Raw genomic sequence first — 144,179 nt, 5'->3', positions numbered from 1 at the left:
TAAGAAATACAGATGTGTACTATACTTAGAAATAAGAAAACTCTCTGGTGAGGTGCTTTGTCACAATGCCATTTCATCCAATGGGCCATACAACGGAGAGCATGAAATGACATGGTGAATTATTTGGTAAACTATTTCTACACTCAGGATACTATTTCTATACTCTGGTCACTTTTTGAACACCTTTTGGTAGCCTGCAAGCAGTTGGCCTTACAAAGGAGGACCAGGCCTGGGAAAACAAAATTTGTTTTCTTTCTCTTTGTTTGAATTTTCTGCAAATGATATGTAGTTTCATTGTTATTTTTAACTGTTTATGTGGGTTTGTTGAAATGGGTTTTTACATTCTGACAGCATATGATAGTCAAGCACCCTCTAATTATTTAGGGAATGTTTGCAAACATACATTTTTCTTCAGATTTTTTGTCAGATTAATATAATCATTTGATGCACAAAATTGGAATTGTTTGAAATTCTTAAGAGAAAGCAAATTTTCATCTCATGTTCACAGTGTAAATCAGATGTGAAATATTTGGCTCCTCTGTTCCAGGAGTAGAACAGATCTGGCAAAATGGATCGACATATCTGAGTGAGTCTTCTGCTCACTCATTAGAGGACCCTCACTGATTCTCCAACCTTCTTTGCAATCATCTGTAGAAGTACATGTTCAAGTATTAGCTCTAGATGATGGCAATGTATGTGTTTTAGCTGTTGCAATGTTTAGAACAGCTTGTGACTATCACTGAGTAATTACATTGCAGTTACTGGCAGTGAATATGGTATTAAGAAACATGTAAAATTTAGAAACCTTCAGAAGTTAAGTTTAAGGTCAAGAAAGCAAAATAATGGAAATGTACAGTCAAGGATTATAGCAAAATTAAACATAAATAGCAGGGCATTTTTTGCGTCTGAAGAATCTGAATTGTGAACAGAAGCTGAAGAACAGTTTTCTCCTCTGGGAAAAACAGATACCAACAAAGAAGGCAGAGAATAATTGGCTGAATATATGGCAAAAATGAGGGGGTTCTGCTCTCTTGAAATTCTTTTTAGAACTGAACCAAGGGCAAGATTCTGCTCCATGTTTATTTAAAGACCTCCTCACCTGGTGAACAAAGCTTTTACCGTCAATGGCACAGTATTAAATGACATAGACCCCCAAAACCGGGTCCTAAGCATTTCCAGGACCAATTCATTACATTTTTTTCAGGCCAGAGACGTTGACTGGGTGGTAGATGATAGCAGCTCTGCTGAGGGACCGTTCCCAGGAGCCCTGGAGATTCCACCCATGACTGATGCCTGCCTGGCCAGCAAAGAGTCTTCAGATGCCTTGTCAGTGTGTCAAGCACAGTAATGCTTAGATGTTAAATCCTAGCTACCTTTGTGTGTGATGGACATTAAACAACTGATTTACACTTCAAAGATATGTACATGCTTTTTGAAGACCCTTTGAACCCTACTCTAGACATCTGAACAAGCTGGCCTAAAGGAGGAGCTGTAAAGAGCTGTATCCACACCTCTGCTGAAAAAAAAAATTAAGAGATTCCCAAAACAAAATATCAGAAAACCAATGTGTTAAGGATTGGTGCTTTTTAGAGATGTAATGTTTAATTAATTTCTTCTTCTTTTTCTTCTCCTTGAAAAAGAGGTATTAATTTATCTCATATCAGAAACTCTTATTTCAAAACCTTATTAAGGGTTTTTCTTAGTGCTCTCTCCATTCCAGTCAGAGCTGTGGCCTTACATTTAACAATTAAGTTATTATTGCTATACCAAATTGCCACCAGGAAAGAGCTTTTCTTACAGTCCTTTACATTCTTTGTTGCCATGCCTTTCTCCATTACCTGAGCTATATTTTCAAACTGCATAAACCACAAGACAGAACAGGACTAACAGTCAGGAGTGTTTAAGAATTACCAGCTGTACATTTGAAAATATTTTCAAAATCTCTAACATTATTAGAAGGGAAAAACACATATTATACCTATTGTCTAAATGTTTGGCACACCATAGCCAATGGATCTCACTGATGGGCTCAGTAGAATTGTTTCAACTATAGTTTACATGCCTTTGGAAGACACTACTTCGTTTTTCAAGGTGTACTCTGGATTCATTACATTTACCAGTATCATCAGATCTCTTTTATCCCTTGGCAAAAGACTTCTAAAAAGATTCTGGATTTTGTAGTCAATATACTTAGTCTCCCTTATCCTCAGTTTATGATTTAAAGCAGCAGCACGAGAGTCATATGCTCAAAATGAGTCAAAAAGTACTGTAATGCAGTTGACGTTTGAAAATTGATCCATTTAATTTGAATTGTTTCTTTTCAAACCATTTACTATCTGTCTTTCTTTTGGTTGGTCAAAACATTTTAAAATACAAGCACATTTTTCATTGAAATAAAGCAGTGGAGACCTAGAAGGCACACTTAGAAAAGAAAGCTTAAAGCCGAATCACATAGACTGAGGGTGATGGGTTCAAATGTGTGATGAGAAGTTCAGTGCTCATGGTCTTATTTGAAATACTATTTTCTATAATTTTCCAGGGGGAAAAAAAGCTGTCCACTAGCTTTTAACTTCCTACTTTAAAATGTGCTGTTTACTTGAACGTGTATAGTGCTAGTTTATGCTAACACAAGTATGATCATATCCATAAATCAAAGACAAGAATAAAAAGTGTAATTAATATTCTATCTTTTATACCTATTCTGTGCTTGTTTCGTAATTTGTAGCAGATGGAAGCCAAATGTTTTTAAAGAATCAGAACCAGTTTTATAAGAAGATGGTTCATCTTCTCTAAATAACTTCCCCTTAAACTGCCAGTTATACTTATAATTTTAATCTATAAAAACATGATTGTTGGAATATATTATATTATTTTGGGTAGCTCAAAGTGAGACCACATTCTTGAACCTTCTTCCATATTCTATGTCTTCATTTTAATACTAATGTCTTATTGTTTTATTTGTCTCGAAAAATCTAGAATCCTTTGTGACATAGCAATATTCTCACTCTCTGTTAACAAGCTGTTATGGTATTATTTATGGTAGATTTTCTTGATTTAGATCAAAATCTGGTTTTTAAATTTATTTTATTGCTATGACATATATAGTACATTATGAGCAATTCCAACACAAAACAATAAGGATGTCTGTCTTTTAGTTAATACTTAAAGAATTTGTAAGCCAATGTTTGAAGAAATGAAGATATAGAAATAAAAGAAGCAGATCTGAATAAAGTAGAACACAAAGAGAGATTAACAAAGTAGGCTTTCTCTTAAGTGAATATTCCAAATAGGAATAGGAAAGAGTGAAGATAAATGGATGATGGTGAGACAGAAGCCCACCATATATATGGATACATACTTTATATAGATATTTATATACTTTATATTGATATATACTTTATAGAGATATTTATATACTTTATATGGATATATAAAGGATTATGGTATATTGGTAGAAGAAAAAAAAAGAGTATATATCTAGTGTGTGTCCAAAACATCTGAGTAAATGCAACCAAGAGGAAAAGCACTTGTTCATACATGCACAGAAACAATTTCTTGAGTATATCTCTAGATTGATTAATCAGAGCTTCAAAACTTCTAATGTCAAAATTACAAAATACAGATATTTTATTCAAATAAGCAATCCAATATTGCAGGTAGCAAGGTTATGTTAAAATGTCAAACAATGATCTATTCTGAACTTTCCTCAAGTAAATACCTGGAAAAAATTCTGAAGGCAATCCCAGAGAATAAGTTTATTCGGAAAGTGAATTTCTAGCCAAGTAGGCTAGAAACCGTTATTTCTTGGAAAGCATCTAATGTCTTATTATTGCTCGGAGCAATCCTGGTATATCAGTGTCACTGTAACCCTTTTAAAAATAAACAAGAAGAAAGTTAGCCAAGTGGGATGAATGTATCTGTAGATAGAAGACTTTTAAGAAGAAGACTTTTGTTTAGAAGACTTTTTTTTTTTTTTTTTAATGTCAGTCCTGAAAGAAGAGTTCACAAATTACCTGTTGTTAAGATTACAGGAATTTCAATGAGAATTTTTTCTTAAAATTGAGAATACAGTTTTTGAATGGTTACCACAAGGAAGGAATATGGTGTTTTGAAGCAAACAAGTGCTTTCCCTTACTTTGGTAAGAGAAGAGTGCCTAGGGTTTATGTAATTCCATGTCAGAAGTACAAAAATTGTATGGAGCAAGGAAGTAGATACTACTACTGTTAAGTTGTTCATAAAAGCACATCATATGTACTTTGCACTTCACATTTTATGATGCCAACAGTTAAATGTATAATATAAAATTTCCAGAAGTTGAACTTTATGGTAATTATGATAATTATGGATATGTCTCTCCAGGGAGTGAGCTCTAATAGATAAGGAGTAACTTGATGTTAAAATAAAAATTTCCCTATGCATTGATTAATTACATACAAGGAATCCAGGAGGTTTATTCCATAGCAGTAAGGCAAGATTGTACTTTCTGTGGGCCACAGTATGTGTTTATTATCAAACATATCTGTGCTTACTGGAAGTTGAGACTGCAGTGAGACATATCATCTCATCTGAAGCATTAAAACTATTGAAATGAATACCTGAGTGGGGAGATGTATAAGCCATTTAATTTTCATATTGTTTGCAAACCCATGCTCCACGGTGTTTTCACTTGCATTTCTGGAAGCCACCAGAAGAAATACCTCACTTTCATCAACAAGTACTTCAGAATAACACCAGCATGCTTGGGCTGTTCTCCAGGGGCATGTCAAAGAGTGCCCTGACCTTCTTAGGATCAAAGCAGCAGTCTGTCTCACACCCACCTTCTCAGTATCTCCAGACCTTTGGGGAACAACATCTCACATCTGGTGCTGAATTTCTGCAGAGGCTGAGTATGTCTTCAGTTGGCAGGCCCTTAAGCTATGCTGGTGATGGTAGACCAAGAATCCCACGAACCTTTTCTGGCACTGAGGCCAGCTGTCTCAAAGTGGCTTGCAACTGTATTTTTAAAGTTCTTACCCTTCGGCAAAGGGCAGCCAGATCCAAAACATCCGTAGGAAGTGGCATCAGTGCTGCACTAATTCTTGAACTATGCTTGGCAAAGTTCTACTTAGCACAGACCAAAACTGTCAGGAACTATTGTGAGTGTGATTTTACAGTATAGCTGATGGACTTCCCTTGCCCAGGAACTTTCCCTGACAATCCTTAATTTATTAGTGTGTAACTGTAGAGTACCAAAAGAACCAAAGTCACCAAGTGCTGGTCCAGTTGTCTGCATGGCAAAGTGCTTCCTTCTCTAGTTCCCCCAGGCACTCTTCTTTCCTTTCCTCTCCATCCTGATCCAGACCTTCTTCCCCTTCTGCCTCCCTCTCCCCTGCCCTCTGTTGAAATAGATGTGGGCCCAGGAGTGTGACCTTCTAGGCTCTGGCTTCAGGCATATGGAGGAAGACACCTCCTCTATAAGATTCCCTCTCATGATGACACTGGGTCCCTTTACACAGATATTGCCTCTGGGGGGAGATGTTCTCCTCACACCATGCTTGAAGGCTGGGTGGCCTGGGCTTAGTGTCCCTTTGAGGTGCTGAGGTGGCCAGCACCAGGTGAGGGGACATTTGCCTTGATCCGTGGGGAACTGGGTGGCAACACGCACTTTCCGAGCTCATTCCGGTGAGTTCTGAGTTATTTTTTAGGATATGGCTACCAGAGACTCAGTCGTTGGTTGGTATATTTAAATAACATGCTGTAGTTCTAGAATGGAATGCATTCAGCTGTTTCTCATCAGGAAGTGATGGTGTTCTGATCAGTCATGAGCCAGCTTAGGTAGCAGATTGGAGTGTTTTCCTTGTGATCTCTGAACTGAGGGTGTTGCTAGCTGCTGGATGTGTTAGGTGATATTTAGAGTTAAAAATAGGCTTTTCAGAGCCTCATTGTCAGGCCTGGTAGAACAACTGGTTTAACTGAATCATCAGAGTTATCCTAGTTGTATTAAGCTGGAGGAACACGATGATGGTGTAGTGATAAAGCCTGTTGCTCCTAGGGAGTTTACCTGTCAACCTGTTTGTTGTCTTTGTAAGTACATTTTATTAATGGCATATATTTTTACTACGTAGATGATGCAGTGTTAAAAGCCGCTTTCCGTGCAGTTTATTCTGAGATTGTATGCCATAGCATTGCTTATACTGATATGAATATTACTTGAGTTTACACTGACAGAGAAATAGCTATCTCAACAGGATAGTAAAACAGCTGATTACTTCCTGAAGCACCTCTTTAAATCAGAAATCTTCCCAATAAAATGCCTTTTAAAAAACCTTTTAATATTAGAGCACACAACAGTTAATCACCTTCAAAAACTGTAGGTACAGTGGTAAAAGGAGGAAAACATCCTTCTTCTTTCCACTGGTACTTCATCTTTGTTTAAGTTCAAAGCAGCTTTGGCTTAGTATTTTTAAATGCCTTCATTTAATCATGAATTCAATGTGATTTTTTTTGCAAAATTGAGAATAACGCAGGGATGTCAAAAGCCTCCTCTCGGTCTAGACTGCAATATTTTGCCTATGGCGGCAAAATATTTGATGTCATTCCTGAATAATGTTGAACAATGTTTTATCCATCAGACTTATCCAAATACAAGCAAAGGGCAACTCCATATTTCAGTGACCTCCTGACTGGTGCTTTTGGTGGATGATCAGCTTCATATGATATAAAAGTGTAAGGCATCACCCCCCCCCCCCCAAAACAAACAAACAAACAAACAAACAAACAAAAAAACTGAAAATACTGTAAGCTCTGGGGCTTTTTTTTTCTCTTTTTTTCTTTTTTTTCCTTTTTTTTTTTTTTTTTCTTTTTTTTCTTTTTTTTTTCCCCAGCCTGTATTCATATTTGCTTCTGCACTTGATCTTGTCCACGTTAGAAAAGTTTAAAAAGTTTAAATCAGTTACTTTGATATGATCTATGTAAACCTGAAAAAATCTCTGAGGCTGAAACTTTGAATCCAATTTAAATTTGTTCAGATTAAATTCTCTTAATTAGCCACCTAAGTCAAAAAATGCAAGGGTAAAATCACTTCCTGTGCACTGCAGATGGATGTGCCTTCAGTGAAGAGTTAAAATGAGTTATCAATGCATTAATTATTCCATTTCTATTAGCTCTGTTTGAGTGAAAGCAACTACAATTTGAAACACTTGAATTTTTTTTGTCTGTACTTTGCTGGTCTGTAAGACCTGTACATGGACATCCTGTGGATTTCTTTACCGGAGTAAGCTTCAAAACAAAACAGAATAAAGCAAAAGATCCCCCGTTAATTGTTTCTAAGAAAAGGCTGACTTCTTTACATAAGCAGAAGGCACTGAAGGACTACATATCCTTGAGGCTTTCCCATGGAGTAAACATATGTCCACGCTACAGGGAGAACTGTTAGACTGCACCCGTTACCGGGCCAGCCATTTAGTGCTAAAAGTTTCATCACACTGAAGTTTGGATCCCACCTACCTGAGCAACATTATGGCTAAAGTCAGCTTTTGGGTTGCATTTGGGATGTGCGCTCCTGCGGACCACCTGGTAGAGCAAGACTGCTGGTGCTGCTCAGATCTGCTGAGTGGCAATAGGATGCCCCGCACCTCCTGGGCTCGCCTGGGTGCACCTTGTCTGCAAGAGCTTTCGAGGCCAGATGTCTGCACAGGGTGGCAGTCTGTATATTTTTCCAAGCCTCCTTCTATGGCATACCCCTTTCTACCTACCCTCTGGCATACGTATAAAACTTAGCAATTACATTAAGCCATATAATTCCTCCCACGAAGTGAGAAAAAAAAAAAAAAAGAAAAAAAGAAAGAAAAAGAAAGAAGGTAACAGTTTGCAGCACAAGTCAGCAAGCCTGGCAGTTCATTACTGAAGGAAATCGAAAACACTAGCCAGCATTTTCAAGTGGGAATCTATGGGAAGCTGAATGCACATTTGCTCACTTAAATGGATGGCCTGAGTTTTGGAGGTGCTGGATTGATGCAGGCTCTGAATGTTTTTCATCCTCAAAGATCAGGCCAATTGCTTTGCTGTCTCAATGTGGAATGTAGTCACCCAAGTCTGACAGTTTTGGCTCTAAGGTTTAGCTTGACTGAAAACAAACTGGCTTCAAAACTGTAGGGGAGGTTAGCAGCAGCTGCTCAAACCTATGTATCCAAGAAAGTAAATTTTAAAATGTCAGATGGATTTCTTCTCATGAAGTCAACCAGCAATAGGCAGGAACAGAGGCATACCTGGGAGGGTAAAAACAGACCTCATTCTTCTGCTTCTTGGTAGGACGACGTTTCTGAGCAACCCTGCCCTGGGTCAGGGGCTCAGGTGGGCTGACATACAGGAAGCTGAGTCTTGTCATGTTCATAACATCTATGATTTAAATATTGCTCTCTTCAGTTCTCACCGGAGGAGCTGTGAGCTGGCATGATGATAACCTCCACATCATCCCCCTTCAAAACAAATTAATATTTCTACAGGAAACAAGAGCTGCCCAGACTGCGACAGACTGGTGGAGAACTGCTGTGAGACGTTTGCAATGCCTTGCTTGTGCATCTGCAGTGAGGTTCAGCGGAAAAAGATAAAGGTAGTTAACAAGCTTTCCTATTGAATTTGGTAATGCTGAAAGTCAAAAGCTGAGAACAGAATTAGTGAGTCTTTTGCATTTAAGTATTTGAAATTCTAGCATAAAATTATCTTTCAGTAATGGAAAAAATAGAAATTAATATTAGAATGATTCTGCATTCAAGAAGTGAAAATCTGTCTTCAAGTTCATTTAGCAAAGTGACATTTAAATTACTATGAAGAATTGTGTGTGCTATATGTTATTTGTAATTTCATAACATGTTGGGATGAGATTGTCCTGGGATCAGCATGTGATTAAAATGATTATATACCTTATATACATGGTATGTTTCTTATTCAGTCACGATCAAAATACAATTTACTTTTATTAATATAATAATTTAGATGTTCTAAATGAAATCTCAGTTAAATATTTTTTAATTTCTATTCATAGCCTCCTAATCTCAACAATATTAACAAATCCATTCCCCTCACCTAGAAAAGATTCTCCTTTTCCAACCATCGTGATGGCTGACATCTGCTGGGATGACCCCTTGCCCCTAGCAGCAAAGCACAGCTATGTAAAGACGGACGACAGACAGATGCTCCTCTCTGATTGTAAAGAACTTTAAAAATATGGATGGGTGCAGAAGAGGGCACCAAATACTAACCAGCAAAGCAGATGCTGTTTTCCTCTCCTTAACACCCATGCTGAGTATTTTTCTTTTCCTCCCTCTCAACCCCTGTGTATGCGTATGTGTCTTAATACCAAAAATAGGTCTTATTATTTAAGTTTGAGTCCTGGAACACTTAAATCCACCATCATTCAGGCCTGTTGATCTTTCTTTTCTGCTCTGAAAATAAGGGTGTGAGCAGTTACAGCAGACAACGAATGAATATGTTAACATAACCCATGCTGGCATAGAGTGCCTCTCGCCTGACTGGCGTATTTAGTGTTGGGCAGCAGAGGTCAAATTTAGTAAATGCAGAAGCCCACATTTCAGTTCCTGCTATGCCTGCTGAGCGCATCCTGGGCATTATTCAGAGAGGACTTTTAATATAATGTTAAAGCCATATGGTTTAAAAAAAAAAAAAAGGCAGAAAAATCCAAAATTAAGATTTTGTGTGTGATATGTTAATGGGACTGCACTGCACAGTGAGTGCCCATTGCATTTTTTATTGATTTTGTAGTTATGGTATCTATGCATGCAGTCTGGCCACTTTTTCCAAGTCAGAACTGAAGGGGTAGTCAAGGTTTTGTCACAGCAACCCAGGGACTATCTAAGAATTACACACTGAGGATAAGATGCAGGGGCAGGGCAGAAGACAGAAGTAATGACTGCTGTACCCTCCCATGGGCTTCCTGTTGTCACTGGGCTACAGAATCAGACTCCATCGTTGTTCTTTTCTTTTGGCCTTGTATATGTTGCATATTTTTTGTATAGCGTGGCTGAATATCTATAGCCTGGTCAATTCATAACTCCCATGGAAAAAAGGAGTCAAAAATTAGGACTTTGGACTCAAACAAGTGTAGTTTTCTTCTGGATTAGGAGAGCACTGAAATATGTGGGAATTAACTGCCTAGCTTGTGACGTATGAAAGCAAAGCTCCTGAGCTTGTGCAGAATGCTTTGTTTTGGTGTCTAGGAAACTTCATGTCTGAAAGCAAAGGCAATGGTAGATATTGGACATACAAAAGGGAATTGTGCTGTGCTTGTTCAGAGACCCAAGAAACAAGCAAAGAAACAAATGCTGGTGAGAAAGAACTGAAAAAAATACAAATCAGGAAAAAAAAAAGAAAGAAAAGTTAGTATGGAAACAGACAACTTTACTGACATTGGAATATTCTGGACACACAGTATGTGGGATGATTATTTTTATGTTATTGTCTGTCCGTCTCTCTGTCTAATGATATATGCCCAAAGAGACATATAAAAATGTATTCACACTTTTCCATAATGGGATTGAAATCTGTACGATACCCTTTCATCAGATCTGCATGTTGTTATGGCTATGTACACACATAACTGCGGACAGGGTTGGGAGGCGGCAAGGGGGCTAGTAGCTCGAAGTCAGGATCTCTCAAAATCTAGACAAGGTACATAACATAGACCTCCGGTAGACTAATAGTGGTTCTCAGAGACCCATGACACTAAAAACTTCAACAAGTAGTACCTGTCTATAGGGTTTATGATTCCAGGGACTCATCTATGGGGTCACTGAAGGATTTTTTAAGGTCTATTCCAAGTTTGAGAAGTGAAAGAAGGCTCATATAAAAGTTGTGCAAGCATGACAGTCAAATCATGAAAAGTTGAGTGCCACTCAAGCCTATTCTGACTGCTATTGAAAACATTATTCTTTTAGTTTGCAGCTTGATCATACTTTTTACCTCTCTCTACTGGTTTCCACCCTGGTTCCTGTACCACAACTGATGTAAACTGCTTGTTTCCGTTTTTCTGATGTTCACTGCTTATTCCTACTTGTCCCATCACCACTGCCATTAATTGACTCACATCTAACTGCCCCATGAAGCCAACTGTTCCTACCCACCTACCACACTTCCAGACAAGCAGTTTCAGCCTTTTGCTCATGCTTCCCCTTGGGAGGAACTCCCATCAGATGACTGTAAATTTACCTCATTTCCTGCTTTGAAAGTGCCAGGTTCACCAAAGCTCCTGACCATGACGTTAAACAATGTTGGCTCACTCTTCCTTTGCATTCCCTTATCAAGATCCATTTTCCCACTGATGTCTCTAGCTTCTTTATGCAAGAGCATCGTTTGTTGGCATGGCACCTCACCTTGCAGCACAATGTAGGCTCCAGGTGAGGGGATAAGACAATGCACCTGGGCCAGATGGTCTGAGGCAATGACCATCCTCTCCTCTGTGGAAGACTGCTGGACAATTCCTGTTCTGGATCCCCATGCTGTTGGTGGAGGAGGAGAAGGCCAGTTCAGGTGGCCCTTCTGTACGAGGATTTCCCAGGACCAGATGGACGTGAAGGCTGAATAGGGTCAGGTCACACTTTCTCACTGCTATAATGGCCTTTGGTCTGTGAGAAAAGTTAAATTTGCCCTCCACAGTGTTTATTGGGAACCTGCTGCCTGGTGGTCTGCCCCATCTGCTTCATCCAGGCTGTGACTTGATCCTGTTGTTCTCAAACCATTGACCCCTACTCTGAGAAACACCAGAGAAGAATAGACTTTAACTAAATCTTTCACTAGTACCCTCTCCACTTATTTTTCTCCCTCCTCCCCATTGTTTTGAAGCCAAGTCACTTTTTGTTTGCTAGAGGAAGGTTAAACAAAGAAATCCACCAATGTTCAAGAAACAGCATCGGTCATCGCAAGGCCATTCTCTTTCCCATTCTGGTTCTGTGATTCTTGCAATTTTGTGGATGTTCCCGCATCAAAGATACTAGAATGTTTGTGATTTTTTAACACTACAAAACACTGAGTAATTCTCAACTAGGTAATCATGAGATTTTCCCTGTAGACTGTCTGAGACACTGTGGAAAAGATTATCACGGAAACTGTGGCATTTGAAGCTGCACTGATGCCTTTACAGGAAAGAAATGGGAGGGGGAAGAAAGCCAAAAACAACCCAACAGCTAGCACTCGGATTATTATTTGGTAGCTTGGCACAATTTGTGGAGAGAAGTAACAATGTCTTCTGCAAGCCTGTACCTAGTTCATCACCCACAGATTTTGCTCTCACTGTTCACAGACAGTGAACTGTCTTCCTCAAAGCCCTTGCCAACAACTCTCCCATCCAACAATGCATGAATTTCATCTGTGGCTGATTCTCAAGGATATTACATTAAAACTAATTTGAAATGATACCTGGCTGTGGCAATGCTAAGCCCAGGGCCTTCCTATGAATTACGGTTTTGGCTGTCTCATAATCATATACAGTGAAAAGATGTATTTCTTCTCTGTCTGTTCAGTATTCAGATTACATAGCTAGCCAAACACAGTTACCCAAACATCTTTGCTTTCACGTGGAAAAAGTGTATTTAAGTATGAGAAACTCAGTCATTTTATCCAAAGAGACAAGTTGTCTTCTCTGTTCTCTTCCTTAACCAGTATAAGTTTCATCTGAAGCCATAATAGACGCAGACAAGGGGAAATAACCTCTAGGCTCTTAATTCAAGATGCAGACAAGGGGAAATAACCTTGAGGCTCTTAATTCGAAGGCCACAGTGATCAGTGAGATATCAGTGAGAAATCAGTGAGAGGCGATCTCCCATTGCCTTCAGTGGATCTCCGATCATACCCCAGCAGCTGACCTCTGACTTAGTAAAGATGGTTACTAGCCTTTTGTTCAGTTTAATGATGCTTAATGAACTTGTCTAAGGCATGTTTGAGCAATCTGAGCATGGCATGAGCAGGAAATACGCTGAGTACTAACATGACTTAAACAGATAAAAGTTATCTGGCATTTTTTAAAGATTAGCTCACACCATCCAAACTTTTTATCCAGATGCAGCTAGCTGTTACGGTTGTGTTAGCCATCTGGTACTATAGTCTTTGGCTGAAAACAGAAGCAATATGTATCACCGCTGGTTTGTGTTTCCAGGAAAAAAAGAACGCTGTTTTTATGATCATCCATTCATTTGGTATCAAGCACATTTCACACATGAGTTAACTGGAGACCTGCAGCTGATGTATTCTGTGGTAAGAAGAGCTTTGTAGGGCTAATGGTAGAAGCAGAGATGTGGGAAGAAAGGTTGCTTTTTCAGCATAACAATATAATATCATTGTTGTGGGTTTTTTTTTGTTTGTTTTGTTTTGTGTTTTTTTTTTTAACTTTCCCTTCACAAAAGATTCTTTATTCAGTGACACATTGTCTCGTATAACAAAAGGTTTTGTAGTAGTTTCTGGTTTTGCAGCTCAAAGCAGAGAATATCTTCAGCCATACTGTTTACTAAGCACAAAAACATTTGTAATTACTTTTCAGTAACCTGCCCAACAAGCTACCAGTAACTTATTATTGTATATTTACACACTTGAAAACAGCATTTTATTTTATTCAAGTACCAGATGCATGAAAAAAAAAATTTTAAAAATGCCAGTAATAGAGAGCAGAAAGGAAACCAAGAAGTCAGAGGACACAGTGGCTGCTCCTGATTCCTCTCCAAGGAGGCAAAAAGTTGTTACAAGAAGAAAAGGAGTGCTGCTGCCATAACATACAGTAAGGAACTCCAAGTCTCCTGTATCCTCTTGCCTCCCAGAGACAGGAGTGGAGTTGGAGCAGGTATCAGTTGGAGTTGGTTGGAGCAGGTATCAGTGTCTCCTGGAATAAAATCCAGAACCCCAAACGATGGTAGAATAGAATGAATCCTGGGATGATCGTTTGTGTCTTTGTTTGACTGATGCGTAGAGTTAGGAAGTGACACAGCCCAAAGAGGTCACTCAGCTATTGACTGCCTGGCAATGCTTGCATCAGCTTTCTGGAAGGTAGATTACAGACCCCTGATGTGTAGCCATTAAACATAACCCCACTCTCTATTTCAACCAAATCTGAACTTCCAGCAGGTTGATGTCAGGGTCCCCTCTCTTCTCCCAGTTATGTCCACACTGACTTGTGGTGCTCTCGAGAGAGAGCTTAGGTCCCCAAAAGCTGGCTTAAGTGGAGATTTTCTCTGTGCTGTGCCTTCTGTATCAGCATAAGAAATTTCATACCCTCATGGGCCCCAGTCTGCACTTACTGCCTGACAAGTTTGCCCCTGGTGCTCAGGAGATGCCTAGGAGGGCCACACGGCCTTTTCCTGAGCTGTCACTCAGCTAAGGATGATCCTGCATCCCACGGTGCTCAAACACCCATCTTTATCTTCTGCATGTCATCCAGCTATTGTGCACCTTAGGTACCTGTCACCTCAGTATCTAAATCCCAAAGGAACAACTTAAGCAACTGTGAGGAAACTGGAACTGGGGGCAGACTTCAGTGGGAGCTGGTAATCCAACCCGCCGAGGTGCCTGAAACACTTCCACGTGGGTATATATATCTCTATGTACACAGTATCTAAGTACTTGAATAGCTTAAAGGATCTGGGCTTAAGTGGTGATGCGACTGTTGAATATGGCTCCTACGTCACTTACACTTTACTGAAAAAAAAAATATAATAAGGTGTTAAATACAGAGAAGCTGCAGATATGCTACAAATATATATAGCTGCACAGGCTTCTCTGAGCAGCAGTGCGTTATAGCAGCTAGTGTAACTGCTCACATGTCTGCAAGAGCGAACAGATCAAGCATCCCGGTAATCCACACGCCGAAGGCCCCACAGTGGAAAAATATTCTGTGCGTTAGGAGCTCACATAATGACAATGGAATTTGCTCTTAGGATTAGAAGAGCCCACCAAATTGCAGGTAGATGAGCAGGAGGCTGGGTCCACCCTGTCTGTTAAGAGCTATTAGGACATTCTGCTTTGTAATGGGACAAACGTTATACGCCCTGATTTCAAAGTGGTCTTGTGAGGGGTCCAGCATGGCCAAGCTGTGTAGAAAAGCAGGGCTGTGCCTGCCTTCCTTGGAAATCCCGAGCTTTGCTTTTTGCTGTCTGCTGATGGCTTGCTCATGGCCCATCTGAGTGCCCACAGATGGGATCTTCAGCACACCGTGCCAGCATCCTTGGAAGGGATCTGGTGGGATCTGCTGGGCGCAGCCGTGCCTGCACGCCAGGGGCTGGCGCAGTGGGTGAGGCTGGTCCCGAGGACAGGCTTTGGCAGGTGGAGAGACCTCCCCTGGAGAAAGACTGCGTGTTTCACTGAGAATGGAGCTGGCACACAGGCATTCGGCATGCTCCCCTCATTGCCCTCCATAGGTTGTGAGTACCAAGGGAGAGATTGTCTGGCAGTGACGTACCTGAAATTGTGAAAATCTGATCTCCTTTTTTATTTTTCTATGTCTGTATTTGAGCTGTGTTCATCCACCGTTTGCGCCTGGAGAAGACCCGTGCTAGTGGCACCAGGATTAAAAGGACTCCCCAGCCTGTTGTCTGGCTGGCAGAGCTGGGAGCCCCCCTTGCCTTGATTTCTGTGCTGGAAACCCAGGGCAGCAGCAGCAGAATCTTGTGCCGAGCGCTGGCAGCGCCTGGCAGCATTGCTAGCTCTGGATTCAGCACCACTGATAATTATAAAAAAAAAAAAAAAAGGAGGAGAAGGGGAAAAAAAAAAGAGTGAGAGAATGCAATGAGCAACATCCAAAGCAAATAAGGGAAGCGGTAGCATACGCGGAGACAGCAGGCGAGCTCCATGCCTGGCTCTGCTCGGTGCCTCAGCCCTCCTCCTCCCACGGCCACGGGCTGAGATGGTGGCACAGTGGGGTGACGGCCGCATTTTGGGGCTGACACACACCCTCTGTCCTCCCCATCACAGCCGCATCTGGCCCTGCGGTGGCTCATCCTACCCCTCCAAATGCTCAAGTCATTATCAGTGTGACAAATCCAATATATACAGAAAGATCTCCAGGCAAAATCTGTATTTCCAGAAAACGAGATTCCTATACCATCTGCAGCTAATTGTTTCATACCGTATTCGTCTCTGTCCCGCTGAGCCCACTCGGGGCCTGCTGAGCCCATCACTTAAGCTGGTTTTACACCGGCGGGGCTCCGCTGTCTGCAGCAGCCGGGCACCACAAACACTACCCTCTGTCAGAGCAGGACCGGGGACAAAGGAGCATCCACCACATCACCCTTCTGACACCCCAACATCCGCAGGGATGCGTTTTGGTGGTGAGCAGCCATCCATCCCCTGGGTGGTGATAAGGGGAAGGAGGTGCTCGCTGCCCCTGAAACCAGACCCGAAGCATGGGGCAGGGAGATGCCTACGGCAAAGGGCTGAGGAAATGACCCCGCTCGCTCCCCAGAGGTGATTGGCAGCCTTTCTCCTCATTCAAAATTAGAGAAAACAACAGAGCTCAGCGGCAATCCCGATTCTAGAGCCTCGTTGAAACTCTAGACACACATATCTGACAGATACAACAGAGATTAATGAGCCATGACCAGAAGTTTGATTTTTCTGTCAAGTGCTCCCATCCGTTTTTAATAAACAGAGGAACAACATAAACTCCAGCGCCTGCTGAAACCGGGCAGGTTGCTTTCAGTGCCACATGTGTCTGAGCTCAGTTTTGACTCCAAACCACGATAAATGCTGGAAGGGTGAGGGTTTGCTCTCCCTCCCCCCAAAAATCTGGCCCTTTTGTGGACACTTGTGACCAGCTTTGTTCCTTGCACAGCGTTTCTTCTTTCTCCAGCATGGACTGTCTGGTGTTTTACCACTGGAAACTGTCAAGTGTAATATCATGTTTACAACTAAACGGGTTCAATTTAGTGTCGTTGGTGTGTTATCTGGAGCACATGAGTGCTTAGAAAGCCCACTGCTTTGTTTCAAACAGCACTCTGCTAGATTTTTTTATGGGTTTTTGGAACACGGTCTCCTCATCCCTTCCAAGCGCGGTAGGCTGAGCCAGATAGCGTGGAGCCCGAAGACCGCATTGTGTGCTCTCTGTGCTCCTGGTTACTTACATTACAATCAGGCGTCGCTCTCATGAAATAATAATCAGTACATAGCCATCTGAATTTGTCAGGGATTCGTGGCAAAGCAGTCCCCGGGGATTTTACGCCACATAAATGTGTTTGAGAATTCCTCTGGTTTCATTTCTCGCAAGGCGCGAGAGAAGCCACAAACAAAACAAAAGGCTAGCAGAGGACGGTTTTATACCCCGAGGTATTTATGGAGAGGAAAAAAGGCAGTGCGAGCGAGCTGCCATAAATCTGACTGGCCACAGAATGTCACTCTTGCTCCATGCAAATGAAGCCGAAAGGAAATTTACCTGGTAATATAAAACCTGAGCCTTAAGGAAGGAAGCTCCTTGCTGTAAAGGAATGAAGCACAGGTGTGCAGCACCCATCCCAGGTCTCATCCTGCAGCTGGCTCTTCTCTCAAAGGCTCTCACCAGATTTGGGGAAGACCCAGGCTAATAACAGCCCTCCCTGCACTGGGACAGGCGTGCACAGAAAGTCCCAGCCTGTGCTTCAGGCACCTCAGCCTCCCTGCCAAGTCCCCCCAGTTTCCAGTAGGGTGCTGGCTGTGAGAGGTCCTTCCTGCAGAGGTGAGCCCATGGGATCAGGGCCATGGGGACACGGGCTGTGTTATTTCAAACAAAAGCTGGTCTTGAATAGAAAGCACTCTGGCTTTCCAAACACAAAATAAATAATTGTTTCGCTGGTGTGAAATTGAAATTGTCCTTGGCTTGATGCCGCCTACAACTGAAATTGCCACTAAATTTAACAGACCGATGCTTAGCATTTAATTGCCCCTGAAAAGACATCACCATCAGGAGGGAAGAGTATCAAAAAAAGAAAACCACAAATCTTTTGTTTTCCAGTCAGGGCTTCATTTCAAGTGAGAAGAGGCCTGTGGCAGGTCTCTGCTTCTCCAGGCCATGGCCTTGACTGGACTTGGAGGCAGGGGACACCCTGTGCAAGGCCAGGACCCCACCATGGTGCCACCTCTTGATAGGGAGGGAAAGCACCAGCTCCAGGGCACCTCCCTATTGCTTCTCAGGGCAAAACCTTGCCCTGGGGTCCAAAACGGGACCATGGAAGCACAGCAGAGGTGACCTGGCTGAAGGGCTGCATCCTTTCCTTTCTGGCTTGTCGGAGCTTCTCTGGAAAAGATGCTGGAGTTTTGTGCGATCGCTCTGTAGCCTGCTGGAAATACACATCTGCATATTAGCAGAGGTGGAAGCAAATGGTTTTCTGCTTTTATCGTACTTTGCATAATTACGGAACTTTTCCCGTCTCGGGTTGGCCCCCAAAGTGGAAATCTTGGGGAAAAAATGGAGTAAAGAATAAAATACAAAATTTTAGATTGGGTCTAAAAGAAGTTAGTTCTGAAAACTTACTCTGTAGTAAGCTTTGAAGTGTTTTTACTTAAAGTGTTTTTATTTTTACATTTTTAGTGTAAATTTACTTCAATTTCAAAACAGAGGCTTACTTTCAGCCTAAAGATTACAACTTTTCTTTTGAAAGTACAGAAGGAGAATATTTTGATCATTTTTAAAACATTTTTCAATTGTATGTGAATATGGCATATTCATAAAAAAAAAAAAAAAAGGAAAAAGAAAAAAGAAAACCTTTCCTCCCTAAGGCTTTGATTTTGACAAAACCACATTTTTCAGTGAAAAACATTTCCCAGAACACTTCCCAATTTTCTCTGATATTTACATCTGTTCTTCTCTGAGAAAGCGTCACAGCTGTAGATCAACAGGAATCACACAGAACACAGTTGATTTATGGTCAAAGTAATATTTCTAAATCAACTTGCATTTAAGAGTAGTGAATAGTACATGTCCATATACCATCAATGTATCATAAGGATTTTGTGCTGCTTTTATATTTTTTTTTACATTTCTTTTGCATAATTACACATGATTCATGTGTAATTGTCATTTTTACAATTATTTTACATAATTACGTGTTATTAAGCTGAAATTTGGGCAGAGTTAAAGATTGCGAGCCAGATCCTTAGTGTTTCAGGCACCCACCCCGATGCCATCATCCGTCTCCGAAGCTGGGCAAGTTGGATCAAAAGGGACCGCCGTCCTCCAAAAGCAGGACAGCCCCACAGCGAAACACGGCTGTATTTGGTCTCTGCCGCTTGTCCTGAGCTGCAGCCTTGGCCTTCTATCACTGTTCTCTCACCATCCAGACGGGATGTGCAGCATCCAAGGAGCCAGAAGAGAATTGGCAGCAGGTCGTACGCTGGTGTCCTATGTCTGTCCCTGCTCTGCCTTCCTCTCCAGCCCCCAAATCGCAGGCACTCAGGTGCAAGCCCGTGCACTGAGTGGCTTCTGTTTAATCACAGAAATATTGATTCCTCTGGCAAAAAGTCATGTTTTTCCCTGCACTTGGTAAATAATGAGAAGAGCCATCCAGCAGGCCATGATGCCGTTGCATTTTCTCCGCCACCACCTTCATCAGGATGGTTCCTCCTGTGGAGGTGAAGGCTAACTCCAAGCTTAGCTCCCCAGCTTCGCTTTCACCCACTTTTCGCCTCATTTTCTGCTCCTGGAGGGGGTGCCGAAACACACTGGGTTGGTGCACCAGCACACCCCGGAGCATTTTAAGAGAAGCGGTGGGCTCGCTAACAGTCCCTACCTGTCCCGAGGCCCGCGGGCTGAATGGCTCGCTTCATGCGGCGCTGACATGATTGATGCAAATCCTAAAAGGTGGCGCGGTGACCTCACGCGTGCCCAGCGCTCCCCACGCACGTCCCCGGGCAGCGGGGCTCCTGTTTATAAACAGTGTCACATTCATGGCTGGGTAACCTGCTCTGTTTACTCTGCCAGCGCAGGACGGCCGCCGCACAAGCGAAATATTATTCCCCGCCGTGTGCGCTCCGTTTTTTCCGTCGGCTGTGTGTTTTCTTTCATGCTTTGCCCTCGCTGACGGTGAACTCGTCGGCTGCTGTCCCCGGGCAGGGGCTGGGGGATGTGTTTGCTGCCATTTCCAGGGCAGTGCGGTGGAAAACACCCCTGGGACCCTGGCAGCCTGCTTTGGGTCACCTGGGTACGGCTAAGCCAGATTGAGTTCTCCACCAAAGTCATCTCTCCAACGTTATTTTAAGGAGATCTTTTTAATGCAGCCTCCGAAGAGCTCGTTTCTGGCTCATGAATTAAGAGAAAAATGTCGTCGCTCCCAAAATAATCACGGTAATGAACTCAACAATAAAAACAGCTTATCACCCTTCTGGGTTTTTTTCTTTTCATATTTTCTTTTTTTTTTTTTGCTACTAATTAAAAAAGGAGGAAGGAAGGTTTAATGCTTTTTAAAATATCTTGTTTAAAGTTGTGTCTGGTTCATTATCTCCCCAGCTTCTGCTGTTTTGAAAATGTCGTTTCTTTTTTTGAATTTTCTCATCGAGATGTTTATGGTAAATATTAACTTACGAGCAAGTCGGGAAAATCAATAGCTGGAACCCTGTCAGTCTCAAAGGAGGCTGCGTGAACTCCCCGGCCTAGAGCTCCAGAGGAGAAAGAGCTCTCTATTGCCTTCGCTGATGGGAAGGGAACAGCATCTCATAAAAATATCTGTTCCTGTACGCTGCAGGCGCCTGCTTCCTCCAGTGGCACTTGGGCTACGTCTAAACCACAGGGTCCCAGGGGCAGAACAGGCCTTGGGCCATATCCTGCTTGCTGGGCACCCCAGGAAGGTTGAGCAGCATGCCCAAGGATGGGAAGCGGGTGCATTTGGGAGCAGACCTGTGGTTTGCCTCTGCAGCCCGGGCTCGGTGTGCCTGGAAAAGCGTGCTGTGAGGGCCATCATCCTGGGATCGGGGCAGCGACGAGCCAGAGGACTGGAAAACTTGCACAGGGAACGTGTTTTTCTCTTTATGTGCTTGTGTATCCTTTTACCTGGCCTCCCAGGTTCACAGCTGCATTTGCTTTCCCCTCGTAAAGATTTCCTTTTCTGCAGTCACTCCCAGTATGCATGTCGGAAGGGGATTTGGGCTTGCCGAAGGCATTCAGAAAGACTGCAGTCTGCCTCCCCAGTTTTGGGATCACCAGGCAGCTCAGGTATTTGCCAAAATGCACTTGTTGAAACACGGGGGTCCTTTTGTTTCTCCCCGTCTTTCAGAAGGCCTTTAGGAAGGGTCCAATCCTTTCCAGCCTTCCTTGTAGTAAAAAACACTTTTTTCCTAGCATCATTAGGATTACCTGCACACAGTCAGCGTAAATACAGGCAGCGGAATCTGGCTTCGGGAAATTTTCAATATTCTTGAAGTACGTAATCAATTATTTCAGAAATCAAAACAATACCAAAATGAAAAATTGCCCCTCTGAACCAAAGGGAAATTTGGCTGGGGAACCCCCCACGTTTAGTATTTGATATTTTGGAAAATATCAGTATTTTCTTCAGTTTCTAGATGAGGAACTGAGCCCACATTGTAACGCTTATAGGATGGATTTCCTGCTCGCACTCAAGGGGTTTCCCCTATAAAGTTTGGTAAGGAAGTGTGTTGAGCCTCATTAACTCTCCTCTAGCTGCTGAAACAGCGCTGGAGAGTTTTGGAGCTGTGTGTTAGGAAAGCTGTCCTGGCTGTGGGGGCAGCGGAGAGGAGCTCTGCAAGGTGAAGGGAACAAAGGCATGGGGAAAAGGAAAAGTGTCCAAATATGATTGCAGGAGGAAGTTTGTCTCCGGCAACACATACTGTTTCCCATTCTTTTTATGTGTCAGAAATAACATTAGATTTTCTTTCCAAAATCAGAGAGGACCGAGGTGGCAACAAAGCTGTCCTTCGAGGCAGCTCCTCCTCTTTACCAATTACATTTATTTCCACTGTCCACAAAATCTCCATAATGTCTCAATAGATATCAGAAAAAAAAAAAATCTCTCTGTCTGTCATCTGTTTTTCACGGGCGCTGCTCTGTTGGCTTCTATAGTACTGCTTCTGGCTTACAGAGGAATGAGGAAAGCTGGAGACTTTGCATTTCAGTTTTTACAAACCATCTATAGGGCTCCTTTGTCCCTGGAAGGACCGGTCTAGCTCTCAGTGAGTAGTGGCTCTGAAAACACTTCGGCACCTCCTAAAAAGAGGACAGCAGGAGCCAGCAGTGCACAGGATGCTGCCTCTCGGAGGACTGGGTTGCAACCTTGCTCACGCTCTGCGTTAATGCTGTGCATTTTATTCATTGGACCACGGCTGGGATAGCCCATGTCTGTGACTCCAGATGCTAGCAATACAGAGCACATTGAAAGCAGCAGTGGGCCTAAAAGTTCTCCTTAGACTTCCTCAGGGCTGTGGGAAAGTGCAGATTGAGATTCAGGGTGTGAGCTTTCCCGGTGGAGAGACTGATGCAGCATGATTTATACGTGGAGGGAGAAGGCTGGGGAGAAGGCTGTTCCCCTTTGGCTTCTCGGCCTCGTGATGTGAGCAGCGATGCTTTCTAACTACCAATTTCTGTTCAAGGTGATGTGTACACTACACCACTCAAAGGAGAATAGCACGCTATTGGTGTCCAATGACATGGGCCTTAACCTTTGAGTCCTGAGGGACCACTGGAAGCTGGCTCTGAAGAGCACCCACAGGGTCAGGCCACAAATTTGCAGGTGCGATGCAGCATTTGCAGCTACAGATCACGGAGGTGCAAATGTCATGCTCTGGGCCTTCTCTCTGCCACCTGCAAGGCTGCAGACAGAAACCCAGGTGCCACGCAGAGGCCCATGAAAACCTGTGATCCTAGTGGTTTAGCAGCTTGCCAGTCAGAGGATTTGTGTCCTCCTGTTTCTGTGAAGTGCATTTTCATCTTCTGGCTGTGCTTGGATGCCGTCTCTGCTAGACAGTTTCTTGAGTTACAGCCTTCAGAGTCTGCGTAGGGCTTCACTGACTGTCCACATCCCATCCAGGTGTGTTACGAACCTCCCACGGAGGTGGACGGCCTATTTTAGGCCATGCTGACACCTGCCTTCTTTTACCTTTACGCGTTCCCAAGGAGCTGTAATATTTACCAGTGAGAATCTCTCTTCAGTCTAATGCAGTTCACATGAATATCATATGAGGCTTCCTCTTGCAAGAGGCAGCCTTACGATGTAATGCTTGTTTTTGTGCTTAGTCTTCCGTCCCTTGCCCTTATTTTGCCTTCAAAGGGGCTTTCTGCCCAAGAGGGACAAAAAGGCACGGGTCCTGGAGTGCAGACCTGTCTGAATTAACGTAGGCGAGAGCGTATCTGAACATTTGCTATCCAGAGAGCATGCAGTACAACAACTGCATTTATTAAACATGTCAGTGTAATCTCCAGGCTCCAGCACTGCCACGGCGCTGTGAGAGAAGGCTTGTATTCCTGCATGAGTCCAGCTTGTCTGCCAACATGTCTACCCTTTCTGCAGGTGTATGCTTTACAGCCCAAGGCAAAAATATCCATGCCTTCCCCAAAGATCTCATGGTGCTTCTGCAGGCCAGATGGTTCCAATTTGAGGCCTACACTCGGTGATGTAGCTGTATTGAGTTTCTTCCCTGAAACCAACAAAACCTGCTTTAGCATTTTGCTTGGATTAAAATATTTGTCCCTTTTTTCACAGGGCAGAAGAGGGACTCCTGAAGCCACTGAAGGAAGGAAATCATTACAGGGTTCTACAGAAGTAGGTCATGTGCTACAGCTGCTCATAGTTTAAGAGGAAGAAACATGGGACCTCAAACATGGAACATGACTCCTTCAAAATGCTTGAGAGCAACCCAAGAAAAACATCCTCAGAGGCTTATTTAATAAACATTATCTATAATAGTCTCAATGTGTGCTCGTGTTTCCTTAGGAGTTTGCACCTACTTCCCAGAGCTAACAAGATTCCAAAATAGAGCGCAGAATAATTTAATGAAAAGGATTTAATAGTTTGTGTTAAAGCTAATATGGTCCATTAGGAGCTGTCATTTTATAAACAATGAAGATATGTTACCCTCTCTATCGCTGCAAAGCCATTCCAAGCAAGGTTTGTAAACAGCCAGTAATGATCTATAGAACACGCACAAAAGACAATTAGAGCCACATTTGAAAAATGTGCTTTCCCTCCCATTTGATTTCTTTTTAAATAAACCTAAGAGTAGCATATATGTATGTAGATGGATAGATGCATAGCATAAAGACCGCATATATATATAGATATATGTGAGTATGTGGATTTCATTAGCAATCATACAATGTTCATTATCTTAAAAGCACTGCTATTTCCACAGCCCCAAAAATGCCTAAAGTGAACTGTTAAATCAACTGAAAAGTTTTTAATTATAATCAAAGTGTCACTTCACTGCAGCTTTTTTTTTTTCCAGCAAACTAACATTTTTGTGAAGACTCAGCCTGCTTTCTTTAACAACTGTGAACACAAAAGATGATGAACCAAAATAGTGCCAATTTCAATGTGCAGAGTTTATTTCTCCACAATGAGAGTTAATGTATCTGCAAAACATTTACATAAGTTAAAAAAGGGACTCTCCAAGGTTTGCCGCTCCTCTCCCTTGATCCCATTTCCCACTGGTGTGATGCCAGAGGATGGCAATGCTGCATGGGGCTAAGGAGAGATATTTCAAGAGGCACAGATAAACCCAAACATCCTTCTCACCTGTGCAGCTAGCCCGTGTAAAAAAGGTGTCACTGCTGCTTGCTGGCCCCTTTTTCCAAGCTCTTTTCTGGAAGACATCTCAGTAGGCTGGGGGAGAAAGGATGGGCCACCACGAGTGGTTCCCGTGTCCCTGCCATGCGCCAGTGCCACCATGGCCCCCTGAGAGCTGGTAGGACAGCCACAGACTAAAGCAGCCCAAGAAGGAGAGGGACAAAAGATCTGCCCAGCCCAGGTCTGCTCCCCACACCCCAGTTTTCTGGAAGCCAGGCAAGAATGAAGTATGAGAGAAATCAGAGCTAATGGCTGCAGGGGAGTTACTGCTGGTGTACAGTGAGGTAAGTGTTTGGAAAATCAGGTCCATAAAGTGCCTTTATTTCTTATTACTACATGATCTAGAAGCAGATGGAATAGTCAAAAGATGACTAACTTGGTAAAAAGAAAATGGATACAACCTTATTATTTATAAAGTGAACCCCTCATTAAAAAGCACAACTTTTTCAAATAGCATTTAGATTCTTACTCAAGAAAACAGGCAAGAACAAAACTTCAAGCTGAGGTCACTCTGTTCTCCATTTGCCTTATAAAGATTTACTTCAGCTACTTCTGCAAGGTTTGTGCAGTGTCTTAGGACTGCCAGGTGCTTAAAAGTCACTTATGTGGAAATCCTGCTAAAAAGCTGAGTAGAAACATGTAGAAAGAGATTGAACCAAATCTGGTAAGCAGTTACAGCAAGTGTTAAACAGGCTTTTCAGAAAGTTCTGTTATTCAGTTTATGTTGCTGCTTCTTTTTATAAATGGTCTGTTTTTATATGAATGTAGGGTTGGGCTGAGAGCAAATATTGAGCAAGACAAAAGATCCTACTTTAAATCCCATATAAATAGTCAGGAAAATAAGGCAATAATTTCTGTTTCTTCACACGACAGCAACACCAAAAATATGGGAAAAATAAAAATGTGCTGTTTGGATACTCTCTTCTTTCCTATAACATTTAATTTCTCAGGTGAATAAGAAAGGAAACGTTACATCTGCATTCTCAACTACTGTCAATGGATTTGATTGAAGTTAAATTAGTATTGCTGATATACAGTGATGTCTTGGCTGGCTTCATGGCAGCACAGATATGAGGCAGCCCAGTCTCCCTGTTGGTCAATGGACAGCCTTCAGAGATTTTTAATGGGGACTGCACTGAGTTGGATCTAGCATTAAATCTATTTCTAAGATTATTCAAATCTGCTGTTCAAATGCTGGGGAAAACTGGAAAAAAAAATCATAAGCAGCTCTAAACAGGAGAGACATTCATGGCATAAAAATAATTTGTCAGGTTACATTATCATTGTCACAAGGGTAAAAGCAAAAATCACTTGTATTCTAACAAAAGACATCCAAATAAAATGAATGTTAATGGATGAAGGTAGAGCCTAGCAGGAGACGGTAAGCAGGCTTCTTTTGAAATCAGTACAGAAAAATGTGCATTTCTAGGAGGTTCATCATCTTCTTGGGCTGACATCTACATTTGAACAGAAGAAATGAGACTTCAAAACACGTATTCCACTCCATTGACATTGGAATCATAGAATCACAGAATGGTTTGGGTTGGAAGGAACCTTAAAGACCTCCCAGTTCCAACCTCTCTGCCAAGGCCAGGGATGCCACCCTGAGCACCATCAGGTCGCTAAAAGCCCCATTCAGCCTGGCCTTGAACACCTCCAGGGATGGGGCATCCATCTTGAAGGGATCCAAGTAATCTACCTCAGGTGTCAGTGTATATGGGACACATGTCTCAAGTTAAGGACCAAAGGAGCCCATCCCACAACCTACAGAACTACTCTTACAATTCAATCAATAGGGGGAATAGGGGAATACCTATCATTCAGATTTTTACCAATTTTTACCAATCTGAGGCTCTGTTGTACTGTTGTTGTTTGTCCTGGCCCATATAACATATATGATGGACTTGTTTTAATGTTGTTGATAGATGCAGCATTCATGTCTTTGATCTGGTGAGCATAGAATCAGTCTCATAGTTCCAAAGGTAATTAAAATGTTTCCTGCTACCTGATGATTTTTAAATGAAAAAGTTTTAAGGAAGAGATCATTTTAGTTTTTCACCCAAATGGGTATGTTTCTAATGTTTACCTACTTTTGGAAATTTCCCTGAGGCTGGAGAGGATTGAAAGAGGGGGGAAAAATAGGATGGGAAAAGAAATTACTGCGTTTGCGTTAACATTTGCTTTGCTTTCAAGGAAAATTTCAATGCTTTAGATTTCTTCCCACTTAAAAGTAGGGAAAACAAAATATTGGTGCCAGGGACAGGTGCCTCTAATGTATTCTTGTCAGACATGCTGGGAACAGGAGAGCTCTATTTTTGAAATACTACTGTTAGCTACATTACGTGGAGGTCTTGTTAGCGGTAAGCAGTGAGTTGGTGTTTAGCGATGCAGGTGACAGCACTTATTAATTTGGGGGAGAAGGAAAGAAATCTCCAAATTCTCAGGGAGACAGGCATAGCCTTGTATGTCAATATGAGGAATTTATGCAAGCATCCTCTCATTTTAATGAGGTAGAAAAAGCAGTACTGAAGAGGCAGTAGTGAGATACCAGCTTATGCCTTGATTCAGGAAACGTACTTAAGCCATCTTTACGCAGGACAGCACTTAATCCTCTGCTTAACTTTGATTTACATGGGCGCTTTTGTGGTATCTCGGGTAAAGATGGCTAAAGACCAGGACAAACAGTGCCTCAGTTAATAACAAACTCAGCTCTGTGTTCACCTGGTAATAATAATAATAGTAATAATAATAAATTGCAGCTAGGTAGCTACTTTTTTTTTTTCTTCTTTCTTTTTATAAAGATGAAGTGTTAAGTTGTATAAACAATAATGGTTTAAGATTCCCTGCATTCCCAAGCTGGGAGGAGGTTTGTTCATTCTCCTTCTATGGTGGCAAGCACCTGAAGATGCCTGGTGCCAGCATTATCACCACTCTGGTGTCTGACATGGAGAGAGCAATGAACTCTTGGTCTCCAGTAGCTGCCTCCCAGTACGCTCGGTAGTCAGCCTGAACAAAGCACAAAAAGTGAAACCTCCTGTCCACAAAGACAGCCCATGGCAAAATGAAGAAATACTGGGGGATTCCTGAGCCCCCCAGGCCAGCATGCAGCCACAAGAACATCCTTTTCCTTGTCAGTGTCTAATAACATACAAGGGGGAATTTAATTTAATTTACTGTCTTCATTTGAAACAAAAGCATTGAAATTTGCATCACTAATGCAAAATCTTTCTTTTAAAACGAACCGACTTGGAAAGAATGGAAGCATGAGCTATGTCTGGTTTGGTGTCTGGGTTATACTCCAAAGTTTGATGATCACACCCAGATGACTAAAATAATGAAGGTGATAGATTAGTGTATTGATGCATAATCACTGTCTAGCCTGCAAAACTTATGAGCTGCATGGTTTTGAGAACAATTACTTGTAATTAAAGCAACGCAGGCTGCCCCCCTCAAAGAAATATTTTGTGGATCACACAATTAATTACATTTTTCAATGAGAATAGCTCTTAAATGCCTGTGCTGCTATTTATTTCTGACCACATTCAAAATTCTGAAGAGATATGAATTATGTATTGTTTAGCGGTATTATTTTGGTTTGGGGATTGTAAAAAATACCTCCCTCTTTTTTGATAGCATCTCTTGAATGAATTAAAAGCTAACCAGTTCCACAGGGTGAGGATATGAACAGACTCTCATAATGATGAAAGGGTGTTTTTAGGCATACAAGCATTGCCTGATAAAGTCAATATATCTATCCAGCTTAACTATCTGCTTATCCATCTCTTTTTGATTTTCCACACCCTTCAAAGATAGATTTGGTGAAACTAAAAGGCCACCTCATGCTCTGGAAAGAGGAAATCTACCACTGTGCCAGCTCCTTTACTAAATGCTACTACATTTGCTCTAAAAAAAAAGCCATATTGTGGCATTTTCAGACTAACATGGTGCAGGCCTTCCTTCCACTGAGGGTTGACTTTGATATTAGAGATCACCCATGGTCGATCTCGCTATGAGAACAGTGCCTTGAAAAAAGGTTCTTGCAGTATTCTCTCTCTCCATGTTTGAGCTATTAATTTAAATATGAATTAAAAGCTGAGCTTGGTATCTTAATCCTGGCTCAGTATTTGAAATCTCACATGGACTTGAAAGAGATGTATGAAAGAAAAGAGGATAAGAGCCATACACGGTTTGTTTTTTCTAAAACTGCAGCTTTACCTCATTGGTTCTGCAAAAATAAACTCTACAGTCCACCTCTAAGTGAAATAAAATACAAGGCCTGAGTTTTATTCTAAGAGTGATTGTGCATATGCAACTCCCATTAAATCTTTCCCCCCTCATCTCCCCTTCCCTAGTTACAACTGAAGCCTCAAAGACATTGGGTTTGGTAACCACATCTCCTTGACACCTTTCCTTCTGGCAGCTGAGGTTTACTGAAGAGATAGATAGGTCCCACACTCTTTTCTGCTTTGAAATAGTGAGTTCTCACTTCCTAAAAATGGCTGGGCTTCTCCTGATAAATCTTTTCCCAACTTTGTATCCCTGGCAGCTGCACGAGGCGGTGTTTTCTCCCCAGAACCTATTTTTCCATGCGAATTGCCTTCCTCAGCTTGAGAAGTGCTCTGCTAAACACAGCCGCCGCAGCTGCCAAGAGAGGAGCAAGGACTGGACTCCTGCTGCCTTCCAAGCTTCCTCCTGCCACCCCAAAATTTTGGTTCCCTCAACAGATGGGAAAGAGAAGCATCCTCTGAAAATGCCCAGGCACTCCAGCAGCATGCGAGCAGCCGTGCCCAGAGAATGTTCAATATATTGTATATGTCACGTGTGCTCTGGGAATGAAAAGCAAGACAAAATGTCCTTTAAAACTTGTCCCCGTAACTGCACACTTGCTTGTGAGTGATAAAGATTGAAATCGTGGCCTTGACTCGTTTGTGTTTTTCCGATCCGTCACACCGAGGTCCCTGCAGCAGCTCAGCTGCTCGGGGAACAGCACACTTTGGCACTCATACTTTCCTTTTGACCTGCAGAAACGTTCGCTGTGTCTGTTTTGGCAGCTGGGCGTAACTCAATCTGCTATGGTATCCACGCTTAGACAACTCTACAAGTAAGCAAAACAGCTACTGTTTTCATCTTACCATGTTTTTCGTAGTATCTGGATGTTGAAATAACACTGCCAAAAAATCGACATCTTATGCTTTGACAATGGTTGCTACTGATGGCGTGCAGCAGTACATGATCTCCGGCGCAGCGAGGGGCCCACGCCGTGGGTTTCCAACACGTCAATCAACCCTCGGCACCCATCGGGCTCACGCGCCCCGCAGCCAACCAGCAAGGTCAAGCAGCCTGGCTTGAAAATAGCTGCAGCCACCCTGGAAAAGGGGGCATGTTTTCCACAACACGGCGAACTTGTGAAAACAGCTCTGCAAACGAACCTGAGGACAGCCTTCGCGGTCGCTACCCTTCTCGAGCAGCTAGCTCGCTCCCGGGTTCTATAAATACGCGGTAATAAAGCGTACCAAGAAACCATGATACAGTAATGTTACAGCAAATTCTGGAGGAATTGCTTTTGAGGTGCACCAGCCTGTGAAAGAGGAAGAGAAACGGGAGACACTCACATGTTAGAGGGAACGGAGAGGAAATACCTTCGCAACCTCATTTCCCTACCTCCGAACACAGCTCTCCTGTACTTTGTCTGTAGCCTATGGTGCCCTGGCAGCCCATTCATGCATAGAAAGACTTGGCAGAACACATGGTTACCCTTACACTGAATTCTTTTGCCATGTGTGTTTAATATATCTCTGTGATCTGATTCAAGTTGAGCAGATTTGAATATCTCATTATACAGAGACCAATATGTCTTCATACACACAGTAATTATATTGTTTATTCTGATGTTAGAACACTGGATCTCTTGCTGAAAGTCAGAGGACTTGCATACATTTTTCAGTCACTTAGACATAAGTGACTACTCTGACATTCAAATTCTAAACAAATTGCTAATGAGCTTCCCCACTTTTTTTTTTTTTTTTCCCCCAAAAAAACAGATTTCTCAGCCTTGGAGAGAAACAGAATGGAAGAGCTTAAATGAGAAGACGTGCACACATGACTGGAGTTTAAGGAGTAGAAGCCCATTTCTCAGCCAGGGTGAACTGCCAGAGCTGTGCTGGCTCCTTGGGGAGAGGGGAAAAGGCAGGAGGAGCCAGGGGATGGAAATACTTTAGCCGCATGTCAGATGTCTACCTTTGTACTTGGATTTTGTAACTAAGATTTATCTAGATCTTAGCAAGTGTTTTCCCCTGATGGAAACATGGGCTGCAGTCAGTCGTTTCTTTCCTTCTAGTTCTCCAATACTTTTTTATTTTGTAGAATTCTTTTTGTTCTGATGTACAAAATGTACTTATGATGCTACTTAATTGGTAGTCTTTGGGATTCTCAAACTACATCTGAGGGTGCTTGGGGATTGCAGGGTATGCTGTGGCTGTAGACATACACAGATGGGATAGACTGGCAAGGCAGACACAGTGAGCAAAAGCGAATTTCGGTCTAAAGGTTGTGCCTGTGCCCATTGTAGTGAGTATCACAAGAGCACCCTTTGAGCAAGGTCCCTTGGACATGACCTGTGATGTCCCACGTGAGAGCAAGCTTGTTTGTGGGCGTGATGCTGAGCATCCAGAGCGCTCAGCACCCAGAGCTGCTTCCCTCCATCACCACTCCCAGCTGTAACTCTCCCTTTTAGCATTGCTCTATAAAGACCTGTAGCCCTTGGGTCGTAACTGCTTGGCAGTCATCTTTTCTGTCCTTCCCGTGCCTGGGTACCTGAGATCAGGTGCTGAAATCACATGTGGGTGGCTGGCAGCTGGCTTTCAGTCCAGCTCCCAGACCATTTACCGTGGGGGGCTGTATTCACGTACAGTTCATGGTGACATTCATACCCTTATTATTATCCTGTCTTAATTAAATTTCATATTGTTCTTAATTGTGTGTGTGGCCCCTGAGACAATGTGCAGGATTCATTATGAAAAAGATAGTGTTTTATGTAGTGCAGAATTCAGCTCTGAGAGATACTTCACTTCACCTACCTGGGGAAAAAGCAGCAATAGAAGGAAATTGCTGCTGGCATGTTGGTCAAGAACAAAACCAATGGGAAAGGCAAAAAAAAAAAAAAAAAGCAAGAAAAAAAGGCAAGACCAGAAGGGCAAGAATAAGAAAAAATAAGCTTGTGTTTTAAAATTTCACCTAAGCTACAAAGAGGAAAATGCACTAGTAATATGAAGTGGCACCCGACTTTTGCCAATGAGCTTTTTGCCAACTTTATGAGAATGTTTCCAACATAGGGGTTAGCCTGTTTTCAGTCATGAAATGATTCAGCTGAGGGACAGGAAGGTGTGTAACAGGGTGACTGTGACTGCACCCATGCAGCTTGGAGCCAGGCAGAGATAATGTGTCCCTTTCCCCTCTCTGCCCTTGGGGACTGCAGAGACCATCCATAGGTATTACTTTGTGCCCCTTTCTTGCTGATCCTCTCCTCCAGCAGGCTGTATTTCTGCATTTATTTCCACCTTTTGTGGGAAACGAAACAAAACAATATCACTGTACAGCAAAGCACATAACTTCTTCAGGGTGTTATGAACATGTGATAACAAAATTCCTTGTCACTCTACGTGGCTCAGTCCATGTACTCAGAGTAACAGTTAAATGCTCCTCCTGTTAAAAGCTGGAAGTATGTGGGCTTCCTCTGCAGTAACATACTATGATGCTCCAATAATATTATCCTAGATGAACGTGACTTTCACAGGCTATGTTCTCTTGTCGATCTCCCTGTTTGTGGGAAAATAAATGAACACACAGTGTGTGTGCTTGTTCTCAGAAACTTCCAGATGTGTTTGCTGGTTACCATGTTTTTGTCAAACCACTGTAGACGCTCTTTCATTGCTTCCCATACAAAAAGGAGCCCTGGTAAAACACAGTGCATACCAGCTGGCAAAGGGATGGGTTCCCAGCAGGCTTTTGGCATTTGATACGCTAATGTATGTGAACAGGTTGATATGATTAAGGTTAACGAATGAGAGACAATTCCAGACTTTTCTAATTATTGTATAGCATTAAATATTTGCTGGCGCTTTTTATTTTGAAACAGTCGGGAAGCCATTTAATGTTTGTAATGGCAGCCTGATGGGTAATAGATAAGTGGCATTCCATCCTTCTACCGTTGTTATGACCAAAAAACACACTTACAAGCAGAAAAGAATACAGCACAAAACCAAATTGTAGTTTTGGATGCCCAAGCTTTAGAAGCTTCACTACCAACAAGAGAAAAACTACACAGATTTCATTTTCACAGCATTTAGTAGAAAGATATTAGGAAGTGATTTGGGGACCTTTACAGCCTTAAAACCAAGGGCACCAAGGGGACAGAAATCAGTCTAGCCAGTGCACTGCAATTTGCTGGTTGGCTTGGGTCTCCTTTCAGCCCCCCAGCATTCCCAGTTCTCTGTGTGCCGTACTCAGGAAGGGCACAAAGCTGTTTTCTTTCCAGGCAATTTTACCGATGGGCCTGACTGCTTAATTGGTTTGGCATAGTGTACCAGAGCTCCACCATTTGTCTGCACTTCCTGCATGCTTCTGGTCTGTAATTTCTGCTCTTGAAAGTTAAGTGTAGTATGGTGCGGCAGATTGTATAGCAGATTGGGTGGCTTCTTATTTGGTGACAAATTTGGTGTTATTTAGATGGTCTTAGGTAGCTCTTGACCCTCCAGGTCAAGAGCTTCCCTCATCTGGATCTGCATATGTCTGTGCAGGCAGCTGGGCCAGCACTGCCCAGGACACCAGCCCTGGCAATGAAGGACCACTTGAGGACCTGTGGTCTGCACCATCTGGCATCCTGTGGTGGTGCAAGTATCTCCAGTGTCAGCCTGGAGTTTGTGAGTTTCTGTAAAAACTGTTTGTTTTTACAGTTTTTGCCTGGAGGGATAGGAGAAGTTTTGAGCGCAGTGTGATCTACATAGCTTGGTAGTATTTCACGTCTACTTTTTCAATACAATGCTCTTTGGCTATAAATTTACCTCAAAAATGGAAAAGAGGATGTGCCCAGTAAAACTTTTCCAACAAAAGCCAGCCAAGCAATATAGGGTATGGGAATATATGTGTGCTCCTATCTGTGCTAGCCTGAATAATGCCAGAGAAATTATCCCCGAACAAGATTAACCCTTTAACATTGTCCAGTTCTTCCTTCAAAGACAGGGGGAGGGGGTGTTGTGTATAGTACAAGACATTTATTTTATCCAGCTTGCACAACTTGGTTTGAAAAAAAAAAAAAAAGTAATTTCTTAAAGATTTGTGTTACTCCTAAAATGTTAACACAGAGAAATTGGGAGATCTGTTGCAAAAGAAAGTGCAGGCTGTTTGAAAAACGATGACTTAAGACAGATGTTGGCTTAAAAAACATATTTTATTTCTTGTTTAGGAGAAAAAATTACAAAGCATCTGAGAATCAGATTCTCATCTAACCTATATTGGTAAAGGTCCACTGAAATCAGTGGAGCTATGCTGATTTGCATCAGTTGAAGATCTAGTCATAACTTTTTATAACTTAAATTAATTCCTGCAATGGGTTTATTTTTGTCTTGAAGTAAGGATTGAAGATCAGGATTGATTAGCTCTTTTTTTTTTTTTCCTGAATTATTAAAGTATCTTTAGTTTTATTATAAATTTGCTTTACAAACGATGGTAGCTTTTGTCTCTTGTCCTCATAATTTATCAGTTAAAAGTTCTTCTGAGTGTCAAATACTTAGAGTATCTTTCAGATTCTCAGGTGACTAAGATAGAATTCTTTCTTTAATTAAAAAGAAGAAGATTGAGTTTCAGGGCAATCATGTTTTGATATTCCCATATGTATCTAAAGTCGCTCAGATTAGGAGAACTGGGTTTCAGTTTTTGAAATTAGACTTTGTTAAATTGGACTCAGAGAGCGCATTTTCCTATCTGACTAAAATACCAGTGGTTTAAAGTATTGCAAGTTAAACGTTCATCAACTCTGATAGATGCTAAATGTCATCTTGCCTTATGACTTGATTCTGACTTCATTTCTTACTTTGCAAATCTAGTGTAACTCTATCAGACTCAGTAGAATTACTCCAGATTTAGACTGGCATGATGATGGTTAAAGTCTCTCTCTAGACTTCTACTCCCCTGAAGAAAAATGGTTTGTCATGATAACCAGTGCAACCAAACCCAATAAGTCAGATATAAGAAATTAATACAGCAACACTGAAGACTTTGGAGTTAGGCTAATTTATACCATAGAAAATCTGATCTTCTGCTTTCCTGAATTAAAATACCATCTTTGGGGTATTTTCCTACACCTAGTTACAACTAGTTGGAATTCAGAGTGCCCACCTCTCAGACAACATATCAATAACAGCAATGAAGTGTGCAGGGTAGGCTTCATTGGCTGAGTGAAAGAGTTTTTGTTGGCCAGGTGTGATGGATCAGTGTCACATTGTTCAATGTGATCATCTCCTCAGACCAGAGGTGGTCAAAGCACGTGGCCAGCGTCATTTCCAAGGATCCCACCATGCACACAGGCCCCCAGGATGCCTGCACTGTTTCTGCATCACTTCTGATCCACCTGCCTTGCTCTTTTCCCCCACCCCTGTCAGAGGTATCACGTTCCCTTCCCTTCCAGCCTCATCAACCAGCAGACATCCCTACCTTGCCAAGCACATGTGGGTAATCACAGAGTGTGCAAAGCAAACCAGATGCAAGAAGGAGAAATGAAGAGAGAGAGAGTCTCTGCAGGGGAGCAGCAGAGTCCAACAGCCTCTTCAGCTTTAAATTCCACACAACTGGACTCTCAGGTCCTCTCTGCTGTTGTCCAGGAGCACAGGCCCTAGGCACATCTCTTTCTTCCAGTGAAAGAAGTATTTTAGAGTTCACCATGTGAGTTCTCCTTGAGATTCATGTCTTTACAATGACCCTGGCTTTTAATATGGCACAAATATACCCATCTCTGTGGTTTCAAACTTCCACCCAGTTGCACCTACCCACAAAAAAATCTACCTAATAATCAATTCCTTTAAATGGATTCCCTTCCCTTCCCTTCCCCCTTCCCTTCCCTTCCCTTCCCTTCCCTTCCCTTCCCTTCCCTTCCCTTCCCTTCCCTTCCCCCTTCCCTTCCCTTCCCTTCCCCCTTCCCTTCCCCCTTCCCCCTTCCCTTCCCTTCCCTTCCCCCTTCCCTTCCCTTCCCTTCCCCCTTCCCTTCCCTTCCCTTCCCTTCCCTTCCCTTCCCTTCCCTTCCCTTCCCTTCCCTTCCCTTCCCTTCCCTTCCCTTCCTTCCCTTCCCTTCCCTTCCCTTCCCTTCCCTTCCCTTCCCTTCCCTTCCCTTCCCTTCCCTTCCCTTCCCTTCCCTTCCCACTCATTTTTCTGTTTTCACTGGTTGTTTCTTACAACAAAGCCCCACACTTTTCTCTCTTCAGCATTTTTTCTCCCATTGCCTTTCTAGAGCGATAGTGTAGTGATGGCTGCTCATTGCAGGTGCAGGTGAGGGGAAACCAGCAAGGATGAGGACAAGCTGAAGAAAGTCTCTGGTGTCAAGACCTAACTCTGCTTGAAGCCTAGGTCACAAAGCAGTATGCAGTGGGAACCTGCATACTGCCACTTACAGGACCATTGCCATGACCAAGAACATCCTGATTTTCAATGATGCTTGCAAAAGGCATGGAAGCACCAGTGAGGTACACTGGTATGATACTGCTGAAATAGCACCCCAGATGTACTGTAAGCTTATTTACTTTGAAAACAGAAGATCCAGCCCTCTTCACAGAGGTCTCTACCAGGTTCCTCAGGAGTAATTCAGTGGGGCTGGATTCCTATTTTCCTGGTGATCTAAGACCAGACGAATTGCAAAGTGAGACAGCAGGCATTGGGGCTGCAACATGCAAATATCACATGGGGAATTCAGCTGAAACACGTGTGCCACATATGAAGGGAATGAAGTACATTCTGACAAATAATGCATAAATCCAGGATTAATGACTGTAGAACAAGTGTTACAGACAGGTTAAAAACACTTCCACAAACATGCCACAGACTGCCCTATAACCTAGCAGACGCACTACTCACTTCTGATGTAGAAGAACCTTGGTCACATCCCTGCCCTTGATTCGGAATAAGATGGAACTGGACCCAGCCTTCTTACATGACCATTCAAAATGGACTGGTAGTTGATCTTACCTATGTTGCTGTTTCTTCCTGGAGTCTCATTCAGAGGTAGGTGAGTCTGTAGAAACACTGCGGAGGAGCTGTTTACGCCCAGATAGAGCTGTGAAAGGTAGCAGGCACCTGAAAGAACCTGCCATCAGCAGGAGCCATCAACAAGGAAATCTGTATTGCTCAGCTTATGATGTTGACTGGACCTGTATTTAAAATATACTGGAGACACTCAGTGTGGGTGTGTGTAGGGGTATCATTTTAGCATATAGGCAATCTCATACCTTTCTCAAGCTCAGCACAAGCACAATACTTTTGTTTCCATCGTCTGACTGATTTCATGTGATTTAAAGTGGCTGAAATATGTAAAGGCAGTGGTTGTTATTGTGTCATGTTTACATGCATTGATGTGCAGTAGAAACAGGGGAAAAGTGATTGTGGTCAAGTGAACTACTGTAGGATAAAGAGAGATAAATAATTCAGATTCTCATTATAACAGAAGAACGCAGCTCCCATAGAGTGGAGAGAGACTTTCTTTGTGTGAATTGGTATGCAGTGGCTGTTTAGTAGCCACAGCATGTAATCTAGCATTAGTATTAACATAAATCAGTGGCAGGAATTAACAATATTTCTAAAGTCTTATATGATAACTGGATCCACACTATATTGTTTAGTCCTCCTGGGCATTTTAATAATCATGTAATAGAAATGTTGGAGTAGCTGAGATATTCTTTATATTGCTCTATGAAAGGTCTTTAACACAATGTCTTTAGCAGACAGTTTTGATAGAATGTGTTGTACAAAAAGAAATATGCCTATTTTGGTAATATGGGTATGTTTCATTAGCTCAGCCCGCAGCGATATGACATTACATTTAAAAAGGAATACAATTAATAACAATGAGAGGGGTTTTTTTAGCTCTCAGAGTATAGCTGGAGGAACTGAGCAAGGTGTCAGGGCAATTAAGTAGAGGCACTGTATTACCTTTGTCTGAACACTCATAACATCATCCTGTCTCAATATGTTGAATAGGGGATTTCTTTGCAGCAGGATTCCTAATTTATTTTGATGTTTCCTATAACTCAGATAATAATAAGATGGACTTTTTTATTAATCTTTAAAATTGTACAAACCTTGGGAATTAGCATGTCTTTGGATCCGTATATTTTCCATTTTCCATAGAGTATGGAACGATTGTACGAGAGATACACACAATAGCTTCTCGGTGCCCAACTTAATGGAACCATCATATCAGCTCTGTGGAAAAGTACAAAATACTGCCGGCGCATGTACAGCACATGGATTAGATAACTGCAGTCCAGGGAAAAAGTTATACTTTGAGACTATTAAAATAATCAACATGGGTATTATTTTATTCAGCATTAACCTTTATGTTTTATGTTAAATGACAATGAAACTAGTGGAACACAAGCCTTCCCTGGAGTAACAGTATCCAGCATTTCTTTCATCACTAAAGAGGCTTCTTAATATCCTGCAATCCTAAAAATGCTATTTCCACACACCCCCCCACCCTCCCCCCCACTGCAGGTCAGATTTAATAACAGTAACAGGAGATAAATGGATTGGGCTCAGCTGAGCCTTCGACAGCTCTGTGGAAGGGAGGCACGGGTCTCTGCTCTCTGGGGAGAAGCAGCAGCAGAAGGCAGCAGGGGCAGTGTAGAGATGGCCTCTGGGGACCAAGCCCTTCCCACTGGGGATGCAGTCCTTCCCCCTCGGGATGCAGTACTTCCCATTGTGCTCATTTCTGTACTGGCAGCTCTCCCACTTGTCCCAGTCTTGCCGGCAGGTCTGTGTGGGAAGGATGGAAGTGCACTCTGGCCTCAGGGATGAGGGCAGCAAGGATGTAACCAACATCAAAACATGTATGACTGATTTGAAAAAGAAAGCCCTGAAGTATCTCTCTGCAGGGGTGGCTCACTCATATTGCTCGTATTCTCAAGGCAGCGACATTTATGTGTGAAAAAGGGCTATGCAGGTGCTGAAGCAGAACTGTCCTTCCCCTCTTACCCCACCATCACCAGCCCCGGGCACGCTGACGCCATTTTCTGGGTGCCTGGCAGCAGCGCAGCAGAGGCCACAGGAAAACACTGTCCTGGGGCCTCTGGGGGATTAATAAACAACTCCACAGCCATTCATGAGTAACATATTACACTCGTCAGAGCATACATTCCAAACCCACAATGCTCCAGGTTGCTCCTCTGGTAGCAGCACCCAGGTTAATGGCACATGGTGCGAGCCGCTCTGCCCCCAGCCCTGCTTAGCCCCGCACGTATGCGGTGGCATGCAGTGCCTCGAGCAATTAAATCGCCCCAGTGTGCTGGCCACGGCCGCCCTCCCCTGCTAAGCGTTATTGACAGAGCCATCAGGGAGGGTGACACATTGGCGCCCACCTCAGCCCCAGCTAGCTGGGCCGGGGGGTGACATGCAGTTGCCGTGGCAATGGCAGTGCTGGGCCGTCAAGGAGGGGCATGGCGGCTGCCTGGCAGCCATGTTGGTGGGGCCCAGTGGAGAGGCCTCGTGCCCTCCCATTGATCCGCCAGGCTTCAGCTCTATCGACCACTCCAATTTGCAGGAATTTATTGTATCGATGCGGGGCTGATTAACATTTTGCGCCAGAGCGGTTCAATACAGGCTAGTAACAGCTTTTAATGATTAATTGACTTTTATGATTCCGCCTCAGCACTGTCAGCGAGCTGTGAACAGTGGGCACGCGCCTCCCCGAGCTGCTCTCCAGTGGCACAGGGCAGTGATTGAGTGCCTGGGAAATTAGTGTCCTTGCTGTCTAGTTTTATGAAAGATAAATGCTATGACATTTAATGCAGACCTTAATTTAGAACAGAACTAAGCAGATCATTTTGCAATTTAATCGTAAACAGGTAAATATCAAAACTTGTTTAGCATTTCACGAGTTAGGTGGACAGACAGCAGAGGTAAAGCGAAATAGGCAGTGGGGGAAATGGCAGAGGTAAGGTAAGGTAATGAGACTTGCAACCAGCAGTATTTTAATAATAACGGCAGTACAAGTTTAGACAGTATCACATTCACAATTCAGGTATACTCTTCCCACATGGCCATCTTTCTCTCTTTCTTCTTTCTCTTATGATCTCATTCACTATTCCTATGCTATCTGTACAATGAGGGCTTCCGACACATGACATGAGATACAGAAAAAAATGAAAGTCACCTACAGTTAATCTGTTATCTAAAAGAAACATAAACATTGTGGAAAAATTGCAAAGGATAACAAAATTTTATTATACTCCAAAACAACTGAAAAAAGATTGTCTGGAAGGCTGTATTCTGTCAACTCCTACCTTCCTGTGTTCATATTTATAACCTATTCCTTTGCATTCATTTTAATTAAAAAGATTGTAAGTTTCTTTTTAAATAACTGTCTAAACAAAATGTCATATTATGCATGTTTATACGTACGAAAGCTAAAATGTCATATTTTGATCCTCTTTGAAATTTTGTTCTCTGCCTTCTCACCATTCCATCATCTCCTGTTATTTGAGCTGATTTACAGAGGAAATGAGGACACAACGGGCCAGATTCTTAAATCATTTTGACCCACTTTGGAAGAGCTGGAGAGGCGCCGAATCTCCCCATTCGAGGATTCCCTTGGCACGAGGGAGTTCCCAACTCGTACAAATCTAACAGAGCCAATTCCTATGCCATCTGTTCCCACAGAACCAGTTTAAAGGAGTCTAGTGGGGGCAGAGTAAGGTTGTAATTGAGGTATTTTTGCATTTTCCATGTTCCTTTCCAAGAGACCCCATAGGGACTATAACTAACCTGTTGAAGTACAGCGTGAATCCCAGAAACAGCCTTGCAATGCTTTCCATCCCTCTGAGCTGCACCCCGTGCTCCTTTTGTAAATTGTGTAGGATGCTGCAAGAACTGTGCAGAAGAGGCCAGCTTCAAAAGCCCTTCTCTTTCAACTTGGATCGCTTTATGGAAGTGGTTGTCAAGGAGCAATCTGACAATGAGTTAAATTGCAAAACTGATTGGGCAGTAAACTCTGGAGAAAGTGAGAGAGGGGACAAACCTCTGGAGATGGCTGAGTGCAGCCACATCTTAACCCCTATCAGCAGAATTCAGGAGAGCTCATCTAATAGCAGCCCTCAGTGCTATGATACCATCTACGTGATACCTGGAAGCCAGTGCTTAGCTCTTGAATCAAAATTCACAGTGTTGTGTAAGACACCTAAAGCTCTATGTACACTGGATATTTGCCTATGGATTTGTCCTGATGAGCTTTGTAGCCCCCCTGGGTGCTGTGATCAAAATGACACGTACTCAGGCATAAATCTCTGCTGGAAAGCACCAACTATCAGCTGAGAGGTAGTAAGGGATGGCTTTTTAAACCACTGCTTAATTGGCCCTGCTTCTTACACTGCCACCTGACTGTCAGAGCACTCCTCCTCTTCAGGGCAAAGTCAGGCAGGCTGACAGTAAAGTGTGGTACACTGTCCTCTGGAGTGAAGCAGGGACAGAGGATACAAGCAGCCAGCCTGTCTCAGCAATGAGGTGCTGACTATATGCTGAGGAGAAGCCTTGAGATGGTATTATTATTTTTTATTTTTTTATTTTTTTTAATTTAACAACACCATTCAGGTATTTGGTTCTGTCTCCCAGCCTGAGCTTCTGTGCAACTGGTACACTCAGCACGTGACAGTATGCCACACTGTGCATGGGACAGACCCAGAGGTGCCTCGCAACATCCTAGAATCCAGTTTTGTTACCCCAAAGGAGAGAAAGCAGAGCAGGTCCCCATGGCTACTCTGGCCCTCAGAAGTGGGGGGATGCAGTGAAGTGTGGCAGAGAGACAGGCTTGGACATCGCTGGGTGACTGGGGGAAAGACTGCTGATCCTGGGAGAATACTCCGACCTCTCACTCCATGTCATCAAACAGCCTGCCTTTCCAGGACACAGGACACTGGTTAAATGGCTGTTATAATAGCCCATTATAACCTGGGCAAAGGTCAGTCTAAGTCACCACTCTCACTTTGCTTGTGCTAACAGCTGGCCCTCAACAGAGCTTTAATGTGTCCACACAGACTGCCTCTCCACTGACCCAGCAATTTGAAGATTCAGGCTAGAGTGCGCACTCTGGCTTTTGTGATCAGCAGTGAATAAAATCCTGAGTTAGGTCACAAGCTTGGGCTAAGGTTTTAGCAAAGTGTGCAAGTAGATAAAGCTCAAATTCCCTGTACATCGACTGAGGAGAGCTAGCACTTAGAAAGCAACCATGTATAGATAAACACAGTGAGACATATGCCTGCTCTTGTCACGTATGGTGACCCAACTCTGGTCCCTCAGCTATGTGCCTATACTACTACCTGAGCTAACACACCTTATCTCCTGGACCAGAGTGCCATATATTCCTGTGGTTTGGATCATGGACAGAGCAGACCATTCATACATGGGTATTACATTCATACCCATGAATGTAAACATACCTCAGAATGGGCTCAGCAAGCTAAATGCCATTTAAGCAAAGAGGAAATCCCAATGAGGGGAATTTTGCTCCCTGAATGAGCTACAGTTAAGGGTGTCTTTGAATGTCAGCTTCTGAACCAGGATGTCCTGGCTTTAGCTACCTTAGTCACACATTTTGAGACAAGTGGCTCATCTCTGTTCTCCCTTGGGATGGGGCTTGTCGTGACACTTTTTGTTAGTAGCCTATTGAACATGTGCCCCAGAAGTGGGACTCCAGACCTATCTCAGCAGACTCTACAGCAGTGTAAAGAAGGAGGTCTCATCAGAAGGATTTAGGTGAGAGTGGGAATGAGAGAGTGCTTCTGTTTTCTCTGCATCAACTGTGTCACTGTGAAGCAGCCCAGAAGTCACAGTTCATAGAGCCAGAGGGAGTAGAAAGGACTTCCTTGAGTGGAGCAGGTAATGAGTATTCCCACTGAGAATGGGAAGCTCTGAACCTTGGTTTTCACTCCATGCCTGTCTACACGCGATGCGAAAGCAGTAGCTTGCCTTTGCTCTGTTTAGCTCCACGACTCCTGACTTCTCGTCGCTAACTTCACTATGAAGCATGATGTGGTCCTCTCCCCTGCTACCTCTTGTCTCTCAATGAGAGTCCCCTTAACAGACTTGCAAACCTTAGGCTAAAGAGAACTGAAAACTTTTATTTCCCAGAGTGTTCCAGCTGCCAGGCAATCGCACAAAAGGTAGACAGCAGTAGTTGCTTTTGAAAGGAAGTGGCTGCAAATGCTGAAACCAAGAGTGTATGAGACTGTGCTAACATGGTCTTTTGCAGATGGAGGTGAGCCTGTTTCATCCTTTTTCCAAGCCAGCTGGGGAATTGCTTTACTGTAAGCTGATCCTGAGCTAACACAACTATGCAGCTTCAGGTTCAGAAGCTTTTAGTTAGCACGTACCTCAGAAAGCAAGCTGGGTGTCTGGGGTGGGGTGGGGGGTAAACTGTGAAAGGAAATAGGAAAAGGAGGCAGAAGTCTGGGTCTTGGGACAGTAACTGGTGCCTCTCTTTCGTTCTTTCCCTGTCAGGACTAATAGCTTTGTTCCCTGATCCCTCCTGTCCTCCCCTACACTCTGTCCAAGCCTTTTTCCTGTACCCTAGCACTTTCCACAGCAGGGAAAAACAGGCCCCAGCTCCTCTTCGCGCAGAAAAGCTGCACTTCTTTTCACTTCAGCTGGCTGTGGTAGCTGACTGGCTAGACATGTACAGTGGGACTGTACTGGGCGCCTAAGGAAGTCCCACCTAGCCGTGTACCTGCCTGGGAGATGCCTAATCAAGATTGGCAGGATTCTGTGTGTGACCCTCAGTATGCACCTACACTCTCCCTAAGCTGCATTTTAAGCACATGAAAGACCATGCCCAGTTTCATCACATGGTGTCTTGAAGCAATTCTGCCTGCTTGCCTGCAAAAATGAGACTCCGTGCTTCCTGCTCCCTAGGTGGAGAAGCCAAGGAAGCAGGAAGCGTCCTGAGTTGTCTGAATAGGACTGCAGAACAAAAGTCAGAGAAGGAAAACACTGTGAGCAATATCTCAGCCCCACTGAAGCCCCTGGCACAATCTCCACTGACTTCAATAGCTTTCTATTGTGTGGCTGCGTGTCCTTGTGTCCGACTACACACCCCTTTCACTCGCACACTGTTAATAAGTTGTGTGACTGCTACAAAGGGCAGAGTGCAACCTTCTCCATTTTTATTAGGGCACAGTACGTGCACTCTGAGCAGAAAGCAGCATCTCTTTACATCAGGTCTTGTGCATCAGGTAATATAGGAAGAGTATTGTTGTTAAGAAAGTGGTTCTCTCACGATGTAGAATGACTGGCATTGTACCCTTTCCTTCTCTATTCTCATTTCTCTCTATTCTCTCGCATTTTGGACCATACATACTCTGCATTCACTGAATATTCTCCTATTCAGCCTCACTGACTTTTGTTTAGGTGCACGGCTAGGGATTCTGAGGGAGGAATCTTGTGGACTGTATTTATAATTACATCTTTGATATTTATCCATTCGAAAACAACACAACAATTTTTGAGCAAAAATAATATTCAGCACTTTGCCAAGACTGAGCATTGTTTTCCTGCCTCCACATGCCAGCCGTTCCTCGACAAAATTCCACGCATTGTCTTTTTCATGAGTTCAAAGGGCAGTTACCAAGTGTAATTTCCACCTGTAGGCACTGTTTTTGCTTTGTTTTTATGATTCCTCTTCCAGATTTACAACAGAATTTAATTAGGCTTCTTATAGATTTCTTTGGCAATTTTTGAATATATATATATATTTCTCCTTCTTGATTACGATCCCCTTTAACTCACTGGATGTCCCAAATTATAAGCTTTGCATGGAATCAGTTGCCTTTGGCTATGTTTGGTATTATGTTACCTTCTGTTCAGTTAACGGTGTGGAGATAGGCCATAAGCACTGGAAAAACCTCAAAGCTCTTTTCTGCTGTTTTGAAATTGAGAAAGCAGAAACATAATTGCTTTTGTTGGATCACAATCCTGAATAGTGAAAGACTTTTTAAACATCTGCCCTTCCTTTGATTGGCTTTACATCTTCTCTCTTTTTTGTCTACTGTTCATTATTCTGCATTTTATTCACTAATGAAAAATTCTATCCATGACAATATTTTCATATGCCGTAAGAAGACTGGGATTCAGTGCATTTAATCTGATCTAGCCCTACAGAAAACCTTAATAGAATGTGACAATATATGTTAATTCTGTGAGGTTTGTATTTCCTTCTTGCTCATGTAGTATCTGATCTGTCCTGCCTACAATCTCAGTGCAATCTCTTGTAACCCTGACTTTTAACAGAGCCAGAGTCTAACTCCCAGAATGTATTTGCAGCACCCTATTGAAGTCCAACAACACTGCATAGCTGTATGGGAAATAAATTTTGTTTTCTTTGTCACTGGGACCCTGTTCCCATTCAGATCTGTGGCAAATGCAGCGTTGACTTACATTCCACCCAGATGAGGCATCAGAATTGTCCCATTTTACACAGGATTCCCTTTGATGGGAGGACTTGCATGTGTCTCCCTGTGTTGATCTCTCTCTCTCCCTCTTTATCACTAATCGAATGACTTGATATACCTCTTTTCTTTCTTTTCTTTTTTCTTCTTCTTTTTTTTTTTTAATACCTCTGTCAAATACCTGTTATGATATTAGCATTCATTCCCAGGGAAATGTAGCAGCCAGGAAGAATGCAGATCCCCAAGCGGACCAGAATAATATATTCATTCTGCAGGGAATAGCTATCCCTATTCAATAATAATATTGAAATTAAGAAATAACATTCTGTCTTTTAACATGGGAAGACAATACAAATAATCGGGGAATTTTCTAATGAGTCTGTTATTAAAACAGCATCTAGAGGAAACCTGAGCATTCAGTCAACTGAAATGTGTCTTTTTTTTTTCCCTGGTTTGAGCACAATACTTGACATCAATACCACAAGTATTTTCAGTGCTACCTGGGAATAAGGGGGGATGAAGGCAGGAGGCTTTTGAAAAGTCACTTCTGATTTTGCTCATTTAAGAGCTAAGTATTTCAAAAGCAATGAGGGCCAAATTTTCAAGTGCTGATAGTCCCCAGTTGGATCCAGGTTTTCAGAAAGATTCCGTTCTCATTTACACTTCTCAATAGAGCATTTTTCCACAAGTGCTCAGCAGCCAGCAATTCTTTCTGGCCAGGAAGCCATTGAGAAATCTGGCTTCTTTTTTTTTTTTCAGAGACTAAAAGGGAATGGGGTGTTCTTTTGTGAATCTGGCTCTTCAGACAAGTTATGACTGATGAGCCCAGGTCTGAGGAAAGAAGTTTCCTCTCCGAAGCTCTAAAGGCAGCGGTCGCTAGAAAGACCCGGTGTAGCGCTGGGCAGCGATAGCTCCGAGAGAGCTCACTTGGAGACTGGGAGCAGTGGAGAAATACCCATAGTTCCTCCTGAAGCTTTGCAGTGTATGAGGGAACAAGTATTTCCATGAATACCGGAATTATTCCGGAAGCCTAGTTTCCAATGGAGTTAGTGTTTCGTGGCTGACTGACATTTTAAATGAATTATACTCTTGCTGCAGTGTGAATTCCACCCTTATCAGACACTAGGGAGCCCATGGGGGAGAGAAGCCTTGGCTATGGAGTGGATTCCCAGATATCTAATAAGGTATAAGCTCTGACTGAAGCTTTCCTTCGCGTGCATCCCCTCTCTCTCCCAGGTGGATTGTCTCCATGTCAGACTAGAACCGAGCGTGGGCTGCAGCCTTTCTGCCAGTAGGAAAACTCTTCAGCTTTCTATTCGCACAAAAACTTACGAACTGGATTATCTCTGAAACCACCACCTTTCTGCCAGGTCTAGCTACAATTGGCCGATGAGTTCAGAAGTTGTTAGACAAACACACGCTCAAGCACATGCACGCCGTGCAATTATACGAGCTGCGCTTCCTTACAGAGCCGGGCTAAAAACACCCACTAAAAACTCCGAATGACTGCAGCCTGCTGTGTCTACGAGCGAGCTGGGGAGGCTGTAATAAAGGACCGGGTGGAAAGAGAAATAAACGATTCTGCATCTCCTGCCCTGTAGAGCAATCAGCCGCATGCTTCCCCCCGTCCCCAGCCACAGGGTCTCCCCGGCAGCGGCCACGGCTGCCGAGCCCCTTTGGCGTGGAGCGTGCCTGGGGGGCGGTCAGGGGAGCTGGAAGCGTTCCTGGCCGGTCTGCCAGTGTGAAGGATTGGCAGGGCTTCTTGCAGTTTCCTTTCCCATGAGCAGCTAGCAGCAATCAAACACAATCTAGCCCTCATTATTTGCCGTTCGTTTCTTTGATTGTGATTTGGAAATAACGTTGCTAAGGAAAGCAAAAACCGTGGTTAACTGATTGATAGAAAATAAGAGTCATAGAAAACATCTGGAGAGCCAGATGAGTACAAGCCATTGTTTAGTTTAATACCCTTATAATATTTGCTGCAAACAGCCAAGCTGAAGGGTGGATTCTTCATCATTTTTATTATGTGCTTATTCCAAAATATTAATGAATGGGCTTTGACAGCAACGTTTGATCCATGCCCTTTTGCCCAGACGTTACCATGCCTTGGCTTCCTGAAGCTGCATAAGGCAAAATTATCAGAACATAATATCAAAATGGAAGAACGGTCATACTGGATCATACCAATGTCCCTCTAGACTCTTGCCTCTGATGGTGACTAATAACAGATGTTTAGGGAAAAATACACAGCCAAAAAATGCAGCCGCTGTTCCCTGGTGCGCCCTCCTCGCGCCTAGTGATTAGCAGACCAAGAACAAGCTGAGCCAGAGGTGGTGTCTTTGTGTTTCACGTGCCCAGATGGATTTTGTTCTTCTGGGATTCTCCGTCTCAGCCTTTAAAGGTAGAAGCAATGAAGAGCTTATGTTTCACCTAGGGACAGAAAAATGCAGAGGAGGAAAATCCTACAACTGGAAACATTAGGGCTCATCCCTAGGAAATGGGCTCCATCAGGCTGCAGGGGCACGTCTAATCCTAATTTAGATAATAAGATAATCTGCCTCTGACTTCAACTTTTGGTGTTCACTCTTCAGTTTACCAGTCAGCAGCTGGTACTAGCTTACCCAGCTGCAGCCCTGGGAGGGAACTCCATGGTTGAAATCTGCACCTCAGCTTTAAGCAGGGTGGTGCCTGGGTGCATATGGACAGTAGACAGAAATAATGTTGATGGCCAGCTTGCCATCAACCCACTCCTGTGCTGATCATAGTTATTCAACAATGTGCTTTACACCTACATCAGTGTTGCAGCTTTGTTAAAGAACCCTCTATGGGCCCAGAGGGACAGATAAATGTGAGCATGTTTCCAATTCTACAGATACTGAAAATGAGAGAAAGAGTTGAAATCACATGCCTGAAGTCCACAGAGTGAATCAGGAACTGAACCAGGTGTAGAAACTACCACACACACTCCTAATACTGTTTTCAATGGCTAGCCAGCCAGCATTTCCTTTCACCTAATTTACTCTTAAACCTAGATGCATAACGCAGAAATATGTACAAGGGGGCTGTTCCTTCACAGAAGTTTATTATTTGATATTTATAGTATGTGCTTATGATGATCATCATCAACAAAATTACATTGTTTTAACTCCGTGAGTGATATGCCACCACCACCACCAACAAAGAATTTTTGCATTAAAAATGGGCTGGTGTTTCCAGAAATACCATATTTTTTTCCTAATTCACACATCAGTCTGAATTCATTACAATACAAAGCTGTTCCTAGTGCCAATACATTTTTGCATTTCATTCAATCAAATTTTACTGTGAGTTTAGATGAGACGTCATCTCACATTTCACAGAAATACGAGCTTTTAAGGCAAAAAGAAGGAGAGGAGAGAAGAAGAGAAGGAGAGGAGAGGAGAAGAGAGGAGAGGAGAGGAGAGGAGAGGAGAGGAGAGGAGAGGAGAGGAGAGGAGAGGAGAGGAGAGGAGAGGAGAGGAGAGGAGAGGACAGGACAGGACAGGACAGGACAGGACAGGACAGGACAGGACAGGACAGGACAGGACAGGAGAAAGTGAACACTGGATGTATTTTGCCTGCCCAAGTGAAGTCATTACCATACATTTGCAAGTCTACTTGCAATTAAGTCTTCTTTTTTCTCAAGTATTTGCCAGTGTTCTGATGTCAGTCATATTCTAAGTGTTTGTTTGTATGTTTGTTTGTTTTTAATAGCTTAACATATTTAGAATATTAGCTTTCCAGAAGAGGCTGATGAACTTTTGTTAGCCCTCAGTTCAGAAATACTGACTCCTGAGGAAGTTTTGTGAGCAGAGGACATTCACTAGGGCATCCACCGTAGCCTTTTGCAATTCAACCGTGGGCTGTTCCTGCCCTTTCTCACATCACATTCATTTTCACCCCAAACTGGTGTGGTAGAACGGACACGGTGTAGTCCCTGCTGCCTGCTATTCCATTAGACTTTGTTTGCTACACGTGAAACGGCTTGCCAGCAAAGCTACACTAATAAAATACCAACAGAGTCACCTCAGTGGAACCGTTTTGATGAACAAAATAATATACCAGCAAAAAGACTTTTTTTTTTTTTTTTCCACACGATATTGTTCTGTCTACCTCGGGCAATTGTTTTCATGCTTCTGACTGACACAGCAAGGATGGCAAAGCTCTCTGCGTAGACAAGAAGTCCTGAGGGGGGAACAGAATATTCACTGCTGGTTCCGGTTGCGTCTCCGTTGTCTCTCTGGGCTGGCTGCTTGCATGAGGGAGTTTGCTTTCAGAACTGTCTTGCTGGAGATTTGGGGCAGATGTCATTTTTATTTTTCGAATTCTTTTTTAATATTGCTTACTTCAAAAGAGCGCTGGGGTCTAGCATTTCCCGATGCTGTAGGAAATAAAAATTGGGCCAAAAAAAAAAAAAAGTGCTTTGAGGAAGATCAACAGATAGCCAAAGGACAGTCAATGTTTGACCATTGGGATATATTTACTGAAAGAAGACCCTTTTTGAAGGACAGACTCCATCTGAGCAACTGTGGAAATAGCCTTCTGGAAGCAAGTCTGGCAGGACTGATAAGCAGAGCTTTGAACTGAGAAATGAAGGGTACAGAGTCAGAGACTTGAATAATCTCCATGTGCCCGTAGAACACCAGAGGAGAAAGCCCAGGTACATGAGGATATGCCAAAGGACAAAGAAATTTCAGTGATCAGAGTGATGGGGAATAAGAAGAAAGAAAGTGCAAAGTGTGATGAGAGCTCCTTCCAAATCAGCAATACAATGTCAGGAGCAGGTCTTAACAAAGCTGTGGTATGGGGCACAGAAATGTTTAACAACACTCTATGTACCAAAAAAGGGAAGAGCATGAACTAAGCTGACAGGGCATTAAGGAGGACAGGTATACAGCGGGAGCACAACAGAATAGCAATCATGGCTGGAACACTGGTCTCGAAGCGCATGCATTATTCAGCAAGGCAGAGATAAAGGTGAAGGTGGTGGCAGCGAGCAGAGCGTTAATGATATGAAACACTGCAAAGAAGGACGTGCAGAAGGGATGGCATGCAAAAAGCAGGATTTTCTCCAGTTAAAATCACTTCAGGGAAAGATGGCAAAAGAGAGCGTTTGGAAAGTGCAAACCCCCTGATTTGGTCTGGTCATGGGTGAAGTCAGCAGTAATGCCATTAGAGAGAAAAGTTCTGTTGGGCAGAGAAAATTTTACCTTCCCAAGTACAGATCGAAGAATAAATGACACTAATCATGATAGGATCCAGATATTTCTGGATGTAGTAGCCAGCAAATTTCTTAATAAAACTCTCAGTAAAAAGTGATACTGTTTCAGACTTGGTTTTGGTAACCAATGATTACAGTGAAAAGAAAAAAAAAATGGCTCAAGTGATCAGGGATTGACACTCCCTAATAAAATGGAATTAATAAATGAGCCTGTTAATAAAGTTTAATAAGGGCAGTGTTTGGTAAACTCATGGTATCGATTAGTAAACTCAGAGTCCAGGCATTAAAATGTGAAAGAGGCCTGAAACTTCTGCAGGTCTGCACAAATGAAAGTTTCAGGAATCTGAAGAAGAGGCAAAAGCGAAAGCTTGGTTATATAACCACTTCAAGAAAGGTACCAATACACTAGTTTATGCCTTTTAAAAGAAAGGCCAGGTGATAAACAGGGAATGGGATAAAACGTAACAGGAAAGGTCACACCAAAGTCTGTTGGACTTTTCTTGGACAAGATTTATTTAAAAATAAATAAATGAATACAAAGTTAGGACTAACAGTACAATTACTCCTAATTGCTCTGAGCTTGTAAGTAAGCAGAAAGACCTGTCCACACTATCCAAGGTGACTCTCATGCTACAGTGTGACCCAGCCTTCAAAACAGGTAACTAAAACCCAGTGACACAGATACAAAAGTGCTTTAACACACACAAGAAAATGATGAGACCTTGTGGGCAGCTCCGAGCACCCGTGGGCAGGAATGCTCAATACCATCTGGAAGCACTGCAGAAATATGGCTAACATGATCATGAGGAAATAAGAAGAGTCCTGAATAACTTAGCTTGTAAAGTTTAACAAAGGGTGAGGACTGAGAATAAAGAAGCTCACCACAACACATCAAGGTTGCAAATCAGAAGATATTTTCTAGCTGTCAGAGTCGTCAGTCTTGCTGTGGGGAACAGCGAGCACCAAGAATCTGATGGCATTTCAGATTGAGTCTGATACATTGGTGAAAGCAAATCTACGACAGTGTTTGACATAAGACGAGTTCTTGCTGGTCAAAGAAGTCTCTTCCAGTCTTGTGGTTCTAACTATAGCTGAATATCTGAGGGAGGGAATAAAGGGAGAGATACGCGTGATGAGAGAAGGCCTCCTTCAGTGTTTGATGGATCTTTTAGCTGTTTCTCAAATCCAAACTTTTGCTGGTTTGCCAAACTTAGATTGAAAGACACGAATCTTGTAAAAACCTTTTTGATTTTGCGTAATATTCAGTAACTTGAATGGTGAAAGAGGAAGAAAATAGGTTTTCATGTAAAATTTAACACATTATTTTCCTCAGCCATTTCTGAATACTCAGCTAAACTTTTTGATTTGAAATTTGTGAGCTGGTAATGTCCCACATAGAAAATAAGCCCCATTCGTTGCCTGCCCGCCAGCCAAACAACAAAAGAGAAAACAAAGTGACCTAGTACATTTGTTTAACAGTATCTTGTATGTATGCGGTGATGCTTTTTCTCAGTCTGAGGCTAGATCTACTTGCAGAGAGCTAAGGGCTGGGGTATCCTCCTGTGAGAGGCAGTAGGAAATTACCTGTTGGATTCACTGGGATAATATGTATGGAGTTCTTACAGCTGCGCAGGTGGGTGTTTTCTCCTCTTCCTACAGGGTTCATCTGCTCCTGCTGCTTCTCCAGAAAGGTTCTTGGAGTGAAGTTTTCAATGAAGGTGGCAGGCTACCCTGAGATATGTTCTGAAGAAAATGGTGTTTGGTTATTCTGCTGCTTCAGATGGCCATTCCCAGCATCATCATGCTCTTCTCTTGAGACTCACCCGTCTTGTGCCATGGCTCTGTCAACTGGCTCATTTCCAGCCCAGTGCAGCAGGCTGTCTCGGGCTGCTGATCTCCCAGGTTTGGTGTTATTGATCCCACCACCAGCTGACACGTGAAACCTTGGAGAAAAATACTCAAAAAAGGCTTTGGAGTATAAACGTCTCTTCCACCACAGCCCAGCCCAGCAGCTCCCTTGCCTTCATAGCTTCCCAAACCATGGGGTCTCACTAACTGGGTAAAGAGAGAAAAATCTGAGAGTTTATTATAGTGTAAATTTAGCTCTGTACAATCTGTGTGTGCTAGCCCTGAGTAAAGCACCACCGTGCAACCACATGAGAAGGTATTCCTATACACAGTTCTGCCAAGTTTCAATTTGGTTTTTGGAGGTCTTTGTTTTGTTTTGTTTTTATGACCAGTCTCATGCTGCTTGGCATTTCCTTTAATGCCTGGTTCCTAGACTCATGTGATTATGCAGAAAATGTTTGAACAAAAGTGAGGGTCCAATTTGCCCTGTCTTGGAGAAAAACTAGGAGACCTCATGCCTCAGAGAAGCACCACAAGATGGCAAGCAGAGCGGTGCCAAACTAAACCTGCACCTCAATCAGCATGACCATAAATTGATCAAATGAGCTGAGGGCTGGAGTCCGGTTTCTTGAGCATTGTGGCCACCAGCCACAGTGTAAGTCAGACCCATTTTTAAAAGAAAGACCATCCAAGATATTTTGTTTGATATGGGCAAAATACAGTCACATTCAGTAGCAACAGTTCATCTTGACTAGTCCTGAGTCCCTGAGCATCTTCTCCTCGTCTGCTGTGCCCACAGAGAGGTAGGATAGGATCCATCTGCCCTAACTTCAGCCATCTGGTTAGGTGCTCTATAACCAAGCTAGCTGCTTGGGTTTCTACTATAATTGACAGAGCAATGCAGACAGCTTGAAAAGGTGACACATCGCTCCCTTTAATAGGTACCTAGGATGGTGGGCATTAATTGCCCTCCGTTTTTCTCCACTGAATACAGAGGCTGTCCAGACTTGGCCGATACATTACCGGTATGTGCCTAAATTTAGTGAAGATAAATCCCATCTGCAGTCAGTGCTGGATCTGATAACTCAACTGCTGAAGCCACATTTGAAATGCAGACCTTGCTTTTAGAAAAAGGTATCACAAACTTATTGGTCTCAGATGTTCTCTATACATGGGCACTCCTAAAAGGGGGGAGGGGGAAGGAGGGATAGTAACCCCTTGATTGTGAAATTACATGATTACTAAATGAATATGATTCTCCAGCAGGCTGTTTTTAATGTCTAGGTTGTGTTTCTAATGAAGGAAAACATGTTGTATCACTGATCCATATCGCAGCACTCATGCTGTCTGCTATCAAGACTAGGCAAGCTCTAAACACAGGATCTCAGATTTTTATTCATACCTGCAGAAATAAAACCAGAAGGTTGTTCTTTTTTAAAATCAAAATAGTCTCTGTGCAGTGTATCTGATTCAAACCATATTGCTAGCAAGGTGGAACCTTGAAATCATTAAGATTTTTCTATGGTAAAAGTTAAAGATTAGAGGGCCCTGAGGAAACAGAACACGTGGGCCAAAAGTTTTAAACCCAAATATTAAAGATAGCCAGCCAAGTCAAAACATTGGCATCTACATGAAGGGGTCGTGAATTACAGAGGAACCGAGCACCCACTGAGTCTATTTATTCCCTAGCACTTCTGAAAACTACTGACTTTAAATATATACCTTCATGGGGATGAAGCCACTTCATTTTTGTACAAAGGAACTCATACACTCTTTGCTTTATTAGAGGAACCCCCAAAGGGTTGGGTCCCTTGTCTTTCTCCACCAGCAAGGGAGGAACTGTGAGAGCAGTCTTCGGGGCTGACAGATTTTTTTTTTTTCATCTGAATCAGAAGTAATCCACAGAGGAAAAAAATAATAATAATAATAAAGGAAAGTCCCATCACATAATTCACCAATGGTTCAGCAAAATGATTTTGGAGGAACAGATAACTCCCACCACAGCTTAGGGACATGGTTTAGTTGGCGACATTGGTAGTAGGGTGATGGTTGGACCAGATGGTCTTGAAGGTCTTTTCCAACCTTAATGATTCTGTGATTCTGTGACATCAGCAGGTTTGGGATCAAAAGCTGGGCTAGATGGGCTAACCCTTCTGAGTTGCACAGCTGAGTTTCCACAGCTGCTCCTGCCTATGGTCCTCCTGGGGCTGCAGACAGAAATGCGTTGCCTTGAGTTACCTCAAGGAGCTGTACTCACCTTTCAAGTATGAGAAAACTCACAACATTGAAATAATTTCAAAGCCAAAGTTTAACTTCTTTGAATGACAAAACCTTGAATTACTCTAGATTCTATGGTAAAAGAAAATAGGTGTCATATTTTAGCTTGAAATCCAGTCTTTATGTCCCACCTGACAGAAACAAATATCTGCTACTGCAGAGCTAAAAGTGGCTCTCCCTCGCCAAAGTCAGGGGAACCTTTCCGAATCTGAAAGCTGTGACAACAAAACGTGCCATCTGCTGTCCTTCTGGCCTCACACTCCTTGTGGGGTGGCGGCATGGGGCAACCGAAGAAGCAGAGTGGAGAATCCTCCACCAAAAGACATCAGGGCAGCTGTCCTTCCACTGCTCTTCGGGTAAGAGTGGAGGAAAAACTTTTCCTTTCTCAGTTTAAAAGATTCTCTCAGCTGAAACCCATAATTCACATTTGCCAACGTAACCACAAGCCAGGGCTTTTCTGCTGTTCCTGTCCTTCACCGAGCAGCATGGCTTTGGACAAGGCACAAAAGATTTGTCTGTAGACACCTTCTCCACTCACAGCGCAGTGAGCCCTGGTGCCAAACACAACATCAGGGATGCCAGCCTCAGGGCAAGGCACTCGAAAGCTAAGTAGTGAGACAACTAACTTTTTAGACATGCAAATCCTTCATTGGATGTATTCAGAAACCTCGCTAGCCCAACTCTTCATAGGTGGTTAATGAACTGGAGTGTGACTGATTTTTTGTGCCTACTCTGAGACACCCCAGCCCGACTGTCAGAGGCTGTCTGTTTTATTGTCCATAGCCCTGAAAATACATTCTTGTTTCAGTGTAGACAGAAATTGCTCTTCCTCCCAATTAGAGAACCAGATGAGCATTCCCAGGCTCAAGAATGAAAATCTATTCCTGTCTGAGGATATACACATTATGAGTTTCCAATTTCTTGCCTATAAAACCAGTTCAGTGGCAGTGCTGTACTTCATTTTAGCCATGTGAAGTTTGGTTTGTTTTCACAACCTGGAATAAGTGTGAGGATGTTATTTTTTTAATTATTAGGCTCAGAAGATGTCAGAAGTTTACAAGGGAGGGGAATTATAAATCACACTTTCACCTCTGAAAATGCAGAATCCGATACAATCTGACCATGCAGCAGAAAATTGATCAGGCAGTCATTACCACCGCCTAATTGTCTTTTTTATGTAGTGGCCCGTGGCGCAGCACCATCAGAAGGAATACAGCCGTGGTCACCTTGCCCTTCAGATTCCTTCTGGTGTGTAGGATTTTTTTTTTTTGTGATAAATAAAGAGAGGGCACCTAAAAACTCTACTTCCAGCTGTCAAGGTACTTCAGAGATGAACTTAAGTTTTTTAGTTTTTTTCTGCATATTTGGTCATTCTTCTCCTCAGAAGGTGTAGGCAAACTAGGTAGCTGGATCCCATTTCCAAACAGTGTGATGCCCATCAAAGATGTTTTGGATATTACATCAAAATAAAAAGGGGGTTAGAAATTAAATATTTTAGGACTTTAAGACCAAGGTCCACATTCAACGAAAGATTTAGACTTGTAACTCTTGTTTAGGCATTTATCTCCCTACTGGAGTCTGGAAGCAGCTGGGACCACACAGGCATTTGTAGCCTAAACCCTTTGTTTGGGCTGGCCTTAAATGCCTTAGCAGGGCTAAACTTAGGAGCCATTGGGTGTCAGTGGCACTCAGGTGCCTCACCATCCAAAAATCTCTTTGGCAAATGTAACCCGTCCATCCAAGTCCCGTGGGATTTGCAGCATGCAGAAGTGATAGCCAAGGGCATTGGAGAACCTGGGCTGAAACATAAATACAGTTTGAGTGGCTGATGCAAATATACCTTTTGCTAGCCAAGGCTACGCTAATATTTTATGACCTGAGACACGGACAGAAAGATTTCTGTGCTGCTTTGGACCTGCCTGCCAACGTGGAAGACGTATGTAAATACAGCAAAACCGGTATGTGTCATTGAAGGTGTAGCTCAGACTCTGCATCTGTAGCAGTAATACAGAAGCAGAGTGAAAGTTAACGTTAAACCTGTTGGAAAACCTCTACCCTGGGTTAGCAGAAACGCCTGATTTTAACACAAGGCACTTAGAGGTGGCAAGAGCTGCAGAGAGGTGGCAGGCGCCTGTAGAGACTGCCTCCGACCTTATGTGAGCCCAGACGTGCTCTGGACAGACAGTCTCTGCTTCTTTTCGCTGCCTCTGCCACGGGACAGGGGTGAGCAAGCTGCTAATCTGGGCAACTCACTTGGGGCCTCAAATTCATTTTGGGAGGTCCGCTGCCTCCCAAAATAAGCATCGCTCTAGCTGTGAGCACAGGCATGGTCACAGTGCCTTGGCAAAAGGGCAGCGTCGTAATTTAACCTTAAAAATGAGCATACGCTCCAAAGCTTTGGGATCACAGAGCTCACTGGGATGCCAAAGCAGCAGCAGAAACGGGGACCCTTTCCACTTGCAAGATGCAGCAGCCTGCTGGGGCCCTCCCAGAAGAGGGATATGTCGAATATCTCAAATGTGCTGGGCTGGGAGGGCTCCCTCCCACCCACCCTCTGCTCTGTCCAGCTTGGGATTTATTCGTTCCTCTTTTCCCTCCTTTATCCCGCCCCCAAAGAGTACCTTTACCAACTCTTCGCATCTACAACGACACAGAAAAAGGCGAATAAATTAAAAATGCACAGGCTGGGGGTTGCTCGGGGGGGGGATAGCCCACCGGTCGGGTTACAAAACACAGCCTGGGCAGGTTTTGCGCCCTTCCTCTTGCCACGGGCACCTTTCCACTGCCCCATACCGGGGGCGACGGGGTCCCAGGAGGAGCCGTGCCAACCCGAGCCAAGCCGTGCCGGGCTGCCCCCGCTGCTCCCTGCCCTGGGCGGCGCGGCACAGCTCGGAGCGGCCTCCGCCCCCCGTTAGATGGCGCTACAGACTTTACAACCACGTGTTTTTAAAAAATATAGGGGAAAACTATCAAAAAATAACCGCCTTATTGTCCGAAACGGGGACACCCGGCGGCGCGATGCCGCCTCCTCCTCGGGTCGCCAGGGCAAGGCGGGGACCGGGACCCCCCGGTGCCGGTGCTGCTCCCGGGGAAGTTCCCGCACCGGGTGGGACGGGGGGGGGGCTGCGGGCCGGTCCCGGGAGGGGGGAGCTCGGGCAGAGCCGTGTGCGGGTCCCCGTCCCTCCCCAGCATCACTTCGCCTTTCCGAAAAGCCGCTCGGGCGACCTGCGCGGCGAGCCTGGGCTTTGGGGTTCGCTGGCTTCGTCGGTTCCGTGCGTGCCCCCGCTTTTTATTTTATTCTATTGATTTATTTTACTATTTATTGGGGAGTTTCGGGACGCGGCAGTGACAAAAAAAAATAAATAAAAAAAATCAAGTTTCCAAGAATTCAGCCACCGCCGCGGGGAAGCTCCGGGGCGTTGCGCGCCGCAGCCGCGGGGGATCGGCGCCCGCCCCCCCCTTATCTCCCTGTCCCCCCCTTGCCCCTCGCCTTGTCCCCCCTGCCTTGCCCGGCCCCGTCCGGCGGGTGCCGCTCGGTGAAAGCCCCGCAGGCTGCGAGGCAGCCGGTGGCCGGAGTCCGACTTGGGGCCGCCGCTCTTGTGCCAGCGGTGTCCCGAGTGTCCCGGTCCCCGCTGCCTTAGGATGGATGGGGTTAGGGCCGCCGAGGGGGAAAAGCAGAGCAAAGCCCTCCCGCCCCCCCCCCCCCCCCCGAGCTTGGCGCTTGGCTGTGAACTTTCCGCCGGGGTAAGTTCTCCTTTAAGAAAAGGAGCTGCTCCTTATGCATATTTAACGCCGGGTGTCTGCAGTGCCCAGATGACGCGGGGCTGGAGGCTCGCAGGCAGGACCTGAGCTGTAGGGGAAGTAAAGGAGCCACCCTTCACCCGCACCCTCTCGCTGGGAGCCCCTTGCTCTGAGCCCATGTAAGTCAGAACCGCGGGGCTGGGGGTGGGGGGGGGGGGCTCCCTGCAGGGCGATAAGGGGGCTCTTTGGTCATCCCCATCGCAAACCTGACAGTGCGCTGGAAGGCAGGACACCTCGGACTTTATTATTATCATTTGTTAGCATCGTTATTCTTATTTTCCTGGGGGCGCGGAGCCGAGCGCAGGAGGGAGGAGCCCCCAGGAGCATCCCCCCCGGAGCATCCCCCCGGGACCGAGAGTGCGGGATGAGGCCGGGCAGCCTCCCCCCGGTGGCCCTGTGCACTCCTGTATCCGTCCGGAATGCCAAAATTGCAGGGGAAGGTCAGCCGGGAGCTCTTCCCCCGCAGATCGAGTGGGATGGAGAAAAACTTCGGGTGCTGCGCTCTCGGCGGTTTCCTGCCTTTTAAAGTGAACTTGTTCGAGTGTGTCGCTCCCAATGCGGTTCAGTAGTTGTGCCTTCAAATTAAGTTGCTTTCTCGGTCCTCACTGGGAAAAGCAGACATGTGTCCTCAATTGTATAGCATAAAAAAAAAAAAAAAAAAAAAAAAAAAAGCCCTACTAGGTACTTTATGATTCCATCTGGAGAAATTAAAAGCCCAGAGCTGTAATGTTTATTCTTACATAGTTTACAAAAAAAAAAAAAAAAAGGGGGGGGGGGGGAAATGTGTGAGACACATGTCTCCAAATATAACCAAAGTGCTTTCCCTTCTGGTTAAAAAGTTGCATGCGAATGTTTTCATTTTAACACTCCCTGCCACCTGTACTTCGCAGGGAAACTTTTCCTGGCGTTAGCGGCGGAGCACCAATAGTACTTATTAATGGATTAATTATTATTATGGCTGCTGAATTGACTTAAAGTGCTTCGGAGGCCAAACTAATCCATGTTAATCAGTTACAATTAATTGTGTTTCAGCTGCTGTTTTAAACACAGTTTCCCAGAGAGGGGAGAGGAAGCTGCTCGTAGAAGGGGGGATGCTCCTGGGTTCCCCCCCTGCCCCTGGGGGTCTCTGAGACCGGCGCAGCCCATGCCCGGTGCCCGCATAGGGCTTGCGGGAAGGTGCGGGGCCAGCTTTGGTGCCAGGCTCCGGGTGCCGAAATCCGCTCAGAGCAGAGGCTGCGGAGCGAGGGGCACCTCCCGGAGGAGATTCCCCCCACCACCACCCCCCACCCCCCCAAGAGCTCGCATTGTGCAGAGGGCAGCAGAGGTGGGGGCTTGTCGTGCTCTGTTTGCTTGGCCGCTTCGGCCCGGGGCTTTTGCTTTGTCCGCGGAGAAAAGGAGGCAGCGGTGGGCAGGAGAGTCAAGGGGGGGAGAGGAGGGAGGGAAAAAAAAAAATCCCACAGGGGACAGCGGCGGCTGGGCTGGCCCAGCCGGGAAGGGAGCGAGCCGGGCCGGCTGGTGGCAGAGTTAGGCCAAGTTTGGGAAAGCCCCCCCCGAGGGTAGGGGGGCACGCACCGGTTTCCTGCACCCTGGGGGAACCGGCAGGCGGGGGGGGGGGGGGGCTTCCCCTCCGCTGCCAGGGAACGGGTTTTTCCCTAGGAATAACGCTTGCCCCCCCTCCAAGCTCTCTACCAAACTTTGGGACGGGGGAAGGAGGAGGGATGGAGAGGGGCCGGCGGCACCCGGGGGGCCCAGCCCCTCCAGGGGGTACACGAGGGGTCACCGGGGCCAGCTCGCACTCCCTAAAGAAAACTCTGCCCCGCTCCCAGCCCTAGCCTTCAAAACGATTGTTTTTTTCTTTCTTTTATGGGAGTCCACAAACTGAGAAACTACACTCCTCCCATCCCTCTCCATTCCCTCTGGAATTAGGTTGTTGGGATTCTTTTTTTTTTTTTTTTTTTCGGTTTGATTTTTTTTTTCATCTCCCACTCCGACTCTTTCTCAGGGATTCGCCCTCTTCTTCTTCTTATTTTTTTTTTCCCCACCCCGTTGACTCTGCTCAGCTTTTGCATAACACGGGCAAGCAAAGCACCAGCCAGCCCTCCCCTTCTACGTGCAGACGGACCTTTCCTGGAGAGCAGCAGACCAAAGAAGCAAAACAACTTTTACCTGCAAGGGAAAACAGTGTGCACCGCCAGCCCCCGCAGCTGTAATTCAATGGAAATGTGGGGAAGGGACGCATTTCTCCCGGGGAAAGGGGACAGACGAGGTGGCAGCGGGCGGCCGGGTGGGCAGGGCACCTCTCCCCTGCTCGTCACGCGTGGAATCGTTTCGTCCAGCTGGAGCGGCTCTTGGTCTTCTCCCAGGGGTGCAGGAAGCACAAAAGGAGGCTGCTTTTGATGAAGCACGCGTCTTAAGCAACTTTCTCCCTCCCTGTTTTTATTTCTTTCCTTCGGCTGCGGGGACGTTGGCGGCCCGAAAAAAAAACAAACAAACAAACAAAAAAAGCCACCCTTTTGCGTTTGTGCAGGCACTTTGTCGTCGGGGCAGCGCACCCGCATTAGATTATCGCCGGGGAATTTATTTGCATGCAGCTGCAAAGCCGCAACCCGGCTGCTGACCGCTGCGCATAAAGGGCTGCCGGGGCCGGCCCCTGCCCCGCCGCCGCGGCTCCCAGCGGGAGGGGGGCAGGATCCGGACCCCCCCTCCCTTCACCTCGCCCCGTGCTTTTTTATACTCCTGGCACAGCCCCGAGGGGTCCCGAGGCTGCAGGTGCGTGCGCCCCAGGGCCAAAAGGGGAGCTCGGCGGCCTTTTTGGAGGGCACCCCGAGAAAAGCTCCCCCAACGCGTGTATCCCAGGGAAAAGGATCTCCTAGGGCTGTTTACGGTGTCTTCAGACCTCCAGTCGTCCTGCTGGTCGTTTTTCCCCCTTACCCCCTCTCTGATGCTCAGACAAGCAAGCTGGTAACCTTTGGAGCAAGGGCTTTAGGCTCCGGCCACCTCTGCTACCTCCAGCCCCCTGGGGCAGCGTGGCGAGCATCCAGCACCTCTGCGTGTCTCCTCGGGCCTCCATCCACCTCGGGCTAGGTCGCCAAGTCTCCTTCACCTCTTCCTGGAGAGCCAGGAGGTCCCCCGGGCTCGGACCCCAAGGGGGAAAAAAGCCCCGAGAGGGGTCGGGGGGTCCCTCTCTGCGTTGCAGGATGGGGTCAGGGCAGCCCCCTCTCCATCCCCCTGCCCCGACCACAAGCAGGGGGCACCAGGGGCGGAGACCCCACTGTCACAGTGGTTTCGGCGGCCGGGAGGCAGCCTCCGGGGCTCGCCTCGTCCCGCAAGGCTCCCGTCCTCGCGTGGGAGCTGCGCGGAGCCCCCCGCGTGGGGCGGCCGCGGCGAGCCCCGGGGGCTGAAGCCGTGGGAGCTGGCAGGGGGGCAGAGAGCAGAGAAATGCGAGCAGGAGTGCGGGAGCGAAGCCTTTTGGCAGCCTCCGTGCGGAGAGGGGTGCGTGGGCATCTCCGCGGAGGGTGCCTGGGTTTGTTTGCCGGGGGTTTGGGACAGCTGCCGGAGGGGATCGTTCCTTCCCAGGAGATGCTTCCCTGTAGGGGCGTCGGGATGCAGCTGGAGGCCGAGGAACAAAGCGGGCATCTCCCGTCAAGGTGACTGACTGGTCCCCTTCCTTTGTTCCTGCCATTGTTAATGACGGGGCTCGCTCGGCTCCGGCCTCGGCCCTGCTGTACGCGGCGTTAACATCGCCTTGGCAGGGCAATTGAAAACCCCAAACCAAACCCCACCGCAACATCAAGGGCGTCAAGCCCAAGCCTAGCTCTTCAGGTAAAAGCTGCCTCTTCTGGGCCGCTGAGGATGGTGCTGTCACCTCGCCTGGGAGCCACAGAAATCCACCTACCATTCGTAAGATTAGGCACATCCATTTCCATCGGTAACACCTACGGGAGACACTAACGCCGTCCTTTAGCCCAAAAGAGCATTATTTGCAAATGCGCACTGCTAGAGCACGAGGAAACTCTCACCACGTTTAAAAAAAAAAAAAAAAAAAACCTAACAAAATTATTCCTTTAATTTCGGTCATCTAAACGTAGCAGTAAACCTGAGCGTTTATTGACTCATTTTCTTCTTCTCGAGGTAGCGGATGGTATTTAAAGTTCAACATTTCACACAGCTCCTTGTTTAGTTTAATTTCCCCGACAATCTAGGTGATTTCGGCAAACTGAGTTAAGAATTTTTGTACACATTTGGGTATGGATCTGCATAAAATAGAGAAGGCAGCAGAACTGGGGAGTGGATAATTTATTATTTTAGGAAGAGAAGGAAATGCATGTTTGCATGTGTGGGGGGGTGTGTGTGAGAGAGAGAGGGAGGGAGAAACAAATGGAGTGCCTTGCACCTTACATTTGGTCTGTGGCTTTAGCGTGGTCTCTGGAGCAAATATCTATTATATTTCTTTGAGAAATGTCCCACTCGGGCAGATGGGCCCCTGTTTTGAATGAGAGATCTAGAAGATGAAAGAAATGTATGTTACTCCAGCACAATTCTTCACCGAGCCATTTTTTCCCCCCCTCTTAGAAAGATTAGTTTCAGCTCTGCTTTCCTGGGCCCATTTTCTGTCGGGGCAGGGACATAATAATGATCAATGCCCAGCAGTTCTCATTTCTTTTGTACTTGGTAAATATTCAGGATGCCTTGAGCTTGGCGGGGAGGTGGAGAAGTGGACCCAAACTCAACCTCTGGTGTCCCCATCACCTGGCTTTAACCTGCAGCCACACAGAGGGGGAAAACCCCAAGGAAACAGAGAAAAACAGCCAAAAGAAACCCCAATCTGAAGCCTCCTACCACCAGGCACTTGCTTTTGGTATTTCAGCCTTGTGCTGGGCGAAGTGCTCTACCTGGCTTTATACGAGTAGCCCCGAGTGTACAGCAGCAGTGCTCCAGTTGGAAATGGAGCCTGGAGTTGTTGAGCAAACAGCCCCTGCTCGGCTGTAGCGCGCGCTCAATGCTCTACAGTCAGCTCGATGGAGCACTGGCAGGGAAGCATCACCAAGCATTTCCAAAACTAATAACAAAAAGGTTACTATATATAAAACGTTTCTACATCCCACACTGCCTCAAGTTGTTTAAATTTCGGTTTTCTGCACATAAATATAGCAGCCATGCGGTTCCCCATTAGCCAGCCCCTGCTTTTTTAAATCAATTCATTTCAATTTGAAAGGATGGCCCCTAACGCAAGACAGTCAACAATCCTTTGGCTTTCTACACTCAGCATGGACCTGGGGAAGAAATAGCGTCTGTCTTTGTCATTTAACACGCCTATTGCGGTGCCTTGACTTTGGGTTTTAGAGCAGGCCTACTCCCGACGAGGGCAGCAATCCCCAGCTGTTTTCGCCTTTCTAATCCATTTCCCCCCATCTCATCTTAGGCTCCCTCTGAGGAAAGACCAATTCTGCTGGCATCCCGCGTCTGGACTTTGGAGGGCATGGCAGAGCAGCTGGATCTGAAAGCACCATCCCCATAGGTAGAAATCCTCCTCCACACCACACACCTTTCAAGGAAGGCAACGAGGGGACACGTGGAGAGCCCAAACGTCTGGCATTGAGGAACTGAGATCCACCTTGCACTGCCCTGAAGGGAAGTTTGTTCCCAAACCGATTACGTTGTGGCGTTCAGTGCCGGTGTCAAATCGGTTCAAGCCATCCCAAGTGTAAAATAAAGATCTCCGCCCGGGTACGCCCGTCGTGCCAGTGAGCGTGTCTTGCTAACCTTCCTCTGTTTCCTCTGCCTTGAAGGTATCGAGCTGATGTAGCACTATCTTTTCACCCCACCAATGTACGCAATAGGAACAATTCAGGAAAGTTATGTTTAGCTTTTTTTTTTTTTTTTTTTTCCCTTGCAGCTGAAGAAATGCAAGCTATCAGAAACAAGCCTATGTTTGAAGGTACAGTTTTCAACACGTGAGTGGGAAACATATGTACTGGCACAATCCTGCTGCTCTGCAAGGGCTGCGTTCAGATTTTGGCTTTTAATCTCAACTCTGTTAGGGAGAGAGAGATGCAAAATGGAAGGAAGCGTGATTATTTGTGCTGTAGCCTTGTGATAGTCATCCTATAACCGTTGGGAAGAGAAGCAAAACACTCTGCTAGAGCTCTGGATGAGCCTGAGGTTCAGGGGGACTCGAGTCTTCGCAGGTTCTCACTTCACTGCCTTTCTTCCCTGAGTGTTTGTTATATGGGGTTCTTTTTTTTTGTCTGCTGTTCTACGTTTTAAACTGAGTAGAGGCTAAACCCTGCTGAGAGAGCAAGCTCCCTCCATCACAAACTCACGTTTGAAAACGTCTACCCCCCTTGACCACCCCCCTTCAAGCCATCCTCCCCTTTCAGGGGAGAAAAGAAAACCTCAAAAGAGAGCGAGAGAGAAGGGGGTTGGGAGGGGAGAGGGAGGGGAGACCCCCTGATTCCTCGGTGACCTGCACAGCTCGGACAGCCCTCCGAGTTCCCCTTCCCCTCCTGTGGACAAACCCCATTAGAAAAACACATGCCTGCACCTAAGCAACTTTTAATGTGGTTTGGGTTTTTACAATTCAGGTTATGTTTTAGCACTTTCAAGGGGTAAAAAAAAATATAAAATAAAGGTGGGGATGGGCATGGGGAGGGGAGGGGAGGGGAGAAAGTTTGGATTTAGCCTTTTGCTGCTGAAAAAGCACCATAAAATAAAAGAACACAGCCAAGAAGAAACTAAGCAAGCCCATCCCGAAGCCAGCCTTCGCCACGAGGGAGCTGAAGGCACACAATAGCACACAAAAAACAGCAGCTCCAACTCTTAATACCAGCACCCTGTGCTCACCGCCGTGCCGAAACACCCCGGCCTGTTCTTGGTGGTGCCCTTCAGAGCGGCCACCTTCCGTCTCCGCGTTGCGGCCTCCGTCCCCCCTGCCTGGGGACTTGAGGCTTGGCAGGAAAGTTTCTGCGCTGCTGCAGGCGTATATACACACACAGGGATCTATGTTATCCACACACATGCACACACAGCTTTATATATAGATACGCATGTAGGTGTAGAGTCTATGTTTAAATACTCCTATATATACACACACAGTCCTCCTAGGATGAGGTCATTCCACAAGATCTGGCTGCATCGAACGCCAAGATCTTATCTCCGCCGATCTAAGGAGCAACACAGACGACACGCTAGCAGAAGTGGAAAGAAATTTGGGAGACAAACATTCAACAAGGTGCCCCCGGAGGCCCCTCTGCCGCCCTCCCCAGCCCAAGAACCCACTCGCTCCTTGCATGAGCTGCACCCCGCAGCGTGGGGCTGAGCCCTCCTGCTGCACCTTGAAGTTTTTCCCCCCCTTTTTCTTTCTTTTTGCACCGATGCTCGCCTCCCTAACGCGCTGGTGGGCTGCAGCTTAATACATATATACATTTTTTCCCCCGTGGCTCCGAAAGTCTTGATGTTTTTTTGATTTCAGCAAACCGAAAACGGAAGGGGGGGGAGAGATGATGCTCGGCTGCGGGACTCCGAAAGGTTTCGCTTTCCAGCTATCAGCAGCGCCAGGAGACAGCTCCATTAAAAAAAAAGTAGTTTTCCACCGCTCTTGAAAAGCCGTTATTTTTTACATCGCTTTTAGGGAGATAGATTAACAAAACATCACATTTCAAGCCACTCTGATCTGTAATTAAACGGGGGAGCCGGTTTGTATTCTCCTATGGCTTTTACAGAAGTTGCAGTGATCCAAAGTCAGGTTGCTGTGTCAGAGTGGCATTTTTATTAATGAGAATACAAAAAGCTTGCATATTCTTAGCCCGGCTTGAATTTAGTTGCTAAGCAACCGCTGTATGGTAATTCATCCGCGAAATTTAAATCGGGGAGAAAGGATCGTGCGGTTTTTTGCTCAATGGGCGCCACGAGGAACACAACTTGTGGGACCCGCAGCAGCCGCCGCCGCCACCGAGCCGCCCGCCCGCCGCACCCCGGCACGGCCCCGGACCCACCGGGGCCTCCCCAAGGCCCTCAGGGGACGAGGACGGGGTTTGGGGTCGGGGTTGGGGTCGGGGTTGGGGCCGGGGAAGGGAGCGGCGGCCGCCCCGTCGGGGCTGCCCACGCGTGGGGCGCCCGCGAGCGGCCCCGGCCCCGAGGGGTCCCGGAGCGCCCCGGTGCCGCTGCTCGTTTGGCGGCGGGGAGGCCGGGAGGGAGGCTAGCCTCCCCTCGCTCAGGCCTTAACCCCTCCGCTTTTTGTCTCGCCAAAGCCTCTGTCGGGCAAAGGAGAAGGAAAAAAAAAAAAAAAATAAAGGAGGAAAAAAAAAAAAGAAAAAAGCAAAGCTCCCTACTGCTGTGTCATTGATACCACGGGGTCGCTCGCTCCCTTTCTTTTCGCCTTTCTCAAGCCTCCCATTGAAGGCTGCACCCGCTCAATTATCGCAAACTGCAACTGAAAATCCTGGTGGGCTCGCTGGCCATGTGCCTCCGCTGCCCTGAGCCATCCTCCTCGCCCCAGAAAGAGCGCTCCCCTCGCCCTACCTGGGCTCCTGGGGGCCTCGCCACCGCCTCCTCGCCTTAAATCCTTCCTTCCTCGCCCGCATCCGAGGCCAGGACTTGTTGCATCCCTTTTAGAGTTTGATTAATTACCCTGGAACTTAAGCAAACTACACTGCATGTGGCGAAGGAGCTCATGCCTACAGTGCTGTCCTGCAGCTGCCAGCCCCAGACGTGATTTTACGCTCTCGTGCGAGCTGGAACAAATAGGACTGTGCCTCTAAAGGGCTACCTGTGTAAATATATACAAGTAGCAGCTTGAAGGCGTCGATCATTTATTACAAAAATAAACGAATAAATACTACAACATGTTGTTGCTTTCAACAGGATAAATATTTTACAAATATATAATTAAAAAAATCGAATTGTTAGGATTATTTAAAATGTTACACTCATTGATAATGAAATTATCAGAACCGATTATTCCCTAAGCGTTCCATTTAAACCCGGCCGTACAAAACGAGTTGGGAGCATTGCAATGTGCAAACACGAGTCACTACATTAAAGCAGGAGGATTCTTTAGAGATCACTTCCGAGAGGAACCGCTGCGTTTTTCAACCAAGGCAGAGCTCTTGGCTGAATCCCGGGAAACACGCGGCCCGGCAGCGGTGAGATGACTATTTAAATACACCTGAAAATGATTTATTGTACACAGACGAGACGGGGGAAGGATGGGATGGGAGCGAGAAGACCAGGGCGTAGCAGAGGACCGCAGGAGATGAGAATGTAAACTATAAATAATCACATCTCGGGATTACCCAGGCTGAGCAAATATAACTTTGTAAAAGCATTTGGCTTTCCTTTAGGTAGGAAGAAAAAGATAAAAATAAAAAAAGGAAGGAGAAGAAGGAAAATGATGCCGACTCAGTCACCAAGCACAGAACACTGATATTATAAATGAACACAATTACGAAATTCATTAGGAGATCTGGCGATCTATAACAATATTTTCATTATTTACACGTGTAACAATATCACCCTGAACGCCAAACCTCCCCGTGATTATCTACCCCTGGTCATCTCGCAGGCTCACAACCCTGAAATGCCCAAATACATTCAGAGGATTCAGTTTCGGGGGGGGGGGGAGGAGGAGGATGGGGGGGTGATGGGGGGGGGAGCGGAGGGGGGACACGAGCGCGGCCTCACTTTTTTTGTGCATGATGAGCAGACGGAACCGGGCACATTTTACAAGTCCCTACAACCGCAAGCTACCAAACCCTTTAAATCCCAGCTCCTCGTACGCAGCAGCAAAACCGCAAAGGTTGCCTTCTAATGGCAACCAGCGCCAAGCCTTGGATGTTAGCTCTTTGTTGCCATCCAAATCCCAGGAACCGAACCCCGCCGAGAAATGCCACCAGCCCTTCGCGGCGCCCCACGGCCCCCTGTGTCCCCCCCACAAGGTGCCAGCACCGAGTCCCTCCTCGCGTGTCCCGAGCGCCCGCAGCCGGGGCCCCGGGGCCGGTCCCCGTAAGCGCGACACCGGCCGGGCTCCTGCTACAGCGAACAAAGAAGCAGCGTCCTTTACCCTTTCAGGCTTTTTTTTTTTTTTTTTTCCCTTTGTGTTTTATTTTTTTTTTTAATCACCATTATCACCGTTATTATTTTTCCTTCCGTGTTAGCAGGGCCTTTCGGGTCTCACGGGCCGAACCGGCGGTGCCGTTCGAGCGGCGTTCGCATACCGCATCCCGGCACGCTCGGCTCGCCCGTGATTTATGGACTGACACCGGGCCTATCCGCGAGGAATAAATGTTTTGTTGTTTCTACGGCGGTTTTCTGGGGTTTTAACCCCTGCGTCCGTAGCACGTAGAGAAGCGAGGGATGGGGGGGGGGGGGGGGGGAGGTGGGGGAGCGGTCGAGGGGGAGGGAGAGGAAGGCGAGGAAGGAGCCACGGACTGGATGGATCATAAAAGCAAACCTTATTCTCCCGTACAGCGTTAGTGGGGGCGGGCTGAGGCGTTAGATGCAGCAGCTATCTGCTTCCCACCACGTCCCCGGCTCAGAATGAAGCGAGCCGAAACGGTCAGTCACTTGTCCGCACATTGCCATAAATTCAGCGGATAAATTTGACAGGCTTACCCACCGCATCCAGCGGCAGCTTCAACGCCACTAACACGCACGCTTGCTCGCGAAGAAGGTACGGCAGCACTACCGCAGAGAGAAAAACAAAAAAAAAAACCCTCTTGCTACACCACTTCACACCCCATTGAAAAAGCCTAAACCAACCACAAACAACAGCAGCAGCAGCAGCAACAGAAACGGTGAACCGTGCGGAGGATGCTGGAAGCATTATTCTGTATATCCTTCTGGGGAAAAATAATTAAAAAAAGCACCTTCTCCTTCGATAAATTAAATCCCAGTCTTTGCACGGACACGAAATGCGTCAAAGTAATTGATAGCTCGCCCCCCTCCCCTCCCCGAGCCTTAGTTTGAGAAGAGAGAAAACAAGAGTGAACTTTTGGAAACATCCCTGCTTTCAGCATCGGCCATTGATTATCGGCGGATACACTCGGGCATCCCCTGCCCCTGAAGTGCGATCCTAAAGCCAAACGCTACCATCCCCTCTCGGAGAAACGTGGCCCTTTATCACCTCTAATCTCGCCTCACTTTCCCATGCCACGGGGTCCCTGTGCGGGTGGAGGACGATATTAATAATTTTGACTGAGAAAGAGCGAGGATTGTGCTGAGCACCCGGCGGGGATGCTGCCAGGCTGCAGCCCCAGGGACCCCGAGCGGTGTGCGGAGAGCAGGTTGGGCTTGGGGGAGCACCTCACATCAGCTTTTGCAGCATTTGCCTTCCGAGAACTTTTTTTTTTTTTTCTTTTTTTTTTTCGACACAGTGGTTTATGCATCAGACACAGACTCTTTCATTCTAACAAATTTATTTTCTCAATCAGCTCTTACGGAATCACTACTCAAATTAAATTACAATCAAATTATCACATCAAAAGATACCCTTATTACCTAACAACTGTCCATATTTTCATTTCATTTTGATTTGTGCTCGTCTGAAAAAAACACGTAATACAAGATCTGGGGAAAAAATAAATTACCGTTTTGCAGCAGTTCATAGGTATTCTGAATAAAATATTAAAAGAAGTCATTTAATGAAAATATAAAGCAAATTTTTTTTTTTTTAGATCAACAACGGATCTAACAATTCTATATTGCCGTCTTTTTGAAAAGTCTGTTTATTAAAACCTACCAAAAACACTGCTTGGAAATGGCAGTATTATATAATCACATCCACAGCACCCATTCAATCAAAGTTGGCAACGGATTTAGGAGAGGAGAAGTTCAGATAAGTGCAGCTGCAGATGCTCAGTCCTTCTAAATCCCTTTATCTGAATCAGTCCAGAAATAAAAAATAAAAATATTAATAAAAAAAATATTAGCAGTGGATTTTTTTTTTTTTATGACTCTTCCATGGTGATTGGCAGCCGTCAGGAGCAGGACTTTGACAGCCCTGAATTATTTCCCTTTCTCTCGCTGGTTCCCTTAATTCATGCAAAGTCCTTCTACAGAGCTCGAACTTTAGGGACCAACAACCTCTCCTTCTCCCACCCTCCCCCCGGTGTCTGTCCCTCCCCCCTCTCTCCTCGGGGTCAGTTTTCGGTGTGCGGGCATTTATTTCCATATTTTTGTTCTATAGCTATACCTATATATATAGATAAATATATATATATGTATTTGCTTCCCTATGCAGTCTGCTTGTTTTTAGTGCTGTGTGCATATTTTTTTTTTCCTGGAAAAAGTGGCCCTTTTCATTTTTGCAGAATATATAGCTATATAGATATATATGTTTTCAGAGTGGATGTCTGCCTTGCACCAAAATTCTCCGGTTTGGCCAAGAAAAACAGGGTGCTGGAATGCAGCAGGCCCCCTCTGATTAATCAGATTATTTTGCTTCTGCTTCCCTTTTTTTTTTTTTGGATTGCTCCCATTTAAGAAAAAAAAAATAAAGGAAAGAAAAGGAAAAAAAAAAGGAAAGAAAAAAAAGGGGGAAAGAAAAATAAAGGGGAAAGAAAAATAAAGGGAAAAAAAAGAGAGAGGGAGAAAGGGGGGAAAAAAGTTTCTGTGATTCAGAGAAGAGAGCCCTTTTGGGGATAGGGGGGAGAGTGCGGGGGGGAGGAGGGGAGAGAAGAGGTGCAGACATCAGTGGCATTCCTCGCTGCGAGAGAGGGGTAACTGGGGGAGTAAAAAAGCAAAACCCTAAAGAAACCAAACGAAAACCCACCCGGCCAACCCCTGTTCCCACAAGCAACCCCCCGACACATCTGCAGTTTTGGTGCATTACCGCATCTCCGCCCCGTTTTACCCAGCACAGTCTAAACGCTCTCGCTCGGATCCTTCCTCCACCGCTCCCTCTTGGTCTCGCTCTCACATATATATATATATATATAGATGCACGCCTCTATCCATATATATATAAACACAAGCAGTCTGAACGAGCCTGGACCGTGTGTGTGTGTGTGTGTACGTGTGTGTGAGTGCGTGCGTGCGGGTGTGAGTGTGTGTGAGTGTGTGTGTGTGTGTGTGTGTGTGTGTGTGTGTGTGTGAGCGAGCGGGTGTGCGCGGCGCTGCCGCTGCCGGTACCGCTGCCGGGGCCGGTGCCGGTGCTGGGGCCGGGGCCGGTGCGGCGGTGCCCGGCCCGGCCCGGCCCGCGGTGCCCCGAGCTCCCCCCCCCGTCCCCCTCCCCGGCCCTGTCGGTGCCCCTCACTGCACGCTCGTCTGCAGTCCGTGGTGAGGGGGCGGCGTGTCGGAGTTGACGGTGCCGACCTGCGAGTAGACATCGTCGGGGGTCTGCTGCTGGATCCCCGGGGGGGTCATCCGTTTCTCTTTCTGCCTCCGATTGCAAAACCAAACCCTGACCACCTCCTTCTCCAGCTGCAGGCTGTCCGCTAGGTTCGTAATCTCCTGGGCGGAGGGCTTGGGGCATTTCAGAAAGTGGCTCTCCAAGGCCCCCTTGACACTCACCTCGATGGAGGTCCGCTTCTTCCTCTTCCTGCCCTGCGCCGCGATCTTGTCGATGCTGGTGGGGCTGCCCGTGGAGGAGTCGGCTTCCTCCAGCCACTTGTTCAACAAAGGCTTCAGCTTGCACATGTTCTTGAAGCTGAGCTGCAGGGCCTCGAAGCGGCAGATGGTGGTCTGCGAGAAGACGTTGCCGTAGAGGGTGCCCAGCGCCAGCCCCACGTCGGCCTGCGTGAAGCCCAGCTTTATCCGCCGCTGCTTGAACTGCTTGGCGAACTGCTCCAGGTCGTCGGAGGTCGGCGTGTCCTCGTCCGAGTGCGGGTCGTGGCTGTTGACGCCGCCGTGGTGCGCCGGGTGGTGCCCGGGGTGCTGGTGGTGGTGGTGGTGGTGGTGCCCGGGGTGCTCGCCCAGCTCCGGCGTCTCGCCGCGCACCAGCCCGGGGTGCACCAGGCTCTGCCCGCCGGGGGGGGGGCTCAGCATGCCGTTCACCGTGAAGCCCCCGGGCTGCGAGTAGAGGAGCGACTGCTGCTGCTGCTGCCCGCCGGCCATGGAGGGCAGGTGGGCGGCCGCCGCCGCCGCGCCCCAGGCCGCCGGGTGCCCCTGGTGCGGGGGGCCCAGGTGGGGCGCCCGGTGGTGCAGCGCCGCGCCCGAGTGCAGGTCGTCGCGCCCGCCGCCGCCCTTCACGTCGGGCGGCGGCGGCGGCTGCTGGGGGCTGCCCGTCATGCCCACGGGGCTGCCGGACCACGGCGAGCCGGCCTCGGCGGCGGCGGCGGCGGCGGCGGCGGCGGCGGCGGCGGCGTGGGGCAGGGCTGTCACCCACTGGTGGGCATGGCTCAGCATATGGCCGCCGTTGCTGGCGGCCATGGCGCCCGGCATGAAGTCGCTCTGGACCATCTTGGCCGCCGGGTCGCCGCGGTAGCCGCCCGCCGCCACCGAGGTGACGGCCACGCCGCCCGGCTGCATGCCGCCGCCGCCGCCGCCGCCGCCGCCGCCCGAGTCCGCGTGGACGATGGAGCCGGCCGCCAGGATGCCGGTGCCGGGGAGGTAGGGGTTAGACGTGGCCGCGGCCATCCCGCGCCCGCCGCCGCCGCCCGCCGCTCGCCCCCGCCGCGCCGCCGCCGCGCCGCCGGCTGCCGGCCGAGCGCCCTTGCCCGCCGCTGCCGGGGCCGCTGCCGGGGCCGCCGCCCGCGCCGCCGCCGCCGCCGCCGCCGCCGCCTTCCCAGCCTCGCCGGGGCGCCGGGGCGCGGGGTTCACCTGCTAGCGCTCCGCGGCGCGCTGCCGGCCGCCCGTCCGCCGCCCGTCCTGCCTCGGCTCCGCTCTGCCTTCGCCTTGCCTTCTTCTCCTCCTTCCCCTTCTGTGGTCGTGGTTTTTTTTTTTTTTTTGGCTTTTTTCTCTCTCTCTCTCTCTTTTTTTTTTTTCTCTCCGGGAAAAAAAAAAAAAAAAAAAAACAACACAAATTGTATACAGAACGTGGGGGGGGGGGGGTTGTCCTCCGCCGCCTGCTCGCTGCTCGCTGGGAGGAAACCAAACAAAGGCTAAAAAGCGAAAAAGAAGCGGGGGGGGGGGGGGATCGAAAAGCCCCCGTGCCTTCTCCCCTCCGCTCCCCTAGGAGTACATCTCCACCTCGCAGCCTTCCCCTCTCCGAGCGAAACTTTTCCTTTTCTTCTTTCCTTGAAGGCTCGGGGCGGCGGGGGGCTCTTTTCCTCCTCTGTCTCTCTGGCTCTCTCTCCGCCTCTCGCCTCGGCTCCTCGGTCTCCTCTTTGCTCTTTTATCTGCAAGTTTTTGCTCGGTGTCCTACGAAAACTTCCCGTGACGATGATGATGGTGGCGGTGGCGGCGATGATGCATTGCTCAAAGTTGTGCTGCCGCCGGAGCACTTTGTCCCCTTTGAAACAAGAGTCCTGCTGGAGCCTTCTTGCTAGAGTCACAGGCTGGATAAGACATCTTTTTGTTTTATATATATATATTTATATATATATTTCTCTCTACCTTTCCTTTAGGCGGTTGGAAAAAAAAAAAAAAAAGAAGAAGAAAAAGTGGAAAAAAAAATCAGAAAAAGTTGAATTTTCTCGGTACCTCGCGGATTGTTTCTCTCTCTCTCTCTCCCTCTCTCTCTCCTCTCTCTCTCTCTCTCTCCTCTTTTTTTTTTTTTTTCTGGTGTTTGTTTTGCTTTTTTATTTTAATTCCAGCGGCCGCTCGAGGGAGGAGGCGGAGGAGGAGTGCCTTGCCGGAGAGGTGTGCGTTATGTGCGTGTGCATATATGGTATCCTTTATACACTAACTCCGGCGGGCAACTTGGGCTGCCGGGCTCGCGGCGCGCACTGGCGGGGCCGGAGTCCCGCCGCTCGCCTCTCCCCGCCTCCCTCCCTCCCTCCTCCCTTCCCTCCCTCCCTCCCTCCCTCCCTTCCCTTCCCCTCCCCTCCCTTCCCTCCCTCTCCCGGGCCGTGCCCGCGCCGCCCCCTCCCCTCCGCCCTCCCCGTCCCCTCGCCCGCCGCCGTCTGCCCGCCGCCCCCCCCCCCCCCCCTCCGGACCCCCCCCAAAGCCCCCCGGTCCCCGTCCCCTCGCCCGCCGCCGCCCCCCATTGGCCGCCGGGCCCCCTTCCGGCCGTTCCGATTGGCTGCCCGTTAATTTAGGCAAAGCGCAGTCGGGGCTGGAAGTCGCCCCCCCCCCCCCCCCCCTCCCCGGCCTCCCTCCGCCGGCCTCTTCCCCCCCCCCCTTCCTCCTCCTCCTCCTCCTCCCCGCCTCCTTCCCTCCAGCCGGCCCTCCCCTCCTCCCCTTAACTCTTCGTGCACAGAGAGAGAGGGGAGGGGGGGGGCGCACACACACCGGGGGGGGGGGGATTTTTTTTTTTGGGGGGGGGGTCCTCATTAACAACGAGCAGCGCCGAGAACGGCCTCCGCGCAGCCTCCCCTCCCGTCTCTCTACCTCCCCCCCTCCTCCTTTTGTCCTCCCCCCGTGTCCTGAGCCCCCCCCCCTCCAGCCGCCGTCCCGCCGTCGGGGGGGGCGGGGGGGGGAGCCCGGGGGGGCCTCGTTCTCCCGGCGAGCAGCCTCGCTCCGCCGCAGGCAGCCGGCCCGAACCCCCCGGGCCCGCACCCCCCGCGGTTATTTCTCTTTTCCCATCCAGCGGAAAGAGTTAAGGGGGGCGGGGGGAACGGAGATGGGGGGGGGGGGGGGGGGGGGGGGAGATGCGACCGAGCGGAAATGCTGCCGCACACGGGCAACCTCAGTGAACCGAGGGGGAAAAGAAAAAAAAAAAAAAAAAAAAAAAGAGAAAGTGGCAACAAAAACAAGGGCGAATTGAACGCTCCTCGGGGATTTCCAGCGCAATAACACAAGTCGGACGTTGAGGGGACGCGCCGCCGCGCACACGCTCCCGAGGTGCGGGGCATCCCCCCCCCCCCCGACCCCCGCCGTCGTCCCCCCCCCCCCCCCCCCCGAGCTCTTGGGGCCGAGCTCCGGGCCCCCCCCGCAGCGCCCCCCCGGCGCGGCGAGCCCCGACGGGCGCCCGCTGGGCTGAGCCCGGCCCCGGCTGGCGAGATCCCATCTTAGGTAGGTCTCGGAAAAGAAAAAAATCCCCATCAGAGCCAAGCTCCGAAGGGCTCTGGGAACTAAAACCCTAAGCAGACCCTTTTTTAAAATTATTTTTTTTTATTATTATTTTTTTTGTTCCCATGCGTCCTCCAAAGGTTTCTTTTTTATATATATATAAAAGATCCAACACAGATTTCATTGAATAAATCTGAGATCTCCAGGTGCAGACGTTTGAATAGTCGGTGCCAGAACCCCATGTTTTCCTTTCCAGCCGATTTTGCTTGGATCAGGCTCAAAAACCGAGCGAGTCTCGTGGTTTTGTTTACACTGAATGGGGAGGATAGGAACGGTGCCATGGGGCCGTCTTTCATTAATATACAGTGAGGATTTTGTCTAAATTACTGCTATGAATTTCACAGTACACGCTTTCAAAAGCCGTCTCAGGTGGCCTGATGAAACGTGATAGCGCCTCTGCAAACAGATCTACTTTCTTAATAAAAAAGGAAGGGGGGGGGGCGAGAAATCCCCCCCCCCAAATAATAATAATAAAAAAATGTACACCCTCATAACAGCGGCAACAACAACAAAAAAATAAAGCTTGAACCGGAGTAATGTCTTTTATTTTAAAAAAACAAAACAAAACACACAAAAAAACTTAGTTCCCCAACTCTTCCCACCCCCTCCCTTGCCGAGTGTGATTGTTTTGTCTGGAAAAAAATCCAAAGTATAACAAGGGGAGAACAGTTAGTGCTGATTTTCATTTGCATAAATTTTCATATATTTTGGTGAAAATAATAGACTAGTGGAGAGCGGGGCTTAGTGGAGTCAGTGCAAAGGAAAATCTTAACATGGATCGTTTCGCTGGAGTTGAGAACATGATTTTCCCCCCTGTCACCTTATTAAAATCAAAAATTAAAAAAAAATCTCTAAATCCTCGAAGTATGATCGGTAAGTGTTTTACATTTTTTTTTTTCTTCTACTTTTGTTTGCTTTAAAGTCTTCTGGATATGGGGTTTCAAAAGCCTAGGACAAGACAGGGAAACCCATGGCAACTGCCTGGAAGGAAACAGGCTTAGGGAAAGGGAAAGGAAAAAGAAAAAAAATCCCACCAGCAACAAAAACCACCTTAGTGAAATATTACATAAAAAGCGTGGATTCATTCCAAAGCTCGAGGCAGCAAAGCAATTCTTCAGACTTTTCTGGGTCCCTGCTTCACTTTCCTGGGCACTCTTAATTATCGTAACGCCGGGGCTCGGGGCAGGGGGTGGGTGGGATGGAGGGGGGGGGAGTGGGGGGGGGGGGGGGGGGGGGGGAGAAGGCTCTCGAAAACCTTTCGGGGATGGAAAGGGGGCTCGGGGGCAGGGGAGGGGGCCGCTCCTGGAGGGGGGGAGCCGGGTGCGGGGAGCCGGGCACCTGCTGGCGGCGGCGGCGCGGGGGGGGGCCGGGCGCGGTGCGGAGCGGTGCGGAGCGGTGCGGAGCGGTGCGGAGCGGTGCGGAGCGCGCACAGGGTTAACGCTGTAGCTAGGGAACAGCCGGCTGGGCTCAATATCCCGGGCTGGAGCGGCGCAGGTCCGTCGGAAAGAGGATAATCAATCAAAACTAAGCAGGGCATCCCTCCGGCTTCTCCTCCGAGGGGAGAGGGGCCGGAGGATTTACAGGGCAGGTTGCACTTTGTTTCTCCCTCCTGCCCCCTCGCTCCGCTTTTCCCTCCCCGATTCCGGCTAATTGAGAGGTGGAGGCTAACGAGCCGCAACTCTTTTTTTTTTTTTTTCCTTTTTTTTTTCTAGCGGTGGGGTCAGCGCGATAAATAACGTGATAAATAATGTAGGCTGAAATTAGTAGGCCAGCTCCCTCTCCTGCAAACTTTACCGAGGCTTCAATATCCCATGCCGCGACTTTCATTTATTTTCATTTCGCCGTCCCATTTGCATAATATACATATATATATATATATATATTTCCCCCCCCCCCCCCGTCGCTGCTCTTTTGGGCACACAATAGCTGGCGATCATTGTGATTTCCTAGAATTAGTTACTTCTTTGCAAACGGTCGATCGTCGAATCAATAAAACGGCTTGTAAAACTAGGGAGGGATAGGTTTCAATTTGGGGGGGGGAGAAGAATCGCTCATTTTCCACTTCTTGTTGACGTGCCCGGCGTCTCTTTTGACTGGGGTTAACTCTGTGTGCTCCATTGGAACAGATGCCGTATAGAGCTGCTCCCTCAAGATCATTTGTTTCCTTGATGGGGGAACATTTCTGAGCAGAACATATTGGTTGCCATAGAGAAAGAAATAAAAGGAAGAACACTAGTCACATTAAGCTATATGTTTGTGCACTGGGCTTTAGATAAAAGGGCCCTAGTTCAGCCAAAGAGAGCGCGGCCAAAGCCGAGCTCCTTAGCCTCACCAAAACTAGCTTTATTTTGTTTTGGACTTTTACAGTTGAAACATGTAAGCTAATTTTATTGGCTCTCGTTAATTTTATACGAGGCGGCTTGCTGAACAAAATAAACTTTTCAGAGGCTGCCGGAGGACGGCAGGGGGCGCCCGGGTGCCCTTCCCGGCACGGCTCGGCCCGGCACGGCCCGGCGGGGGATGCTCGGGACCCCCGGGCACCGCCGCCCCCTCCCGCAGCGGGCACAGCCCCGTGGCCGGGAACCCCGGGCCGGGGGAGCCCCAGATCTTCAGGGGGGGATGCTGGAGGCTGGAGGGCAGGGGTCCGACGGGGCGGGAGGGGGGCGGCGGGGAAAGGGGTGCGGGCTCCCGGGCCGCCCCCAAAGTGTCCCGGGCGGTGCGGTGCCTCCAGCGGAGCCGAGGCCTGCGGGGGAGCCAAATCAGCTAATTAAACTCAGGGCATCCTGAGGTACCACGCAGGTTTTTTTTTATTATTTTCTTTTATTTTCTTTCCTCTTTTTTTTTTTTTTTTTTCCAAACAACGCGCTTAAGCCTCTGGAGGTGCAATAAAACGACTCTTTTATTTTATTTTTTTTAGATCATTTAATATTTAATTGCTGTGTTAAAGCTGGAAAAGTAGCTTTTTTTTTTCCTTTTTTTTTTCTTTCTTTTTTTTTTTTTTTTTCCCCCGCTGGCCCCTCCCTCCCTCCCCTCACGCCTTTTCCCCACTGGCGAAGCCCCCGCAGCCCCCCTTCTATCTAGCCCCCCCATCCCGGCCACAAGTTGTCGCCAGCCGGGACGGGACACTGGCAGGAGTTAACCCGAGCTAAAACCAAGCACATCGACGGCCGGCACGGCTTAGCCCAGCACAGCTCGGCCCTCCGGCCCTTTGCAAAGGCGCAGTGTCAGCTTTCTGCCCCAAATCCCCTCCGTCTCCCCCCACGCCCCCCCAGCTGTCGCGATAGGGGACAGCAGCGACAACCGCGTCGCTGTCGCTCCCCCCCCGTCGGGGAGCAGCCTGGCCAGCGGGGCTGCAGCAGCAGCAGAGACACCTGCGAGGGGATGTCCCCACGGTCCCGGGGGGGGACACACACGAGGGCACTTTGTTCCCCCCCTCCGGGCTGCAGCCCCAGCGGTTTCCGTGTGGCTGGGAAAGTTTGATTCCTCGCCTCCATAAAGGAAAGACCAATTGGAGCCCTGGAAATCACACAGCCCATAAATATGATAGATGCTGGCAAGATGAACTCCCCGCCTAAAAACCTAACGCATACCCAAAAAGAAAAAAGGAAAAAAAAAAAAAAAGCAGAGAGAAAGAAAAGTAGGCAAAGAGGGAAAACGACCTACGAGAATACATCCACTTTTGATTTAAAGTGGTGCTGGGTCTTCCTTGGGAAAACGGAGTCAAGCCTCGGCGTGCGTTGACCGTGCGGGAAAATGCTCGAGATATTTGCGTGGACAAAACTTTCCACCTACCGCATTTGGCCAAACAAGCAAGAGCAATATTCCAGCCCAGCGAAACACATTTCCAGAGCGCAATTCCCACCAGAAAGGCGGTCGCTTGCTGGAGCTTTGCCGCACTTTTAGTGAACATTTCCCTCGCCTCCGAGCGGGACGGTTGGAGTTTGAGGAGCCCAGCAAAGTTCAGAGCCCCGGGCTCGGGGTTCAGAGGCTTCCCCCTCCCAAAAATCTCCTCTTCCTCCCGCTTGCCCCAAACCTTCCCCGTGTACGAAGCAAACCCCGAGTTAGCAGCCGAGCTCCTCTGTTTTCTGCCCGCGGTGGGCAGCAGCAGCAAGACTTCGGGGCAATGCAAGCAGCAAAGCCACCGCTAAAACGAGCAACAAGTTAGCTCGGCGACAACTTGCTGTCCCGACTGCGATTCTGGGGCTTGTGCCACAAGTGGCCCCGATAAGCGCCTATTCGGGACTCCTTTGTAAAGTGGGTGTGTAAACGGAACGGGCACCGAAGTGGGGAAAAGAAAGTGCGTGGCGACTGTCTTGAGTAGTCATTTACTCAGAGTGGGAAACGCTTAGGTATCTCCTAATGTAACGGCGGAGACCGACTGCCTCATTAGCATTTACAAATGAAAATGTTAAACATCGAGACATATTCCGTATACAGCGTGCTATATGTAAAACACAGCCGTGCATAATCCAGCAGTCAGCTGAAAACGCCGAGTTGACTGGGTTCCAGCTATGTGGCATTCTTGGCTAATGTGATTTGCTCTGTGTTTTTCAAGCTTACCCATGCTGTAGTTCAGAGTTCTTATGACCACGTTGATAGCTGCACTAGGGATATTAGACTAACCAATCTGGAGAAAACAGGAAAATACACATATTACTTTTAAAGGCTTACAATAATAACGATAAACACAATAGGCAGGCGGCTCATTTATCCATACCTTTTATTATGAAGGCTTCGCTCCCAACCTTATTTATTGTTTTGAGCATAACAAAGCGTTTCTGGTTCTGTAATAAACTAGAACAATAACACAGGACCGCACATGCAAAGCTGGATAGGTTTTAAAATAGAGGTCCTTTCTCTCCCAGCTGCATAATTCCGATATTACCCAATGTGTCGTGCTTAGGGCTCACCTCGCACGCACTGTAATGAAAGTTGCCAAATGAATGGAACAATCTATCTGTTGACTTGAGCTCAACGCAGACGCATTACATATGATAGAAACCTAATGCTCCCACCGACGTTAAAATCATAGGGATGTATAGTTACAATCCGGCTCCTTGAACATGTAGATTTTTATTTATAAGAATAATCGTGCATGTAGCAACATAAAAAGGGGATTTACAAGTTGGAGTCCTTTGTAAAAGACTGTGAAAACCTTAGCCCCGCTTTTATTAGACATGATATCATTCTGATTTGCGTGCTTGCCATCTCAATAGCGTTTCACACGTGAAAAAAAAAAGAGAATGAAAGAAAGAAAGAAAAAAGAAAGAAAGAAAGATCCATATGCATTACATAGATTTTCTTTTACGCGCATAAGGACTGGCAGTCTCTTAGTGGATAAGAGGGTGAATAATTGTGCTACACCAGAAAACAGTTCGTGCAGTTTGGCAGCTCTGTTTTTTATTATTAGATTTTTTGACATTTGAACTTGTCTATTGTCTGAGGAGCTCAGTGCAGATTGCAGCAGGTCAACCTTAAGGCTGCTCTTTTTGGCATTGCACACAAACATGCACTCGCTGTCTGTTCTCCTTGCGTGAATGCAGCAGCTACAGTTTTACCGTGCATTTGTTTTTTTTTTAATGCACATGTATTTATATTTATATTTATTTAATCGGCTTGGGGTTTTCACGGTCGTGCGGTTAGTTTGTCCATGCGATCATTTTACACCAGTTCCTCCCCATCTATGAGTTTTTTCCCCGGTGCTGGATACTTTTAAGCACTCAGCCGCTTTTACAGCAGGGTAATTCCAGCATCACGATGCTTGATAAAAGGGACTTCAGTAGCCCCGGGATTAAATGACATATTTCCCCGCAGCTTCGCTCAACTCTATCATGACTCCTACAGTCAAAAGTTAACATTATTCATCATGTCCTCGCCTTTCTTCCCTCCTCCCCGCTCCGCATCCAGCCCCGGTCCGGCTCCCCGAGCCTTTGCGAGGGCTGGGGGCGGCCGGGGGAAGGGGGGGGGGGGGGGGGGGGGATGCAGAGGAGGGGACCTGGTGGGGCGAGGGAGATGCGAAATGGGGGTCGTTGCCCCCCGAGGCCGCAGGGGGAAAGGGAAAGGGAGTGGGATGGGGGTGGAAATAACTTTTCCCGGCAGCGATTTGCGCCCCGGTGTGCTGGGGGTCGGGCTGGTTTTAAAGCGGGACTCTTCCCTGGGTGCGGGAGGGGGGGGTCAGGCCGAAGAGCCGACCTCTTCCTCTAGCAGGCTTTCACTGGAGCATATACCTTCAGACATATAGACGTGGACACGCTGTGCGCCCACCGGCAGGGGCACGAACCCCCGGGCACGGCCACGCACCGCGAGGCTGGGTTCGCCCCCCCCTTATCTTCACCCCCCCACCCCCCCTCCATCCTTCCCCTTAACAAGCGCCTGATAACGCGTTTAAGGCTTGTTATTTGAACTCTCCCGACCAGCATGCAGAAAAGTAATTGCATCGTTTTTCATCAGGAGAGAAAAGAGGGGAGGAAGGGGGGGACCCCCCCCCAGCTCTCCGTAACCGCTGAGTCACCGCACCGGGGGGCAGCGGGGACGCGCAGGAGGCAGCGGCATCTCATTGCCCACCCCGGCTCAAAACGCATCCCTCCTCATCTCCAGCCCCGCAGGTCCCTCCCTCCTCCTGGATTTAGCAAGACAGACTTGGAAGAAAGTGGCCCAAGTGCGGCCAGGGCCCTCCTTTGTCACTGGGTGTCCTCCTCCGGTGCACTGGGACCTGCATCATTGAGGCGGGGAAGAAAATAAGCCTTAAAATAGTGTTTTGGGGGGATTTGGGGAGGAGGAGGGATGGATAAGCACCGGCCACTTCACCTGGTGGACAGAGGACAGGCAAAGCATCTGGGCACCTTTATCCCTACAGACTCCTTTAAAGGTTACTCTTGCTGCCAGGCTTTGGCACAAGCAAAAATGGGGGTGCTGGTGGTTGGGAACAAAGCTGGTGGCAACCAAGCGACCCCCCAAAAGGGGGAGGAATAGTCCCTTCAATTCTCTGTCGAAAAGCATACGGCATTGCTTTCTGCTGGGGGCTGTTTCCCGGGGTCCCTGCACCCCCAGGGTACTGAGCGGGGTGTCTGTCCAGCACCCCCTTACCGGGCCCACTCAGGGAGGGGTGCGGACCCCCAGGTACATGCCAAAGGGCCTCATGGACAGCTTCTGGGAGTTGGTGGGTTGCACGAGCAGCCTTGAAATCAGTTTGCAGCAAGGCCTGCAGTGGGAAACAAAGAGGCAGAAAATGTTGGGAGCCCAAGAAGAGCCTGAAATACAGAGAGAGGCATTGAGCTTCCCGGAGATGCTTCAGCTCCTCAGTGGGGAACAGAGCGGTATCCTTTTTGGGCTGGCTCCGTGCAGCTGAGGGCTGGACTGTACAGCCCACACTGAATCAGAGGCATTGTGTGCAAATGAATAAGCGCACATTGTTTTGAAATGCTGCTATTGTGTTTGGGCTAGGGGGAGGAGGTGGCTGCATTTTGCGTGCGTGCGTGTCTATGGGCTTTCTAAAGGTGAGTGCAGATTGCAAGAGTTGCGGCTCTGTTTTTGTTTGTCAAACAGGGCCCTTCTCTTGGGAGAGGGGCATGTGGCGGATCCCAGCCCAGGATTACATTAATCAAAGCATTATTTCCCCAGGGATGCGCAGCACAAATGATAGTAAATCCTAATAAAATTGGATCGCTGAGAAATTGAACGCTTAAAGTAATCTGCTCTGCCTGATAAAAACTTCAAATTTATAAGATATTATGCATCCCCACCCCCAAACACCTCAGGTATCACCACTGTGTGTGTGCATTACGCATCTATCTGGAGGAGAGACAACACTGCTCGGCTTAACAGGCCCCCCACTATTGAATATATATATATACACAGATGTGTGCACGTGTGCTTGCGTGCACACATTTCACGCATGCACACACACGTGCAGAGCTGTAAGCTAAGCTAAAACCTATACGCACGTAGCAGTAATGAGGATGGTCAATATTTGGCTATTCCACCCTCGCTGTGTACGAGGCTGGGACATGGTACTGTGCCGGTGCCGTAACACGGCCTGGGCACTCCTTGCTCTTGCTCTTTAGCGATGCTCACCACGGGCCTCCATAACAGCACCTGCGATCTCAGCCCTGCTCAGAGCAGCTTGGCTTCTCACGGGGGTGGTGGGGAAATAAATAATAATAAAATAAAACACTACATGGACATGAATGTCCAAAGCTGACCTTAGAAAGCCTGTGGGAGGATGAGTGTCAGAGCGAAACTGCCTTGGACCAGGGGCACAGGTGAAAGAAGGGGAGAGGTTGCCCGTTTTTCCCTGGGGTGCGCAGCACGCGGCACCCGCAGCCCCCGCGCCCACGGCCGTGCCACCACGGCCCCTGCCCTTCGGCGAGGGTCAGCTGAGGCCTGGGTAGCCGCTGGCAACTCGCTCAGCTTCAGATCCTCAGTCTCAGCTACTTCCTCTCTGCAGAAGGAAAGTTTGTTTGTAATTGCGGGACATTACAGTACGCTCAAAGAGCCCCACTGTCCGGCATGGAAAAAAAAAAAAAAAGGGAAAAAGAAGGAAAAAATCTGTTTTTTTCCCCCTCCTCCCCCTTACTGAGCTTCCAAACGTGGAAGGGGCAGAAGGCGTTGCCACTCGCCCAGCTGAAACTCTTTGAAGGGCTGCGCGTTTCAGACATGCCGATCATTCCTCCTCGCCCCTACCCTCCCGGGGACCCCTGAAATGTGGCACTGCGACCCCCCCTCCCCCCCCGTGAAATGCCCCCACGCGTGACCGTGGCCGCTCCTGCTCCCTGCCCTGCGCCCCCCGTGCGCCCCCCGCTGCCCCTTCCTCCCCTGGCACCGCTCGGCACCGGTCCTGCCCCTTGCGGGGGGGTTTCCTGCCCCGTCCCGGCTCCGGGGGCTTGCAGGGGGGTGTGCGTGTAAGTGTGTGTGTGGGGGGGGGGCGGCCTCGCAGCGCCCCGCCGGAGCGGGGGGGGGGCTCGCCCTCTCCCAGCCCCGAAATGACGCAGCCCCTGCTCCAGCATCGGCTCCCGTTCGGGCTGGCTCCATTTCAGGAGCTCCGTCTCCCCCCCACCCTCTTCTTCCCAGCCTTCCTCCTTCCTCCTCCTCCTCGCCCCACCGTCACTCTCAAACACCCCCCTCCCCCCCCAAGCCCCCAACCCCCCCAACCTTCCCCCCCCCCCCCCCCCCCCCCCGCCTCCCCGCCGCCCCAAACTCCTTCCTCAGGACCGTGGGATGCTGGCGAGCCCTGGCGAGAGTTGCCGGTCTCCATTTCCAAGCGGGGAGCCGCCGGGAGCGGTGAGGCAGCCGGCAGGGCTTGGGGCGGGGGAGGACGCGGAGGGGCTGCGCGGGCCCGGGGAGGGATGTTGGGGGGGGGGGGGGGGGAATGAAGGATGGGGGGGCAGCACCCCGAAACAACCCCCTCGCTCCCGGGATAGGGGCAGCGCCTTCCCCTGCCCGCCGCCGGCACCGCACAGTGGCCCCTCCGCGCCCCTCCAGGGCTGTCCGGTGCCCCCACAACCCCCCCCCCCCCCTTTTTTTTTTGGAGGGGGGATTGGGCTCCCCTCCGCCCTCCTCCGCGCCAGCAGCAGGGGGACCCGCTCACCCCGCCGCTGCCTCCCCTCCCTCTCCCCTTCCCTAAAAAATAGTAATAATAAAAAAATCACCGTTCCCTTGCGCACCACGAGGCACCCTCTCTCGATCCCCCCTCCCTCCCCCTTTTCATTCCGCCCCCTCCCGGACCGACCCTCTGCCACCCCCCACGCCCCCCGCCGCCCCGCATCCCGGGTGCAAGCGGATCACCAAAATCCAAGCTGGTTCCAATTTCCCCCAGTTGTCTGCCTTTGAAACACTCAGAAGGTAGGGATGGCTCATCGTGGGATAATGCGCTCCCACTCCCCATGTGTTCAGGAAGGTGGCTGCCTCCCCACCCTCCCCTCCCCGCTTTCTTCGCCTTAATTGGCTCTATCTTGATGTGCACTTGTTTTGTTTAGCCTATTTTAACATTGTGGACGAGATAGGCAGAAAAAGGAGCGTTTGACTCGGTATGTCTCTCTGATTTTTTTTTTTTTCTCCCCCTTCGGAGGTTAATTTGCATTTGAGGTCTAATTCATATTGCAAAATCCTGGCGTTTGAGGACTGCAGAGGAACAGGGCATTCTTTTCTGCTTCTGAGCAGGAGGCTCTCCTGTCGTTCACTCTTCTGAGTATAATTTCATTGTATTCACAAGTGACAAGGATTTGCATCAGTCATTTTTCAAGCTATTTTTTAAAGAGTTGGGTTAATTTTGTTTTTTTTTTTTTAAATTGCAAAGGGAACAAATATCAGCATGAAAACAGAGGATGCCTTACTAACAACGTTACAAACTTAAAGTTTAAGGCACAGGCTATATATTAATATAAGTATTAATCTGCATTCCTTGGAGTTGGATTTCTAACTCCTGAACATCTGATTTTGATGGAAGTCAGGGAAAGTCGACTATACAAATATCGAAGTATATTTATAGCTTCTTACATCTATTCACAGGTGATTTTACTGCTGTTTGCCACTCTTGCTCCAGCGTTTTGTAATTATTTCACTCCTGAAAAGCATTTCATAGGATTATATGCTGCTTTACTTATTAAAGGTTTTCAGCCTGTCCAGCTATAACTTCCATTCACATCTCTGGAAATAGTTAAGTAGCCATGTGGACTTTATGGAGAGATTATAAAAGATACATGGTCATATAAAAAGATTCTGTTTTATATCCCCGGTCTTTTCGTTCTTTGGATGTGATGAAGAATCCACCTACATTTAGGCCTTTATAGCTCCTTTAAGGAATACCTTCACATATTTTATTTATGTATATAAAATGAATTTTATTTATATATATATAAATATAAAGTGATTACATGAATGGCATATGTTGTATAATATGCATATGAGACATTTCAAGCATCTCTACGCGCACACCAATTTATTTTTCATAAATGTATATGTGTGTGTATGTGCGTGTATATACACGTGTGTGATGATACACATGCTGGAAGATAAAACTACACAAAGTAAAAAAATATTCATAAAGGAAAAACCTGTAAAGGTTGTTCACTGGGAGTTCGCATTTAGTCCCTCGTAAAAAATCACCTAAGTTACAGACTTTACTGTAAATACCTACTTACACCCCCACCTCAGCATAAAAATATTTGTGCATATATATTTGTCATAGAACAAACTAAACAGGGCTATGAATTATACCTAAAAGACAATACTGAGATTAAAAAAAAAAAAGCAAAAAACAAAAACAAACATAAAATAATAATGGAAAATGGAATTTTATATAATGCCAACAACTTTAGCTTGATTCTTGGCATAAGCAATTTAGTGCAATTTCATTTGTCTGAACTAGAGTGATATTACAAAGTGAATTAATAGAACATTAGTACTGAAAAAAAAAAGAAACAGTTCTTCCTTTGAAATATGAAGTGCCTCTAACTTGAGATGAAACCTGAAAGTCAGTGAATAATATATGGGAAATATTAATATTTTAAATGTATCATATTTAAAATTGCTATGAACTTAAACAAGGTTTCATAGCAAGAAAAAACAAGTAATTCATTTTAGATTCCAATTTTATATGCACCATTTTACAAATGAAGCAATTCACTAAAGAAGTGAAGTCAGGTATGTAAGCATATTTTGTTATTTTGCACATGAAATACAGTCATTATGGAATATAAATTTAATTTGGGAAATGATAAAAAAGAACATTTGTTTCATTTTCTACTGCACTGCAAGGAAAACATTTTTAAGTAGCTGATTAATGAGATGAAATGAAGTGATACAGCCCATAATACCTGCATGTGTTTTTATACGTAGTGAAACTGTACCACAACGGGACATTTATGAAAAGTATGAACTCAAGTAATGCAGTAAGACTTTAAATTTAGAATGGGAGTTTATACAATTCAGCCTGATGTTGTAAAAAGTGAGCCCTGTGGCATTTGACTTTGCATTACTGAAAAATTACTCCTGCAAGAGAAGTTAGTAGAGTGTAGCAGAGTTGAATCCTGCACTTCAGCGCGGGCAAAACTGAGGTGCCACTGGCTGCCTTGCCGCTGGTTTTAGTGGGAAGAAGGTGCAGCCCTCAGTCCTTTCCCTAATACGAGGTCTATCGACTCCCAAATTTCATTGCCCTGCTCCAACCCAAGCGAGGAGGTACAGCTCAGCCTCTGGGAGCCAGCCCTGTGTTCCTTCAGTTGGGCCAAATCCTACTTGCCCTGTTCACTGAGGACACCTGGTGCTTTGTCTTACTGAAAAGAGCAGAATCTGGCCCTCAGTCTTCCCCCTGGTGTAACTCCTTTGGACCTTAGTAGAAACAGAGGGATTATTTTCGCATGTTTCCAATGTCAATGGGAATTCTGCTGGGGTTAGTTCTCAGGGCTAGGTTGACCTTGTACTTACTCCTAAGAAACCTACAGTTTACACCCTACCTGCTTTGGCTCGGGCTTCAGTGAACCAAGCCAGCAATAATTCGAGTTGATACATACAATACATAGGATACATATGAGTGGGCATTTGGAACAGCTAGGCAAAAAAAAAAAAAAAAAGTGTCTTTGCACCAGTGGAAAGCACTGGATGTGTATGAGCTTAGTGAAGAGGGAAATGACACCTTCTGGCAAGTGCTACGGCTGTCATGAGGACTATAAGCACCTAGGAACTGTCTTATTGAAGGAGAGCAAAAGTCTGGGTAGTCTGTAGCTTGGTTCCCAGCAGGAGTTAGTCACAGGTGCCACAGAAGAGGGCAAAAGTTGGTGACCGAGGGGGAGGTAACACGCTTGTCACCCTCCACACGGCAGATCTCTTTCTCACCACTTTTGCCTGAAGCCCTGGGGCATTTGATATACTTCTCCAAATGACTTCCCATTAGTTTCAGTAGCTTCCATTTTTGTTATAAATGGCCAATTCACTTCTGAAACTCACTATAGTTATTTTAAATTCAGAATAATAGTGACAAGAAAAAAAAAATCCTTTTAAAACAGTTTTACCACTCTTTGTTTAAATATACATTTCTCTGCTGTGAAATACCCTTTCTTTCCACATCTATACCTATATGAACAATGCTAACTCATACCAGGAACAACATTTTAAAACTGTGTCATGCTTATGGGATAATTATTAATCTTGTCAGAATAAAAAGCATACTAAAAGTACTCCATACAAAGGTTTGTGCCTTAATGTTTTTGAAAGTTTTTTTTTTTAAAGTAATCAGACATGTCATAACAGAGGAAGAAACTATACAATATATAGCACATAGTAAAAGTATATGACTCCTACAGGACTATTTAGAAATACACAAAGATTAATTTTTCTCCTTTTGCTTAGAAGAATACTTGATGAGCAGGTATGTTTTTATTTGTATTCCTGCTTGTGTCTTACAGTTCTGTGAAGACGGTGTGGAGCTACAAATCCAAAATTTTAGTGGCTATAAATGATATAAAAATAAGCAAGAGAAATGCTCATGTTACGTATCTGGAGGGATAAATACACAATAATCATGCAATTTGGTAGCAGAAAGAATAACTATTTGACAATAAAACCAATGCTAAATACAAAGAGGATAATATTGTTCTAGTGAAAAATATAGCAAATAAAAATATACAACTAAAAGATGATATTGAAATTCTCTCTGTTGTTTTCTATCTCTGTTGTTTTCTCTCTCTCTGATTAGATCTTTTTCAGTTGAATGTAGATTTTGAATGTTTTGTGACCGCCGAGACCCTGTTAGTGAACAAGTTAGTCAAAACTTTTCCATTTTGGTTATCCTATCCCATGTCTACAAATCCAAAATGTAACCGGTATCAACCCCACTGAACACTAGGAAGGTGTTTTTGCTGCTCATTGCTTGGGATTTGCTGGAGGTCTGATTTTGCATATGCTTACTCGTGTGCTAAAATTGCTGGGAGGTATTTGTGCTGGGAGGTATTTGTGAGAGGTATTTGTAGGTTCATCTACTTATTTTGTGCAGGAAGGCCGGCACTTTCAAACTGGGAGTTTGTGCATGCACAAACCTAGATACCTACTATCTACCTAGTAGATACCTACTGCAGGAGAGGGGCCTTTTTTTCAATAGGCATGGGGCATTTTCAGCTTCGTTTGACTTCAGTGAGAATTGTGAAAACTCAATATTTTCTAAAAAGACGGGCCACTTTTCTTGAGAAAGTCAAATATGGATATAAAAATCTGACTTCCTGTATCTCTGACTGAAAAAAAAATGGTAAAATGTTGGTGTTTTATCTTCATATAGGTTTAGCATCAGCCCTACGGATATAAATCACAAACTTACCTTTTCCCATGTGATAACTGTTTGCTTTGCCTTTCGTTTCACAGAGGTAGGAGAAACGATTAAACCACAACCACCCTGAAAAAAAAAAGACATCAATAATAGAAATTATTGTTCATTACTCGATTAAGAAAATAAGAAGACTGGAGTCTGCATTGGGGGAATTATGATTTTACGTGCTGATGTTTTGACTTTTGGAAATTAGGATGTTATTACTAAACATTGCCACGTATTTCTTGCTAGCAATAGGAAATAATCACGTGCAAATTTTAAAGGTCTGTTCGAGGGACAGCTTCCTGCACTGTGGCACACTGAAACTTGAGGAAAATATTTCTAACGTTTGGAGGGGCTGCCAACAGCTGGAGAGGTTACAATATGCCACCGGCCCCTCCTTGTTGGTAAAGCAGGCAGCGGGCGTCCTTACCTGGCTTTACGGGCCCGTATTCAGAAGAGGAGAATTAGGAGAACTGAAACAAATGAGCAAATATTGGCGCAAGTCCCCTCGGTACAGCATGACCATTTTTGTGGTCAGTTTTGGCTGGAGGGTGTTGAGCAGAAAGCAGGAAACGGGCCCAGTCCAAAGCCTCCTCTGCACACACCCAGTGCTGGGCCTCTGGGCACTCCTGCTTTGTCTGCAAGTTGGGGCTGAAACAATGCAAATGAGTCTCCCGTCCCAGCAAAATCCCTAAAATTAGTAAAATTAGTAAAATCATGTCCCCTGTTTGTGAGCCGTGCCCTTCTTTGTCCTGCTCCTGGGCAAAGGCCTTTGCTGGTCGAACCTGTCAGGGCCGGGCCCCCTTCCAAACTGTGGCCCGAACTTTGCTCTTTGGTTTCATCCCAAACCAAGCTTTGAGATTTTTTTTTTTCTTTTTTCTTTTTTTTTTCAAATCTTTGCTTTGTCTAGAAATGATTGGGCTTTGCTGAGAACCGACTGTCTTGATAGGCTCGAAGTCCCTGGGAAACCTCAACACTCGCATTTTATAAAAAACAGTAAGAAAAGCACACTAGCATATTAATAGGTGAAGGGCATTTTAAAGGGACACTCTCGCTTGGTAATTCAGTCCGGTAAAATATATAAGCTGAGAGCAGTTTGCGGGAGTTGTAGCAAGCCACAAGTGTTCTTCTCAACGTAAGGCTTCTGCATTTTAATTATTATTTCTTTTTCTGCCACTGTGGCTGTGTAAAAGATCCCTGGAGACAATGGGGACTGTGACACTGAGGGACAGGTTGCACTGACGCCACACAGAGAGCTATAAAAAGCACAAAATGGGCACACAGAATAACATACAGAAAGAGAAAAGAACAGTTTCTCTAATTTCTCGCGTTTGTAGTAGCTATGTTACATCAGGGGTGGGTAAAAAGAAAAAAAACAGACAGAAATGCGATCCCTAAACTGACAGAGCCTCTTTAAATTTGCTTGAAGAACCATCTCAGGAAGGAAAAAAAAAAAAGAAAAAAAAAAAGACATACTACACTGTTCTGGATTTTATTTGTTTAAATGCAAATTTATGGAGCTGGCTACACACCAAAAATTGAAGAGTTTGGTACTGCAGTTGCTTTGGTGTATTTTTCAGCATTGTAATGGGCTACAGGGAGACAAAGGAGAATATGAATATATGGCAGTTGATATTGAGATTTGGGTGACATTTTTGCTTGTTGTAACTGTCATTTTAAAAAATCCATTTTCATTCTATCACGTTATTGAATCGCAGCAGACGTTGATATATAAAAGCTGGAATTATTTAATAACCAAAATTAGGAGTGATTTTTGTACTATATTTCTCATTACCAACCCCACGATTGATCACAAATCCTAAGGTCCAGGATCACGAATCCTAAACTTGCCCATAGGGTAGAGTAGACTGTTCAAGAAGGAGATGATAGAAAAAGTAGTTTCTTTTTAAAGCTGTTCAAAGCACACTGTTTCATAGGGCATCAAAAAGCAAGCTCAAGTGTGACATTACTATCACACCTTTCACAGTATTTTTTTTCAGGAGTCGGTCCCCAAAATTAGTCCGAAAGAACTGCTTTGGGGAATTGCGTTTGCAGTCCTGGTGTTGGCCTGCTAAGGAAGAGGTGTGCCCTTTGTCCTTACCTGCAGATGGTTTGGATGATTTTACTCTTCAGAGGCAAGCACTTCCAGGGGGCTGCGTTCAGAAACTGCTTTTCATAGCATTAGTACAGAACCAAGTTACAAAAGAATATTAATCTAATACATTCCAAAATTCAAATATGTGTGATTAATAAGCATTATTATCTATAAATAAGGCTCTAATGATACTTTGGCAGTGTTGTAAACACAAGAATCAGAAGCAATTATTGTCATTATTGTTCTGCAAGTACTTTCCATGAATACCAAATGGATATTACTGTCCAGCTCCTTGGCACATAGAAATCCTGTAAAGAAACAGTTGTCAGTCAGTAAGGTCTGGCCGGCTGCTGTTAACTACATTTGTCTAAAATGCAGCGTACCTAAAGACAAAGCGGGCGAGGTATTGAAAGCAAGACAATAGTTGATTTAAAAATTATTCTTTGTCTTTTTCAACCCACCAAATTATGTTAAATAAAGCCTATGAGAAAGTTTTCACATCCTGTGAGATGAACTGTTTGTGTGATGGCTGTGATTAAAAATGGAAACGGGTTCTCTGCCAAAAAAGCTACCCTTCCTTGTGTGAAACCTACAAAGGTGAGAAAATTCCAGATGAAAGGTGGTGTGAAAATAATTACAAAGACCCCCCTCCCCAGTCATTAGAGGTAACCCACAGATTGTTTTCAAGGACACGGGATAAAAGGGACATTTATCTCCGTCATGTTTACCTATCTCCAGTTTTCACAGGTCCCATAGACTAGAGTCATGCTGGTGGCCGGGTCCCACTCACTGTGACACCCCCACTTGCCTTCCTTTGGCAGTCTCACCTCCCTCACGAAACCTCACCACTTTAGACAGCGCCAGCCAACAGCAGCATTTTGTGGTGGGTGTCATGTTGTTCTTCGGATGCCAGGGTGTCATCGCGAGCGGGAACAGTGTGGGTCTGACTCTCCGAATCTGCAGAAAGAAAAAGGAAAAAAAAAAGAAAAAAATAAAACCAAAACAGTAAGCTTTACTTTCCAAATGTGTTCAATTCTTCTTTCCTCTCCTTGATATTTGGGGTGTGCAGCACCCTATACCATGTGGTTTAACATTTTGTTCTCTATTTGTAGGTCAACATTTCCATGATTAAACTTCATCCTTTATTCAGCCTGTTCTGGCTAGGCTTTGCAGCACATGTGATATAAGCTGTTTTCACAGCTAGTAGGCCAAATCTTACTCTGGATAAGTGAGCCAAACATATGTGACTGAGTCAGACACTTAAATCAGCTCACTGGTAAATGGGAGATAACTCCAGGTGCAGTGTTGAACACTGAGAACCAAAAAAGTGGGAAGGGTGGCCAACGTTCCTCCGTGTGGGAAAGGAGACATCCTATGCACACAGACAGTGAAATCATAGCCCTGCCCAAATCTCTCTCTCTCACATTTGCCTGAGTATATGGAGCCTTCTTCACTGAAGTCACTAGGCATCTTTCCATTGACTTTGGTGGGCTCAGGACCAGGCCAGGTTTGGGTAGTCTTGGTGGCAGCTGGATGTGGTACGGGAGAAAGGAAGACTCTTCTCACTTTCCCAATATGAAAAGCCATCACTCTTTGAGAACCCACCTTGTACTTGCAATACACACCGGGTGGTTTCTTGGGTGACATGGAGCACCACACCTATGGAACCCCATTTCTTTCAGTCAGTTTCTCTTCATTGCCCTTAGATATCAGGCTATCAGTCTCATTTGCTGACAGAGGCTGATGAATCTTTCACGTTGTGACAGACATCAGTTGCTCTAATGTGTGGTTGGACTGGGTGACCTCTCCTCATAAATCAGTGGAACAATTCCTGGAAGTGCTCAAAGCCTTGAGTGAGCATTACCCAACCCCGTCATCTTCAGTGCTGAGGATTTGCATTAAAGGACTCTTTCTGGCTGTGTGGCCAGCAGTCCTCCTTCTCTTGTCCTTCTTTTCCACTGCCTGGTAATTCTGGTAAGCCTGTGCAGCTAGTTAAGTGAAAATAGAAGAGCCAGATCAGCAGGCAGGTGTCATATGTATGATTCAGAGCTGCCCTATCATTGCTGTGTGACATTCTCACTTTCATCAGGGCTGGACCAGTCTTGATTGTTGGACTGCTAGAGGACTTTGACCCTTTTCCTCACATTTACGCAGAAAATGCCACGGTTGACTAGCTAGAGCAGCAAAGGAGAGCTCCTGCATCAAGGCCAGGGAGGACACATTTTCCTAAAGCAGGCAGGGCTGTACCTGTAATGCTGCAGAGAGAGGAGTGCCCTTCATCTATGCTTTGGTGATGACTTGCGTCATTGCACAAAGGAGCTGGCAGAGAGCATTTTCCCTCAGGAATGAGTCCCTCCAGAGCTTTGCTTGGGCTGTCTCCCTTAGCTAAGGGAAGTACTGGGAATGTAGATAGCAGGACTTCCAGTGATTTTTGCTTTTATCTTTTTTTTTTTTTTAATGACACGTCTTTCAGCTTTTGTACATTTGCTTTGAGTATTTCAACAGCTTTTTTCATTTAGAAAACAAACAAACAAACAAACAAACAATAAAACATCTCCTGCTCCAAACTAAATCTACTTGTTAGATCTTCAGTGGATGAGTTCAAATAATAAATGGTGGTTACCCGTTGCTTTCAAAGTCCTGTCCTGATAATGCACTGTGACATGTTGGATGAAGTGCCTGTACTACTCTGAGGACCAGCCCCATAGTTGGGCAGATCCCTTGGCATGCACGTGGGCGTCTGATTGACTTCCCTGCTGTTGTGTTGGGAAGGAAAGCCTGCTGGGAACAGCAAGAAAGTTGCTGAGGAATTAATGGAGGGCAGGTGCCATCAGCTCTTGGCATGTGAGTGAATAGCGGGCCAGGAAGTGATTAGGGCATGCTGTCCTGAAGTGAGGCACAGAAGTAGATGATCTGGTCTGGTGTGCCTGGGGACATGAAACGGCACAAGACAGAGGGAGAATTTCCTGTACACTTCCAGAAAGCAACAGGGAGAGTACCACATTTCTGCTCTCACTGGTGTGAGAGTTAATCAAGGATATGCTGGAATAAATCCATTTGTGCTTCAAAGACATGTTGGTGTCAAATTAGTGGAAAGGAGCGGGGAATTCAGGCCAGTAAGATCTGCCGATAGGGTCAAGTGGCCTCCCTGGCCCTGGTTCTGCCTTTTGGAAACACAAACTGCACTTTGGATTCACTTTTAAAAGTGTGAGCCAAATTGTGATGCTTACAGAAAGCAAGAGGAGAGGAAGAAGGTGGGGAAGTTGTGTGCTCAGAGTACGAGAGGAACATAGCATGCTTCAGTGAAGTAAAGTTGAGGAAAAGCAAATTAAGCTTTTTTCTTAGTGGTTATTTAGACAAAGGAAATTAACTCACCATTTTCTTATGCTTAAATAACAGTCTCCTTCTTCCACAGCATAAAAGATCTCAGGATCACACTGGAATGAATTAAGACTATGGTACCAGATGTAATTTCAAGTTAATGAAGAGACAGCGTATTTTGTGTTATCTTTTCTCTTGTTTCTGAGTGTCTTTTTTGGGGTTGATATTACTGTAAGTAAATACATTTGTCTTTTGTTTCATTTTCCCCTTGTGACCTATTTCATTTAATTAGAAGGAAATGTGTAATAGGAAATGAGTAGCATCACACTGGGCTCCATCCAAAGCCTGTGAAATCACCGGGAATCTTTCCCGTGGTTTTCACCGGCACCGAATCAGGCCCAGCAGAAATGAGAGGATATTTCCACCTTATCTGGAACAGGAGGAAGAATGCACTTTGCCAGTGTAAAAATATTACAGTCGTCATTTTAAGATCTGGCCCAGATCCTAGGGAAGGATTTTGCTACTGCATCTGCCTCTCTGTGCCACATGTTTCACATCTGCGGCAGCACGTTAAGGATAAAGGTTCCTAAAACCTTAACTCTGGCTATAAATATAAAAAGAAGATACAAATTAAGTAAAAGATAAAAGATATTGATGGAAGTACATGAGATGCTCTTTAACATGCATATTATTGACTCAGTAGATTGTTACGGCTTCAGAGCTATTAGGGTCTGCTGTGTCAATGTGTACTTAGGGACTGTTTAATATGCAGATGGTTGACATGACAGACCGAAGCCATTACAGTCTATCATGTCAGGGGGGATACATGAATACGCACTTTGCCAAACACTGTAAAAAGTCCCTTTAAAATACAGTTGCTGTGCATACTTAGCTGCTTTTTAAAATCCTTTAGTAGGTTTGGTTATTCTGATACCCAAAGACTATGGAGTCTTGATTTATCAGCAACAAATTTTATTTCCAAATTAAGCCATTTTCCATGTGGAATGTGCAGTCAGGAGGACAGGGTGTAATCTCAGATCCGCAGCTCCTATCAAATCTTGTAAAATTAGCAATTGCACTTGTGAGTGTGTATAAGAGATCAGAATCTATCTGCTGGCATGTGTCTTTTTGAAGAATATAGTTTTGTCTTTTTGAGGGGTAAGGGAGAGTGTCGTCTCTTTTTCATTCAAATAATCTTCAGTAGCAATTAAATAGCTTATGCTACCTAAGAGATCAGTTATTACAAGATAAGCAGCATGACAGTTTGGAAAAACTGAATAAGTCTTTGATTATTTACTAAGTTTTGATATCTGCTATTTGCCTCAAAATGCTAAAAAGTGAAGTATAAGATACAAACATGAAAGGCTCATTTGATCATCATAAGGAAAGGAATCAGTAGTTTTGCTTTTCTTTTCCTCAACAACTTATTTTTTATTAAAATAGCAAAGCCAAGTGTTGTGTTTAATAAGATATATTTTTTTCATTTGAATATCAAATGGAAAAATACAATTAAAATATTTCTGCTTTTACATTAGTTGTAGGCTATATTTCAGCAATGCATATATCTAAGAAGCTCAGCATACACATTTGGTATATATTAGATGCTTCTAACAGATGCCCAGACCTCTTCCCCTGATTTTTAATGTTCTTTTTTATGGCAGTGATCCAGGGACATTTTAATTTGCAAGCCTGTGAACTTGGAAATAATACTTGTAGTGGGGCATTACAGCTAGTCCATTCCCTCTAAGTTTATTGTCATGTGTCACCTAGCTCTGATTTTTAGCTTATTTGCTGGACCGAGGTGTGTGGCGCAAATCCAGCACGAAATTCACCGAGGAAAAAGCACTCTGCCTTTCTAATAATGGGAACCATGCAACACTGTAAAGGCCTTCCTTCTTATTTGTGGTACAGCTGGGGTGCAAATCTTGCAAAGGAGAGAAGTGGGTTTTCAGACAAATGTGCTGGTTTCTTTTCTGATGGCTCTTTTTACCGCCTGGTGCTGTCAGGGAGGCCATGGCTGCAGTCGGGATGTGGCGATGGGTAGGTCAAGTGCCGGGAGGTAGAAATGGAGCAGTGGATGTTTCCCATTACCTGCCACACACCTGCTCCCGGATCTCCTACTAGATTTCTGCAGCAACACAGGAAAGGCAGGAAGAGTTCGGGGGAGTGAAAGGGTCTAGAAAAGCCCACAAGATGAATGCTTCTTACAGCCAAATGAAGGTAACCTGTGCTCCATCTCCCACGGGAGATGTCTCTCTTTGTGCTGAGGACCAAGCAGCAGGAGCCTGAGCCACAGAAAATCGTATTGTAGCCTCATACACAGCACCAGCACTAGCAGGAAAGATGTGCTGATGACCAAAGACCCTGGGATCAGCAGCCCCTGCAGCCCTTCCCACCTCACCTTGGGCTGTCTGTCGTGGACACAGGGGCACCTCCAGGTCTCCAGGTCTCTGCCCTCCTCCTTCCCCATTGCGTGCCCCTACAGATCCAGTTCCAGGTCCCTCTGTGCACCCACGTGCACAGAAACATCATCTGAAAATGGCCCATATGAGCATGCAATGCAGAGCACTGCATTACCTGGTGCTAATCAATAAAGCGAAAATGTCGCTTTTGACAGCGCTTGTAATTTTGACTATTGCAATGGTGTGCCATTTCTTTGAATGCAGCACGCTTCTGTGCCCCATTAAAGCATGGCTGGCATAGCTTTCAACTATTCACAAATGCTGAGATGTTGAAAAATGTAACATTTACAAAAGATACATCTGGTGTATATTTACAAGGCTCAGGAATCATTTAAATAGTGCCTGTGCCATCACCATATTAGGAGAAAAGTTAGTCCCAGCCCCATATGTGAAATCAGTAGTCAAATGTGTGCTGGTTTAAATTCCTCTGATATGATATGGCATTTTGGGGTATTAAACTCAAATGTACCATACTGGGTGTAGCACCCAAACAAGGTAACACAGAGCAAAGTATAGACCTGAATAACACACGTGATAATTGCCAATATGCATCAGTTTCAGTCAGTGTGGTTGGAAGATGGTTATGAGTTTTGAGGGACAAATGCTAAATTTTTTAATTAAAGAAGAATCTTTGGCTACTAATTGTGAATTTTATTTTATTTTATTTTATTATTTTATTTTAATTTATTTTTATTTTATTTTATTTTATTTTATTTTATTTTATTTTATTTTATTTTATTTTATTTTATTTTATTTTATTTTATTTTATTTTATTTTATTTTATTTTATTTTATTTTATTTTATTTATTTATTTCGATTCCACAATGGGAATTGTGAGATATACCCGGGAATCAAGGGGAAAGATGTTGAGCAGCTTCCCTTATATCATATAACAGGCTGAGGACAAAAAGTGTTTGTCTTTTCCTGCCAGTGTGATATGACTTAAGCTACGTTTGAAAACTATTTTTTAATTAATGTAATGGGTCATGTTTTCACCACACTAGGGCAGGAAATTCAAGGTAAACCAGATACTCTCTTTCTCAGTCACACAAACATGAATTAAGCATGTAGCATCAGACTTAATTTCAATTTCTAGGTCTGTAATTGAATCTAGCTAAATGTGAACTTTTTTTTTTTTTTTTTTTTTTTTCACCATCACATTGATATCTGGATGTTAGTGACATTATTTAAAGCAACAAATCAACCTATAGGACTGTGTTCAGCTATACTTTCTTTATGTCATTTGACAGTAAATGGAATAAAAAAAAATGCTACTTTTCTCTAGGGGAAGATTTGTTAAAGGGTTTTCGTCTTTTGTCAAGATATTTAATCTTACAGTGTTACCAAAAAGAAAAAAAAAAAAAAAGGCACGGTTTGTACAAGTGCAGATTTTTGCATGCACAGTTTGCCTGATTGCTAATTTGGATGAATGCTTTTAGGCTTAACACAGGCAAATGAGAGAGGAAAGATAATTTTTGCATATATCCTCTGAGTCAAGTGTGAGTCCCTGGACTCTAAGGGAAGTAGGTATCCACTTTTTGGGCTGAAGGCTGTCACTCTGGATCGCCTGATACATCAGTCTTAGTTCATGCATGCCAATGAGAACAAATCCTAACAATGAGCTGTTGAGTGATGCCAACAGAAATGAATGTTTCTGAAAGCTTCAGGGCTTTGGAGAAAGCAGCTGAAGCTAACTACGCAGCACTCTCACCCCCGCTAACTGGCCGAAGCAGGGTGAGATTTTGGCTAAACCCTCCCACATAATGGACAATTTTGAACACACCTTTGTTTTGCAGTGGGCTGAGTAAAGCTGATATGGGACCGTATAATTAAGCCAAAATACCCAACCATGTTATTTCCTCGGAGGGGTTCACTATAGAATGGCCTATCCAAAATTATTAGCAGTCCTAGTAATTATTATTATTAATTCCTGTTTGTGAGCCTGTCGCTCCATCACGGCAGCGATCACATGCTGGGATATCCACTGCTCAGGACATAACACGCCTTTGGAAGTGGGTGATTGTTTAATTGATAGATTGTAAAGATGGGCTGACCTATTGCCTTTCCATGTTTTGCTTTGCTTCAGCTGCCCGGACTCTTGCAGTTCCTTAGTGCCTTTTCTGATCCATCATGTCAGCCTGGCAGCTGTGCCTCTGCGCTCTGCCTGCCTGCCCACCGCAAGCCAGATTTCAGTCTCCAATGCCTGGTACACACTCCTCCCTGGCTGTCCTCTCACCGGAGAGCTGATTTTGCCTGCACCTCTGTCAAATGGCTTTCTTTTAACCAGCAATACTGCTTTTCCCTTGGGTCCTCTCAGCCCAGGGCACCAGGTACACCAGGACGGAGGAGTTCACGTTACCAGATAGATGTCCCTACGCGTGTGCTGTGCGTCAGAGATCGGGCTCCTGCCTGACACCTGTGGGCTGAACCTCCCCACCCCAGTGAAATGTGAACCATTTTTACTTGGAGGTGTTTCCCATACACCTGGTAACTTCTGCCCTTGTTGTGGACTGACTCTCTGCTTTTCTCAAATTTAATTTCTCGGGGGCATGCAGACCTGCAAAAGATAGTGTCTCACACTGATAAACTCTTTTTGACAACAGTACACCTAGAAAATTGCCCTAGGACGTCTCCACCCCCCTTCCCAAAACTGGGGAAAAAATGATTGGAAAATGGTTGAAATTTGATGAGCAAATTTTCAAGTAGGAACAGATTTTTTTTTTTTTTTTTTTTTACTGCCAAGATATATAATAGGTGTTTTTGAGAGGTCGTTAACTTCAACAGCATAGTCAAAAACAGTGTTACACCCCACACTGCATCATTCGTTAAGCAATTAAGTTACTGATAGGCTTTTACATTTATTTACCTTGATGGAAAGATATGTTTACTCAACCTGAGTACAAATCAACATGAGGAGGCGGAAGTTCAGAGTAAATTTGACTAATGATGTTATGTTTTCATCCTTAAAAGAAAGAAGAAAAAACCCTCCCTGCTTTTGATGCTATTTTATCTTCATTGGAAGGGATCCGAAATGATCCCAACTGTCATGTGAGTGCTCAGGGAGGCTCAGATCCTCTTTGATTGCCTCTGAATGTCTCTCTCCGTTGGCTCATACCTTCCTGTACATGAATACAGCGTGCAGCTCTTCAGGTTGTTTGCTGAGCAGTGCTTTAACTCTTCCCAGTGAAGGCTCTCATGTCTCGCGCACAACAGGGGCTGTGGCTACCTTTGCCTGGGGGGACGTTAGGGCAGCCTCGTGCCTGCTATGAAAGGATCATTTCCTCTCACTTTCAGAAAACTCCTGACTGACTGGTGCAAGTCACATTTCTTTCAGTGAACTTTAATTATCTCTCATTTTCTTTCAGGCCCACTCTGTTCTCCAGCCTTATTACATGGGGTTTTTGTCTCTCCAAGTCATTCCTCAGCATCGCCTTGAATGGCATCTACTGCACGTGAGCATCCTCCACCGTCTCTAAGATACTTTTGTTGTTTTTCTTTTTTAAGCGTTTGTTTTTTAAGATGACATTGATAGACATGAGGCCTAAGTCTGGAGATGTTCTGTGGGTAGAGCTCACATTTATTTCAGTGTGTAGAGCAGTTTTAGGATCTGATCCATGTGGAAGACTAGCACTGCGTAATGAGGTCCGGGCATATAAAAAATATGTATTCTAACACAGCTCACTCAAAACAAATATGTTCCCTTCTCTTCAGCTGGTGTAAACAAACAATCCCCATTGTGCTCAGCGTGGCTCTGCTGTGCTGCCTTACAGGAGACCAGAGCTTGGCTTCCCAGGTCTTGTGAGCTTAGTTCATGACAGTGTATTGCTGTTCACAATCCTATGATTTAGGATGCCAGTTCTAAAAGCCATCCTCAAGTGTGGTATTGTTGCAAGTGCTTTCTGGGAAGACCTTTTCACACTACAGATGTATTTACATGGGGTCTCACTTCTGAGTAGTGGTCTCCTCAGTCGAACTCAACAGGCTCCGAGTTCCAGGAGAGTTTTACACTGTGCAAAAGCAGAGAATTGGTGCAATAGTTGTAGCAAGATACCCTCATGCTGACCTGCACAATGTTGTGCACCGATATCTAAATTTTCTTTTGATGAAAATCGGCAGCTGCACGAAAAATCTGTGATGACTCGAGGCAGAAGCATTAGCAGGGACTAGTTCAAAACTCCCATGTGATATCCACTGTCCGTGTGGACTAAAGTGAGTTTGAACCCAGGTGTTTGTTCTTCAGCTGAGCTCAGATTTTTTGCTGTTCTGCAGAACCATTATACTGCTCTGTAACTTGTGCTGGAAGCAGAGTGAGCTGCTTTGGCGCTGAAATGATTTCATTGTTAGGCTAAGTGTTACACAGATGGCATTCTTAAATGTAAAATTCTTTTTATGATTCTTTCAATTTCATATTTATTTCATTAGATCATTATTTATGTTAAAGAGACACCATTAATATGAAACGTGCTCAGCTTAAAAGAAAATGTTGAGAGGAGTTTCAGGTATCTGATCCTCAATCTTTTAGTTTTTGTGTTTCACTTTTTCCTGCTTAAAATGTTTTTTTTTGTGTCTCTAGGTGCTATGTGACAGATCCACACAAACAACAGAGGGGAAAGAGCCTCACTTAACTGATTAGAGGAGAGAAGCAGTGAAAGGGAATATGCACAAAGCGCTGCCAAGTTCACAGAGCAAAGGAAAAGATAAAAAATAGAATAATTTCAACAATCTTTTTTATTATTATTTAGAGTAATGTGAGGTATTGCTTATAACAGCAGCAGGAAAACAATTTTCAGACAAAAATGTGATTTCTTAATCAAGGGTCTCTAATTCAAAATATATTTATTTAATAAACAGTAATTATGATAGCTGCAACTACTCATTCATATCAATAATTCATTCAGAAGTAAACCATATCAACATATTAGCATTTATTTTTCCATTTAATAGGCTGTGATTTAAAATAAATGTAAATCGTCATAATCATTCAGCTCCATATGCTGGGAAAGGAAAAGTCACCTTAAACCAGATGCATACCGTGAAAAAAAAGGGAAGACAAGTTGTTCGAAAGAAACAGCATATGCGGGCAGATTTTAAGCTGGGGTAGAAATGCTCTGCTTCCTAGATATCAGTATAACTGTGCTGATATACACCAGCTGAGACTGGTCAGTAATTTTTAAGAACTGGAAGTTTTAGATGATGTTCCATGGAGATATCTAATGATTTATTTCTGTAAGAAAATAGATAATTGCTTTCAGTTTTCTTTTGAGTATAATTTCTTTCAGTTTTCTTTTCTTTTAGGAAAAGGCAGCGCACGTGATCAAGTAAATTCTAGTTTGAAGATTTTTATATGCGGAAACAATAGACTCTTTGCCTGAGTCGTAGGCTGGCACTGCACATATATGAGTGTGTGTGTGCTTGTGTGTGTGGAGCTGCATTTATTATTTCCTGTCCCTATTTGGTTCGCCAACCCCTCTCCTAACTTGTATCCCTCCCTACCTAACTACCCACCTTATTTTGACAGCTCTTTTTTTCCTAATCCTTTAGCCTTCCTTCAGCAGGCTCTGTTGAAAATATTTTTCTCAACCTGGTTTAAGGTCCAGAGAGCATTGTTTGGAGGCTATGGAGCAGGGTTTCATGTTAGATTTTTATTTTATTTTATTTTATTTTATTTTATTTTATTTTATTTTATTTTATTTTATTTTATTTTATTTTATTATTTTATTTTATTTTATTTCATTTCATTTCATTTCATTTTATTTTATTTTATTTTGCTTTGGGCACAGGGAAAAAGTGGTCTAGGGCTAGACCCTCAGCCAGTGTGTGTTACTGCTGTTAGAGCATCTCCGGCGCTCAATGCATATCTTGTCTTACAATGACAGCTCTTTCTCTTTTGCTTTCAGTAGGTGAGGCCAGAGATTGTGGCTGGGAGATACACGTGATAGGGATGAGCCTGGAAAGCCTTTGGTACTCCCTGTGTGAGCCCACCCTGCTCGCACACACAAGCAAGAGACGGCAGCATGCCTGCCAGGCCCTGCTGCAGCCTTGGGGTCCTCTTGTACTGCGATGAGCTAAGCTGAGCCCTTTTCCTCCTCCACACAGAGTGCCCTGTGTTCTTGCTGAGGAAATAAGACCACAAACTCCTTCCCCCCAAGTCCTGCAGTGATGCTTTCAGGGGATGGCTCAGGGCAGTGCCTGCAGCACAGCTGAACCAGAGAGCAGGCAGGCAGCAGCATGGCATGGGACAGCCACAGCACGGGTTAGCCTGGCAAAAAAGGTGTTTTCACAGCCTCCCAGGTGAGTTTTGTCACCCAAAGGACTGTGGCACCCAGCTAGCTATTATCCCATTCTTCTTTCAAGGCTGGCCCTGCCGTGATGCTGTCCTTCACCCACAGCTTGCAACTGCAATGGGCATATAGCTATAGGGCAGCCAAGTTAAGGTGTTACTCAACTTTTTTTTTTTTTTTTTTTTTCCCCCAGTCTCTGCAATGTTTTACATTATTACATTCCTCCAACAGTTTCTGAGGAGAAAAGTGAGTCACATTATTTAATTTTCCCCATCTTAATAGAAAGGAGCCATGCTTTTTCCACAAGTTATTGCATTATTCCTCTTTACGGTGTGGCTCTGATTTAGTGCTGGATGAAGCTCAAAAGGAGGATTAGCGTAGATATACTCCCATATGCTTGGATGCATTTCTGAACCCTGTCTGTACCATCCTCACTGCTTTTGATGGAAAAAGCTGGGCTATAAACCTGATGAGAACAGGCTTCCATGCAAGATGTTTAGTATTTCCTGCTTCCATTCGGGCTAGCAATATGGCACATCCAGCCCCTTTTGGCCCTGCAGCTCTTGGTCATGGTCTTGTCTGAAATTCAGAAAATCACAGTGGCAGAAAATGAATAGGGGAATAAAGGGAAGTTGATTTTTCTCAACTTTAATAATGTCTAGATTTGGGTTTAGTTCCACCTGTGGCTGAAACTTTGCTGGGGGTTGGGCACAGGTAGAGTGTTTTTATTATTTTAAGTGGAATTGGTTCATCTATCTCTTAGATGGTGGCATTGAAGTGTGAGCCCTGAGAGGAAGAACCTGTGCTTCTCTGTAAGATCTGTGCCTTCTGGGAAAATCAGGGCTGGCTATAAAAACCCTGACTGTATTGTATTCAAGCAAACCAGGAGCACAGGAAGAGGGAAAGGGGAGCAGAAAGAGTGAAAGAAGGAGACAAAGGAGGCTTTTCCAAAGATTTGTTGCTACAGGGAGTCGTGCTGTGATTTGGTAGCGCAAGCTTCACCATTCCTAATTCTTGCCTGGCATTTTCTGGCTGGTAATCTAGTTGTTTAATAGCCGAACACCAAGCCACATTGAACTTGATCCTAAAACTGCTGTTCTATTGTAATTCGGGGGCTTTCTTCTTTAGCTGACTTTTTCTAAAAGAATTTCTCAATAGCACTGTAACCAGTCTTTTTTTTTTTCTTCTTTTTTTTTTTTCCAATCCTCCTCTCTCCAAGAGTTTCCGAATTTGTGAAAGAGAGTCTGTGTTCTCTCAACCAAATCCTCCACTCTTAGGTCTACTAACAAACTAAGATTAATTTACAAGATATGACTGAAAATGCAGGATCTTTACATACCTGCGTAGCCAGCTGGAGGCGTGAGGCGTCCAAGCCAGCTAGGCAGACAGACACCTTTTTCACATGCCCCAGGCTGGCTCCTGCGTTGCTCCATGACTTTCTATCAATCCGTACAATGGCTGACATTGTCTGCAAGCAGCAACTCAGATTATGGCCCCTTCCAGCTGCGCTGTCCCTGACCCTGAGCCTGCCCCAGGCTGCCCACGCTCTGCCCTCCCCACCAGCACCGAGACTTCAGCTACAGCCTGCTGCTGCCTGCGAATGTTGATCCTGGTCTTGAGGGTGGCCTTGGATGCTTTTCCACAGCCAGCACAGGCACTCTGTGGGGATAACACAGAATGATTATTTTAGGGTGGATTTTCCCCTAAAAAAAATATAGTTCTACATGCACACAGTTTGATCTTCACACAAAGGATTTATATAAGAACTCACTTCCCTCTGTCGGTTATGAGAAAAAAAAAAGTGTGCTGGTGGGATTTAGGGAAGTGTGCAAGCTAGAGGATAGCTGCAGACAAAAGAGAATTTTTCTTCTAAAAACAACTGCACAGCTGGAGCTCTGGCAGCGCTGCAGTCAGAAAGCCTAGGTGTTACCTGGCTGAGACAAGGGACAATGTCTGCTCAGCACCCTCCTGACACACAGATTTGGCCAGCACTTCTCATATCCCTGTCCACTGCCATGTACATACGTACACATACTCACTGTCTTGTCATCCAATGCCCATTTTTTGGTAATCTTCCACCCTGAATGTGTAGTGTAAACAACTGGCCTGAAGGGAGTAAGGGTGAAGGAGGAAAATCTTTGTGACTCCCTTACATGCTAAATTAGATGTAAAAGAGGCCCAAAGCTCACCTGATCTTGTAGGAATAGTGTTGTTGCAGTGGCTATAACAGCCCCAAACAAACATCCCAACTCTTAAACGTCATACAACAGTATACCTTTAACTCACACTGGAGAGACTTAATGACAGATCTGCTGTAAAAAAAAAAAAAAAAAAAAAAAAAAAAGACCCAACAGGATGAGAATAATGCTTCCTTTTGGTGCTTGCACCCACCAAAGTTTTTCTAAGGCCAGGCCACCACCTACAAGTGTAACACCAGCTGACTGTGTCCACTCTGCTTTGTGGTGAGAGGGAGATATGCACATCAGTCTGAAGTTGCTCAAGTTTTGTCCATCTTGGGCTGGCCCTGTTCAGATATCTCTGCTCTCCCATGGAGTGAGTCCCAAATGCAAAAACAGAGTCTAACAATCAACGTGTGTGCTTGCCCTTAATGTAGCATGATGCTTGAAACGGAATATAAACAGGGATGAGGCTTTAGATCTTACTCAATTCTCAGTGTAACTTTGAGGTTGTCAGGCAGTACTGAAGTGAGAGATCTGGAGTAGGAAAATTAGTGAACACAAAAGTCATGATATTTACTCAGTTTATGCGAAACCTGCATAACTGGCATGTAATTGTTTTGCTAAGTGAGCCTTGAAAGCAAAAGTCTTGATAGCTGTCAAATATCTTCTTTGTAGTAGTGTGTTGTCCTCAGAAGCTAATCAGTAGAACTTGCTCAGAAGAACTTAATCAGCAGAACTGAGCACATTGTCAGTGCTTAACAAATAATAAATTATAATAATAACAACAGTTCCTTTTGACACAACCTATCAAACTTTTGCTTTATTTCTGGGAGTGCCGCCTTTGCCTCTAGTTAAGATATGATACCTACTGCTGCTCTGCTTACTTTGGTTGAGAGGATCGGTGATACAACCTAACAGGGTGGAAGTATTGATCGAAATGAAATTTTGACAAATGGCTGAAAAAGAATCCTGAGAAAGTTCCTAGACCATTCCTTTTCACTTATTGATGTTACTCCTAAGACTCTAAAAGAGAACGTAAGAGTATATTTGATCAGTTCAATTGTTAAAATGTAACATGCTATGCTTACATGTTAATAGAATCACTTTTGAATTTCCTGATAAAAAAAAGAGAGAGAGAGAGATTCATTAGGCTTTCCTTACAGAAAGGTGAATGTATCCAGCAGCACATCTATTATTATTAATTATTATTATTATAAGGGGATTGGATAGCTCAGAGGGCTGTTAACAGATCTGAGGCTATCACTTCTTTGTCACCATTGTAATTTGGCCCAGGCTGGGAGTTACTGACAATCATTTCATTTTCTGATTGTTTGGTGGCTTATATGCAATTAGTTGGTGGGTTTTGTTCACTTCCAACAAGACACATATCCACATTATAAAGAAAACCACCGGGTCAGCTCTAAGCTGCCGCTAATTGTCGCAGGCTTAAATGGAGCCGTGTCAATTTATCCCAGTTGAGGATCTGACCGAGGATCACAACTGGCATTAATTAGCAGATGTGTTATCAGACGCCGTGGAGATGCCCTGGGTAGAGTGACAGTGGGCAAGCGCCGTGCCATCGCAGCCGGTGGAGCAGTGCCCAGTGCTGGCAGGTGGGAGCTCCAGGTCACCCCTGACTGGGGCACCTTGGTGGCTTCTGCTGCCGTACAGCCATCGCTGTGCCACCAGCCCTTGGGCAGAAGGAGCCCCAGAGCTGGGGGTGGCCAGTTTTTAGAGCCGAAGCAATGCAAGACAGCTACTTAAAATCTGGGAGGGGGTAAGCATGCAAGGAGAAAGGGAGGAAGTACTAGGGCTGAGCTGACTCCTCCTGGAGCTGGATGTGTATGAGACTGTGCTGCTAGAGCTAAATGAAAGCCCCTGGCTCTGATTTTCTGGAGGTATGTATGCACCATCTGAGCTAACACTGTAATGCTGGCTGCATGTATGTGACAGAAGGGTGGAGAGATGCCACTGAAAATACAGGTACACAAAGTCCACAGGACAAATCTGGACTTCACATAGCTCAGGGAGTAATCTTACCAACCTTCACCAGCTACTAACAGTCTTTAAAAATTAGCTCCAGTTCATAGCCCCCATGGTTTTTGGTGCACTTGGAAAATTTTCCTTTTCATTCTGAGACCTTTTCGTAACTCACAAAAGGGAAGAAACAGGAGAGTGGGAGTTCAATATTAGTGGAAATGAAGACGTTATTACACTGATCTAGTTGATGGGAAGATACAGAATATCTGAGGAAGGTGCAGTAGTAACTGCCACCTGCAAACTCTCCATCTACCTTTCTGCAAACTCTTTATTCCTATTTTAAACAAGATATGAAAAGATGTTCAGGTACCTATTTTCTGTGGCAAATCTGGGTCCCAACTCTGAATAGGCATCTCTGGGCCTAAAGACACAAAAGGAGATGACAGAGACTCGGGTGGGATAGAGATATTTAGCTTAAAGATACCAGTCCACACATCTACAAAGTTCATCACCCATATTTTTGTTAATAAAAATATCAACATCTAAAATCCTGCTCCTGCTCGTGCCTGTTGGCCCGGCAGTCACCAGCTTAGCTGGGCTGAACTTCTCAGCAGCTAACCCCTGATTTGCTTCCTCAAACTATGCATTACTTTGCCCACAGCTCTTAAAAAAATGACCTGGCAAATCATGTGTAACACACAATCAGGATTGAGCAGCATACAAAACACAGCAGCTGTCTTCACTTCAGAATAAATACCTTCGATGTCTACCTGAGCTTCAGGGGTTTCAAGCCCTTGTCTGCAAATCTGTATCTCCAGGAAGCTACGAACCAAATATTCTCGGGGGTAGTTATTTTCCATACTTCCTGCAGAAGTGGCGCTGGCACACATATGGTTCTCTAGGAGGAGTTTAAGGCAATGAGGTGGAGAATAAGATGCCTTTTCCAGCCCTCCTCTGCTGACTTAGCTTGCTCTACACTTAGTTTGGATTGGCACAAGATAGAGGATTTCATTCAGTATACTCATTGCCGTGTAAGGCATTTCAAGAGTATTGGCTTCACAGACTAATAAAAATACAATGATTTTTCAGAAAAATCAGTAGAATATATCCTCAAAGGATATACAGATGTGATGATTATTGGAGTTTTAATTAAAATAGCAGGTAAAATAAGTATTATGGTGTGTTATTATTTCTAAGATAACAACAGAATAAAGGTGCCCATTTCTTTCTCGAGTGCAATTTCCTAAATGAAAAAGTAAACATTAATATCTTCAGAGATCTTACTGATCTTGTACGATAATTTAGAAAAATATCTCTATTAGGGATAGTTATATATGCTTTTTGTTGGAAATGCAATCACAGAATATGCACATAGCTGCAATCTGTAGACAGATTAAGTAAATTAAATCACTCAATGTCTTTTTTCAATAGCTCTAAAGTTAAAAGTAATTTGCAAAGAAAATACTCAGTTTCAATTGGTTTGTAATATCTGTTAATGATCTTTGGAAAAATTTCTGATAACACACGGGAATTCCCTCAGGGACAGGGTTGTGAATAAGTGGATTTTTTTAAGTTTCAGATGTCATTAGCTAGTGATTTCTTTGAAGTAAAAAGCTGTTACAGAATAAATTGCAGAGGTATACAAGTGAACAGGACAATCATTTTTATGAATAATACACATTTTTCTTTTCCACCGTGCTTTCTGCCCCCAAAAGAAAAAAAAATCCAACTTGTCATTACAAACATACTGGAATCACAACTGCATGGAGATTTTGTTCTTATTTTATGTGTATACTCTGTCTTTACATGAATGTACAGAATGCTGGTGCAAAAATCCTAGTGGAAGGATCTTTTTTGCTCTTTTTGATGTGGTATTTATTTATTTATTTTTTCCCTGGCAGATAACTTTTTCAGCCCACAAGGCTGAAACACTTCCTGTGACTGAAATGGCTCCAACACAGCTATTTCCTAGAAGACATTCTCCCTGATTTCTTGTGGTGCCTGTAAGATAACTGGAGATGCAGGTAAGTGCAAACATGGAGAAAAAGGGCCTCTATTCTCATGATACCTTGTTAGCATGAAGTCTCTACCACCTTATTGACAGTTCAGTGATAAACCAGATATCCAGATACCAGACACCAGAATAAGGTAACATTTCTCAGAAAGGTCAATGAGAGATCTCCTGACCTCTGCCCCTATCTGAGGATGTCTGGAGTAGAAAAGAGCAACAGAGGCATACTACACCTGTTATGACTACACCTGCCTGTGGGGAACATTGCCCTGCCTCAAGGTTCAGCTGTACAATTCAGCCATGTGCAGATGAGGATGAGCCTTATGTCTCCATGAGTTCCTTGTGTGTGGGTGAGGTGTGTGTGGGTTTAGACAGAGACTGGAGACACTTTGAGGGGATGCTGTTCTGGGTGATGGGGGACTAGGACTCCTGGGTATACTGTCACACAGATAAGCCTAGTTTCAGCCTTTGAGCTTTTGGTTTCCTCACCTTCCTTCTAACCTCTTTTCCCAAGGCCTTATTTGACTTTCTGTGCTTTTTCCTGATCTACACACAGGGCTATAAAGCATACCATGCTACAATGAATATGGTTATTCCCTTCACACAGGGCTGGGGGAGAAAGATTTGCCCAGCTTTAGTAAGAGAGGTGAACAGCTACAAGTTTGGAAAGTCTCCTAGCCTTCCCTGGGTCTCTGAAAGCCCAGCATAAGAGTCCACACTAATCCTGATTATCCATAAGTAGGTCAGACAACCTCCCATTTCCCAGACACCGGTGTTCAGTGATGCTCTGTAGTTACTCAAAGAATAATGAAATTTCCTCCGGCATGCTCCGATGCCAGTCACTGGCATTGGTAAACACTAAGATGCCTTAACTGTGACAGAGGCCAATACCAGATGATATGGAAAGGGACTACTCCTCCTTCCTGCCTATTTAAGTGTATAACAGTTTACCAGGGAGACGATACCATTCTGACTCCATCTATTATCTAACATATATCTAGAACTACTGACATTATTGCATAATACCTGGTAGTAAAATTCTCACTTTTTTTTTTTTCTTCTCAAGACTAGGAGCAACCATTATTATCATCTAGTCTGATCTTCTGCATAATATATGCTACTGAACTTAACCCAATCTGAACTTTGTGTGAAGATTTGCTTTTATGCCTAAAAATGCCTACTCATTTACAAATACGATGCTGTTTCTCTGAGTACTATCTATGCAGCAGCAAGTTCCATTAATTAACTGTACATTGTTTGGAAAAGCAATACCTCTTATCCGTTTGAAATTTGAAACCTCTTCATTTCACCTTGCAGGATAGGAAAGGGTTTTTATTCCTTTGCTGCTAATTAGGTTGGAGGATCATGAGGACAAAATGTTATTTATATTACAGTCATGCTTAAGTAGAGCTCTGACGAAGCCTGGGGATCCCACTGCACAAACTGAGGGAGACTGTGCAATTCCTTTGGGGCTGAGACTATTTGAGTAGACAAATGGCACATTTCTGAAAGAGCTGAATGATTTCACAGAAAAGAATGTTAGACGAGTCAATGGATTCATACTTCTGAATCACCTGTGCATTTCTGAAAAATGAATCCAAAGTTTGAAGGAAAGAAAGGTATGGAAAAATGAATTTTCTGAAACTGAGACTTAAAAATGAGTATGGAAGTAGTTGATGAAAATAAAAAGGTGTTGCTAATATGCAGCACTACCCATAGGTCACTTTGGCTTCCAGAGGCTCATGCTCTGAAAGTCCTCCCTTTAAGAGAGCAGAATGCACTGAGGAAAGAATTTGCAATATGTGTTTCATGCAAGGTCCCTAAACCTTCCAGACAGAGGACAAGGGCATCTTCTAGGTTAACTCAGGCAACAGAGTTTGTTCCAAGTTAATGGAAAGGTTTCATGTAAAATCTGCAGTCCCATGAGGGTGAATCAACCCTGAGAGACAGGCTGGGGCTTCTGTTCTTTATCTTTTCTCAAGAAATTCCACATCCTTTTGGCTTTTATCATTTTTATTGCCATTCTCTGGACTTGTTCTATTTCTACTTTCTTTTTTTCAGGGATGAGGTGACCAAATTTGAAGACAGTATTCAAAGTGAGGATGTGCCACTGATTTATATAATGGCATTATAATATTTTCTGTATTATTCTCTAAAACTCTTTTCTTCGTACAAACCCCATAAGATTCTTTTTAATTCTTTGAACTATAGTGCCTTTTAACATCTGTAGTTTACTCTGATCAGATTTTGACAAAGGAATAAAAGGCTCCATTTTTCACATAGAATTTTATTTATTGTTTGAACTTTAGAGGAGAAATTGGTTAACTTACAATTTGAAATTCTTGGCAATGTAGACCATTGGGTAAGGATTTCATTATTAGTCCTTCTATACTTTCTAGTAAGAAAGTGCAAGGCTGAAAGTTGGTGTACAAGGTCTTGGTTCAAAAGACTTGAATTTCGTACTATAAACACAGCCAAAGATTATTTGGAGCTGCGAGATTGCCCAAAGATATCAGACGTCATTCTTCTGTACCCCCTTCCTGATGCAGGATGCTGAGGCTGTGCACTTACATGGCATCCAGGCAGTGCCATGCATGTATGCAAGCAATACCTGAGCACTGCGGTCTCCTGTTTACTGTACCTCATACCTCCACACTAGGTCAGGGGAAGACCCCTTTGAAAATTTGGTGCTTGATGACTGCGGAGGGTGAAGGTCTTGCTGTCATGTCACAGCTGGGCATGATGCCTTCATCAACATATTAGAAAAAGCTCAAGGAAAACAGCTACATCCATTCTGTTGCCTAAGACACTTCCCGCAGCTACCGGCTTGCCTTAGAGTTACCAATCCAAGTGCTGACCCTGCCTGACCCTACTTATCTTGTAAAAGCTGACAAGATCACAGCCTGAAGCAGTATAGCCACAGGCTCAATACTGGCTACCAAAATGTCTGTTTAGTGTTTTCAGGAAACACTGCTCTTAAGATTTACAATACCGGCTGCTAGAAATATAGACAACACCAAAACACAGCCCTGACCCCTGAATGTTCAGCCTCACTTAGACAGATATTTGTGCCTCTCAAGGGGCCAGCACTGAGTTGCCACAAAATAGTTATTCCCTACCTTTGAGTGAGCTGGAATTGAAGCATCTTATGAATGTATACATGCAGATACTGGGGAGAAATATTTGAAGACTACAGTCCTGAGTTCAGAATTCATTGTTAGCTTCTTTCATCTGTTGCATTACTACTTTTACAGTAGAAAGAGCTCTGCCATTTATGTGTAATATCTTTTATTTATTTATTTATTTATTTATTTATTTATTTATTGGTTTAGTATAGAAAATTGTCTTAATTCTTCCATGACCAAAGTGATTTTTCATCAGAATTTATTTTAAGATGAACTGTAAGTTTCTTCCCTAGCAAACATTTTAGCTTCTCTGTATGAAAGCAAACACATATTTTCCTGAATATCTTAAAGGATAAACACATGTTTAAATACCCAAGAAATATTAAGGGACCAATCTGGTTTAGTTGTTTGTACATTCATACACAATATAAATTCATAGTTCTTGCAGGGTGGGGTTTTGTTGTTATTGGGCTTTGTTTTTGTTTTTTAAGAAAACCAAAGACATGGAAAAGACACTGAGGTCTTATTGCTCCTATCGGAAACTTTTGCTGACTACAGCAAGAGTTGGATTGGGCCCAGAGAAACCAAATACACACAAGGAAGAATAAGTTGGCCATGCAAGCAAGGAAAATCACAGATAACGGATGCACACAAATTAGCAATGTACCTTTTAGGTCACCCAGGACAGCTTGCTGACACCGTGGGGTTGTTTCCTATGGCATATTTTTTGGTTGTTTTCTGTGCCTAGATTAAATGTCCTAAGTGAGGCCATGTCCCTAGGAAGAGATTGTGCTGTCTAGTGCATCTTGTTAGATTTTTTTTTTCTTCCCCTTTCTCCACATCCTAATTATGTTCCTTTGCAAACCCCCTTCTTTTCCTTCATGGATGCTATTTACCTCCAGTGTCTTTAGATTACAATGATGTTGCATTTAGTTAACATTAAGTCAGCCCACACCTATTTAGCTCATTTAATTTTCTCTGATAAATCACTCCTTTCAGTCCCCTGATTCTTCTTCTTCTCCTCTTGTCCCATTCCTGCCTGTCAATATCTTTTGTGGTTATGAGATTTTAAAGATGTGATGTATTTCTCTTAACTAACGACAGACCTGGTATAGATCTGAGCACCCTCAATGTCTTCTCAATGAAAAACACTCCTGATGCATCCAGGGGAAAGTCATTGGTTCTCTGAGCAGACACACAGGTATAGTATCCTGTTCAAACCATTTCCTTGGTACCACTTCTTCTACTGATCAAAACAAACAAACAAACAAAAAACTATAAAAAGAGTTAATATAGTGGTTCAAAATCCAAATACTTGAATACTTGTCACTATGGATTTATTTTATTTTTTCACAACCTTAGGAGATAGATTAGCATGGATGAAAAGATATTTGTTGCTGTTGTTGATGTTTTCAAACCCTTGGTCATGGACATCACAATCTAAAATTATGGAAGATATTGTCTTGTCTGGTAACTATATTTAAGTGCCACTAGAGTACATTGTAGAAAGTAATTATATATATAGTCACAAGCTTAGCTGTTCACTTCAAGCAATAAATTCTGATCAACAAACAACACTCCTTTAGTTCTAAATGAGATCTTGGTTGTAATTGAATGTCTTTACCTTTGTGTTCTGTTGGATTGGAGGAATATCATTTTAATCTGCTCTCTTTAAATTTTCATTAAGGAACGTTTCAGCTACCTGCAGCCTCATCTGATGATGTTTAATGATATCAGCTAGCTCATTCTTCCATGCACCAGCAGGGGCTTCTTTAAATTGGTCAACTGTACAGAACATTGTTTTTGAGTTTAATATACTTGGAATCAACCTTTAAAAATAATGACATCTCTACAGACAGTTTATATACACAGTGCACACACATATGTGCGTGTATTTATGTGTGCATGTGTGTGTATGCATATATATGCATAACTGCACACTTTCATACAGAAACATTGATCCTATTCACCTTCTTGAAAACATTTCAGCTAGTATTAACATAAATGTGCTGTTAAATTGGCAGTGTTATACATTTTTGTTAGAGTTTACTTCTGTAACCTAAAATAAGAAAGATAAGCTGTGAAACTCATGCAGCTGATGACATAATCCTAGGATCTCGTGATGCTGAATCTCATATTTCTAGGAGTGTAGGATGGATGTTCCTTGCTGGATAATTATGCTGCCTATTGCAATATATGTTTCCTTGTTTTCATGTGGGCACTGAGTTTTCAAACCATTAAACATATATGGTATAATGAGTCCTGTGTTCCTTATTTATTCTAAAGAAGGCATTAACTTTCTATGGTTGTTTTATTGTATAATAAAGCCAACTATTCTAAGAATCTGTGATGAACATAGCAATAAGCTGTGACAATATGCATATTTACATTTAATACTGATGTCCAAATGTACATATGCGCATATAAATATGCATATATATATGTACAAACAGTCAAAGAGAGACATATACACAAATTAAATACAACCAATTAGGATGTGGCATAAATAGATTCAAAGCTTACCTGTTATGGCTATGTAAAGGGAAAATCTGAGCCACAAAGACTCACAAGAAAGTAAAGCTCAATACACTCCATTGGCTCGTTACCATTATGCTCAACAGTGACAGGCTGTATGCTAAGACGGGGTACCAGCAGACATTCGCAATGACAGCTGGTTCAAAACAGAGCTTTCAAAATAGTGCAACACCCCTAACTTCCTTCCAAATCCTGGTGTTTGCCAGCACTTAACTGAGGCTGGCTCTTAAGGTCAGATGTTCAGATAGAAGTTATTTGGAAAGAATCTACTTCTTTGGATTTGAACTGTTTATATGTTCAACATACAGGCTCCTCATTGCCCAAGAGTTTGTATTTGAGCTAACACCTGGGTTGTGCTTGGCTGTTACCTGAAAAAATGATGGACGTTTCTCCCTGGTACCATGACTTATTTGCCTGAGATTGTCCTCTATCAAATTCTTCACTCTTTTGTGGGGTACAGAAAGTGATAGTCATACACTAGCTTTTTGTTTTTACTGGGGAAAAAAGAAAAAAAAAGAAAAAGAAAAAAATCTGTTGAGAAATAGAGGAAAAGTGCCTTCTTTTTAATATCACCTATATTACATGCACTGTGTTCAGTCAATTAGGGACACAAGAAACAAACAAACAAACAAACTCCCAAATTTGGTTTGTCCTGGGTGACTTTTCCCGGTGGATGCATATAGAATCTGGAAATAAACACACTCCTCCTTTGGAAAGAAATGCAAACAGGGTTTATCTATTTGCATTTGAACTCAGTGAAAAATAACCAGGCACAAAAAGCAAGCTTGAAGATAAAGACATGAATATAAGCAAAGCAAAATTTCACCAAGCTAAATTCCGCCACACTGTTATAATTGCTACACAGAACATGAACTAATTCATTGTTATATTGTGCTGGTGAAATAGGTGTGTATTACACAGGGGGCAAGCAAAGGAGCTTACACTGGGATGTTATTGACTTTGCTGAGCAGCCAGTATGTGGGGAGCATGCCACGAACAACCTTGTGAAAATGAGGCTGGTAAACCAACTTGGTCTTGGAAATGACTTCAGGGTGGGTAGAATAATATTTTAAAATTATGATAAATTGCAGCTGCAGAAGAGGAATATTAATTGTGTGCAGTTTACCATTTACCATATCACCTGGGGACCCCAAGCCCTAAGCGTCAGATCTTCAGGGGAATTCAGACAGCTAAACATGCTGCTCTTTGGGGATCTTCAGTACTGCCCAGACACGCCTCCTAACAAAATTAAGGAGACCCAGCTATCGGGGCTCTTCAGAAAAACATTGTTCACTCCTGGGGAGCTTTCTACATTCCCAGACTATTGACACTGCTTCAACTGGAGATGCCTCTGAGGAGACGCTGAGGGGAATAGGATGAGTCTGTGCTCATTTCTGGGGGAGGTATGGCTCTCTTGCAAACCAGAGGCATGTGCAGCACTGCTTCCCCGCAGCACGTGTGCTTGGCTTACCAACATCCATCCCACCAGCTCCAGAGCAGCATGCAGTGTGGGCTGCACACTCTGGCTGGTGATGCTCCTGTTTGCCATCAGCCTTCCCTCCTGGATCGGAGCTGCTACCAATTGCTGAGGGGTCGCCAGGAGCAGCTCCCTCTGGTGAACCTCTTTTGTGCTTTTATCTCCCTCTTCTTGGCAGTAAGCTGCCACTGGCTCCCAGCCATGGCCCTCTCGCCCTCCCCAGTGCCCAGACTGCATGCTCAGCCAGTGCCTACTTCTCTTCCAGCAGCTGGCCCTTCTTTTCCTCCACAGCTGGCTGCTGCCCCCTACTGTGGTAATTATTATTTATTATGGATATTCAGTGTACATTATGTGTCTAGAGTCCAGTATTGTCTGAATCAGTACCAGGGTCCCACTGTGTGGGCAGAAGCACGCAGCAATACACTGTTGTTCCACTCGACTCTCACGCAGGGACAGACTGAGGGGGAGGGAGTCAAGGTGACTGTTGGCACCTATTAGCACTATCTGATGTGACACGTACTCTGTGTCCTGTTACATGACTCTGGCGACAGCACAGCTGAGTGCAGAACTGCTTTTTCTCCACCTTGCTATCAATAGCAGGTCTCCTGCTATTTTTGCTATCTAGCAGGAAACACTTGAGGTGTTTTCCAAGAGTCATGGTTGCTGCTCAGCCACAGCTTAGCTCCGTGTAGCTGTGAATGCAGATATTGTTTGGTGCTCGGTTGCTGTCAAGAAGTGATGCCCTTAGACCCCAGCATGGCTTAGTTGGGCATCATTTCCTTTCCTGTTTCTCTCCCCCACCCGCTTCTCCAGGAGTCTCTGTTCATTCCAGACCCTTTCTGCATGTGTTTTAATTCTTGCACTTCAACCGTCCTCCACACCTTGCCTCCCTGAACATATCACCCTAAGGTAAATACAGAACAGCTTTAGTTCTCACAACTTAGCGTACAAGCAAAAGCACCTGGAAGAAGCAGCAGCTTACGTACATTCAGAAAAATACAGAATCCTAAACATATTTCAAACGCATGTACATGCGTGAGAATCAGGATCTCGGCTGTAGTGGTTAGGTTTAGCTCTGTTCAAGATGATGGAATAATACTGTTTTGTGGCAGTTGAGGATCTGTCCCAGTATGTAAATGTAAATATCTATTTTTACAAGCCCTCCTACAGTTTGCTTTAAAAGAAAGCTTTCTTTTTAGACACTGAGAGCGTACAAGCCAGTCAGAAATGTCCCAGTTTCTATATTTTGTTTAATTCCTACCTCTGACTTCCTTTGAAATCTAATGAATTCAAAAGAGACAGAATGAATTAAAACTGAAGTAGTTTTGCCTCCAGTGCACTGGGCCTGCAGGAACTGAAAAACAAAACAAAACAAGCAACAAACAACAACAAACAAAAAAACAGGAGAGAAACTGAAAGAGTACATGGTCATGTAAATCCAAATAATTTAAAATGTTTAATGGTAAGCAGGCTCACCAAACCTAACAAAATTCACGCTGTCCTATTGCTTGTGGTCTTCTTCCCTTTCAACTAGCTGCAGCAGGTTAATGTCAAGAGCAAATACTCATTTATGCAATCTCAGTATCAGAGCACTATCTGCCATGAATCACTTTTAAAATTGTTTTGAGTTTACATCAGATTTCTTCCTCTGCATGCTATCCACACAGATACCCACACCCTTTATTTCATATGTATCTATCAAGTGGGCTGGAGCTACAGTCCTTGGATACGGAGTATTCAAACCTCAGAGCTTTACAAGTTTGAATCCAGGAACTGATTTGTCCTTTTTTATGATAGGAACCACATGTGCGACTTGGATTCAGATCTGGAGTAGACTCTAGATATGCTAATTTAAATACATTAGGATTTGGGATCTAGACTTGTTTATTCATAATAAAACTAGTCCGAATAACCCACTTCTCGGTGCTCAAGTTTCCCCTTACCAGAAAGAGGAATATTCATATATTTACTTCCTCTGGATTGATTTGTAATTAATTCCAGGAACACCTCATCTTCAAGATCTTTTTCCCATATTTATTTCTACTATCCTCTATAACAATTGCTTATTAGTGACCTCTGCAAAACCTTTTGAATATTTGGATCACTTGCACATAGTCACCCTCCTCTGACAAGTCCCTGTTTTCCCACCATCCCTCTGAAGGCCTTTCCAATGGTTCCTCAAAATATTCTGGTCATACGGAGAGGTACTTGTCCCCTGGTACCAGCCTCTGGTACCAGTCATTTGAAAGACTGAGGAACACCCTCATGGGGTGTTCCTGTCCAACAAACTGTCTCTTTAGCTACTGTTCGGAACTGGTTTCTTGGGCTCCCTAAAACTGTGGTAAACTTCAAAGCTCTGCAATTCCCAGGATTTTCCTCGTCTCCTTTTGAAGACAGGCAACATAATAGGCCTTCCCAGCTTTCTTGTGCTGCTACATTTTTCAAGGGAAGAAGGCTTCCCCTTGTCAGTATCTTGGCTTTTTCTCACTTTATTTCCCCTCAGAACTCCCAGATGAACACCATCCGGTTGTGGTGATTTACTGCACTTGAGTTTCTCAAGTTACTCTACAACTTCCTCCTCAGAGACTTCAATCTGTATAAAGGCCGCACTCTGATTTTCTTTGCAAAGTGCCTTTGGCACAGGAATTTCTGTGCGACTCTCAGCAGCAGACATGATGCAAGAGATTCATTTAACTCCTCTGTTAGCTTGTTGCACTTGTCTCCTGACCCACTTTACACGGATTTGTGGGGATCTCTGGGGCATTTCGGTGCATAACCCAGCGTAAGATTTATATTCACCTACAGGTGAGGCCTAGCTCTCAGCTGGTATTCTCTAGCTGCTCCCCTGAAGGATGTTTCTGCACATTGCTGCAGCCACTCTCATCAAACCTTATTCAGCTGCCTTATTAAACCCAGTATCACTGCTCTGCACCGCATCTGTCACAGGTGGGTTAAATGCTCGCTGGTGCAAACCAGTGGTCCCCCTGGGAAGATGCTGTGAAGAGGAGCAGCTCCCTGTAGGAGCTCTCTTCTCCAGCGACATGGCAAGTGGCCCCCCGGCATGCAGCAGCAGAGGGACAGGCTGGGTTTTCAGCACCACAGAACGGGAAGAGCAAGACAGGATCCTAGCCCATGGGCTGACCATCAGCAAAGCAAAGGACCATTTGGTCTTTTACCTTTGGTGAAGCAAAGTCAGAGTGCTGTGGCAATCTTTTCTCTTTCTCATTTTCCCTCTTTCTCTTGTGTATATTTATTTCTGTTTCTTCCCACTCCTTTTCTGTTTTAAGAAAGACAGAAGCTGCCTTACGGCCTATCCAATCTTTAATGATTATGAAGGACAGAACTAGAACATTAGAAATGGGGCAAATATTCTCCAAGTCCTCATTTATTCTCTGGTCATTGTAGGCTGGCCTTAAGTCCAGACATTTCAAAAGAAGGTCAGTTTTATAATGTCAGCCAGAAAACATGGGTTTGCAAACACTACTGAGCTTTGCGACATAAAACTTATTTCACTGAACTTTGATGAACATTACTTGGTCTGTTTACAGAATTAGACTCCTGATTACTTTTTTAATTTGTATTACAAACAGTAAAGATATATCTACCTTATTTGAAATACATGAAAAATTATGTTGCCCTTTGGTATGGGATGTATAGACGTCAACTATAATAGCCTAAGGCACTGGTATGGAAACTGCCTAAAAACAATTCCTTGGCTTCATCTGTCAAATCAGAAAAGTATTTCTGCTATGACTGGGGTTGTCCCCACTTTCAAACTGGTGGGGATTATTCTTGTTTCACTCACTTTCTTATCTCAAGTGAAGGAGAAGGAAAATCTGACACAAGACAGCTCTGTTTCTTCATTGGCTTTTGGGAGTAGATAAAAGACACTGAACTTCCTAACCTTTTTATGTTGATGTTAAATATGTCTCAGAATCCACAGTTCTAGAGATGTCAAAGTCCAGTCCAAGAAATCCATATCAAGATATCAACAGGCATGTTTATCCCTAGTACATCTGTTGAAATGAATGAAAAAAAAGGCTTAGAAATTTATTTGTGTCCTTAATTTCCTAAAGTATGGGAATTTACATACAGTGCAGGATTCACTACAACTTTCTTTAGTTGTCTTAGAATTAGCTATCTAGTTTCAGGGGACTTTTTTCTTTCTCTGTCCTCTACACGTCACTTCCAGATCTTACTCAGTTCAACTAGCTCATGTGGCCACTTTAGGGTGGTAGCTCAGATTGCTATAATAAAAATAGTTCTCCATTACTGGTAGAGTCTCTCTTTCTTTCTCTCTTTCTCTCTCTCTCAGCTACAGAAGGAGTGCAGGTGATTGCCTTAGACCAAATCACCAAGGTGACATTATACCACTGTCAATGTCTTGGTTCATTACCATCTTTAATTTAAATCAATTTAGTGTGATACTGGTTTGATATATATATATATATATATATATTCTTATGCAGTAGTCTGCAATAATAATGATGCCCCCTAAACATCCCAGTCTTAATCTCTTTTCATTGAAATGATTTTCAGATTTTCTACTTTATATGATGTAAAGAGAAATGTTACTTTCTTGATCTCATTTTCATCAGTGAAGATGTTTTCATTTTATCTTTCAATACTGTCTGCATATCTTTGTCTGATATACCAGTATCCCACTTAACAGTGCATGAGCAAAATCTCAGCAAATGGCCTTGTACTCCTTACAGAAGTTAGGATGCAGAGAATGAACTGATGAGATGCATCTTTTTAAGATGTTTCATCTGATATTACCAATTTTGTACAGTTATGATATTACATTGACATAACACAGTAGATTTTCAGATCAGTTTGAAAGCATCATTTCAATGACCAGAACAAATATAATGTTTGGATATGGCATTTATAAAATGTGCTTAGGAATAACTAAGTGAAGTAATTGAAATCTTATTATACAGTACTTAAGGCCATTCCTATTTCTCCATTCTTGTACCCTGCCTTCACACAAAATAAGTGCGTTACACAACTCCCTAAACAGTAAGTTTCTGTAATGTCAGAAATCTTTCAGAGGCCTTTGGGAAGGGACATCCAAAGGTGCACAAAAAACAGATGGAAAAGTATCTCTTCATGTTAGTAAAAGAAAGACAAATTTCCTAATAATAAAGCAAGGCCCTTTGTTTTTTACCATGTTTCCAGAGTTTAAAAAGCCACTTACATGGGCCTGCTGGTGACAGAAGAGGATGACTTATCGTTAATGCTATTGGCATGGTGTGAAAAGCAGTAGGGCTTAGCATTGGGTTTTGTGTTACTTTTGATGACTGCTTAACCCGTGCAATGTGCACACTGTCAGGACTCAGGCTGATAATTTTTCTCATTAAAATCTGTACACTATTCTCTTTCTCTGCTACCTTCCTCCTTCTTTAAGAGACTGAGGTTATTCTTTCTGTTTTGGGTTCTGTTTCACCTGTTGACGGTCTGATCATTCTCAAAAGAAGCTTTCTGAATGCCATTGTAACACCTCGCTTTCTACCTATACTTGCTACTTACTACGTGCACCACCTACTTCATGAGATTTTTGTTGGGACTTTGCAAAGCCTTGCCTGCCTACAGGACAAGACAAATGGAAGCACTGCCTTATGTGTTAACCAAACTTGTACCATTCTCTGTCTCTAAGGAAGCTAGACAGAATATCTTGTGTGCCTTCTTTGTGCCTTCTTTGCACTGCTTTCTCTGCACATATCTTATAGTCCCATGTAGTGACCCGTATTTTTGTTTGGGATTTATAAGAACTATTCATAAACAAATAACAACTATCACCATCTTCTTTGTGGCTATCAAACAGTGTTTTTCAGGTGAATCAATACAGATGGCATATTGTAAAGTGATAGGGGTTCTGTCAAAAGGAGTAAAAACTATGTAGAAACATCCCACAACTGATAACATCTGCAGAGGTGAATACCTCTTCACTTCACGGTAATCAATGTGCTACTCACTTCTGTCAGTAGTAGCTACTTTCTGGGGGAATACTACGAAGTGGAGGAAGTCTCCCGTGACATAAGCTCTACTGTTGATGCATTCTGTTGAAGCAAAATGGGTGATAAGTAAATATATTTCAGTTGGTAAAGAGAGTGTTGAAAACAGAGATGTGCAAGAAATGAACCTTAAACATATACGAAATTAGGTTTGGTTAACAATCATCCTTCCAATGGAGTGATTCATGTTTTTCTTGTGTCTGTGGAATTTTCATCAACAGAAGAAAATTTTGCCAAAACTATGATGATGTCAAGACCTTGACAGAAATCTGTTATTTACTCATGCATTTGAGTGTGGACAACAGTTTCTCCTTTAGTCACACACACACACACAAAAATCTTATTTATCTATTAACTCTAGCCTCCTACAGGTTTTAGGAATGTTCTGACACGAATTTGGATGAAGAAATGAGGTCTTAATGGCAGACGTGCATAACTCTGTAAAGAGTTACGAAGCAAACTTTTGGATTTCAGTTCTCTGTTCTAGGAGGAATTTTGATTGAACTTCAGATGTGAATGTCACAGTTCAGGGCCATTTATAAAATATGAGTCTTGCAACTGGCTCTGAACATTAGTGTACTTGGGGGAACCTGTGACACTGTGTGTGATCTCAAGGTGGAATCTTGGAAGAGCAGTTTTTGTTCTTTTTCTCCCTGCAGATCCTTAAAAAATATGCAAATCTATGTGATCTGCTTCTCATACAAATAGTTGCAAATTCAGCTATGGATCAAAGATTAGAGCATATGCTTGTTATTGCGGCTGCCAGTTAACCAGTCCAAATGTTTAACTCTTAAAAGAAGTAGAGGGTCAGCAGCTTTCTGAATAATTGTTTCCAGACTGTCTTCTGTTGGTTGTATTTCTATATCCCATTCAACTTCAATTGGTGCTGTAATTTATCTCCACTCTGCACACTCTAACTTTACTAAATTCACATGTTAGTATTTGAGTTACTTGGGCTTAGACAAATCCAGAGCATGCTCTATGATATCATTGATTGCTTTTATTGCTTTTTTTTTTTTAATGGTGCCTCATAGATTAAAGGGGAAAAAACAGTGCCATCCAGACACCTGCCTCTGGCCTTGATGTACTTAAGTGCAGAGAGGAAGAAACCGGGCCAAAAAAGACTCAAAAATAAATCAAGTCAGGATGTGTACTAACTTTTTGGTAAGTTTATCTTCACTTTGGTATTGACAGTCTAAAGAGGGGGTGTTTTGCTGACAGCCATGGTTGCCAGGGTAGTGCAACATTGTGAGAATATATTTCTTCACCGTATTTTACTGTGTTTTCCTTTCTCTCAGTCTTTCATTGTCTTTGTGAAGAAAAACATTTTATGGTGCTCTAATTGTGTCCTTTGTCCCATTCCAGTGGGTACCACCTCACCTTTGAAAAGGAATCTTGTGTTACTGTCAGCAGAACCAGCCATACCTTCAGTGCTTCCTCCTAGAGAGATATTGACTGTGGTCTACTGCATGCTCTCACACAGTCTCAGTCCACTTCACCATCTTTTTGCTGTCTCATGAAGTCACATACCAACCAGCTATTGTCCAAAATGGTGGTGAAGATAATGCAAGGATTTTACTTTTAGCTGATGTTAAGCTGAAAAATAAAACACATTCAAGCTTGGTTCATATTCTAGTTTTGGTCTGGGCTATTCAATGTCAGTCAGTCCTACTTCATCAAATAACCACACCTTAAGGTAAATATTTTCCTCAACCGACACTGGGTTTTGACTAATAGAGCAAAGTGTGAGTCTAAACTGAAAAGGGCCAAGGAGATGAAATAGTTAAGGACATGCTGTAGACCCTTAGCCTCTCCTCAGAAGGAATGATAAACACCTCTCCTTAAACAGGTCTACCTTCCTACACCTTTCTGAGGAGACTTAATGGAGAGTGCTATTTATTATGTGTTGGGATGTAGGTAGGGAATGTTTTCCACCATTTAAAAAAATAAAATCCAGAATTTATGGGAGTTTGAAAAGCAATTTCCTTTTAAGGTGCAAATTCCTAATTTGCCACATAAAAGTACAGGAATTAAGTGCTAAATCCTTCTTTGCCAGTGAGACCTGTGAAAGGAGGTATGAAAAAAGAGTTACTGTTAGGTTTCTATTCATGTCTTCTGAAAGCCAATGTATGCAAACGTGCACTGAAACAGCTCTGATTTTTTCAAAGCCTTCCTGCCGTTTTGACTGACTTAAAAAATGAACCCTTGTCCGGTTTTATTTGTGTGGTGGGTTCGGATTTTGTTCTGCTCGTACTGTATCACTTTTCTCTCCTCACCATTAATCTTCCATGAATGTTCCCCAGGGCACAGTTCTCCCTTTTCTGCATGGAGAGTTTCTATTGAAATTAATGGACATTCTTCTTGTGGGTGGAGGGAAGAATACACACTTATATCTGCCTTGCTGCAAGAGAAGATTATTCATTGAAAGGAAGTATTAGTCTAACTCCTGAAAGTCCAGGGTCTACTCAGGGAGATTATAGTGTGAGATCCCAACAGAAGGTCTAGTAGAGAAGAGAGAACTGCTCATGCAAAATCAAAACAAAAGCCAAAAGGCTTTTTAAATATTGAAACAAAATGCAGGGAAACTCAGTGGCTGTACTCTCCAATGAAGTGTACTGTCCCAAGCCTTGTTTTAAGGCAGGTCCAAACATTGGAATATGATACAGTGAAGAACTAAGCTACCTGTAGAACCAGGCACAGTCAGGAGAACAGAATGGTGCCCAGGCTAATTTGATCTGCAAAGAAGTGTTGCAGATTGACCAGGATGCTGGACCACACAAATAAGGGTATATTGTGTTGTGCAGATGTATCACCTCATTTGGAATATGGGTTTGGGAGCTTGGGCATCTTTAACACAGTTGTGGATAGCACAATGTAGACAAGCTAATAATCTCATTCCCTTTAGAGGCTTAAATGGAAAAGTCTTATGTTCCTTCACAGAGAAGCCTTTAATGAATTAAAGAGGGTGTTGACAACCTTCAAGAGGAACTGCATAAATTCTCATAAGAAAGATAGTAGCTGCAATGTGAGGTCTTGAAGCAGGCGGATGACCTTATAAATGTACTGCAGTATCTAAGTTTAGTAAAACAAACATGCTATGTTTAAGTAGGCTATGGAAAGGTAAATATGCTCCAGGAATGGCCCTAAGAAGTTCATCTTACAGTAATGTTACTGTCATATTTTGGACATACCATTACTGTAGATACTATAATCTAAGGATAGGAGACAGAATTTAATATGCACAAGAGAAAGCTAAATTGAGGATAGGAATCCCTCTTTCCTCAAATGTATTTTCAGGAATAGACCTCCACCTTGTAACCCAAAAAGAGATCTTGTCTAAGCAAGCATTGTATGGATGTGCTAGGCTACTCTAATTTTTTTTTTTTTTAATTCTTTGGGTTATTTCACAGGGGAGACCTACTTGCAAAGATATGTCCTTCCACCGTGCCTGTTTGCTTCCCATGATACCTCATTCTGTACAATGATGGAAGGGATGTTAAAAGTTGGAGAACAACAGTGCTGGACAAAAAAGGATTTCTTGTGTGTTTGTGGTTTGTGAAGCCTTGATTGTTTAATTAATGTGCCAGTTACACTTGGATTTTCAGCTTTAGCAATCAATGTGTTTTTATATTTATATTTGATTTGAGTGTCCCTGACAAAGCTCTGCTCTTCGTTTTTTGTGTATTTATATTTTGGTTGAAGATTACGTAAATATCTATCATGATGATTACTTTAAACAGTGCTCTATCTGCTCCTTCCACCAAACCTGGAACACTTGCTTTAAGATTAGCCTTGTAAAATTTGCTTAAAGTGACCAGGCAAATATATACAACTAATTTTGTTATAGGCAAAATTAACTAATGCTCTTTTTCATGGTGAGATGCTGTAATGATTTTATATAGCAGTCAAACTATTTAGATACTAATGCTGCCTTCATGCTGTAATCACCATTCCAGTCAGATGTCAGTTTTAGTAGCCTATAGGGAATTCCATCCCTTAATTATTCTTCAATACACAAACCAAGCATTCTTTAATTGGTGTAAATTGAACAGTGTTCCAATGCAAACAAGGAGAGGACAAACTAATCAATGATTCTGTGCATGTCTATTGGAAAGCTATTGCCATTAGATCAAGTAACAAATCCTTGACTCCATTAGCTTCAGAGAGAGGAATGGTGGGGGAAAAATACTGTTAATGCTACTCCTTGTTATCAATCCGTAGTGGGAAGCATGAAGCAAATCATATAGCGAAACTCCAGCTTTTCTTGAAAGTACTCATGGAAATTTAAAATATGAAGATATTCTGACTTCAGAATCCCCAGTCATATGTCTTTGGTGGGGGTTTGTCTGGAAACAATGTGTTTTTATCCTCTGCTGCCTCTAGTCATGTGGCCTGTTTTTTATTTTTCTCTTTTAAATAAACAACTCTTGAATGATAACATAACTTTTTCAACTTGTCAGGAATTTTTTTTTGGTGAATTTTCTTGCTCTCTCAGGCTACGCTCCATATATTCATATGTATTCACTACTGCAGCACAACATAAATTGGGTGGCTCTCCTGTCTCTTTTTTTAATATGATCTGAAATAAAGGTGCTATATTTAAGAAACAGATGAAAAATCCGTCTCATAAACGTGTCACACTCACTTTTCATTCTTGTCTCTTTTTATCAATTCTCTAAAACTGATTATTTATCACTGGAGAGGGAAGAAAAAAAAGCAAAAGGCCCATTACAAACCTCTGGCCCAGATCTGCCAGTCTTACAGTTTTAGTTACTGTGGAAAGCGAAACTCTTCTGGAAAGAAATATACTGGCTATGGATGTTCACTTTTTAATCTATTTGTTTTTGATATAATATGCTATTTACTGTTTAAGGACCTTTCATGTTGGTTTAAATTGAAGTTTTTAAAACCAGTCTAGCATAAAAAGCTCTAAGTGACATAGACTTGGTGGAGAAATAAAGCATCTTCTACAGACAGCCTTTGTTCAGTACATTATAGTTGAAAGAAGCATAGAACAGGCTCAGTAGATAACCTACCTTCTTAAAACAAGAGGGCTTCTAATTTCCACATGTCGTAATCACAGTCACATTACTTTGCTTTCTGTGCTAGACCCCTCAGGGCTGGCTCTAGGTTTTGCTGTGAAGTCACACGTGTGGGGCCTGAGGCACTTTTCCATGATGCCTGCAGCTGGGGAGCAAAGGATCTTTCTTTCTTTTTCTTTCTTTATCTTTCTTTCTTTATTTCTTGCTTTCTCACTTTCTTGCTTTCTCACTTTCTTGCTTTCTTGCTTTCTCGCTTTCATGCTTTTTTCCTTCCTTTTTCCTTCCTTCCTTCCTTCCTTCCTTCCTTCCTTCCTTCCTTCCTTCCTTCCTTCCTTCCTTCCTTCCTTCCTTCCTTCCTTCCTTCCTTCCTTCCTTCCTTCCTTCCTTCCTTCCTTCCTTCCTTCCTTCTTTAGCATAACAAGGTTACCTGAAGTTGGAAAGAACCATTTGCAGTCATATCCTAAATATGGTTTATGCCATAAGAAAAGGCTAAGGTTTGTCATCTTATATTTCTGAAAAAACGAGCAAGGCATTTTTATTTTGGTTTCTTGTTCAAAGAAAAGGCCCAGATTGCCAGGAGAGTTTCAGTAGAATAATTATTTAGACACCTGTATATTCTAGGCATAACTGGTCTTCAAAGCCCATATTCAAACTCCACACAGATCATGCCCTTCAAAACAGATGACGGGAAGAACAAACACTTACCAGGCCTATGCCATTGCTTGGCACTCCTAAAGAAAATACCCTTCTGATCCCCACAAGGAAATACATCATCACCATTTTGCAGGATAAGGAAAATCTCTTGGTTCCCAAGAATGACAGAAAGAGAAAAAGGGAAAAATACAGGATATGGTGATGCAGGATGTGTTGTTCCCTGTTTTAGACAAAGAGAATTATAGTATACAAGTAGTCAAGAGGAGTGAAGCTAGCAGAAGGCTTTTGTAAAACAGCTAGATTATTTAGTATTCTCACATCAGTGTAAATAGATACAAAAGATAACATCTTTAAATATCTTAATTTTAGCATGCGACAATATTTTAAAATCTTTTGTAACTTACTATGTACTTTAACACTTATGTAAACTCTTCCAGAGGTCATTTAGATTTGAAAGATTTATTTTAAACAATATGACCTATGAAATTTGTTATTATTATTATTTAATTTAAAAGTGAATTGATTTATTAATATATATATTTCATATAACTAACAGATACTATCTGGAAAAAAGTAATCATTCCCACTTAAGGTTGCATTAATCCAATTGCACTGTGTGTATCTTTCTGTAATTGCCATTACACTAATGCTGGGACAGAGTCTGAGATTGCTTTGCCTTGTACCTCTCTGGTTGGTCACAGTTGTTGTGACTCTAATCCTAAAAGCTGATGAATAAATCTCAACTTCCAGGAAGAAGTTCTGGCATATTGACTTCCTTTCTTTTATAATATTTAATGCCTGCCTACTAATCACTGAAATTGTTTATTAATCTCTCCCCTCCAACCCCTCCAATTTTAATGAGATAACCTTTGAACATACAGACCATTCTGTCTCACTGTTGTTGAGCTGTCCTGTAGACAAACCACATTTCCAATTGCTCCCATTCATAATGGCAGCTGTGGTGGGCATTCATAATATGTTTCTTGCTGTAGATTCATTCAAAAGTTTATTTTATACTTCCACACAAGTAGGAGTTGCATCATCTTCTTCAAGTCAATTAAAAATATCAGAGTAATAACTAGGGTAATAACTGATAAAGAATTGTTTTCAGCCAGAATCTATATTTATGTTACTTTGGACAGTAGTTTGTTTAACTCATTTTCAAAGATCTTTAGTGAGAGGGGCTCCAAACTCTCTAGAGACAATCCCTGCCACAGCTTCAATGTCTTCACAATTAAAAAGATTTTAGGAGTGTCTGACCTTTCAATATAGGTTTGCTACCTTCTGTTGCTTCTTTATAGACCTCAAACACAAACTCGTCCTTGACTCTGCAGAATGTTTTTCTTCAGATTTGAAGTCTTTGTTTATATCCACTCTCATTCATTTCTTCTTGAGATGAAATCATCCCAGTCCAGATTTTCTTGCAGGTCACATTTTCCAGACTTCTGATTAGTGCTACTCCAAACCTTTGGACAGTCTCTGTAAGCTGCATCTTTCTTAAAATGTGGTGCTTTAACTGGGCCCATGACAGTGCCCAGCTGAGCAGTTTGAACATTGTCTATGTCTTACAAGGAAACTTCTGTCTGCAGAGCTCCCAACAGCTTTGCTCTCTTTTATCCAGTTACATTTCCAATTTTCTTTACCACAGCTCTGGAGAGAAAGAGATTCTCTCTCATTCAGAATGAAACTTCTGCCTTGTGCCATTCTCTCACCTGGTGAAACTTTAAAAGTTCTTCAGACTCTGCTTAAGATGGAAAGAGGGTTCTGGGGTTAATCCTCCTGGAAAGACTGGAAAAAAAGCTTTGTTTGCATAAGCGGAACAGATAATTTTGACTCCATATAATTTTTTCTCTTGCTTTTCTTTCCAGAATGGAAATATCCTAAAAATGCAATGTTTAGTTTTATTTTTTTTTTCTGAAACTTTTTTCATGTAGTTATTGGCATTCGTAATTTAAGCAAGAGTGATGTAAATATATAATTTGAATGAAAAATCAAATATAAAAAATGAAATACGGGGCTTTCCATCTTTTTTAAATATTATTTTGTCCAAAACTACTTACACAATTAAGCAGAAAAAAAAAAAGCAGATTTTCATGGGCAGTTTAAGATTTAATTTTAAAATGAGTAAAAATTTTGTAAGGAAAAACCTCACTTGATTCCACAGTGGATGCTCTCCTTCTTGACTTAAATCAATCAAGCAAATAAACCATTAGCAAATTTTAATATAAGTTCATTACCTACATAGATTCATTTAGATTTTATATCAGGTTAGGTACTTGGGTTTGTTTACAACTGCATATTTGGAATATTTTCTAAAAAATTGTGTGATTTTAATCACAGAAAACTTAAGACTTAAAGGCCTCACTCCCTTAAAGTCAACAGAAAACTCCCATGAGCTTCTCCTGGGAAGGACTGAGCCTTTAATCTGTGTTTGTTTAATATTAAAGTCCCTGAGATAGGCTGGTAGATAGGTTTCTTTGAACCACACTTGTAGCAATATTAAGCATGTTTTTCTTTCTGATATACCCAATTTTTTTTAAACTACTTAAGCACGTACTAATGACTTTTCTACCACAGTCTGCTCCTGACCCTCTGGTTTGTCTTTCTGTTCCGAATCCATGAAGATCGATAAACATTTTGCAGCAGAAGTGTGAAAATATATATATTTTTAAATGAGTGGTTCATCATTACTCTTCTGTTTTCTTATTCCATTAAATTCCATCACACACGATCATTTCTGAACAAACATTTGCCGTCAATATTTGCTAAAAAAGTCCAACTCAGCCTAGTAAATAAAGCATTAGAAAACATAATTTTGTTCCTTCACCCAGCTAAATCCATTAAGACTTTAACATAAGTAAAAACTAAAGACAAAGGGAATTTCTTAAAACATGAAGGCCTGTAGCACATTTGCATTTTGAAATTAATTGCTGACCTAATTATTTGTCAGTAGAAGGATAAGTTAATCAAATATAATGTTCACTAAAGCTTCTAAACACCCACAGGATTTTCTCCCCCGGAGTAAAGTGTCATAGTGGTCCAGTTTGACAATCCATTCTCACTGTCATCTTGTGACCAAAGAAGGACTATCTGGGAAATGGTACCATATGGAGACACAAGAGAAAATGAAATACTTAGATCTCCTGTACAAAGGCACGATAAGCAAACAATCACCAGAGGAAGTCAGGAATGACAAAGCTTTGAAAAAATAAATACTCTGTCTTTCAAATCCATTTAGATTTACTTTTATACTCTCTCCAATTTGGACTAAAATACTCTGATATTAAATATGCATTTGTAATAGAAAGCAAACATATTGTGTAATGTTTCATTTCTAGCATAACTCTAGATCTACTTAGCATCAAATTGATGGAAAGGCCCATATTTATAGACAAGATTGGGACCTTTTCTTCTTCATCCTAGGGAAACCGACCGTTATCCACAAATAATATGTGGCAACAAACCACTTCATGACCTGAGGCAAAGGATGCACAGTTTTATTTCAAAACACACTCAGAAACATAATCTGATGAAACTATCAGGTAATGTGACCAATGTATTATTTTCATAAGGCATACCTACATATTTGAGTTAGAAATACCTCATCAGTAGTAGTATGAACTACTTCATTGCTTCTCTTATTACAGTACTGCCTCTCTCCTGTCATCTGCTGGCAATGGCAACCCACAGTAAAGGATGTTTTTCTGATCATTTTGCACTCATTAAATACAGCTGTCACAATAGCGGATGCGAGAATGCATACAAAACTTTTATGCCACGTCAAAATAAAGCAGAAACATTTTAAAAAGATCTGAAACCTTTGAAGCCTTTTCTTGAGAAATATTGAAATATTGCTTTTTGTTGTTGTTTTCGACAATTGAAATTGTTCCACAGCAGCACACATTAAAACTCACTGCAGAACAAAACATCATCCATCAAAATTAAAGAAAAACTAAAACAAAGATAAAAAAAAATCAACAAACCCAACCTCTAAGAAGCACAAAGTGTTTGGTTTCTGAAAGTCTGAAGTTGTGGTTCATCACCTGACTTCTGGGGCTGAACACACATCAAATTCCAAAATCTCAAGGGAGCTGACATTTACTTCTGGACCATGGATGAAATCTGCCCAATAAAGCTTCCAGCTGAGCAAAAACATCTTACCCAAATTCTACATTCTGAGAAACAGCTCCCTTTCAGGCTAAGAAGCAGTACATTCTGTAGTTGTTTGACATTAGTTCCATTAAAAAAAAAAAAGAAAAAAAAAAAGAAAAAAAAAGGCTACAAGAACGACCTCAAAGCCTTTATGTAATCTGTGTGAACAGAAAATCCCATACGAGTACCATTAATTAATACTTATTCTTATCTGTATGCAAGTGTATTCTGGCTGTAAGATTTAAGTTGACCCATTGAAGACTTTGGTCACTCTGAGCTGGAAGAAAGCAGTGATTTGAACCTATCTTGCACAGTCCTGTTTTAGGATTACTTGACAATTTTTTAAAATAGTGCATTTTTTTTTTCACAAAACTTTGAAGCATCTCCTTGAGTTGATTACTACCCTGAAACTGGAAAACAGAACCCACAAACAAAGATACGGATTTTTAAATGACACCCACATTTTTGGTGAAGTAGTTACCTGCAAGAACAAACTCAAGATATCCTGAATGGCTAATCTTAAGATTTATTAATGAAGGTTCTTCAAAGGCTGGCCTACATAGGTATAACACTATAGCATTTATTACTGCAGTTACTCATTTAGCATGAATGACATTAGCTCTAGTTCTTTGTTGTAAGGCCTACTGTTGACCTTGCTTGAATGTACAGTTTGGGGCCAGTTAGGTGATTTATGTGTCATGTGTTTTCAATTCCCTCTTAATTTTTAATTTACAATTTTTGCATGTGTAAACAATGATGGAAAAATTGTGCAAGTGTGTGCATGTATATGCATGCACATGTGTGTAAATATGCCCTGGAAAATGCCTGGAAACATGCCTAAAAAATGCTTACTGCTCACAGTCCGATCAGCAGTGAGATGCTTTGGAGCTACTGGGAAAGAAGTCCCCTGAAAATAGTGGCTAGACCAGAGCAGCCCCACGCTGTTTCATTTCCTCTGAAAGGCACAAATGTGATGGCCAATGGGAGACAACTTCAAGCATCCACATACTTGGCATCCATACAATGCAGGCTGCTTTCATTATGGGAACCTAAGCGTGTCTCTATGAGATACAGTGACTCTACAATTATTGTGTGGAGATAGACTCAGCTGCAGTTCTCTCTCTGGCTTGCTTCTCTTCATGCAACTCTTTCCTACTCTGTCTACTTTTCTTTTTTATTATCTTGTGTATTACTTTACCTGTGTTGAAGACACTTTCCTGAGATAAAAGAAAGAAAACTGTGATGCCCTTGGCTTTGGGAAAAATAGAAAAATGACATGGGTCTTTCACCATTAGTGTATCCACCTACAGAAGTGGTTATTGTGAATAGGCATAGTCAAAGCTCGGCAGAATTTGTAATTGAGAATATTAACATAGAGAACACTGCTGAACTCTTAGTTACCCCTATGTGCCACTACCATCCCTTGCTTGGCTTGTCCCAAGCTGTCCAAGTTCCTAACTAGCTTGTGTTTACTGGATTTTAGAAAATGTTTGCGGTTGGCACTAGGAGCCATAAATCTGAATCATGGTACACTGTGTAATCCCAGCTATGGTTGTAGGATCAAATCCTGATGGACTTAACCATGTGGGGAGAAATCGCAAGGGAGTGACTACTGGGAGAAAATACAGCCAGAGGAAATCTCAGCATGTAGGTTCTGGATGAGTGTGAACAGGAATAAAGGTAAAGATGAAGAATATGTCATGCCATAAAGGAAAGCAAGAAGTCAGAGAGAATTCAATTAAAGGGCACAGGCTGTGAAAGGGAGACAGAAGAGCAGAAGAAAAAGGGAAGCTTGAAGAATATGACAAAGAGGGAAGAACGTGGCAGAGGGTAAGAGAGAAGTTCTTATGGCAGAATGGAAGGGAAGGATATAAGAGGGAGAGGAAAAAGAGCAGTAGAGTGGCAGAAGGGAAAGACAAGGCTGCTGGCCTTCTGACTTCCCTTATAAAGTGGGAAAAACTTTATGGGAAAAGTTGTTATGAAGGGGAGACAAAAAGCATGAGACATCCATAAGCAACATCCATCTCCCCTTGCATGTATCCATGCCTTCTCACTGGCTTGCAGAGAGTGATTTTTCTCTCAACATCAGAGCCCTCCAGGATGCCCTGCTGTTGCCCTGGTTGCTCCCAGCCCTCCCCACTAGGACTCGTCTTCACAGCTTCCATCCCATGCCAGGACAGTGCCCTCGAGTTTGTGGCCAGCTCCTGTCCTTTGGGTTTCAGAAGTCATTTTCGGACTGGACCACATTCTTGAAATCTGCCCTTCAGAGCAAATATAATCCCAGATCTATCTTAAAGGTCAAGTCCTCCAGGTTTTACACGGTTTTGACTCATCCGCACCTTCCAGAGATTTCAAAAAGCCTTCAGCCTAGATAAGGAAGGGCAGGACTGGGTCCACAGATTTCCAATATGAAAAGTGACTTCACTTTCAGATAGCTTTACTGTACCTGTTTTAAGGTTTCACTGTTCTATTTCTCTCATTGAAATACATGGAAGGATCTGTACATCAAATACATAAAAGATTTGACTTTTAATTCCTACCATGTATTTTGGTAAGAGGAATTAAATGTCAAAACACAAAAGCAATTATACACTTAATGGTAAAAAACATATAATCAAGTCATTTTTTTATTTTCAAATTGCGGGGATTGAAATAAAAGGGCAAGAGGGTCTTACTTTGACATTATATGAGATGGAAAGGCACATTTGTATCCTTTTGTACCTTTTACAAAATGAATACGCCTGTAATCAGACCCATTCATTTTGAAAAGGAGATTGTGCTTTAGATCTATGGCATATTTGCGAGGGTGTTGAGAAAGTATCTAAGTAAAATGTGCCATAGGAAATCAACTCTGGGCAAATGCAGTTATTCTTCATGATGATATACAACTAGTTTGGCATAACGCTTGGGGTGAAACAAAGCCTGCTGGTACGGGAGAGTCATCGCTGCATATTTTACCCACCATTACTCCAGCAAACTTGGCAACATTTTCTAGCTCAGGAAGTCCCTGAGCTACGAACTTCTGGGGGCTGGGAGAGTGATGTGGGGCACTCAGTTGTGAGACTTCATTCTTCTCTTCTCTAGCCAGCTGAGGCTGGCCACTGTTGGGGTTAAGACACATGTTCTTATATCTACCTTCGTCTGAACATTTTTTAAGTTCCTTTGTTCTATGTACCCAGCAAATTTAAAGGGGGAAAAAAGGCATCCAGTCATGTTGTTGCCTCTATATTCTGTGCTATTAGAAACACTAATCCCTAGTGCAGCGAACCACTGCTCCTACAGTGAGCCTTTTAGGCACCTCTACTTTATATATTGGCAACAGTATAGCACAGTGCATATGGCTGTTTGTCCCACAGACCTAGCAAATCAGTCATCCAGACTAGGTGCAGGAGACAGTGTGTCACAGCTCTCCCTGGCCTGAGCAGGTAGGTGAGTTTCCTTCCCAGATGTAAGGAAAGCAGCCTGGTCTAACATTTCTTTTTTGCAAGTCCTTATATAGATGGAAAATAGGCTGAAGGGACAGAAGTGGACTGCTATGAGCTTAGTGACAACACAGCCCTGGGATGATGCTTTTCCACTTCTGCAACAGTTTATAAGGGTATAGAAGTCTTATTAGCAATAGACTTTGCTACATTAATTCCATATGACAATTGTTTACACTCAGCATCAATCTCTGTGAACCACTGGATCAAATTCCTTTTTATTGCTGCAAAATCTATGAACATTTCTACCAGAAGCATACTAGATGCAAGGTGTGGGGCCATTTTTGCATCCAATGGATTAGTTTACCCAGATGACCACAGATTCTTGTGTCTGATTCCTACTCACAATGAGATTGCATTCCTGAATCTGTGAAAGAAAACCAAAAATTAATATGAAGGTACCTACTATCTAAGTAAAGATATGCAGCTGAGTGCCTTTAACATAAGCTAGAAGACAGCTCCCAAAATACAAATCTGAAAACACAACCTAAAATGCCCCAGAAAAGAAATTGAACCTGAATTACCTATCAGCCTACAGTTTTGTAATTCTAAAAGGGAAATATTTCTGTGGAGTGCGGTGATTCTGTGTGTACACAGAGAGATGGCACCCTGCTTAAAGCTTATCCAGGTAGGCAAGTTACAGGAAGGGTGCTTCTTCAATGGAAATACACAAGTAACCTCTTCCAGACTAAAAGTAAATTATATACTATGGAGTTGGGCCAGCTAGGGTGCTATATTATTATAAGCTCTAATTCTTGACTTTTGATATTCAGTTTGACATATATATATATATTTTTTATAAATACTTTTGTGCTTTCACTCTGTCTTTTGTGTAATGGCAATATAACAATCTAAAAACCTAATAAATGAAAACATACAAACAAGTAAAAATAATCAGTTGAAGAAAGATGAGAACATTATTCAGTTCACTTTTCGGAGATCTTGGAGCACTTCAGAGGCAAATGTGTCTATAGAGTTCTTAAAAAATAATAGAAGATTTTTAGCGAATATTTTGTATGTATATTTTATGCCTAAGAAATGATAAAACATCTATTTTGCATGCCAATGCACTATTACATATCTATATTTAGCTTTCACTTTTAGTGGGTGTTATCTGCTAATGTGTATTTCAGGGAAGTTTGGAAATCTAATGTTAAAACATGGTATTTTTCACCTTCTGAAAAGAATGGGATTTTGATAACAAAAGAAGCAAAAAAGACAACCTGCTAAATGGTACTTACTGATAAAGAGGATTCTCTCTACCAGGGAGAAAGAGCCATCAAACTTTTAAATCCTACTTGCACTACTTGCAGGCTTACATTTCTTAAAAAAAAAAATCAAACACCCCCCCCCCAAAAAAAGGCCTTTTTTTTTTTTTTGTACAAAATTTCATTTCTCTCAGATTCAGAGAACTGAGTTGAATCTCATCATGCTGAGTTTCTTCACAAGAGGAATGTAATGCTTAGTGTAGGAAGTCCCTGAAAACATATTTTATGATCGACATTTTCTGTCACCCTTTGCCATCGTGGCATACATTTTCCTGTCACATAATATACGGTAATTATATGGATTTTCCTCTTTCCAAATCAGAGGAATGTTTCCTTACTTGAACGGAGGGGCCATAGACTACTAGTCAACCTAAAAATCCTGTTAGCATTACATCTCCGCACAAATAAAGAATTTGGATCAGTGCCTTGTTAGATCACCTCTATTTCTAGCTCGCTGAGTAAAAAGAGCATTTTTTACAGCCTAGTTTGATAAGTAAAAGGTGTCTTTCTCACCTGCTTGCACTCTGAATTGTCACTATCATGCTTTGTTCCTTTGCATGCAGCTGTTGTCAGCTTCCGAGTCACAGAACCACTTGCAGGAACGGCTCGGGAGAGTTTTGGAAGAAAGGAGAGGGAAAAAAGGAGCTGCATTTTTATTTAACAGAAGAATGAGAACATAAAGAAAAGAAAGGTGTTCTCAAGAATGTAGCCCGCAGTCTTGTCAGGTAGCATTTCTTCAGATGTTTTTTTTTCTCCCCTTTCCCACCCCAAGATCTCTCTTCATCATTTTTTTAAACATCTCTTCTGGGACAGGGACATGAAAGTGAATTGTGGGTCAAAGGCAAGAATTAGGGGTTGCCGAGGCTGCTTTCTGATGGCTTTACTTTATCTTTGTGTCCAAGCTTTTGCCAGTCAGCAGGTACCACGGGTTATCCATTCCAGTCACATCATTTTCTGCTTGATGACAAGCATCACACCTTCATCCATCACATTTACATTTCAAACTGCCATGCTGCTCTATTGATTAATTATTTAGCAGCTCTTGGCCACTTGTGAGTGTTTCTGTGCTCACGTTTCACAGAGAAGGTCCATTCTTTTTATTTGTGTGCAGTTTTGTAAAACAGAAAAAGTATGTAAAGCCTTTAACATACATACCCCCATGTGTGCATGCTAATATGTGCACATGCATATGTGTGTGCATATTTACGTGTGTGCATGTGTGCACACCAGTACAGTTAAGTACACACAAGGAGCAGGAGCAGGTAAGCTGATCAATAAGCACATGCTCGCACTGATAATAGATTTCTGAGTTTTCAGAGCCCCAAACAGCCGATCAATGAGACCTTGCAGGTGTGCTGAAGCTGGGAATTGTATCAGCTACATCATGCTCCCTGCAGACCAGTGGGAAGCTCACACATCATCCTCTGGGCTCTGTCACTCAGAACAAAAACAGGTGAAAGGCTTTTGCAGGTGCTTGATAATATTTACATTACTTCCACATCACAGACAGGAAAGGGTAGCCTCTAAGCAGGAATCAGGGGGATCTGGTTCTTCCTAGGTCTCTGCTTGCCCAAGCAAATCACTTCATCCTTCTTTTCCTCAGTTCTTTTCTTTTTTTGTGAAATGGAAATCCAGTATCTGGAAAATAAATCCACTACTCTGATGAGAAAGCTGGCTACCCTAAGAGGTAAATGGTTTTGTGACCATGTGGATAGATGGCTATCTGCTAACCCTCATTATTTATTTCTCTGCATTAATTTCTTCCAATTTAATAATATAAATATATATATATGTATATATTTAAGTGGGTATTTATAAGGTAAGATTCTAGGGTGAAGAAAAGAATCTGTGAGATAATCTGTTCCTGGAGTAGTGTTATCATTATCACTTGGTGATACTGTCTCTTTGTCTCTCACAGCTAGTTCTCCACACGTCTCTTTGATATTCATAACTGCTTGCACAAAGATAGAAGTTTTTGGAAGGAACGCCTTCAAAAAAGATACAAGATGAAGTAGGCACTCATGTTTTCAATAAGGATCTTGAAAAATATCTTGACCGAAAAAATCTTGAAAAAATGGCCACAAGTTGCACCTGGAGAGATTTAGATTAGCTATCAGGAAAATCTTCTCTCAAAATGTGGTCAGGTACTGGAATGGCCTGCCCAGGGAAGTGGAGGAGTCACCGTCCCTGGCAGTGTTCAAGAAGTGCCTGGACAAGAGGCACACAATGAGACACGATTTAATAGCTTAGTGGGTAGTATCGGTGATAGGATGGTTGAACTAGATGATCTTGTAGGTCTTTTCCAACCTTGTGTTTCTATAATTTTTTCTATGATTTTCTATCTTCTGATGTTCATGACTTCGTGTATTTACATTGGAGCTGGAAGAGAGGTCCTCTTGCATTTTAATATAAAGACAAGCATTTGGATCTGTTTTTAAATTTTCTACTGTTTTTATTTGTTACGAATTTGTTATGGATATAAACCAACAAATATAAACAGGGTGATTCTTTTCTTCAGCTATTCATTTTCAATAATTTCTGAGTTATGCAAAGCCTATTAAAATCAAAGGGAGTATGTACGTTAACTTAATAGGCTCTGTATGAGACCCTTGAAGAGGAGGGACCACATGGTCCTTATTGCTACATCTCTTGCATTTCTGTCATTGTCCTTCAAATTATAAAAGAAAATGTAATACTACTGACTTTTTTTAATGGATGGGATTTGTGCCAGTGCTGAGCTCATTGTTTGAATCTTGTTAGGTTGGGGTTGGTCAACATTTTTTTCCTGTCAAAATTACTTGGTTTATTATAAAGTACATTGGGAACTTGTACAAGACAAATGAATATTCTATTTATATGTTTACAACAAAATATTACAGTGTTCACAGAATCACAGATAATACACTAAGCAAATGGTTTTATTAATGATGTTAATACAATATTTAACACAAAGGGAAAAACTGGCTCAATTCTATGGAGAGAACTGGAGGAAAAAATGTCAGTTGTGTCTCAGCCCTCACCTGTGGTGGAGGATTTGGGTGTTTGGTCAAATAAAATCTCCACCTCTGACCTCAGTTAAAGGAAATATTAAATAAATAAATAAATATATATGTCACTTTTTCCCCTGTTTACTTCTCCTCCTTCCTCTTTTAGTCCGTGTCTGTCTCTATTATTATTTGTTTAGAGAAACAAACTTACGTGAAATGCAAATTCATCTTTCTCTCTTTTTTTTTTTTTTTCCTCCCAATGCTTTCCAAGCCTCTCCCACTTCTAGCATTTAATACCAGCACTTAGCACTGACAAAGTCCATTTTATGATGACGGACTTGATATCACTCTGATGATACAACTCATGTCTATATCAGTCCATCACAGTCAGGCCTGAAGAAAGGTAAGATATGTTGCTGGCTCCTGGATCGAGTGCTTTCCCTTGCCTTGAGTAAACAAAGGACTGGAAGACAGAGCAGCTATTCCAGACATTGCTCGTATCTTCTACAAAGTAGCAGTCTTGTACTCCACCTAAGTGAGTGGAAAATTAAGCATAATAAAGAAGGCCAATGAATCCCAGCTAGTGAAGGAATCACTGTACTCTAGTGTGTAAGGAAGGAAACGTAGCATGGACATCCATGGAGAGGAATTGCAGCAATGGATGGTCCTGTCTGTAACAAGTCCTGGCCTCTCAATTTCCAGTATCGTATAAAAATACGGAGACAAAGCTATTTATTTCTGCCTGTTATCCCAAGTTGTTTACACTGAAGTAACTTCTGCATGTGAAATGTCATGGAGACTGTACTGAATTATAATCACAATAATTAAAACTTCAAGTAATCTGAAAATCAGCACTTTCATGGTTAAGCAAAGGTGATGATATCTTTTATCTCTACAATTAGCGAAATGGTTTTTAATGTAAACCTCATAACTCAGAAAGATGCTGCAATTCGCATCAGCATTCTAATGCCCAAATCCGTTTTAAGTTCAAAAGTGAAGGACAGAAGGTGTACCTATAACTTTTACAACACAGTGGTTTCTCTCATACAAGTAACTTCAATAGAAAAATATCAATGCTAATACTGAGGCAATACATGATAAGATCAAGAACGTTATTATCTGGACCTGTCCACAACACTGTTCCACTGTAAAGATCTGAAATTAAAAGACGACCAAATTAAGCTCCTTCTTTAGTATCATCATCATGTGGTGTCTGAGAAGGTATTTTACATGACTTTTCCTTAAAAAAAATCCTTTGAAATACCCTTTCTTTGTAGAATAATGGTGTTTTTCTCTTACATACCTATTCACTCATTGATCCTAAACTGGGACCTAATACAGTGTCATAGACAATAATGGCAGCAAAGCTGTTCACACTTCTCTTTGTTTTTGCTTGCTTCATCTCTCCACATTCACAGTTAACAAGCTTGTTCTGTAGAAAGAACATAAACACAGTAATTAGTTCACCATAGGTGTATTTAATTTGTATTGTCACAAATAAAAAGAAAAAAATAACACTTCATTTTTTTGGGGGCTTAATGAGATCAGGAAAGTATTTTCATAATTGAAAATAAAAATTCTTTTAAATAAGATCTTTTATTAGGAAGTGAGAACATTATAAAGTAGGCACCTTCCAGAGAACTGTTCTTTAAAATAGCAAACATGATAATAAACAAAACAAATTATGAGTAGACTCCTTACCATATAAAGCTTAAAATATATAAACATAATAATTGTGAGTACTTGACAGAGTTACACAAGCTCTAATTCTAAGCCATGCTATTTCTGACTGCATAAATACTAGCCAGCACATCCTCTACTGCCAGTAATAAGAAAAGTCCTTATAAATCAATGACATAAGAGAGAAAAAAAGAAAAAACAGAAAACCCACAGCCAGAGCAACAGGTGGTTCTTCACCTTATCTATGGATACAGCATTCCTTTGCCATTTCAACAAGGAGTGGATGCTGAGAGGGTGGTCAGTCACACCATCAAAATTAGCTGTTTGTCACTTGGTAACTAGAGTTCTTTGAAGATGAACATCCACATCTGATTTTGCAGTCTTTTTCTGCAATAAAATTATTGTTAGTTGTTGCAAAATAAACATCAGAGAAGAAGAATGCTATATCTTCTGTCCAAGCCTGGTTGTTTAGTCAACAGTGAGAGCCAGTACTGTGTTTTCCAGAGGAATTCAAAAGGCAAATAAATAAACAAATAACCAAACCATGAAATGGCAAGTAATAGATCAAGCTAGCAGTATAGTGTTATTGTCCATGGAGAACATTCTTTTCTAACTTGCCAGCACATGGAGCACTTGCACTTTATTAGCCGAGCAGGACTCACTTCTGCATTCCCAGTGCACTCAGAAGTCCCAGGAGTACAGGACTGGTCCCATCAATTATGGTAATCGTGTTAACAACTACTTTTCCCAGCCAAGTAACACTATTTGTTAGGTGGTCACCTGCACCAGCAAATCCCACTGGTTGACTGTATGCAACACAAACCATTTCCTTTTATTGCCTCTATGTTTACTGTCCTATATCTCTTAACTTCACTGACTGTCCTCTTGTTTATAAGGGATGTGACAGGAAAAAAAGGAGGTCATGACTCATGATTTAATTAATCACACCTAATTAATCACACTTTCAGGAGCTTTAAGTAGGTACAGTGTTAAGAAACAGACTTCCTTACTGTGCCTTTCACATGGTAACATTGATCCAGAGAGAAAGAAGAGTGCTCATATCCCTCAGGGGTCTAACTTCTGAGACATCACTTTGCTGGAGAATCACTCCAAAGGTGTATGGAACACACAAATTTGGGAAGCAACCATCCCACAGGACTGCACTTTTCTAGTGTACTCCTGCCCTTTCTAGAGAAACGTTTAGAAAACATGCACAAGTTGATCTAGAGGTGCAGAAAACCATAAGGACTGCTTGCATAGTCTATATTAATAGTAATCTGACTAAAATATACGAGCAATAATATGTCTTGGCTTGTAGGATGACTTCCTCTGAGGTAAATATTATCTATTTACAGGTGGGGTTCTTTTTCATTTTGTCCAGAGTTTAACTGTGTCTTAAAGTGTGATGTCTATATGTCCCCAACAGAGAGGGAGCATC

At 43.8% G+C, this 144,179-nt stretch overlaps 1 protein-coding gene and 4 long non-coding RNA genes across 11 annotated transcripts in view; 3 read left to right on the top strand and 2 right to left on the bottom strand.

The window, feature by feature from the left end:
* The first annotated feature begins 5,771 nt into the window (after positions 1-5,771).
* LOC106041650 (uncharacterized) lies at positions 5,772-23,996 on the top strand. The gene is made up of 3 exons (XR_001210580.3): positions 5,772-6,064; positions 8,485-8,591; positions 23,653-23,996. It is a non-coding gene; the product is annotated as an uncharacterized lncRNA (long non-coding RNA).
* A 34,557-nt stretch (positions 23,997-58,553) lies between these two features.
* Positions 58,554-67,466, top strand: LOC125179828 (uncharacterized). 3 transcript variants are annotated; one of them, XR_010826905.1, is made up of 4 exons: positions 58,554-58,709; positions 64,013-64,379; positions 64,487-64,528; positions 66,062-67,457. It is a non-coding gene; the product is annotated as an uncharacterized lncRNA (long non-coding RNA). The 3 variants fall into 3 exon arrangements; XR_010826912.1 differs by having other exon boundaries at positions 64,487-64,544; XR_010826894.1 differs by having other exon boundaries at positions 64,487-67,466.
* A 2,064-nt stretch (positions 67,467-69,530) lies between these two features.
* Positions 69,531-74,501, bottom strand: POU3F3 (POU class 3 homeobox 3). Its single transcript, XM_066984665.1, has one exon. It carries the CDS (start codon positions 73,162-73,164, stop codon positions 71,839-71,841), a length of 1,326 nt encoding a protein of 441 aa, XP_066840766.1. The 5' UTR covers positions 73,165-74,501; the 3' UTR covers positions 69,531-71,838.
* Positions 74,502-76,307: 1,806 nt separating this feature from the next.
* LOC106041677 (uncharacterized) lies at positions 76,308-128,577 on the top strand. Of its 5 annotated transcripts, none has more exons than XR_010826875.1 (7): positions 84,870-84,978; positions 101,236-101,322; positions 110,213-110,335; positions 112,384-114,648; positions 124,511-124,640; positions 124,842-125,172; positions 126,887-128,577. It is a non-coding gene; the product is annotated as an uncharacterized lncRNA (long non-coding RNA). The 5 variants fall into 5 exon arrangements; XR_010826873.1 differs by having other exon boundaries at positions 114,552-114,648; positions 126,887-128,574; XR_001210616.3 differs by lacking the exons at positions 84,870-84,978; positions 112,384-114,648 and adding an exon at positions 76,308-76,572 and having other exon boundaries at positions 126,887-128,574.
* Positions 128,578-141,678: 13,101 nt separating this feature from the next.
* Positions 141,679-144,179, bottom strand: part of LOC106041641 (uncharacterized) — a 16,576-nt gene continuing 14,075 nt past the window's right edge. Inside the window, exons 3-4 of the long non-coding RNA XR_007157666.2 lie at positions 142,979-143,128; positions 141,679-142,493 (exon numbers count right to left, since the gene is read on the bottom strand). This is a non-coding gene — a long non-coding RNA (uncharacterized lncRNA). The remainder of the gene's footprint in view (positions 142,494-142,978; positions 143,129-144,179) is intronic.

This window comes from Anser cygnoides, chromosome 1, assembly GCF_040182565.1.
Source record: "Anser cygnoides isolate HZ-2024a breed goose chromosome 1, Taihu_goose_T2T_genome, whole genome shotgun sequence".
NCBI classification, from domain to species: Eukaryota; Metazoa; Chordata; class Aves; order Anseriformes; family Anatidae; genus Anser; species Anser cygnoides.
Note: the sequence above shows the minus strand (reverse complement) of the source record. Positions and strands in the feature narration are given on the sequence as shown.

Bases quoted from the DNA above. Each gene is read 5' to 3' on its own strand.
- POU3F3 (XM_066984665.1), bottom strand. From the start codon at position 73,164: ATGGCCGCGGCCACGTCTAACCCCTACCTCCCCGGCACCGGCATCCTG.